At 35.2% G+C, this 144,179-nt stretch overlaps 1 pseudogene; it reads right to left on the bottom strand.

Annotated features, from left to right (window-relative positions):
- Positions 1 to 30,949: 30,949 nt before the first annotated feature.
- Positions 30,950 to 107,169, bottom strand: LOC149560109 (exocyst complex component SEC15A-like; annotated as a pseudogene).
- Positions 107,170 to 144,179: the final 37,010 nt, after the last annotated feature.

Below are 144,179 nucleotides of genomic sequence, written 5' to 3' on the forward strand. Positions count from 1 at the left end.
ATTGCTACTGCTGCTCTCCAACCCAGCCTTCCAAATCCACCCATCTCCCAAATCAGTGCTAGCATCTTTGGCCAACTTCAACAATATACAACAAGGATGCCACCCATAGGGCCAAGTAATCAACCTTTCATCTCCCCTAGCTTATTCACCACAACCCAAAGCACAATTCCATCATTTCCACTAGGTCCTTGGAGCTTAGTGCCATTAGCCACAAATTCACAACCTACTACTCTCACTCCATAAAGCTATCAAACCCCACAAGCTACTACCAATGTTCTGCCAAGCTCTCAAGTGACCCAAGCTCCTGCCACCACTCTACCAAGCTTTCAAATCCTACCACCAAGCTATCAAACCCCATCAGTTCCATTCCCAAGCTTTCAATTCCCACCACCTCCACCACCAACTAATCCATTACCTCCTATTACCAACTATTTTTCTATGCCACTTCTAGGAGGAAATCCACCACCACCAACCACCAAATAATTGGCCTCTTTTTCCATATAGATACCTTCCCAAATGGGGGCACAACCCACATTTATTGGTCAAACTTCTCAAATCCAAAGTCATGTTCCACAAGCTCCTTGATCCTTTCCCCAAGCTTCACAACCATCGTATACCTTACCTCCACAAAGCAATCCATTTATCCCATAGCTAGCTTATGTTCCTCAATCCCAACCTCAAATCCAATATCAGCAACAAGCCTTGCAACACATGCAACAATATGTGCCACCTCCACCTCAACAACCCATCATCCACCATTCAGTTTCCCAAGCCATGTACAATCCCTACCAACCCATACCTCAAAGACATCCATATTCCATTGCCCCATTTAGCACATACCTACCTCAGGGCACTCCTACATTGGGGGCCCCCCAGCCATCACCCATTAATTCAAAATGGGAAGCCATGAAGAGAGCTTTGAAGAACATCCATGAGGGAAATGATAAAAAAACCTTTAAGTTTGAGAATGTGTGTCCTTACCCATTTGACAAAGCCATTACCATGACACCATTTCGCAAACACTTTGAGATACCCAAGTTTGACAAATTTAGAGGAAAAGGAGACCCTGTCACACATATCAAAGAATTTTACATGCACTTCCAAGAAGTGGCATACAGTGATGTCTTCCTCCTGCGTCTCTTTCCCAAAAGCTTGGCCAGACCAGCTCTTGAATGATTTTATAGAATCCCATAAGGCACAATTAAAAACATTGCTGAATTGTCTGAGGCATTTGTAGCTCAATATGCCCATCTTATTGAAACAGAGCTATCAGTAGTTGATCTTGTCCACACTAAGCAAAAAGGTGGAGAAAGCCTTCCTGAATATCTGCAAAGATGGCAAAGCCTTACCACCTGCATATCTTACACCTTACCAGAACACCATTTGGTGAAAATTTTTATTGATAATGCCCATCCTAGCTTGGCTCACCACATGACCATGAATTGTTTGCAGACCTACAAAGATATCAAAGAAAAAGGAATGATACTTGAGCAAGGACTCATTAAAGATGGTGTGGTCAAGATTTACAAAGAGGCCAACCAAAATCAATGACATTCGAATGACAAGTCTAGCTATTGGAACAAAAACAAGCATGTTGGAATAGATGGGGTTAAAGATACGAGACATGTGAATATTGTTGGTCCTTCCCAAAATTAGTCCAACCCACCATATCAACCAAATAATTAACAAGCTATCAACTACCAACAACAGTATCACCAAAGGTATCAAAGCCACAATCCAAGACCCAACTTTCAAGGGTCTAGCAATCAAGCTAATGCCATCAATGTAGCTACAGGACCAAAGCCTAAGTTCCAACCTACACCTAGAAACTTTACACCCCTTGGTTAGCCATTGGATGTCATTTTTGAGAAATTGACTAAGGAAAACCTCATCAAATTTCCTCCTACCCAACAAATTGACCCAGGCCAATCCAAAGCTACATAGTACAAATACAATGAGTATTGCAAATTTCATAGGGTAAAAGGTCACACCACCCTTAGATGCATGAAACTGAAAGATTATGTGCAAGACCTCATTGATCGGAAAGAAATCACCGTTGGTACCCAAACCTCTCCCAATGTAGGCTTACAGATCTATCAAAATGCTTTTCCTCCTCACAACAACCAAAATCTTGAAAAAGCACCTATCCAAACCAACAACAACAATAGAACAACTGCTAGCCAAATCAACAGCATGGGAAGAACAATGACCACACTTCATCCTACATAGACTATGGTAGCCTTATCGGTTGTATATCTGAAAGAGAGCCTTTTGTCAATGTTATCAATATCCAAGGCCCAAATAATGAGTGTACGGTCACCACTAGAAGAGCACGATTGAACATCATAGCTCCATCAGTCCCATCAGTACTATCAGCCCCAGCAGTATCATCTCCTCCATCCAAAAGCCAATACAATATCTTGGAACACCTTGGGAAAATGACAGCCCAGATCTCCATTTTAGACCTTCTCCACACTAGTCTTGTGTACAATAACATCCTTGACAATGCTCTCATAGAAACTCGTGTCCCTTCAGATATCAATGCTACTAATTTTTGTAATCTTGTTAGACACCTATCCTCCTCATGTGACCTATCATTCAAACCCACCGACATACCTGTGGTCGAGCCAGACACACCCTTCCGCTTCGTATAGCCATCATGGTATCCAATTTTTTTGTAAAAAGAGTAATGACAGATAATGGATCAGCCTTGAATATTTGTACTCTAAAATTCATAAAACAAGTTGGGTATATTGAGGTAGATATCATCAGTGAGGTTATCACCATCAAAGCTTATGACAACTTGGAATGAACCATAGAAGGAACTATTTAGCTGCCAATCAAGGCTGGGTTAGTCATCAAAGAAACACTCTGCTATGTTATTGATCTAAACCTACCATTCAACATCCTACTCAGTCGCCCATGGATTCATGCCATGAAAGCTGTTCCATCCACTTACCATTAGTGCGTCAAATTTCCACATCAGGGCACTAAGGTAACCATCCATGCCTATCCAGAACCCTTTTCTTACTGCAATGCGATTGAAGCTTCATATGCAAACCATTACCTTGGAATTGATATCGACACAACCATCGCTAGTATATCCCCACACTTGTAATGACCTAGAAACCATCCTCGCCTCCACCCTATCTATCATGAAGATCAATAACAAAGGCTGTGGAGAGTATAGTCTGTCAGATGCATTTGATGTCGGGACACTCCCACTTGATCCACATGCCCATGGATGATCAACATATCACAAAGCTAAGGAGATTCCACCTCCTCGATACAAACAGTTTGGCCCAACAACATTTGTATACTTGAAAATCCCTCTTCATGAGGAGCTCACTCTAGATATCAACAATTGGTTACATAAGGATGCACCTCCAAGAAATCAAGCACGCCTTGATCACTTTAGCCATAAGTATCCCCAAGAACATAAGATCATCACTGAAAAATGGAACTATCAAGGTGGTGGTCTAGGACTAGAAGAAAGAGGAATGCAGTGCCCCATCAAAGCACACGAATGGGAAATGAAGTCAGGTCTTGGCTTTGGCATACTCACAACTAGGAGCAAAAATACAGACGGTCATGCTTTTTCAAACATTCATCTCGACCTTGTCAAAATTGAAGACATTCCTAAGGAAGTTAAAAAGAGAGCCTACGACGATATCCCAGACCAAATCTTCCTCAGAGACTCTTTTCTCCAAGAACTATCCATCCATTTCATTGACCTACCACTTGCCCATCCAAAACTCATAGATTGGGACCAACCAAGAATCATACACATTGATGAGTTCACATTAGAGGAAGTACTTATGAGATTCATGGGAGTTGAAACACCTCACAAGCAAACAAAGCCAGACTCAACATATATCTACAAGTTCGACCCAAAAGAATATTTTGGAAAAAATCCCCGACCTAGTTCTGATACACCCAAAATTGGAACTAAGGAAAATCTGAGACTAGCTAAGGTAGTGAAGAGAGCCCCTCAGCAAGAAAATCTAGAGTCACAAGTAGAACATGAGGATTTAGCATTGCCTCCTCAAGATAATCGACCAAAGGTGTCTTCTATTCTAATTGAGGATACTAGAGAAGTCAACATCGGCTCTTTAGAGATCCCCAGACTTTTTCACATTGCTGCATCCCTATCGCAAGACCAAGCTGACCTCCTATTTGAGGTCTTAAGAGAGAACATTAGCCGATTTGCATGGTCATATCAAGACATGCTAAGACTTGATCTAAAGCTTGTAGTTCATCATCTTGCAGTCGATCCAAAGATCAAGCCTGTTAGACAAAAGCTTAGAAAAATGCACCCCAAGGTGGCATTACTGGTCAAATTTGAGTTAGAAAGAATGTTAGTTGCTAAGGTTATCTGAACTATCAACTACTCAAAGTGGATCTCCAACATGGTCCCTGTCACTAAGCCTTATGGTGACATCAGAATTTGCACTAATTTTAGAGATCTTAACAAAGCTTGTCCAAAAGATGATTTTCCCTTGCCCAACATAGATATGATTGTAGATCTTAAAGCTAGGCATGAAATTATATCCATCATGGATGGATTTTTCGAGTATAATCAAATCAAGATTGTAGCAGAAGATCAGCATAAGACAACATTCACTACCCCTTGGGGAACCTTTTTCTACAACATGATGCCTTTTGGCCTAAAGAATGCAGGGGCTACCTATCAAAGAGCTATGACAACCATTTTCCAGGATCTTATCCATAGCATTTTGGAGGATTATGTGGATGATATCTTGGTCAAATCTCACACCTTCATGGATCATCTTGCTGACTTGGAGAAAGTCTTTAATAGGTTAGCCACATATCATCTCATGCTGAATCCTAAGAAGTGTGTCTTTGGGGTCACATATGGCAAGCTTCTAGGCTTTATAGTTTCTAAGTGAGGTATAGAGATTGACCCCAAGAAGGTCAAGGCTATCTTAGACATGCCTCCTCCTGAGACACTCCAACAGCTTCGCACTCTTCAGGAAAAGCTTCAATCTATTTGAGGCTTCATCTCCCAGCTGGCAGTGAAGTGTATGCCATTTGCACATTTACTGAAGAAGGATGAAAAATTCAAGTGGGATCCTTTATGCCAATGCAACTTCGATCATCTCAAGCAATATCTCACCAATCCCCCTATCTTGGTTCCACCAGTTCCTTGTTGTCCCTTGATCTTGTACATATCAGCAATGCCTACTGCTCTAGGGGCAATTCTAGCACAACACGATGACTCTGGAAGAGAAAGAGGCATCTACTATCTTAGTAGAACCCTAGTTGCTTATGAAATCAATTAAACTCCTATAGAAAAAGCTTGTTTGGTAGTTGTTTTCTCAACTCAAAAGCTTTGCCACTACATGCTAAATCATACCATCAAGCTAGTATCCAAAATTGATCCTCTCAAGTATATGCTCTCTAGAATAGCACTTACAGGCCGTTTGGCCAAATGGGTTATGCTCCTTAGCGAATTTGACATCCAATATGTGGACAGAAAGGAAATCAAAGGGAAGGCTATATCAAATCACCTAGCTGATGCACCTCTAGTAGATACATATCCTTTGATCACAAAATTTCTAGATGAGCATATCTATCTAATTGAAGAACAACCCCCATAGAAACTTTATTTTGATGGCTCATACACATCTCATGGATTAGGGGTAGGATTATTGTTGGTCACACCTCAGGAAGATTACATTCCAAAAGCCTTCAAGCTACAATTTCCTAGCACCAACAATATAGCCGAATATGAGGCTCTCATAGCAAGATTAAAGATAGCTGCAGAATGGAACATCACTAACTTACAAATCTTTGGCGATTCTTAGATCATCATCAAGCAAGCCCTAAATTAATATCAAACCAAAGATGAAAAGCTATTACCCTACAAAGAGCTAGTTGATCAACTAACCTAGCATTTTACAAAGCTTAAATTTACACAAGTGCCTCGAATGCAGAACAAAGTAGCAGATGCTATGGCTACTATTGGCTCGCTCTTGGAAATTCCCCAAGTAGTTATGCAGTATGAGTTTTTAGTCGAGCAGCTCCTCACACCTGCCTATGTGAATGATGACTCAAATCGTGTTTGTATCTTGGTTGGTCCCCAATCCCCTTGGTACCATGAGATTCATGCTTACCTTAAAGATGGTATCATCTCCCCTCACCTCACACATACCCAATGCCAAAACCTCATCCGAAAATCATCCTACTATGTTATCATAGCCAATATCCTATATCGTCGAGGTTATCACAATACTCTCTCTCGATGTTTAGATAAAAATGAGGCCGCGATGGCATTAAAATAAGTACACTCCAAACTTTGTGGTGCCCATACGAGTGGTATTTTCCTATCGTGAAAAATCCTTAGAGTAGGCTACTATTGGCCTACCATTGAAGAAGACTCCTATGACTTTAACAGCAAGTGTCTCCCATGTCAACAACACACAAATCTCGTGCACGCTCCAGCATAGGATCTACAGCCTATTGCACCACCTTGGCCTTTTGCTTGTTGGGGCCTTGATCTATTTGGAACTATCACACCTCTCTCATCTCATGGACATAAATGGATAATAAAAACTATAGACTATTTCACTAAATGGGTGGAAGCAGTCCCCCTAGTCTTAGCTATAGGAGTTTAGGTCTCCAAGTTCATCTTGTACCACATTATTTGTTGCTTCAGCATCCCATCCACCATCTTCACTGACCACAGAGGTAACTTTGAAAATCTCAACATGGAAGAACTATGCACTTCCCTCCACATCCATCACTGCTTTTCTAGTCCATATTTCCCACAAGGTAACGACCAGGTAGAGGCAACTAACAAAACCCTCCTCAAATTCCTAAAGAAAGTTGTCAATGATTTTGACTGCGATTGGCACCTACAAATAATTCTAGCCCTATGGACCTATCGAACCTCCTTCTGTACATCCATAGGAACAAGTCCATTCTCCTTAGTTTATGGTGCCGAGGCGGTACTACCTATAGAGGTTGAACTTCCCTCCTTGCGCATATCTTTGTGAGGGAAAATATCAGATGAAGACTACAGAGTAGCTCAGCTCACCCAACTAGATCTCCTAGATGGGAAGCGACAACACATCTATGATCACCTCACAGTCTACCAAACTCATCTCAAAAGGAACTTCAATAAGAAGGTGCTTCCCTGATACTTTTAGCTGGGTGACATGGTCCTCAAAGAAAATATGAAAGTCCAAGCCAATTGAGAAAAGAAAGGCAAGTTTGAACCTACATGGCTTGGTCCTTATGTTGTCACTACTTCCTTTGGCTTTGGAGCCTATCAGCTATCTACATCAGAAGGAGAACTCTTGAATGATCCTACTAACATCATTCATCTCAAGAAGTTCTATGCTTGAAGATCCTTGGTATACCTAGCTTTTGAAAAATACAAAAAAAAATAGTAAAGAGAAATAAGCGTCCAATGGTGAAAACTTGGCAATTCAAAGTGCCTTGGATAGGTACCTTGGTTAAAACCTAGTAATTCAGGTGCCTTGTGTACTAAGACTAATCCATTATCTATCACTATCCTATCCCTCATCCATTCGCCCACCATCCCATAAAACACCTACTTGTTCCCTTGGTGTTCCAACCAAATATCCAAAATCTAATGAAGCTTGTAAATACCTCCTGTAAAGCCTGTAAATCTTGTACCTCAGCTTGTAAATCTTGTATCCCAGCTTGTAAATCTTGTATCATCCCTTGTATCATAGCTTGTATATCCAAATCTTGTCCAAAGCTTGTACCACATTCTAGCTTGTATTATATACCAAAGCTTGTATCCTAGTTTGTATCCTATCACATGCACACAAAGAACCCCATTTTCCTTAAGCTTTTTGCAAACCATCTACCTATCTGCCTATCAACTCCAACTATCCATCCAACACACTCTAAAACATTTCCATCTCACAAAAAATCAAAAACATGAACAACCTTGTACATTTGTAACATATCTGGGTCTGTAAGCTTGTACATCCTCTTTAGCTTAGTACCATTGTATCTATCTAGCTTTTTTGTCCTTGATCAGCATCTTGCACACATCGCACAACCCTTGGTTAGCTATCCTAATGCATCCTTTAGCTAGATCTCCTATCACCAAAGTGTTATCCTTCTTAGTTCAGCTTGCCAGATGCATCACTCATCTAGATCCATTAGCTTAGGTGCTCTCCCATATATCCTTGTAGGATATAGATTTCCTCATGTATGATCTTGGTGCATTAGTACCTCGTCCCACCCATCTCGTTGGAAAACAATTCTCTTTTGAATTTTTGCTTTCTTTTGATTTGGAATCTTCCCTTTTGGGTCTTGAAGTATCTTTTCCAAGCACTCTTTTTGTTCCCTCCTCAAGGTTGCCATGATCTTCCATATCATGGTATGCTACGAGTAGGGCACTCTGAGCGTACGCTTTTGATCAAATCTTTCGTTTATTTCTTTTTTGCTTATGGGTTACCTAGTGTTGCTTCCACACTATTTCCTCCAAGTTTCATGTGTGATGCTGGTGCAATCCTTGTGTGTTTGGAGTCAGTCCATCAGTCCTCTGGACGGTTGGTGACATGACCTTAATGTTCTTGGTAACCTTGGCAATTAACCAATAGTCTTATAGCAAATCTAGTGCTCAACTACATGATGGTACTTCTCTTTGAAGTATCCCCCTGCTCAAAAAGCTTCAATGGATTCCCTTCATCTCCATTATCCCCCATCCATATCCAGCATTTGTCTATCCTACCCGAGCTTATGCATCAGTATCTCTTTGAATCAATCTTCACTTTTAGCTTTAGGGATCCACAATTGTAGTCTTAGGGATCCACCAATCCAACCAATCCACCAAGCCTCATCTTTCGAGATCCACAATCCTAGTCCTAGGGATCTTCGAAACCCATCTTCCACTAATCTGACTCTTTGAAATCCTATTGCATCAGCTTTATCATCCCATCATCCATCTCCCTATCCTTGATTCCTTTTTATAGTACTCCACTAATTCATCCTCCACCTTCCCTAATGTCTTAAGCTTGCTTCCTCTTGTGCATCTAATTCTCCTTTATCATTCTCCCATAGTGAGAGTTTGAGCTAATTCAGCCCCTTCTCTTTGCCAATTTGAGTCTCCTTACTTCTCCTAGATTCTTGTATTTTTCAAGAAGCTGTCAAGCCTCATTTTTTCTCCCCGCTGCCTTCTTGAGGGGGCATCTCATAGTCTAGTCTCTCCTTCTTATCCAAGATTGGGGCAACTTTGTTGCTAAAACATCTTCCTCGTGTCATTTATATTCAAACTTCTTTGAAATAGTGTTATCTCAACACTATGTCAAAGAGGGGCAAAATGTAGATACCAAAAATCCCTTAGAAAATAAAGCATTTTTATTTATTGAAAAGTCTCTGATGACATCATCATTAATTAATTAATTAATTAATTTCTATGCCATTAAATCCCTTTGTCTTAATTAAAAATATTTAATTAAGGAATCCCTCCCAAAAATGTTTAAATCTAATTTAAACATTATTTCCTTATTTATTAATTATTTAATTAATAAATTGACCAAAAATCCCAAAATAAATAAATAATTTAATTTTTGCCCAAAACTTGACCAATTTCCTTAAGATCACTAACCTCTTCCAAAATTTTCTAATCCTTTTTTAATTTTGATTAAAGGCTAATCCCATCATTTCCTACCCCTAATCCCAACTCAAAATATTTAATTAAGATTAAATATTAATCCTCATGTTTATTAAAAATGTTTTAATAAATATCTCCTCAACCCAAACCTTTGAGATAAATAAACTTTATCTATCCTCATCCTAGGAAGTTCTAGACTCTTCTAGAAAGTCTTCATCCTCATCCTAAGCCTATCTCTAATCCCCTATTTAGCCTAATCCACCCCATCCACCCATACTAACCAAGATTAGCTACTAACTCACCCACCCTCATTAAATGCCATCCACTTGCACATCTCTAACATCCCTAGTCTAATCCTAAATCCATCCCTAATCCAACCCTTAATCATTTGCACAATCCTAAACAAGCTTAAGAATTTCCTAAGCCAAGCCAAAGTCTTCCCTCAAAATATCCCAACCACCAAACCATGAATGCTCTTACAAAGCCATAAAAGACTCTTACAAACCCATTCATTGCTCTTACAAGCCATTATGAGGGTCTTTAAGGCCTTGAGCCTCCTTTGTTGACTCATCCTTGCCCTTTCATCCACCCACTCACCCTGTGACATGTGTCACTCCTTGATTAGTTATAAGGAAGCACAATCCATGTGCTCTCCTCTCATGCAATCTGAGCCCTCCATGAGCTTTTCCCTATCCTTGCATCTTAGCCTTAAAACCCTCAAGCCCTTAGCCTATAAATTGAATCCCCTCCTAAACCATTTCAACACAATCCTTTAAGTAAAGTTATCATGCTAGTTTGAGAAACAAAGCCATCAACCATACCCACACAATGCCAAATTGAGAGCTCACAAGGTTACCAATTTGCCATTATCCATCTCCATTGAAGCAATTGAGCAACCAAGTAAGCATACATCCTAAATCTATCAAATAGACTCATCCCTAAAACAAGAAAGGCCTCATTGAGAGAACCTCTTAATGGTTCATATTCTCAATTGAGGGTTTGTCTTTGTCTAGCATATATGTTATGCTTTTTAAGTTTTTAAATGCTTTTGATTCCTTAATTTAGTATTTCTTGCATGCTTATTTCTCATATACAGGAAGAATAGGGACACCCACTAAAGGATAATTTTTGTTTACAAATAGCCAAAGTGTCATTCATCTTGTAACAAAATTTTCTCTATATTCAAAGAAAAAACACATATAGTTGCAGTACCATTTGTGTCAATTTTAGACGATGGAAAGTTAAAGCTAGAAAAGATACATATAGATGATAATAGCAGATATGTTTACAAAGATAGTGATAAGGGAGAAGCTTAACTCCTCTTTAACTTTGGTTGGCCTTCTAGATTAAACAAAATCAAAGAACAATTGAGACTGGGGTGGTTTTACATTCCAGTGGGAGCTATAGGTCTAGCAGTGCTATGAACAATCTTTGAGTGGGAGGTTATTGTTGTGGTGCCTGATCATTCTCCAAGTGGGAGATTGTTGTGATGTGGAGCCTAATCATATCCAAAGGTTAAATTTTTGCACTTTATTCAATGTAGTTTCCCCCCAGATTATTATTATGAGGGTTTGGCAGTAGCACCCCAATATAGGGTCAAGGGATAGTACCCCTTATGGGGTCCTGGGCCAGAGCCTCAAGTGTGCTCCCTATCATAGTATCGGGTTGGGTCGAGGGGCAATGCCCTCATGGCTTTTTTTGGGGATAGCACCATAGAAAGATTGACTAACTTTATTATTGTAAAAGGTATCAACTATTATTTTTCTATTGAATGGCTTATACTAACTCTAATTTTGTAAGTGGGAAAAAACTTATATAAAATGGCTTAGGGTTAGGGATTTCATGATGTATGATGAGATTGTAATTTCTTGTGGTGGTATTGAGCAGTAAGGGATTATAGATTGTAATATGGTTGTAAACACTTTATAATAAGAATGTTGAACACATTTTTTAGTGGATGTAGCCAAAGGATTGGGAGAACCACATTCAACCTCTATGTCTTGTGTTCACTTTTGTGCAATTTATTATTTTCTAATATTGGTTATATTTGTATTTAATTGTTATTTTCTATCTTGTTAATCCTAACACATCAATGAACAGTTAATGGATAATGGATTCTTATTTTGTTTACATCATGAAGGTTCTACTAGGAAATATCTGGGTAATCTTTATAAAAAGTAGGATAAACCATATCCCCCGCTATTTTGAAAATGAATACCTCTTTGAAAATTAGGGCACACAACTAGGTTTTATTTTATCTTTCAAGAAATTTGAACTAGGGTTTTTCACTAACGACTACCAATTTTTCAAATATGACCCTAGGTTTTTATTGTGAGATTCAACATGTGGCAAAGATGAAAAACTAGGCCAACAATATGAACTATAATGTTTATTGCTTCCTTCTAGAATTTGATAGCAAAGTTCTTTATCATCAGGGTTGATCTATTTCTTCATTCAGCTATGCCATTTTGCTAAAGTGTACTAGGTTTAGACACTTTCCTTTTGATTCCTCTTTCATTGTAGAATTTATTGAGTTCATTAGAAATGAATTCTCCTCCTTGGTTTGATCTTTAAATATTTCAATTTCTTTTTTGTTTCTTTCTCCACTCTAGCTAGATATCATTTGAACTTTTGAAAAGCTTCTGATTTTGATGCAATACGAATTTGGATGTACCCCAAAATGAGTTGATCTAGATACCAACAAATCAACACACAATGAAAAAGAATCAGAGGAACAAGATTTAGATCCAAAGAGAGAATATTTCTATGATAAGTTTACATCCAACATGCCCAGCTGTAAGGCCTTCTGGGTTGCGGCCATTTACAAAGAAGAATACATCTTTCAAAGAAGAATAGATCTCCAGATTCAAACATGAATTTCTACCTCCAAGCTACCTTTTATGCTAATCTTCCTTAGCTCATGATCCCTAAGAATCTACCCAAGACCCCTTTAAATACTTGCCAAAATAGCTTGTAGAAGATTCTAGAACAAGAAAGGCCACAAGTCCGCCCAATGCAAAATACTAACTAATAAACCCTTACATTGATTGCATACCCAAGCCACAAGTTGGCTCAAAACTAATATCACAAATTAAATGCAAAGGTCAACTCCAACTAAGAACCAAAAATAGACAACTCGACACCCACTGGATAACTCAACACCCACTAAGAAACTGGCACTCGACATAAACTAGAAGCTGGCACTCGACATCAATTGGAAACTGGAAACTCGACACATGAAGAAACACTTGGCATGCACTGAGTAAGTTGGCATATGAAGAAGCACTCAACATACACTGTGTAACTCGACACCTAAAGAAACACTTGGCATATACTGGGTAACTCGGCACCTGAAGGAATGCTCCAATAACTCGGTACATGAAGAGTGCTATAGTAACTTGACACATGAAGAGTGCTACAGTAACTTGGCACCAATTAAGTAACTCGACACCAATAGGAACTTGGTAGCTACTACAACTCAGCAACCACTGACTAAAAAGAGTAGGAAAGATAAGAAACTAGGGATGCCCCTACATCATTCTACCAAGGTAAATAGAGAAGAATTTAGATGCTCCTACATTAGTCTCCCTAGGTAAATAGGAAAATGTGTCCCACATTTTGATCCCAAAAGAAAAATTTGTACTTAGCTTCATCTTTACAAAAGGCTTCCAATCCATCAAAGAAAAAAAATCAAATCTAAAAATCAACCACCTATTCTTCATCCATTCAAAAATTAGAATATCATCCAACCAATCAACATACGAACTCAACTGAAAATAACAAGGCCCCCTCTATAACTTAACATCAACATCAACATCCTCAGCCATGAAAGCTAGATCAACAATATCCAAATCACAAATTCAATCGTCAACAATATATAAATTTAGATCCATCATGCCAAAAGCATATAAATCCATAATATAGGAATCCTCCACCAAATCAACAACAAATGAATCCATGTCAGCAACATGCAACAATAACCTTGTGTCATCCATGCTCATAATAGTATATATACTCATTCTTCTAGAAACATCATCAAAATCCACATTACTAGTAACTTCAATATCCTTTAGTATCTTAGCAACAACATATAAGTTTAGATTCATAGCAATAACACATCTGAAACCCTCAAGTACATTACCAGCAAGAAAATTTATCTTCTTACCACAAGCAACATCCAGATCAACATCATTCATAATAGAAAGAATATATAACTCAAGATCAACGACATCAGCAACAGGTAAGTCTTCAATCATCTCCATTTCAGCATCTTGAATAGTAACATCTAAATAAGTACCAACATAAGTGAAACTCTTCTCTTCAACACCCTCATTGTGCACAACAAGATGCTCTACAATTTCTATGTCAGATCTATCCATTTGCTCATGAAAACCAAAAGATATTTCCTCCACTTCAGCAAAATCATCATGTACTTCCATGACCTATCTTCTTCTCTTCATAATTTCTTTAACTAGCCAACAAACCTTCTTTCTAATCCTTAGATGCCAACTCAAATCAGCCTTTTCTAGATCATCAATTCTTTTATGTAAATCATCCCAAAAAGAATCATATTCATCACTCTCAACCTCATGAAGATGTCTTCCATTATTTTGCACTAACTCAATAGCTTCTACTCTACCTGCAAGTTTCCTCACCATGTCCAATAATTCTAGATCAACATTTCTCCTTCCTTGAAACATTTTCACAAATGAAAATTGAATGTTGAGTCCTTTGCAAGTGCAGGCCAAATCCGCAGATCTGCCACCCTACACCAAATCACCAACTAGATAGAACTTTCAAAATCAAAACCCTTCTCTGATAAACTTTTCCCAACCAAGGTCCTAGTACAAACTACCTCACACTCGACGATCTGCTTGCACACTCAGGAACAACTGTGCTCTGATACCATCTGATGCAATAGAATCTGGATGTACCCCAAAATGAGGTGATCTAGATACCAATAAATCAACACGCAATGGAAAAGAATAAGAGGAATGAGATTTAGATCCAGAGAGAGAATATTTCTATTATTCAAATTGATAAGTTTACATCCAACATGCCCAATTGTAAGGCCTTTAGGGTTGCGGCCATTTACAAAGAAGAATACATCTTTCAAAGAAGAACATATCTCTAGATTCAAACACAAATTTATACCTCCAAGATTCCTTTTATGCTAATCTTCCTCAACTCATGATCCCTAAGACTCTACCCAAGACCCCTTTAAATACTTTCCAAAATGGCTTATAGAAGATTCTAGAACAAGAAAGGCCATAAGTCAGCCCAATGCAAAATACTAACTAATAATACCTTACATTGAATGCATACCCAAGCCACAAGTTGGATCACAACTAATATCACAAATTAAATGCAAAGGTCAGCTCCAACTAAGAACCAAAAATAGACAACTCGGTGCCCACTAGATAACTCGAGACCCACTAGGAAATTGGCACTTGACATCAACTGGAAATTGTCACTCAGCATCAACTGGAAATTGGCAACTTGACACATGAAGAAACACTTGGCATGCACTGAGTAACTCACCATATGAAGAAACACTCAGCATACACTAAGTAACTCAGCACTTGAAGAAACACTCAGCATACACTGGGCAACTTGGCACCTAAAGGAATGCTACAATAAATTGGCACATGAAGAGTGCGACAGTAACTCGACACATGTAGAGTGATATAGTAACTCAACACCAACTAAGTAACTCGACACCAATAGGAACTCGGTAGCTACTGCAACTCGGTAACCACTGACTAAAAAGAGTAGGAAAGATAAGAAACCAAGGATGCCCTTGCATCAGATTTATCCTTTAGGTGCATAACAATCATTATTCTAGAATCATCATCAAAAAATAAAATAAAATACCTATCTCTTGTGTAGCTTTCAATGCCAATAGGTCCACAAAGGTCTATATGGACCATCTCTAACACTTTTTTAGAATGATAGTTTTTTCTTTTAAAACTTGTCTTTCCCATTTTACCAATTTTATAATTCTTGCGCATAACCATGTTAGGTTTTTTGGGATTTGGAATTCCTCTAACCATTTTGTTCTCACTTATGTTTACTAGGTTATCAAAGTTCACATGACATAACCTCTTATTCCATAACCAACTTTCTTCTACTTGAACAATAAAACATGAAATTCCATTAAGATCTAGGTAGAAGAGATTACCTTTTGTTTTCTTGCTAGTCCTAACTAGGTTTCCTTTCCCATCTAGCATATTGGCCTTTCCATTCATGAATTCTACCTTGAATCCAATGTTATTCAATTGAGCCACATCAAGTAGATTATACTTTAGTCCTTCAACCCAATAAACATTATCACATATGAGATCATTGGTTAGTGCAATACAACCTTTACCTTTCAAATAACATGGCTCATCATTACCAAATCTAACACTTCCACCATCATAGTGTACCAAGTTCTCAAATTTAGACTTGTCACCAATCATATGGTGAGAACAACCACTATCAATAATCCATGTATCATTCTTACTAATATGTGAGATAAGTGTTAGATTATCATTCTCATCATTTGATTCATCTTTGATAGCAATATAGACCATTTCATCTTCTTCTTCACTACTATAAGAATCTTTAGCAATGTAACAAGATTTCTTACCTTTGTCCTTGTATCTTTTGAAATCCTTCTTGTCTTTGTATTTGTCATGTTTCTTTTCTTCTTCGCCTTCTCTATTTGGACACCTTACAACAATGTGACCAACTTCTTCAGAAGAAAAGAAGATCAAAGGAATTTTACCTTTATACTTTCCTTTGCCCTTGGGAAATATTCTTGCAAGTAATTCTTCAATGACTTCAAGATCTTCATTAGAACTATCTTCATCCTCACTATCAGATTGCCTTTTAGATTTTTCATCTTTCTTCTTGATGAAATACAAACTAAGATAAGTGTTATATTATCATTCTCATCATCTGATTCATCTTTGATAGTAATATAGACCATTTCATCTTCTTCTTCACTAATATCAGAATCTTTAGCAATGTAATAAGATTTCTTACCTTTATCCTTATATTTGTTGAAATCCTTTTTGTCTTTCTATTTGTCATGTTTCATTTCTTCTTTGCCTTCTTTGTTTAGAAACCTTGCAACAATGTGACCAACTTCTTCACAAGAAGAGAAGATCAAAAGAATTTTACCTTTATACTTTCCTTTGCACTTGAGAAATATTCTTGCAAGTAATTCTTCAAGGACTTCAAGATCTTCATTAGAATCATCTTCATCCTCACTGTTAGATTTCCTTTTATATTTTTCAGCTTTCTTCTTGAGTGATAGCTTGGCTTGAAATGCAGACTCAAGGTTGCTAGTGTTAGGAACATAGTTATCATAGTTATCTAACTCAAACGCTATCAACCTTCCCACTACTACATCCAATGTTATATCATTCATGGGATTGCATCTCATTTCTTGAATTGTTGAAACTGTAATTATATATATAGGAAGAAGTGTTCTGAGAACCTTTTTTACCATAATCTCATCTTCTATCTTTCCTCTTGAGGCTCTGATTATACACACATTGGCTTTGATTCTATCACTATATTTTGCAATGTTCTCATCCTCTCTCATTCTCACTTGATCAAACTGACCTCTAAAACTTTCTTCCTTAGCTCTCCTAACATTATCATCTCCACCATAGATGGATTTCAACTTGATCCATATCTCATAAGCAACACCACATTCTTTGAATTCATCAAATTTAGCATATTTAAGAATTGAAGCATATCAATCATCATAATGTTATGATCCTTTTTTTCTATAATTTCTTCAACAATCATAGTTCCATTAGGTTCCACATACTTGGTGTCTATGTACTTTAGACCCAAGTCTCCAATGGTTTCCAAATGCAATCTCGGAGTTCCTGTCATGCCTTGAAGTTATCTTTGTTCAGCTTAGGAATCTCCCTTCTATAAGATATCTTGATCTTTAGCTTAGGTCCTTGAAACCTTCTCTACAAGCACCAAAAGCTCTAATACCAATTGTTGGAAATATAAGAGGATTAACTAAAAGGGGAGGGGTGAATTGGTTACCACAAAAATAAATTCCAAATCCCTGAGAAGAACCTCCTTATAGCAATATCGTGAGAATGCTCGAAATAACAGAATACAAAGTGATAGCAGAACTCAGAATAAATCTACTGATCGCAGGCCACTTTGAGGGGGTAACCTCCTTTGAGCAAGCTCAATACAATAAATTCGTCCGTGCCCATCAAGGGCCTCAACCTATTCTTATATACTGGGTACGATCTAGAAAAGTAATACTACCTATGCATGTGGGATAATAAAATAAACTCACGGGACGACTTACAAAGCATATGCGTCCAACAACTCTACTGTAACAAAATAAACAGAAGGAACACACAGGTTCCTAACATCCCCTCTCCCTTAGAAAAAAGCTTTGTCCTCAAAGCTTAAGGTGTGGAAATTGTTGTTGAATCTGAAGAAGGGGTTCCCAGGTAGCATCCTCTGGTTGCATGCCATGCCACTGAATCAAGACCTCAGAGATGGAGCGAGAGCGAAGCTGGCGAGTGCGCTGATCAATGATTGCCACCGGCTCCAGGATAATGGATCCTTCCGTATCCATTTCAGGGAGAGTAGTTTGTGCTCTGACAGTGGTACCCAGAACTTTCTTTAGACAAGAAACATGAAAGACTGGATGAATGCGGGAAGAAGGAGGAAGTTCCAGTTTATAAGCAACTGAACCAATCTTCTGCAGAACCTGATAAGGCCCATAAAATTTTGGGGCCAGCTTATGACGCCCTTTCAGCTTTAGGGAGGATTGTTTGTATGGCTGTAGACGAAGAAAAACCATATCCCCAACTTGAAATGAGCGCTCAGAACGGTGTTGATCTGCTTGCTGTTTCATCTGATTACGGGCCATGTGAAGATTATCCTGTAAGGTACGAAGAATCTGATCCCTGCTGCGGAGAACTATGTCAACTGCCTGGACTGGTGAGCTATTGGGAGTGTAGGGAAGGAGCACTGGAGGTGCCTGACCATAGACTGCTTCATATGGAGTCATTTTAGAGGCAGTGTGGTAAGAGGTATTGTACCACCATTCAGCTAAAGGGAGCCACTTGGCCCACTGATGTTGCTGTTCGGAAGTGAAGCAACGAAGATAAGTTTCCAAGCATTTATTGACAATTTCCGTTTGACCATCAGTTTGTGGGTGATAGCCCGAACTCATCTTCAGTTTGGTGCCAGTTTTCTGAAACAGTTCAGTCCAAAAATGACTGGTAAAAGTTGCATCACGATCAGAGACAATGGAAGAAGGGAGTCCATGAAGACGAAATATCTGGTCCATGAAGATTTGTGCAACAGAGGAGGCAGTATAGGGGTGGCTGAGGGCACAAAAATGACTATATTTCGAGAGACGATCAACCACAACCAAGATCACTGTCTTGCCACCGGATTTAGGAAGCCCTTCAATGAAATCCATAGAAATATCAGTCCAAATCCGTGTAGGGATGGGCAATGGTTCGAGCAAGCCAGGAAGGAGGGTCGTTTCACCCTTGTGGCGTTGGCAAGTATCACATTCAGCCACCATCTGTTGAATCGTCTGTTTCATCCCTTTCCAAAAGAAGTTTCTCCTTGCTCGCTCATAAGTTTTGAGGAAGCCTGAGTGCCCTGCTGAAGGAGAAGCATGGAGTTCATAAAAAATAGCCTGATGTAGAGCTGGGTTCTGAGGAAGCACTAGCCGACCCTTGTATCGAAGAGAAGCACCATCCCAAGAGTAATGTGGTATAGCAGAAGGATTATTGGCTAGCTGGTGAATGATTTGAGATAAAGAACAGTCACTGTCATAGCCCTGCTGAACATACGCTAACCAATTGGGAATGGGCTTAGAAATAGCGGAAAGGGAAGCTTGATTATCAAATGTGCGAGAAAGAGCATCTGCCACAATATTCTCCTTACCCTTCTTGTAGGTGATCTCATAATCATACCCCATGAGTTTGCTGACCCATTTCTGTTGTGTAGGAGAGGATACCCGTTGTTCCAGGAAGTATTTCAGACTTTGGTGATCGGTTCTGATGCAAAAATGACTCCCTAAGAGGTATGGCCGCCACTTCTGTACAGCATGCAAAATAGCCATCATTTCTTTTTCATAAGTAGAGAGGGCTAGATTCTTACCAGAGAGGGCTTTGCTAGTGAATGCAATAGGATGGTCATCTTGCAGGAGAACAACACCCAATCCAGTGCCGCAAGCATCACTCTCAATAGTGAAGGGTTTGGAAAAATCTGGCATCGCGAGAACAGGTGTACTGCACATAGCCTGTTTCAGTTGTTCAAATGCAGTCTCAGCAACAGGGGTCCAGGAGAAGGCATCCTTTTTTAACAGAGCTGTCAATGGTGCTGCAATTTTCCCGTAATCTTTGACAAACTTGCGGTAGTAGCCCGTCAACCCCAAAAAACCCCGAAGGCTCTTGAGAGTTTTAGGATGCGGCCAAGTTTTCATGGCATCTATTTTTGTAGGATCCACCCGCACTCCATGGTGTGCAACAATATGCCCGAGATACTCCACTTCCTCCTGGCCAAACACACATTTAGATAGTTTTGCACAGAGTTGATGATCAGAGAGAAGTTGCAAGACAAGCTCCAGATGATGGAGATGCTCAGCCCAAGTTTTGCTATATATGAGGATATCATCAAAGAAGACCAGAATGAATTTCCGGAGGTATGGTCGAAATATGTTATTCATCACTGCCTGAAATGTTGAAGGAGCATTCGTGAGGCCAAAGGGCATGACTAAAAATTCATAGTGACCATCATGTGTGCGGAAGGTAGTTTTAGGTATATCCTCCTCATTAACCCGAATTTGATGATACCCAGAACGAAGATCTAACTTGGAGAAAAAATGAGCCCCATGAAGTTCATCAAGAAGTTCATCAACAACTGGAATGGGAAACTTGTCCTTTATAGTGAGATGATTAAGTGCTCGGAAATCAATGCAGAGTCGCCATGACCCATCTTTTTTGCGAACAAGCAGAACTGGAGAAGAAAAGGAACTGGTACTAGGGCGAATAATACCTTGCTTCAGTAAGTCACGGACAAGTATCTCGATTTCGGTTTTCTGATGAAATGGGTAGCGGTAGGGCCTAATGTTGGGCGGAACACTGCCAGGAAGGAGCTGAATACGGTGGTCCTCTGGACGAGAAGGAGGTAATCCCACAGGTTCAACAAATATACCAGAATACTTGTCCAAAATGTGTTGGAGATCGGCAGGAGTGCTAGAGACTGCTGATGGCTGCATCTGAATGGAATGGAGCTGAGCGATGACACCATGTGAATTCTTCTTAAGAAGTTTTTCCATACGGTGTGAACTGATGATGCTGAGAGACCCTGGTTGTAAGCCTTTCAAAGTGTGTTGGTGCCCCTCGGCTGAAAACTGCATCCAAAGTTCAGCAAAATCCCAGAGAATGGGGCCAAGAGTGCGTAACCATTGGGCACCCAAAACCACATCACAACCACCTAAGGGTAAGGCAAACATGTCAGAGCGCATGTTATAAGCTCCAATAGAGAGACGCACATTGCGACATTTCCCTTTACAAGGTAAAGTGCCCCCATTGGCAATCATGACTTCAAAGCTAGAGCAGGGATGGATAAAGCAATCAGCCTGTTTGGCTATTCGTGGATCAATGAAGTTATGAGTGCTACCAGAATCAATGAGTATAGTAAGAGGGATCTTCTTGAAGAAACCCTGGACCCGCATGGTTTGTGGAGTAGTGACTCCTGCCAAAGCATGGACAGATATCTCTGGTGGAGCTTCTGGGGAAGGAGGTTCAGGCTGGTGAGGCTCAACCTCAGCATCCACTGTTTCCTGAGCATCTACATATTCTTCCAGTTCCGGTGGAGAATCCACATCCAAGAGATAGAGCTTTTGCTGAACACATCTATGGCCCCGAGACCATTTCTCATCACAATTATAACAAAGCCCTTTGTCTCGCCTAACTCGCATCTCTGTTTCAGACAAGTGCTTGATCAGAGTAGTTCTGGGAGCTGGTATGGCTGGAGGGTTGTGAGAACCTGTATTTCTGAATGGAACAAAATTAGATCTGGAGCGTTGTAGAGCACTAATCTTGTCTTCCGCTAACTTAGCCAACCCAAGGGCTTCCATCATTGTAGTAGGTCGAAACATTTTGACTTCTGAGCGAAGTGCATCCTTCAGACCACTGACAAAACAACTACGGAAGAATTCATCAGACAAGCCCTCTGTGTGATTAGCTAATTTTTCAAACTCTGTCTGGTATTCTCTTACAGTGCCTGTTTGACGCAGTTTAGTGAGTGCTCCTGTGAAATCATCAAAGGAACTAGGGCCAAAGCGCTCCAAAATGAGGGTGCACAATTCGCTCCACGTTGGGCCTACATTAGCCTTGATGTACCAACGGAACCATTGAAGAGCTTCATGTTCCAAATGAAAAGATGCAAGGGAGACTTTGTGGTTATCCAAAGTATTATGCAAGCTGAAATACTGCTCTGCCCTATAGATCCATCCAGTCGGATCAGAACCATCGAAGCGTGGAAAATCAAGCTTTGGTCCACGGAAATTGCTAGAAGAGGACCCAGTATCTCCTGAATGGTTTCGGCTCATGGCTGACTGCTGAAAGTTAAGACCCAGAATTTTGTCATACAGATCTTGAAGTCTGGTTTTGAGGGATGCAATTTCCTCTTCCATGATTTTTGCTCTTGTACGCGTAACAACCATAAAACAAGGTTTTTTTTTTTTTTTTTTTTTTTTTTGAAATGGGTAGAAGATGAGAAACAAAAACTTTTTTAGTTACGGCAAACTTGGATTTGGGTAAAACTCATATAGGAAATGGGTGTTCGACGGGTGGTGGGAGACTATCTGGGGACAAGGGAAAAAGAAAAATGAGGGTTTCAAGGGTAGGGAGGCGAAATGAGGCGAACAGTCCAAGAGGGATAAGGGAGCAAAATGAGGAATTGAATCTTGTGGCTCAGTTTGGTGGCGATTGGATGAGAGGTGAAAAAGATAGGGCAAACCCTAAAATTAGATAAATGAGGGATTTAGGGCTTTGATATGTAAAATTTGGGGTTGGGTCGCCAAGGAAGGAAGTATGCGAAATGATATTGCAGACGTTCTGCGGAAGTATGAGCAGAAACAGAAAGCAAACAAGGAAGCTACGACTAAAAAACAGAAAAATTTTTACTCTTTTTTTTTTTTTTTTTTTTTTTGAACAGTCGACTTAGAAAAATTCACTCACAGACAGAGCAACGGAAAAGAGTTATTGCAATAACAAGAGATATTAGAAGTGAGAGGAACCTGAAGGCCACGACAGAAAAAAAAATTTGATGTAATTTCCACCCAGCGAGCCCAAGAGAGTGCTCTGATACCAGATGAGAAGAACCTCCTTATAGCAATATCGTGAGAATGCTCGAAATAACAGAATACAAAGTGATAGCAGAACTCAGAATAAATCTACTGATCGCAGGCCACTTCGAGGGGGTAACCTCCTTTGAGCAAGCTCAATGCAATAAATTCGTCCGTGCCCATCAAGGGCCTCAACCTATTCTTATATACTGGGTACGATCTAGAAAAGTAATACTACCTATGCATGTGGGATAATAAAATAAACTCACGGGACGACTTACAAAGCATATGCGTCCAACAACTCTACTGTAACAAAATAAACAGAAGGAACACACAGGTTCCTAACAATCCCTTAGATGTCAACAAAAATCAAGACCAAACTCTATTGGAATTGAAAATACTACTATAACTCAATTACCAGTGAATCACTCGACAAACACCAAGAATTATTGTTACTCAACAATTATTGAAATAAATGCTTCTCAAGATGTTTAATGTGATTAACCTTAATTAACTTAGTTGCAAAATCACAAAGAAAATATTGTGAACACATATGACACCAAGATTTAATGTGGAAACCCAATTTGGGAAAAACCACCAATTGCAACTAGTTACCATTTTTCACTCTTCTGAAGTGAGCCCTATTAGGAGCCAACCCAATTAAAGGTTAAAAATCACACTATTAGGTGTGATCCTGTTAAAGGATTTAATCACATTATTAGGAGTAGCCTTGTTAGAGGTCTTTAGATACTTTAGTCTAGAAATGTCACCTTGTTAGAGGATTTACAAATAGCTGTTAAGCTAACTCTATTAAAAGATTTGATACACTATTTCTATTATCAGAGAGTAACAATGATATGATCTAATTGCTCATGCAACTGAATTTTTGAGTTTAGATCTTTGTTTTGGGTTGAATACTTGATCCTCCTTGATTAGATATAACTTTGGAGCTCGGCCAACTCAGGATACTCTGATATCCTTCCAATTTGCTTCCTTGATTTATCTTTCCAATCCCATGATTCTCTCTTTTAGTCCCACAACTTGACCATATAGTTATATATTTTGCCTTGTCAAGTTGGCTTGAATACACTTTCAAATATTCAATATTCATCCCTTAAGTTGGCTAGAATTGAAAATTAAATTCATCAAACTAAATATGTTGATTCAAGAAAATCCTTCCTTAGCTGACCTAGCTCGGTCAACACTAACTCAGAAAAGAATTTCTTCAAACTTCCTTTGTTAACCACAAGAACTTGGTTAACACTACATCTTGAACTAAATTCCTTTAGTAACTAAATGAGCTTGGTTAATACTGGTTTTGTGCCAACTTCTCTTTGGTTCCTGAGTGAACTCGGTAGACACTATCTTCTTGTAAAATTCCTTTGGTGCTAGAGTGAACTCGACAAATACTATCTTCAAACTTGATTCTCTCTGGAATAATGGAAAGATATTGGAAATTATCTTTATTGCTCGAGTGAGCTTGACAGACACTAGCTAGAAAAGACTTAACATTTTTTGTAACATTAAAGATAATATCAAATTGAACAATTTTTTTTGACATATGGATGTATCTATTCCCCTTAATTTGCCTCATTTTTGTCATCTTTGATCCTTGTCACCCATCAATCCATAGGCTGGTAGAATTCCAAGCTTTGATTGTGAGGTTTGGTTGGTTCTTCTATGATTCCAATAATATAAACAAGACAAAAGAAAACTATTTGCAGATATATAGTTTTACAGCAGTAAAAGCTATTGCTTGCAAATACAAATTGATTGCTAGATTCTAATGAAAACAAATAATTTAAAACTAAAAATTGATTTTAGTGTCAGCCTTTATAATGAAATAATATATATAGCTTCTATCTACATAGGCAATGGTGAAAATGTTGAATACATAAACTTAGATTACCTATCTTTGTGATCTTACCAGTTCAATACACTTTTAAGGCTACAAACTAGAAGTTGCTTTTCACTTAGAATTATTTCATAGCTAGTTATTGTGCTTATAATCTAACTTGGAAAAGGTATTCTCTATAATTGATATACCTCATGGGCTAGAGAATTTTGAGATATTAAACTACTAATTTTTATTTTCTTTACCAATGGGAGATGATGTGCAACTTTATCTTTAGTAAACATTGATTAATTAATCTCCCTTGTACACTGATTGTATTAAAATTCTCTATTAGATAATGATCACTTATTTTATTTGGAATGCCCCTTATATGTTTTTGGTCGCATAGAGTAATCTTAGAAGGGGTCATGCAATGATTCATTACTTTCACGTGCAAAATGATATTGTTGTTTGCTTCAATCATTGGAAAATGAAGTGTGATAGGTTGTGATAAGAAAATACTTATGCATAAATAACTGTTAAAAAGAATACTTGTTTGGTCTTGAAAAAGTTTCTGATTTGTATTCACATGTCATGGTTCTATTATTGTTCCATACCTACTTGTTGATAGAAAAACCTAGGACAATCATAAGGAGTTGCTAAAAGAATTCACTGATACAAAATCACATAAAAGAATTGATTTCATGCTTAACTAGTGTTGTTATTACACCATTAAAGCTATACAAAAGTTGTTGTTACAAAAAAGCTCATAAGAAAAGAATGAAACTTGCACAAAGCTCATTTATCATGCTGATCAAACCATTAATATCTATATAAGTACAAATTGAGACTATTTGGGTTTATGTTATTCATGATTTTTAATCTGTGATCACTTTTGTATGTGTGGTTGTGTGTTTGATTTTAGATTTTATGGTAATTTTAGTCATCTAAAATAAGATATGAAAATGCATGGCATTTTATTTTTCATATGAAGTATAAATAAACTTAGTATAACATAAATTATAATAAGAAAAAGAAAGATAGTTTCATTAGCAACAACACATATTACTATTAGAAGGCACAATAAAAACATAACCAAAATATTTGTTACTGTACTACATACGCAATATAGGACAATAAGTTTTCTCCATGGTTTATTTGTGTAGAAAGATCTCTATGAATATTAATGGCCTTGCATGAGGCAAAAACATATTAGCTATATTGATTGAGCCCCTTGAAGCTCTTTGAAATATTTTTTTGTGATGTGTTTTTAGGTCATTTAGATGGATCTTCATAATGATCCAAGGATTCATGGACTTATAGCTAGGAAGAATAGAACCACTCTTGTTTTTGTAGCTTCTCTTCTCACCCTTGCAATATCCATTGTAGCATCTACAAAAGAAGATAGAGGAAAAAGACGTAGGAGTAGAAGGGATTGTAATGACCAAATTTGCATGAGTAGGAATGCCTTCTTTCATCTAGCAAACATTCTTAGGAGAAAATGAAGAATTAAAGATACGATAAATATATCATTAGAAGAAAAATTGGTAATGTTCCTCCATACTATTGGATACAATTTGATGAATCATAAGATTTCCCATAATTTTGGTCACTTGGGGGAGACAATAACTTGACACTTCCACAAGTTATTAAGATCTATATTAGCACTACATGATGATTACTTGATACTTGCTGCTCCAAACACTCCTCCTAAAATTCTTGGGAAGGACCATTTTGATCCCAACTTCAAGGTAACTCTCTTATTGCACATATTTGGTTTTTTGACTTAAGATTCTACTAGAGCAAATATAAGTACAAATTATGTTTTTGTAGGATTGTATTAGAGCAATTGATGGCTCTCATATACCTATTACAATTGATGTGGACATACACGATAAATATCATGATAGGAAAGGAAACCTATCACAAAATGTTATGGGTGTGTGTTCCTTTGATTATAAGTTCTAACACATTCTTGCTGGTTGGGAAGGCTCAGCTACAAATAACCATGATCTTGCTTTGACTCTCTCTAGATTAGATCCACTATTAGTTTCCCTTGGTATGTGGATGTTAGAAGCATGAATGCTAATGATAATTCTATGGAGAAGTATTATAGAAACATTATTAGATCATTATCATGATAATATGTTACATCCATGACTATGTTTGTCATTGTTGTCAACATAATAGTTTTCTGTGGTATCTAATAGAAGAATAATAGAAAGATTGAGTTGGTATCGATAGATCATCGAGTAATTTCATTAAGAGAGGTTAAAGGGAGATACTACTAAGTTTCTAGTATATGTAGCTAACCTTAGAAGCATAAGATATTAAGTCTAGAAGAAGTTATGCAAGTTTTGGTGATGACTGTTCTGAGATAGAGTTTATAGAAGCATGTTTTGGTAAACTTTTTATACCTCTTAGCAGAGTTGTTATTCTAAGAAGAAAGGTTAAAGATGTGTAGAAGAAATGTTGGAGCTGACATGGATAAGCTCACTCATCATAATATTACATATATGGAAAGTTATTCAAGTTACCAGGTCACTGATTGATGTTATTGCTAAGGGTAACATGTTCTTAATGAGGTCCTATAATAATTAATTGAGAAGGTGTAATAGCCAACTCAGGGAATTATTTTATGGATTTAGTATAAAGGAAGGGCATTTTACTTTGATAATTAAGGATGATAATTTTTTTAATTGGATAGATAATTCAACCCCCCCTTCTAAGTTATCTTGGTGGGCTATTGTTTCTAATAGTAGAATCATCTTATATATAGTGAAGTTTATAAGAAATGTGTGAAGGTTATGTCTTCACATTTAATGGGTGTTTGTGTATGAAAATATTTTTTGGTTGATGTTGGATATCCAAATATACTAGGATTTCTTGCCCTTATCATTGTACGTGCTATCACCTAAAGGAGTTTTCTAGAGAAAATCTGATAAACACTCCATAGGAGTTATTTAACTATTGAAAAATACAATAAAGTGTACATTTGGCATTTTGAAGAACTTTTTTTCTATCTTGAGGCATGTGACATCTTATGCAATCATGAAACAAACAAATATTGTATTATAATGTTGCATAGTGCACAAATTTAGAAGATGACATTCCTTCAAAAGTTGAAATTGAAGAGGATGATAAGCATGAGGGGGTAAATGTATGAATACTTGGGAAATATGGGATGAATTAGCATGATATAGATGATTGGGGGAAGTTTCAAGATGAAATAACACAAAGGATGTGGGAAGACTATAGATCTCAAGATTAGTTGTATGCGAGGCATATTATGCATTTTGTTGTATAATATAAATTGAGACATGTTTATGACTAGTTTGATAGTTGGAGTTTATTTGAATAGCTTGAAATATTTGGGAAGTATCTAGATGAATGAATGATTTCAATGAATTATTTTAATTTAAGAATTTGGTGTATGTTTATGTTTTCTAAATAACTAATGATCTAGTATATGAATAAATTACTTGTGTCAAGGTATTTGAATATCACTTAAAGGTTATGTGAAGATGGCATACAAGAAATGTGTGTAGGTTATGTCAAGGTATTTGAATATTACTTGTTCAACCATATTACATGAATGATTAAAAGAGATTAAAATAGTAAATATTATTCTTCAATATTTGTAACTAATTTTTTGTCCTTGTAAAATATGACTTGTTATATGCAAAATAATGTTCATAGTAATGTTATGTGATGTGTAGAGCAACATAGACTTCTACTGCCCTACTTTTTGACTTTTAGTATGTGCAATAGGTTGATTGAATCTGATATATGGTATATAGTATCAGCCACACTCCACACTCTCTCACCATCCATTATGTCTCAATCATCAGTTTCTAAAAGGTAAAGAATCCTACACTAGTTTTTCTTCATCTTAACTGTAGAACTACTGCAACGTGCAATGCTTTAGCTCACTTATTCTTGCTTCCATTATTGACTTTCATGCAATTATTGGACATTCAAATAAAGTATGAAGAGATTCAATGAATGTATGTTGGTGTAGTTGGAGGTTATTGAAAAATATTTAAATAATCTATCTCTATTGTAATGAATTTTAATTCTATCTCTACAATTATGAATACATCTTTTCCACTAAGAAATGCAACAACAAATACAATAGTTGATTTAGATTTTATTTTCTACAATCTAATTGATGTTTAATTTCTACTAGTAAAGAAAGACACTATGATAGGTCCTTACAACTCTCTAAAACTTATTTCATTAACCTTTTTTTAGCTCTCAATGGCCTCAACAACTTCATTGTTCTTTCTTTTTGACTTTCAAAATTATAGCACCCTCTATATCACTCAAGCCAATATTGTGGAATATTTCATTAGAAAAGGCCTCTAACACTTTTATATCACTATTAATACCAAGAATTGCATTTAGGTTGAATCGCTTGACATTGTCTTGCAAAAATGTAGCCACAATGTGATCCAATATGTGCTTTAAAATACCACTCCCTACCTTATTCAATGCATCTAAAGATAAGATTTTTTGTGTTGTAGACACTCGAGTCTCTAGGTATTTTATAACATTATTCAAATACTCATTTCCATTTTGGTAGCAATTTTCATAACATATGATACCCCCAGTGTGGATATATTTATCAACTTGAGGAGAGCCTCATTCAAAACATTGATCAATAGCTTGTCCAAAAACTTCTTCACAATGTCATAGAAGTCCATGTGAACACCATATGATAGATAATTGACTAAATCCTTGATGAATTATCTCACAATGCTAAAATAATTGGGTATAGTTGCAAAAAATAAAGCAATATAGGGGAATGTAGGCATGATGTCTAATGTCTACAGACATAATGCTAACACATTCATATTGTACTCATATTCCTTTTTCATCACCATTTGCTCATACTTGTCACTCACCAGAATATCATTTATCTTTTTTCTACATTCATTTATAGGAAGCTCATGATATTTATCTTTGTTCTTGTCCAAAGCATCTAGGAGGGGATCCACTTGGTAGCCATATCTTCTCAAAGTTGCATTTGAAAACGTCATAGCTCTGAAAAATAGAAATGCTTATCTGAATACTTTTTAAAATAATAAATCACATATTATTGTTCAATAAATTTGAAATCACAAATTTACATAGCAGAAAAAGATGCTTGATCCTCTATTCTAGAGTTTGTGACCTATCACTATCCAAGAAATGAAGCATCATGATATGTACAGAGAATTTTCATCACTATATTTAATATCTAACATTAAATATTCAATATTTTTTTTAGTGTGGAAGGCTAGTCCTCTACCATAGTGAATAACCCAATAAAGCAATAGCATACAAGCTATTATTCCAATAATCTAAACAAGCAAAATAATAAGACTAGCTATGATACCAAAGCAATTCTTATCCATTTCTTGGGTGACCTTTTTCTCTAGAATCAGACCAGTGGCTTCTTCCCTCCCTTATCTTGACAAATCTCAAAGAAAACTTGTTACAAAATGTCCTTTATCTACTCTAAGAGAAAAGAAAATGATATAATACCCTCTATAATGACTTATTCATGTCTTTATCAAGCCACACCATTTGAAATTTCTTCCCTTTTCACAATTCAGAATCCCTCATAAGTTTGGTAGTTTAAAAACAAAATTTGAAATAGACAATGTTATATTTGGAAAGGTCTATATGTTCCAATGTCATTTCCCTAGCACAAAAGATGCACCTTATTTTTACTGTGAATAGTTTGAAGCAACATTTGTAGGGATATTTCTTTAAAAAAAAATCTTTTATGGTAGGGATTCTAAATTTGTGTGCAAACTCTGACCATTTTGTTAATTTGTGTATAATCTTGAGGTAAGTCATGTGAAGTCACCGTGGTTTTAGTGAGTTTTATTTTTTGGAATGCACAACCAAATCATTTTTCTCTTGTTTTTTATCCTAGAATTTCACACATTGTCTTATAGAGTAAGCCAAATTATAAGACATAGTTGTATGATGTGACTTGATCACACAACCTTGAGATAGGGAAAAAATAAAAAATAATGATGTTTCTATGTGTGGAACTATGTAATTTGAATTAACAAAATAAATTTGATGGGTGTATGCAAAAAGATGTTTCTTGCTTTTTGAGACTAGTGTCCATTTCCCTTTTTATGGATTTTTAATTTGATACAACTAGGTCTGCATTGAAGGGCTACATCGAAGAGATTTGAAAATTTGAATACAACTAAAGTTGCTAATTCTCAAAATAGTAATCTTGGAATTGTTCTTGGAAACCAAGGAAAGTGTGTATGTGATATGCCCTATAAACTGGAATAAGACCAATTTCCAAAAGAGAATCATCTTCATCCATATCTTTGTATCTAAAGAATATACATAGTCCCTAACACCTGATCTACTCTACTTATCTTCTTACCTTTGCCTATTTTGAAACTCCTTCTCTATGCTGAGAAAAAGAAGCTTGCCCAATTGCTATTTGGCCAATTTCCTTAGTAGTAATCCTAATTTCTATCATTCATTACATATTGATTACATTTCATATGCAATTCCATGGCTTGTTGACATATGTCGAATGATTCCATTACCTTGATTAAGTTCTTCTTTACTACTTATGATTCTAGAAGCTCTTTGAGTTTAACAAGTAGGGCACTACCCACTTCTTGGAGCTTGTAATTTTCTTTAGCCAACCCATTTTTCAATTCATATGCATCTAACAAAAGCCCACAAAGTTCATCGACACAATTGCTATCATTTAGATTAGTATCCTTGAATTTTGACTATAATCAATATCCTTGAATTTTGATGAATATTTTGTATCTTTAGTTTTACTCTACTTTTGATTTACTTGTCATGTTTATTTTTTATTTCTTCTTGTTTGTTCTTATTTATAATCTGATGAATTTTGCAACTTATCAAATTTCTACTCTTGATGGATTTTTGGTTTCTTCAATAACATGGTTGGAGAGGTGCAAACCATAAATGTTCCTTCTTTGAATGGGGTTGTATGGTCAAGAGAAATGGAATGCAAGTTCCCTGACTTACTCCATGAGCAAGTCCAGCTAGGTATAAAAGGTGAAGATGGATTAAAAAGAAGAAGCTTGGATTGCCATTGAGTGGTGCTTCAATGAAGAATTGAAGCTTAATTTAAGTAGGGATAGTTTAAAAAATAAACTCAAAACTTGGAAGTTGAGACTTTGAATCACAAAATATTTGAGAAACACAAGAGGAGCTTGGAATGAAACTACACAATGCATGGATGCTGAAGATAGTATTTAGAATGAACTGTTGAAGGTAAAATGTTATTTATAATTCATTTAATTTAAGTATAATTTTATCTTTTAAAGCCAACATTGAAAGAAAAATTACCATTTCATTTATTTTTCCAACATTTAGAGGAAGGAATTAAAAAATGCAAAAGTCTACAAAAGGCAGCCATTCCATTACTATAATGAGTTAGCCGTTATTGTGAGCAATGACATTGCAGAAGAAACTACAACTGCCACACCTCATGAAACTAAAGAAGGGCACATAATGGATGAGGCTATTGATCTTGATGATGATGTGGATTTTAATATAGCATATGATGTTAATGATAATATGGATGATGAATTTGTTCAATCTAACCAATCATCTGCAACTACCAGACAAAGAATTTCTTTGTCCTCATCAAGGGAAAGAAGAATAAGGCGAGCATGGTTGACTTGAGGGATGCCATTTCTGAAGCCTTGAATAAGATCCATGAGGGAATGTCAAAGCCTTACATTATCAAAGTGGATCAAGAGGATTCTAATTTAGTTGTAGAGAAAATCTATGATACCCTTAGAGCCATTCTTGGACTTAGTGAAGATACAATAATAAGGGCATATGATACTTTTTTGGTTGAAATTACAAGAGAAAAAGGCTTTTTGAGAATGAGTGACACGAAGAGAGTCAAATACATACTACTTAAGTATGGAGGACTCTAGCATATAGATAGAACACAACATATGTTTTGTCATTGTTAAAACTTTTTTGATTAGATACATTAACAATCAATTTTTATTGGTTGATTATACTATTTTAGTCACCTTTACATATGGCTTCTTTATGGTATACCTTATGATAGTTCTTTATGAATTTAGTCAACTTTAAATACATTTTCCTTGCTTTATGAGCTTTCAATATGGTTTTTGTAGAACTTAAGATGAATTTGTGTTGAAGAAAATTCTTAATGATGCTACTATAAATAAGAAAATTTTGAATGATGCTACTGTCAAGGTTTTTTTGAGAAGACATTTAGAAGTTTTAATTGCTTTTAAGAACATATGTTAAGACTATTAATTGCTTTGTTTTAGTTTGAAAGAAATCAATCTAAAGGTCAAATTACTATGCTATGTATTTGGTTCAGTCTATGAGAAAACTTCATTTCAGATTATATTAAACAAGATAACATTGCAAGCAATTGGAAGTATTATAATAGGAACAATGTGTGGTCAAATTTGAGTCGAATAGTAATTTAATCTTCAAAATATTGAGGAGTTTTATTTGAAATTGAATTGTTCTTTAGTTTTCTCAAGTAGGTGTCTAAAAGTTGTGAAAATGAGTTCACCTTCATAATTGTACTACTATCTAGATCTACCCAACAAGGCTCATTTACAGGCCTAAAGTTTAATCAAGGGCCAATGTCATCGAATGAACTATTACCAAAATAAAAGGGGAATTTAGATGAGTTTGTTTGAGGTGCCAAATTGCTTTCCAATTCTCATATGGCCTATTCAATGCACAACAAAATACTCTTCAAATCCTCAGATTTGTCTTGAAAGTGCATCCAATTATCTTTATTAAATTTGGCTTCGAAATGGGCCATGCTGGGTTGATCTAGATAGTAGTACAACTATACAGGTGAATTGGGGGTGCCTTGAGCTAGGTTAATTTTTAAACAAATCTCCAACATTCTCGTGTGAATTCATAGATTAGTATAACAAGGATAATTTGTTATAGTAAGTTTCAAAACCTCATTAAATAGCAAAAGCCTACATTTTGATGTGGTACTTTTACAAGGGAGCTTCAAGGAAAAAAATTATTTGTCATTGGTAATCTTTCACTAATTTGCATGTATTTCATAAATGCTATTTACACTTATATATATCTAGATTAATTGTTAATATTGAATTTTCCTTTAATATTTGTAAATATTGGATGCTTTATGTTAATATCAGATTTTCCATTAATATCAATGTAATATGAATATTTCTTTATCTACAGAGTTTTGAATATCAATATTAATGAGAAGATGGTTCAATTTAGATTGCAATATAGATTAGAAAAATATAATATACAATTAGTCAATAACTTTGATAGTGGTATTGATATTTGATTTAACAAAATATTTGTTACAAATAGATAATACTAAGAGTGGGTGGGGGGGGGGGGGGGGGGAGGAGGGCGCGCGTTGGGGGTGGGGTGAATTAGTATGTTACAAACTTTTGCCCACTACTGAATATTGTTAATTACTTTATATATTGCATATGAAAGTAAACCAACAATGCTCAATAGTAAAAATAACCAAGAACATAGAGAACTCATTACACCATTATTTGTTAACTAGCAAAATCCTAGCCAAGGGAAAACCCTGGTGGGGATGATGCCCACTAGATGATTCACTAAACAATAAGATCCTGTTAAGGATATTGACCTTGTTAGGAATCTATGAAGTACATATAGTGTCTTGAGTCCTTGTTAGAAGCCTCAACCTTGTTAGGATGTTAGGAGTTGGTAGAACAATTACAATGTATGCAAGAAGAGCCCACTACCCTAACATGCAAGTATACAATTTAGTTTCTTCACAAAATAGATGTGTAGACACCTAAATTTGATTACACTACTTTGGTAATCTAATTTAGCCATCTCTAAAGGCATCATTAATTAAATTCTTATTTAATTAATCCTTTGTCATCCCCTAGTTGATTAATTTAATTAATCATCTATAGTCCTAATTGATAAATCAAATAATCTATTATTTATCAATTAAATCCTTTTCTCCTATCTAATTCCAAAAATCCCCATTTATTAAATAAATCTATAAATGAAATCCTCAAATTCAAAAAAATCCTAACCTATCTCTAATCCTCCATTTAGCCTAATCCACCCCATCCACCCATACTAACCAAGCTTAGCCACTAACTCACCCACCCTCATTAATGCCATCCACTTGCACATCTCTAACATCCCTAATCTAATCCTAAACCCAAGCCTAATCCACCCCCTAATGTTGTCACATTCCTTAAACAAGTTTAAGACTTTCCTAATCCAAACCAAAGTCTCCCCTCAAAAAAACCCAACCACTAAGTCATGAGTGCTCTTACAAAACATAAAGACTCTTACAAGCCCACTCATGACTCTTACACCCATCTTCCACACTCTTCCCTCTTCCACACTCATTCCTCTTACATCCCTCTTACATACTCAACCCCACTCATCATGCCCTTAACCAACCCTTAACCCTACCCTCTCACACTCATCCTCCTTGTGACAAGTGTCACCTTCCCATTGGTGCTAAACAAGAACAATCCATGTGCTCCCCTTTGAGTGCATCTTAGCCCTCCTTAAGCCTTCATCCATCCTTGCATCTAAGCCCTCCATCCCTCTACCCCTTAGCCTATAAATTGAATCCCATCCCAAGCCATTTCATCAACAATCTTTGAGCTAAAGTTACCATGCTATTTTGAGAACCAAAGCCATCAACCATACCCTTATAATGCCAAATTGAGAGCTCACAAAGCTACCAATTTGCCATTACCCATCTCCATTGAAGCAGCTTTTGAGCATCTTGAGCATACATCCACAGCAAAAGGACACATCTACAGAATCAAGAAAGCATGGAGTGTTTTCTCTCGTGAGGTTTGCACTTCTTATTTTCTTTCTTAGTCTAAGCATATATGTGAATTTAGTTTTTGGTTTGTGAATGTTTACTTTGTTTGTTAATGTTCTTTGCATACTGATTCTGGTTCTACATTTTGGCACGCCTGGTGGGACCCCATTATGGGTCATTTAATCATCTATTTTCATCTATATGTCATTTTTCTAACCATCTAATGTTTGCTGTTGTTTGAGTGTGTTGTGAGGGTGTTTTGCTTGTTTTTGCAGGTTAAAGAATGCACTTAGAAAGAAGAAATACCATCTAAAAAAAAAAAAAAAATTTGCATTTTTTAGCTTTTTTTGGCGCGGTTTTGGTGTCTGCGAAAATCGACTTCTGTGAAAATCCGCTTCTGCAAAAATCCGCGTCTGCGCAAATCAACTGTCTGCGAAAATTGACTTTTGCGCAAATCAACATCTGCGAAAATCCACGTCTGCGAAAATTGACGTCTGCGAAAATCTGCGTCTGCGAAAATTGACATCTCTGCTTGTCACCTAGGTTCTGTGCTGCAAATCTATTTTGTCCTCTTCATATTTTGGCGCCTCTGTAGTTCAGCATCTTCGTGTTTTGGCAGACTGTGTTCTCTGCTTGCTTATGTTCCATTTCTGCTTTACTATTTCTGCACTTTGTAGCTAAAATTTGACTTTTAGTGGTTCCGTAGGATTTAGACCGTTTTAAGCATTTTTACGCGTAGAAAAAACAACAAAAAAAGTTAAATTTTTTTTTCCCATAGTTAAGCTCTCATTTTTGAAGATTTTGGCTAACTAACTAAATTGCTTTTTTTTTTTTGTCTCATTGCAGGTTGGAGCACATATGGAACCACTAACCATGCTTCTTGTAGGTTTTCATGTTGCTAAAAAAATGAACTTGAATGTTTAACCATTTGTCTTTGAATGCATGTTGCTAAAAAAAAAAATGAACTTGAATGGTTAAACACATTTTTCATTGAATGAATGTTGCTCAAAAACACACTTTTGAATGTCATGGATTAAAATCAACTTTCTTTGGAATGCATGCTTAAAACAAAAAAATTCAATCTTGAATGCCAAGGATCAATTAACCATTACAAATCTCTTTTTCACATGCAATCTAGGTAAAGTTAGATTTTTGGACATTTAAGAAACTTTGTTAAGTTAAAATACAAATTTACAAAAATCAATTTGAGTAGTTCCTTGGACTCACCTCTTTTCTAATCACCCATCAAATATTAACCATTGGTTGCAATCTCAGCGCCATTTATGGGGATGGGTCTACTTGAAAAAGGTGTTAAATGTTCCACAATCTAACTCACTCACTTGGTCTTTGAACGTTTGCTTTAACTTTATCAAAATTCTCAAATGGTCAAAACTCTAGATTAAATCGATCACACTTCAAGTTTGGGCACTAAAATTGAACAACAACTGACGTGGAGAGCCTCCGGGCGCGTGCTTGAAATCGAATCTCACACACTTTTGTTTTGGGCTTAAAACAAACTCACACTCAATCTTGAATGCCTTAAAGAAAATTAATCGATACTTGACGTGGAGGGCCTCCGGGTGTGCGAGTTTGCTTTTGTTGACCCTAACTCTTCTTATTGTGTGCATTCTTCGATCGATTTACTTTTGTTGGTGCTTCAAGTTGGAATTGAACATTTTCTCTTAAACATGAGTGCTTGCAAAGTCTAGATTAGCACACATAAGAGTCGGTAAAAGAACAAGCGTGTTTTTTAGCCCAAGGTCATCCGAGTCTTCTCTCCCCTTGTCGTCTTTCGAGGCCATCTTGGGTGCATAAGATTAGGATCCAAAACCTTGTTTCTTTTTTAGGAGGCCTGCTTGGGGATTTCATCACCCCTTGGATGACCTCAACTCCAGCGTTTCGACGGAGTATAAGAATCGGGAGGTGAATCGAAAGACACCTCTCTTGGGATCAAGATTTTGTCATTCGAGCTAAGCCTCAAGGAACTTTATACCCTTGAGAAGTGAAAGAGGAGAAGTGGGTTACTGCTCCTCTCGGCTGTGTGACATCCTTTTGGTCTCATCTACGGATTTGGGCCTCACGTACCTTGCGTATATCGAGGACTCCCTAGCTAAACCAATTGTCTACCTTGCAGAAAACCATCTAGGATGTTAATGTGTTTGGAGTGACTGATCGAAACATTTGTAGAACATACACACTCCTTGGCGCAAGTACCACATTCTGAGAACCACAAACTTCTATCTGGGTGTTCCTATCTATTGCTTGTTTTTATTTTACTTGTTGAATGAATGTTTGCCAAACTTGGTCAATCCTAGCTTAGGGCACACTTAGCGTAGTCACTGCCTATTTTGGAAGTTGAACAAGTTGAAGCAAAACAACTGAGATTTTTCCCAAAGCCAAGCAGATTCGGGGATTTATGTCGAAACAACCCAAACCCAAACAGAAGTTTCACAAGGTCAAACTCAAGCCATCTCTAGCATACCAAGAACTTTCAGCCAAGAGAAAAGCAATAACACCAAGCCCACGAATTTCCAAACTCCACAAAGCAGAGGACAAAGCTACCGACGAAGCACTTCAAGAGGCCTGGTTAGAGCGCACCATCAAATTTAGCCAACATCCAGGAGTTAATCCTGCTTATGCCTTACCAACTAGGCATGATTTCTATGATTAGACACCCTTGTTTCTCCACATCTTCTTGGATAAGCTTCACTCTAGAGTCATCTTTGTAGAAAAGCCAGCCATCTTAGGTTATCCCCTTAAGCATTATTAGCTCATCCATCTCATTTAGAATCATACCATCTAGCCAGTAATCGAAATTTTGCATATCTAAGCTTTCAAAATTGTTGTCACCTTGCTAAAAGTTTGCCATTCCTAAAATCTTCCAAATCCACCAATCTCACCAAGGTTATCCCTTTGACATAGCTTTGTCTAGGGTAATCTAGCTTTGTCACTTGTTATCCCTCATCACCTTGAGCTAAAGGTTGGGATTCACAAGTGGTCAATCTCATGTTCTTCCTAAAGGATCATCAGTCTATCCTTAAGTTGACACAATCACCACCAAGCTTCCACATAGGAAAGCAGACCTTTTGTACTTTGACAACATATCTTTGAAGTTAGAATCCCCAACCCAATCCTCCTTAGGTTTTGTCATATAGCTTTGCCTCAACCTAAGAAATCATTTGCATAGAAAAGCCTTCCCCCTTTTGCATCCATCAGCATTATTGCATCTCATCCCTAGGAGCATTTTTTTTCATGCCACCCGTCACTCGCTTAGCCAAGAAGAAAGAAACAATGGAGCCCTATCATTTAGATCGAACAGCCTCACCCCCCTTGAGCACTCAGCCATCCTTCAGCCCAGAGCCAGCTATGCCATCACATACTAACATTGAAGCTTTCATGAACCAACCAGGAAATGCAATATTGGTAAACGCCATTATAGACAAAAACAAAGAGACAATCATGGCTAATTTTCGAAGGGACAATGTACGAACCTTTGACTTTGGAAGACCCCCTCCATTATCAGATCCATCTCACCCATTGTTTGGGCAGCTACCACCACCCATAGGCTCTTATGATCCAAATTATCCTCAATATATTCCAAAAGAAGAGCCTCCAGCCAATCCATATGACCCAACAGACCCAAACATACCATCATCCACCCAAGTTGAAATCTCCATGCCGCAAGCCAACCCAGCCACCACCACTCCATCCTTGGTTCATACCTCTCCACTCCAAACCCCCTTTACCCAAAACATCTCACCGTTCACCCCCTTCACTATTGCTACTACTCCCACACCTAGCCTTCCAAATCCACCCATCTCCCAAATCAGTGCTAGCATCTTTGGCCAACCTCAACAATATACAACAGGGATGCCACCCATGGGGCCAAGTAATCAACCTTTTATCGCCCCCAGCTTGTTCACCACAGCCCAAAGCACAATCCCATCATTTCCATTAGGTCTCGAGAGCTCAATACCACCAGCCAAAAATCTACAAGCTACTACCTTCACTCCACAAAGCTATCAAATCCCACAAGCTACTGCCAATCTTCTACCAAGCTCCCAAGTGACCCTAGCTCCCACCACCACTCTACCAAGCTTCCAAATCCAGCCACAAAGCTATCAAACCCCATCAGTTCCATTCCCAAGCTTTCAATTCCCACCACCTCCACCACCAACTAATCCATTACCTCCACTTACCAACTACTTTTCAATGCCACTTCTAGGAGGTAATCCACCACCCCAGCCAACCACCAATTATTTGCAGATGCCATCCCAAATGGGGGCACAACCCACATATATTGGTCAAACCCCACAAGCCCTCCGATCCTTTCCCCAAGCCTCACAACCATCTTATACCTTACCTCCACAAAGCAATCCATTTAACCCACAGCCAGCTTATGTTCCTCAATCCCAACCTCAAATCCCATATCAAAAGCAAGCCTCGCAGCACATGCAGCAATATGCGCCACCTCCCCCTCAACAACCCATCATCCACCATGCAGCTGCCCAAACAATGTACAATCCCTATCAGAAAATCCCTCATAACCATCCATATTCAATGGCCCCATCCAGCACATACCTACCTCAAGGCACTCCTACATTGGGGGCACCCCAACCATCACCTATCAATTCAGAGTGGGAGCAAATGAAGACAGCCCTGAAAGCCATCCAAGAAGAGAATGATCCAAAGACATTCAAGTTTGAGAATGTGTGTCCTTACCCATTTGACAGAGCCATTACCACAACACCATTTCCCAAACACTTTGAGGTACCTAAATTTGACAAATTCAGAGGAAAAGGAGACCCTGTCACACATATAAAAGAATTTTACATGCATTGCCAGGATGTGGCATACAATGATGTCTTCCTCTTGCGCCTTTTTCCCAAAAGCTTGGCTGGACCAGCTCTTGAATGGTTTTATAGAATCCCCTATGGCACAATTAAGAACTTTGCTGAATTATCTGAGGCATTTGTAGCCCAATATGCCCATCTTGTTGAAACAGAGCTATCAATAGTTGATCTTGTCCACACCAAGCAAAAAGGTGGAGAAAGCCTTGTTGAATACCTGCAAAGATGGCAAACCCTTACCACCCGCATATCCTACACCTTGCCAGAACGCCATGTGGTGAAAATGTTTATTGATAATGCACATCCCAGCTTGGCTCACCACATGACCATGAACTGTTTGCAGACCTATAAGGATATCAAAGAGAAAGGAATGATCCTTGAGCAAGGACTCATCAAAGATGGTGTGGTAAAGATTTACAAAGAGGCCAACCAAAATCAATCACATTCCAATGACAAGTCTAGGTATTGGAACAAAAACAAGCATGTTGCAACAGATGGGGTTACTGACACCAGACATGTGAATATCATTGGTCCTTCTCGAAACCAGTCTAACCCACCATATCAAACAAACAACCAACAAGCTACCAATTACCAACAACAAAATAACCAAAGCTATCAAAACCACAATACAAGACCCAACTTTCAAGGGTCTAACAATCAAGCTAATGCCATCAATGTAGCTGCAGGGCAAAAGCCCAGATTCCAACCTGCACCTAGAAACTATACACCCCTTGGTGAGCCATTGGATGTTATTTTTGAGAAATTGGCTAAGGAAAACCTTATCAAATTTCCTCCTACCCAGCAAATTGATCCAAGCCAATCCAAAGCTGCATGGTACAAGGACAATGAGTATTGCAAGTTCCATAGGGTAAATGGTCACACCACCCTTAGATGCATGAAACTAAAAGACTATGTGCAAGACCTCATTGATCAAAAGGAAATCACTGTTGGTGCCCAAAACTCTCCCAATGCAGGCTTACAAATTTATCAAAATGCTTTTCCTCCACACAACAACCAAAATCTTGGAAAAGCACCTATCCAAAACAACACCAACAACCGCCAGCCAAACCAACAATATGGGAAGAACAATAACCACACTTCATCCTATATAGACTATGGTAGCCTTATAGGTTGTATATCTGAGAAAGAGCCTTCAGTGAATGTTATCAATATCTGAGGACTAGACAATGAGTGTGCGGTCACCACTCGAAGAGCGCAATTTAACATCGCAGGCCCACCAATTTCATCAACACCATCAGTTCCATCAAAAAGCCGGTACAATATCTTGGAACACCTTGGGAACATGCCAGCCCAAATATCCATTTTAGACCTTCTCCGCACTAGTCCTGTGTACAAAGACATCCTTGACAATGCTCTCATAGAATCCCGTGTCCCTTCTGATATCAATGCTATTGATTTTCGTAATCTTGTTGGACACCTTTCATCCTCATGTGCCCTATCTTTCAAACCCACTGACATACCCGCGGTTGAGCCAGATCACACCCTTCCACTTCGCATAGCCATCATGGTATCCAATTTTGCCGTGAAAAGAGTAATGATAGATAATGGATCAGCCTTGAACATTTGCACCCTAAAATTCATAAAACAAGCTAGGTATACTGAGGCAGATATGATCAGTGAGGTTATCACCATCAAAGCTTATGACAACTTGGAAAGGACCACAGAAGGGACTATTTTGCTACCAATCAAGGTTGGGCCAGTCATTCAAGAGACAGTTTGCCATGTTGTTGATCTAAACCTACCATTTAACATCCTTCTCGGTCACCCATGGATTCATGCTATGAAGGCCGTTCCATCCACCTACCATCAGTGCATCAAATTTCTGCATCAAGGCACTGAGGTAACCATCCATGCCGATCCAGAACCCTTTGCTTACTGCAATGCAGTTGAAGCTTCATATACAAACCATTGCCCTGGAATAGACATCGGCACAGCCATCGCCAGCTCATCCCACACTTGTAATGACGCAGAAACCATCCTTGCCTCTACCCTATCTACTGTAAAGATCAACAACAAAGGATGTGGAGAATATAGTCTATCAGATACATTTGCTGTCGAAGCAATCCCACTTGATCCACATACCCATGGACGGCCAACATATCACAAAGCTAAGGAGATTCCACCTCCTCGATACAAACAGTTTGGCCCAACCACCTTTGTGTCCTCAAAAACCCCTCTTCATGAGGAGCTCACTCCAGATATCAACAATTGGCTACATAAGGATGCACCTCCAAGAAATCAAGCACGCCTTGATCACTTCAGCCAAAAGTATCCCCAACAACATAAGCTCGTCACTGAAAAATGGAACTATCAAGGAGGTGGACTAGGACCAGAAGAAAGGGGCATGCAATGTCCCATCGAAGCACATGATTGGGAAATAAAGTCAGGTCTTGGCTTTGGCATACCCACAACTGGGGGCACCAACGAGAATGGTCACGCTTTTTCGAACATCCACCGCGACCTTGTTGAAATCGAAGACATTCCTGGGGAAGTTGAAAAGAGAGCCTACGACGATATCCCAGACCAAATCTTCCTAGGAGACTCTGTTCTCCGAGAACTATCCATCCATCTCATTGACCTACCACTTGCTCATCCACAACTCATAGATTGGGACCAACCAAGTGTCATACATATTGATGAGTTCGCATCAGAGGAAGTGCTTCTAAGATTCATGGGAGCTAAAACTCCTCATAAGAAGACAAAGCCAGATTTTGCCTACATCTACAAGCTAGATCCCAAGGGGTATTTTGGAGAAAATCCCCAACCTAGTTTTGATACACCCAAAACTGGAACTAAGGTAAATCTGGGACTAGATAAGGCAACGAAGAGAACCCCTCAGCAAGAAAATCCAGAGCCACAAGCAGAACATGAGGATTTAGTATTGCCTCCTCAAGATAATCGACCAGAGGTGTCTTCTATTCTAATAGAGGATACTAGAGAAGTCAACATTGGTTCTTCAGAGATCCCTAGAATTGTTCACACTGCTGCATCCCTATCACAAGACCAAGCTGACCTCCTCTTTGAGGTTTTACGAGAGAACATTGGCCAATTTGCATGGTCATATCAGGACATGCCAGGACTCGATCCAAAGCTTGTAGTTCATCATCTTGCAGTCGATCCAAAGATCAAGCCCGTCAGACAAAAGCTTAGGAAAATGCACCCCAAGGTGGCATTACTAGTCAAAGCTGAACTAGAAAGAATGTTAGCTGCTAAGGTTATCCGACCTATCGACTACTCAGAATGGATCTCCAACATGGTCCCTGTCACTAAGCCTTTTGGTGACATTAGAATCTGTACTGATTTTAGAGATCTTAACAAAGCTTGTCCAAAGGATGATTTTCCCTTGCCCAACATAGATATGATTGTAGATCTTACAGCTGGACATGAAATCCTGTCCCTTATGGATGGATTTTCTGGGTATAATCAGATCAAGATTGCAGAAGAGGACCAGCATAAGACAACATTCACTACCCCTTGGGGAACCTTTTGCTACACCATGATGCCTTTTGGCCTAAAGAATGCTGGGGCTACCTATCAAAGAGCTATGACAGCCATTTTCCATGATCTTATCCATAGCATTTTGGAGGATTATGTGGACGATATCCTGGTCAAATCTCACACCTTCATGGATCATCTTGCTGACCTGGAGAAAGTCTTTGATAGGTTGGCCCAATATCATCTCATGCTAAATCCCAAGAAGTGTGTCTTTGGGGTCACATCTGGCAAGCTTCTAGGCTTCATAGTTTCTAAACGAGGTATAGAGATCGACCCCAAAAAGGTCAAGGCTATCTTAAACATGCCTCCTCCCCAGACACTGCGACAGCTTCGCTCTATTCAGGGAAAACTTCAATCTGTCCGGCGCTTCATCTCCCAACTTGCAGATAAGTGTACACCGTTTTCACACTTGCTAAAGAAGAATGAGAACTTCAAGTGGGATCTTTTATGTCAGCGCAACTTCGATCAGCTCAAGCAGTATTTCACCAATCCCCCTATCTTGGTTCCACCAGTTCCTGGTCGTCCCTTGATATTGTATATATCAGCAACACCTACTGCTCTAGGGGCACTTCTAGCACAACATGATGATTATAGCAGAGAGAGAGCCATCTACTATATCAGTAGAACCCTAGTTGGTTATGAAATCAATTACACTCCTATGGAAAAAGCTTGTTTGGCAGTTGTTTTCTCAACTCAAAAGCTTCGCCACTACATGCTAAGTCATACCATCCAACTAGTCTCCAAGATTGACCCTCTCAAGTATATGCTCTCCAGAACAGCACTTACAGGCCGTTTGGCCAAATGGGTTATGCTACTAAGTGAGTTTGACATCCAGTATGTGGACAGAAAGGCAATCAAAGGGCAAGCTATAGCAGATCACCTAGCTGATGCACCTCTAGTAGATGCATATCCTTTGCTCACAGAATTTCCAGATGAGCATATTTTCCTAATTGAAGAACAGCCCCCATGGAAGCTTTATTTTGATGGCTCATACACCTCTCATGGATCAGGGGCAGGAATATTATTAGTTACACCTCAAGGAGATTACATTCCAAAAGCCTTCAAGCTACAATTCCCTAGCACCAACAATATAGCAGAATATGAAGCTCTTGTAGCAGGATTAAAGATAGCTGCAGAATGGAATATCACCGAGTTACAAGTCTTTGGTGATTCCCAACTCATCATCAAACAAGTCTTAAATGAATATCAAACCAAAGATGAAAAGCTATTACCCTACAAAGAGCTAGTTGATCAGCTGACCCAACATTTTACAAAGCTTCAGTTTACACAAGTGCCTCGAATGCAGAACAAGGCAGTAGATGCCATGGCCACTATCGGCTCGCTCTTGGAAATTCCCCAAGAAGCTACACAGTATGAGTTTTTAGTTGAGCAGCTCCTCACACCTGCCTATGCGAATGAGGATTCAAACCGTGTTTGTATCTTGGTTGGTCCCCAATCCCCTTGGTACCATGAAATTCACGCTTACCTTAACGATGGTATCATATCCCCTCACCTCACACGTACCCAACGCCAAAACCTCATCCGAAAATCATCCCACTATGTTATCATAGCCAATACCCTATATCATCGGGGTTATCACGATACTCTCTCTCGATGTTTAGATGAAAATGAGGCCACGATGGCATTAAAAGAAGTACATTCCAGACTTTGTGGTGCCCACACGAGTGGTATTGTCCTAGCATGACAAATCCTTAGAGCAGGCTACTATTGGCCTACCATTGAAGAAGACTCTTGTGACTTTGTCAGAAAGTGTCTCCCATGTCAGCAGCATGCAAATCTTGTGCACGCTCCAGCACAGGATCTACAGCCTATTGCACCACCTTGGCCTTTCTCTTGTTGGGGCCTTGATCTAGTTGGAACTATCACCCCTCTCTCATCTGATGGACATAAATGGATAATAACAGCTACAGACTATTTCACTAAGTGGGTGGAAGCAGTCCCCCTAGTCTCAGCTACAGGAGTTCAAGTCTCCAAGTTCATCTTGTACCACATTGTTTGCCGCTTCGGCATCCCATCCACCATCTTCACTGACCATGGAGGTAATTTTGAAAATCTCAACATGGAAGAATTATGCACTTCCCTCCGCATCCATCACCGCTTTTCTAGCCCATATTTCCCACAAGGTAATGGCCAGGTAGAGGCAACTAATAAAACCCTCCTCAAAATCCTAAAGAAAGTTGTCAATGATTCCGGCCGTGATTGGCACCTTCAAATAAATCCATCTCTATGGGCCTATCGAACTTCCTTCTGTACATCCACAGGCACAACTCCATACTCCCTAGTCTATGGTGCCGAAGCGGTATTACCTATAGAAGTTGAACTTCCCTCACTACGCATATCTTTGCGAGGGCAAATCTCAGATGAAGAATACAGAGTAGCTCGACTCACCCAGCTAGATCTCTTAGACAAGAAGAGACAACAAGCCTATGACCATCTCACAGTCTATCAATCTCGTCTCAAAAGGAATTTCAACAAGAAGGTGCTCCCACGACACTTTCAGCCAGGTGACATGGTCCTCAAAGAAAATATGAAAGTCCAAGTAGATCGAGAAAAGAAAGGCAAGTTTGAACCTACATGGCTTGGTCCCTATGTGGTTACTGCCTCCTTTGGCTCCGGAGCCTATCAATTATCTACACCAGAAGGAGAACTCTTGAATGATCCCACTAACATCATTCACCTCAAGAAGTTCTATGCTTGAAGATCCTTGGTATACCCAGCTTTTGAGAAAATACAAAAAAAAAAAAAAAAAAAAAAAAAAAAAAAAAAAAAAATAGTAAAGAGAAATAAGCGTCCAATGGTGAAAACTTGGCAATTCAAGCGCCTTGGATAGGTACCTTGGTGAAAACCTGGTAATTCAGGCGCCTTGTGTGCTAAAGACTAATCCATTATCTATCACTATCCTATCCCTCATCCATCCACACACCATCGCATAAAACACCTACTTGTTCCCTTGGTGTTCCAATCAAATATCCAAAATCTGATGGAGCTTGTCAATACCTCCTGTATAGCTTGTAAATCTTGTACCAAAGCTTGTATTATACCTTGTAAATCTTGTACCATACCTTGTATATATCCAAATCTTGTCCAAAGCTTGTACCATATTCCAGCTTGTAAATAATCTTTTACCCTAGCCCGTATCCTATCACATGCACACACAGAATCCCATTTTCCTTAAGCTTTTCACAAACCATCTACCTGTCCACCTATCAACTATTATAGACATCCCATCCTTCACAAAAATTTCCATCTCACAAAAAACCAAAACATGAACAAACTTGTACATTTGTAACATATCTTGGTCTGTCAGCTTATACATCCTCTTTAGCTTAGTATCATTGTATCTATCCGGCTTTCATGTTAGTTCATCCTTGGTCAACATCTTGCACACATTGCACACCTTGGTTAGATATTCCAATGCATCCTTTAGCTAGATCTCCTATCACCAAAGTGGTATCCTTCTTAGTTCAGCTTGCCAGACACATCACTCATCTAGATCCATCAGCTTAGGTGCTCTCTGATAGATTTTTGCAGGATATAGCTTTCCTCATGTCTGATCTTGGTCCGTTAGTACCTCGTCTTACCCATCTCATTGGCAAATAGTTCTCTTTTGGATTTTCACTTTCTTTTGATTTGGGATCTTCCCTTTTGGGTCTTGAAATATCTTTTCCAAGCAATCTCCTTGTTCCCTCCTCAAGGTTGCCATGATCTTCCATATCATGGTATGCTGTGAATGGGGCAATTAGAGCGTAAGGTCTTGATCAGGTCTTTTTGCTTGTTTTCTTTTTCTGCTTGTGGGTTACCTAGTGTCATTTCCTCGCTGCCTTCTCTGGGATTCATGTGTGATACTGGGGCAATCCTTGTGTGTTTGTTTTGAGTCAGTTCGTCAGTCCTCTGGACGGTTGGTGAAAAGGCCTTGATGTTCTTGGTAACCTTGGCAATTAACCAACAGTCCTATAGCAAATCTAGTGCTCAACTACATGGTGGTACTTCTCTTTGAAGTATCCCCCCGCTCAAAAAGCTTCAATGGATTCCTTTTATAGCGCTCCGCTCCTCCATCTCCCCCCCCCAATCTTGGAAAGTCTTAAGCTTGCTTTACTATTGTGCCTCTGATTTCCCTTTATCATTCTCCCGTAGTGAGAGTTTGAGCTAATTCAGTTCCTTCTCTTCGCCAACCAGCGTCTCAGCTCATCTCAATTTCTTGTAATTTTCAAGAAGTCGTCAAGCCTCATTTCTCTCCCCGCCGCCTTCTTGAGGGGGCATCATCTAAGTCTAGTCTCTCCTCTTCTTATCTGAGACTGGGGCAACATTGTTGCTAAAACATCTTCCTCATTTTGTCTTCATTCAAACTTCTTTGAAATAGTGTTGTCTCGACACTATGTCAAAGAGGGGCAAAATGTAGACACCTAAATTTGATTACACTACTTTGGTAATCTAATTTAGCCATCTCTAAAGGCATCATTAATTAAATTCTTATTTAATTAATCCTTTGTCATCCCCTAGTTGATTAATTTAATTAATCATCTATAGTCCTAATTGATAAATCAAATAATCTATTATTTATCAATTAAATCCTTTTCTCCTATCTAATTCCAAAAATCCCCATTTATTAAATAAATCTATAAATGAAATCCTCAAATTCAAAAAAACCCTAACCTATCTCTAATCCTCCATTTAGCCTAATCCACCCCATCCACCCATACTAACCAAGCTTAGCCACTAACTCACCCACCCTCATTAATGCCATCCACTTGCACATCTCTAACATCCCTAATCTAATCCTAAACCCAAGCCTAATCCACCCCCTAATGTTGTCACATTCCTTAAACAAGTTTAAGACTTTCCTAATCCAAACCAAAGTCTCCCCTCAAAAAAACCCAACCACTAAGTCATGAGTGCTCTTACAAAACATAAAGACTCTTACAAGCCCACTCATGACTCTTACACCCATCTTCCACACTCTTCCCTCTTCCACACTCATTCCTCTTACATCCCTCTTACATACTCAACCCCACTCATCATGCCCTTAACCAACCCTTAACCCTACCCTCTCACACTCATCCTCCTTGTGACAAGTGTCACCTTCCCATTGGTACTAAACAAGCACAATCCATGTGCTCCCCTTTGAGTGCATCTTAGCCCTCCTTAAGCCTTCATCCATCCTTGCATCTAAGCCCTCCATCCCTCTACCCCTTAGCCTATAAATTGAATCCCATCCCAAGCCATTTCATCAACAATCTTTGAGCTAAAGTTACCATGCTATTTTGAGAACCAAAGCCATCAACCATACCCTTATAATGCCAAATTGAGAGCTCACAAAGCTACCAATTTGCCATTACCCATCTCCATTGAAGCAGCTTTTGAGCATCTTGAGCATACATCCACAGCAAAAGGACACATCTACAGAATCAAGAAAGCATGGAGTGTTTTCTCTCGCGAGGTTTGCACTTCTTATTTTCTTTCTTAGTCTAAGCATATATGTGAATTTAGTTTTTGGTTTGTGAATGTTTACTTTGTTTGTTAATGTTCTTTGCATACTGATTCTGGTTCTACAAGATGTACATACAATATTTGCTTTGTTTTTGTAACTCGCACTTTCTCTGATCTTATATCAGATTTTTCATCACATAAGACTCGCAAACAATTCTTACAATAGTTTGTATGTCACATCTAGTCACAAAAATTTCATAATATTTGTGCATCAGACACATTCACTGTGTAACTCACTTTTTTTCAGCACAACATAAGATCTTTACTTATATCTTGTGCATTCACAAATTATTTCTTAGTTGGTTTCCTTGTCTTCACATGCTTGACATAATATAAAATAATATCCACATAGTTGGCTTAACATGAGTTAGTAATTATTTTGAAACCAAAATAATTTCTAAAGTCATACAACTCTATTTTCTGCTATGCTTTGTTCTATACTGTTAAATACCAACATAGTTAAACTTACTGTAACTTGCACCATATTGACCGTACAAACATGCACAATAGTACACATTATCATGAAGGTGTCACAATGAATTCCTTAACCACACATAAGCTAACTCTTTGCACATTGTCCACATTGTTAAGATCTGTTCACTGTTCTACTGCAAACTATCTAATACTTAGACAATTTTCTGTCTTTGAATGCATAAATGAAATACTAAATATATGTTGCCATACATGACAACCATCAAGACATCTAACTAACCATATTGCCAAAAATATCTTGCAATCGAATGTTTGTCTACCTATTCCTATTTTTATGCTTTTGAGTTTGTATTGTCATATAACAAACATACTTTTGATGTTGCAGGCTTGATGGCTTTAATGAATGTGCCAATATGTCAAGGTAGAGTAGGCCCATGTTTGTTAAAGACCTCAAACACACCAAAAAATCCCAGATGTAAATTTTGGTGTTTCCCAAATAAAAAGGGTTGTTAATAGAATATTTTTTTCAGTTAGAGCAATGACTGGTTAATTATTATACTAAGAACTAATGAAGATTTTCTATTGTAGGGACATGGTGGGTGTGGACTCTTTGATTGGGTGAGTGGTGCAGAATTAACAAATATAGTGCATGATGATGTGCATGGCAATGGAACAAACTACAAGTGTTGTAAGGCTCATAAGGCTGATATTTACTTTTTATGATGTCTTCTTTGCCTTATAATGTCACTTATTTGTTGGGAACATTTGCAAAAAAGTGTATAACTACAAGTTGTATAAGGATTTATTTGTTTGTTTTACAATAACTAGACCAGAATTGGATCATAATTTTCTAAATTTCTGAAGTTTGAATGATCATTTCAAAAAAAAACTTGGTTTTCTTTAAGAAGATGATTTCGTATGGAACCCCTGTGTCAAAGATCTCTTTAAAAAATATGATAAATGTACTAATGATTCAAGAATTTATATATATTTTATATTTAATTGATATGGTTGAATATACTTTGATTTAAATATATGATTTCTATAAGATGATAAAAAAGACTAATACCAGATTTGATATATTTTATAAGTAAATATAATCAAATTTTTGAAAATTCTATCAAATATTTTAAATTTTAAATTTTAAAAAATAATAAACATAATCTAAAAAAAAATACCATTAGAATTTAGCTATAAAAAGTGTGAAAAATAATTTTTTAAAAATAGGATTTTTTAATAAAGAAAATTATAATTCACAATATAATATGTCCTTTGAATTTCAAAGGTTATTGTATACTTTTCATTCATAAAGCTAATTTTTATAAAATTAGGATGCTAATTTTTTATCAAAATAAGTTAATTTTTATAAATATAAAATATTTTTTATTTAAAAGATTACCAAACTTAAAAAAATTAAAATAATAAAAATTACAAAAAAATACTTATTACAAATCCTATTTCAATTGTTGCAACCAAACATGGAAGATGCATCTTTTGTCTCTTCTTCCAAGTCAACCAAACAGGTCTAAATGCTATTCCAGAAGTTATTTTAAGAATGTACTAATTCTATAAGAGAACTTATTCTAGCATAGTTGACTTCTACATTCAACAATTCTTGTAACCAAACAGGCCCTTATGGACATAAAAATCTCTATAATTTTATGCAAGCCATAACCAAATCATGTTTGACAAGTTCTAACTTAAATTTGATCTGTAAGAAGTTTTGATCCTCAGTTAGCTTATTTCTTTTTTATTTTGAACTAATTACATTTTCTAATATTGAGCACAAGGCACACTTACAAATTTTTTTTTTCGATAACAAAAAATGTTACAATTTTGTTGTAAAGATCTGTAGTCAATTGGTTTTCTGGGTCCAGGGATACTACTCCTTGGTCTAAATGTTGCTTAAAACCCAACTATTGTAGTAGCATGGCTAATGGTGACACTTAGTTTGAGTTCATTCAACCAAGCTGGTTTTCTTTTAAATATGCACGTAGCTCTCTTATCTTGATTTATATACCAATATCTTCATTTTTGAACATATTATAGTTGGTCTTTGTAGCTTACTGGAGTATATCATTTTGTCATTGATTCAAAACTCATTTATTTGAATTTAGTATGTGTCAACAACTTTAGGAAACTTGAACAATGATATCATGATTTTCTCTACTTAGAAAAATTGCTTTCTGAATATTTGGATTCTTCTTTCTTTGTTGTATAATCAGGATATAGCACCACCATATGTAGGATTTCTTCATGGTATGATGGTTGATCCCTTTTTTATCCTCAAGTTTTAAGGCAATGGATTGATTTCTTATTAATTGGATTCATTCGTGACAACAATCTTATTCTTCATATCTACACTAAATACCAATATAGTAATAGACTAGCAAGTAGACATGCCCACATCCATCCAAATGATCTTCTTTTCGGGTATCCTAAAATAATGGGTTGACATCAAAAGGCCCGAGCTTCATCATATGATGTTACTTTGAAGCATTCTAATAAGTGTGTATTCTTATGTTTGTAGGCCCTGAGAGTAATTATATATTTGAGAGTAATTATATATTTGATTTCAAGAACCCTATAAAGTATGACTCATAATTTTTGTCTTGGGCCTTCTTAGTTTTAAATCAAGGTCATACTTGCCACAAGAGACATATTCTTGTTCAACCCATTTAAGCCATTTTTTATTATTTGTAATACCCTTGCCATTAAATCATTGTGAATGTGAAAATCCAATCTTCTTTGTAAGATGGCATTTTCCATCCAAGCAATTCCAATGTCATAAACCTACCACAACACTTTTTGAGATTCTATCCAGTGCTCTCATAATATCCTCTATGTTGTCTAGCTATTGTTTTTTCCATGTAGCCTCTTTCTAAAGCTGCTCCTTTTCCTTCCAATATATTGCCATGAACTCTCTCTTGTGCCTTAAATTTTGATCAAACTTTTGAATATATGACTCTACCATATCTAAAATCAACTTTACATTGTGTTGTAACTCTAGCATAAGTGTTTGATCCTTGATATATTTCATTTTAGCATTTCAACATTCAAGTTTTCAAGCTTTCAAGTTTCCTCTTCATTATATGTTTGGTTTATCAATGATTTCCTCCAGTTCAATTATGGTGCATCTCAACAAGCCAATCCAATGATGAAATCACCCATCTATCTCTAGATCATGCAAGCAATTTTTGTTTTACAAAATCTAGATAGACATTGCCACTTCCAAATCTATAAACCTAAAGACCATCATGTGTGCATCCCACTTTAGGGAAAAATTGGATGTCATGCTCTTGTGCATATGTTTCAATCACTTCCTTCAAACTCAATTGAGGTGTGAAAATGGAATTATTTAGGTGAATCCCACTATCTATGGAAGCTAAGGCTTTCTATTGAGCATATGTTGTTGCTACTAAAGTGCCTCAAATTGGCATTGCTCAGTCACCCTAAGCTAGGTTAGATTCTCTCGAGCCCCATGTTCTTCCATAGTTGTACCCTCTACAACTTGATTCATCTTTTCAAGATCTAAATTTAGCTTACTTTTTATCCTCTCATTAACAAGAAGCTCAGGGTGAAATAGTCCTTTCCACCTTAAAAACCATTTTGTTACTTCATTAAATCTGGGACTTGAAAAAAGCCAATTATACAAAACTTGTAGCCACTTTGGAAAAAATATTAACTCTAACATTGCAACCATATGATAAATAAGAATAGTAGATGTCCAAGCCATAAACCAATTAAATTAGTCTAGTTGTTGATTAGTTGGGTTGATTACTAATTCCTATAAAATTATCATTAGATTAGGTACAATGAAATGAACAATCAATTGTTCCCAGCTAGTAGGATCAAATATAGTTTTCCAAGTTGAAAAATTGCATATGTAGATGCATCCCTTGCATGCCAAGCATGAAGCACATTCCCCAACTTATAATGAATGGTTAGATATAAAGGATCCATACATTGGATATAAAGGCTCCGTACATTAGATATAAAGGCTCCATAATAGATATATGTGTTACATAAACATGGTACAAACTCATTAGGTTGTATGAATAATGGCTGCAATGATAACATATCAAAATATATTAAAATATTCTTTAGCAATTACAATGGCTATTCTTAATGGATCAATGTTGTTTACATAGCAAAGTTGTTGCAAGGGCTTTGCCATTACAATGAAAACTTGGATGCTTAAGATTTCATAATTATGATGAAGGAGTGTCACAATTTTGACGTCATTAACATGAACTCTTGTCCCTTTCTTCTTCAAAGTTACAACAATTTTATCCATTGTAATTGCAATGGATGCCCTTGCCATCACAAATTATGACAAAAAAAGTATGATGCACATCTGACCGGAGCCAATTCATTCTTCTGTCACTTGGGCAATAGGTGGCCATCACAGTTTTGATGGCCTACCATCGTAATTCAGGTTGAAATGTACTAGTGAGAAGACAAGGATGAGAGAAAGGAAAGAAAGTACAAATGAAGGAGAGATGACCAAGATTACAAGAAGAAAAAGGATGAAAAAGGTAAGAAATCTTCTTATATTTCTGAAGAAGAAACTAACACTGAATTTGAAAGTAATGATGATGAGGTTTTCTATGTTGCTATGAAAGAGGATTTTGATGAAGATGAGAAAGATACTTTAATTTCTTATGTGAACAAAAGTGATAGATGGATAATTGATAGTAGATTCTCTAATCATATGAATGGTGATATAAATAAATTTGAGGATATTGGACTATACAAGGGTGGTTGTGTTAATTTTGGTAATGATATTCCATGTGTCGTGAAAGGTAAAGGAACTATTCAATTGACTGACAAAATCAAGTCTGACAATGTTTACTGGGTGGAAGGACTTAACTATAATCTATTGAGTTTTTCACAATTAAACAAATCATGGTACATAGTTAAATTTCAGCTTAGAAAGACCAAGATATATGATGTTGATGGCAAGCTGATTGGAAGTGGTGATCAAACAGAAGGTAACTTTTTCTATCTAGATTTATCTAATGAGACATGTTGTTTGCACAACAAGAAGATGTTTGGTTATGGAAAATGTTATATCATGTAAATTTTGACAATTTTGTGAACATTAGTAAAATAAAAAAAGTAAGAGGGTTGTGAAAACTAAAGAAGCATGGCAATGCTATGTGTAATTTATGTCAATTGGGAAAAATGACAAAGTCTAATTTCAAGAGCAAAACACACATCTAGTGATATTTTGGAATTGGTTTAATGGACCTATGTGGACCTAATGATGTTCGAAGCTATTGTGGAGATAAGTATTTCACTCTGATTGTTGATAATTACTCTACGAAGATGACTATGATGTTTCTCAAAGCTAAATTTGATGCTTTTCAGTTATTTAAGTGGTATTTGGCCAAAGTTGAAAAAAATTGGAAAGAGTTTGAAGTGTCCAAGATCTGACAAAGGTGGTGAATTCATTTACAATGAGTTCAACACATTCTACAATTATAGAGGAATTAAAAGAAAAATGTCAACTCCAAGGAACCTTTTTCAAAATGAGATAGCTAAAAGAAGAAATAGATCAATAATGGATTGTGCTAGAACATTGATGGAGAAGAATGTACCATAGAACTATAGGAGAGAACATATCAGTATTGTTGTCTATACCTTAAACATAGTATAAATCAAGAAAGGTACACATGCTACACCTTTTGAACTATGGTATGGATGTGCTCCTAATGTAAAATATTTTAAAATATTTGGAAGAAAATGCTATATATTTAAAGATAATAGGAATTGAAAACTTGATGCTAAGAGTGATGAAGGTATATTCCTAGGATATTCCACCAAGAGTAAAGCTTACAGTGTTTAAACTTTAACACTAACAAAGTTGTGGAAAGTGCAAATGTGACAGTTGATGAATTTGTAGAAAGAAATGATGTTGAATGTAAGAAAGAGCCTAAAGATTACAATACATTCATATATGTGGATGATGGTGCTCCCAACACTCCTACTAAACAAAGAAACAAAGCTATAGTTTCCCAGTAGATAGGGAATGACAAAGTTAGTGGGTGCCAAGCAATAGGAAGAAGATGTCGAGTCATAAACAAACAATTTTGAACATCAAATAGACAATGCTGAGCATCTAAAATTAGAACCAGAACCTAAACAAGAAAGAGATAATGAGCTTGAGATTGTTTTTCAGGATGAACCTATTGAAGAACAAAGGAGACTACGTGTGTTAGATAAGTATGTAAGAAGACATAATAAACCTAAACAAATTATTGGAGATGTAGAATCTAGTGTTATGACAAGAAAGAGATTCAAAAGTGATACATGCTTACTTTTTGAATTTGAGCCCAAATCAGTGAAAGATGCTTTAGACAATGAAGATTGGATCCATGCAATGAATGCAAAAATTGAACAAATTGAGAAGAATAAAACTTGGACCCTAGTACCTAGACCAAAGGACAAAAATGTTATTGGAACAAAATGAGGTTTCAATAATAAGCTAAATGAAATAGGTGAAGTTACAAGGAACAAGGAAATAATAGTATGCAAAGGATATGCTCAAGATGAAGGAGTTGACTATGGAAAAACTTGTTCTCCTATGGTAAGACTAGAAGGAATCATAATTTTTCTTACATATTCAACCTACAAAATTTTTAAGGTATATCAGATGACATCAAATGCACATTTCTAAATGGTATACTTGAGGAAGAAGTGTACATAGAATAACTTGAAGGATTTATGGACCCAGACAAGAAGAATATGGTATGTAAATTGAACAAAGATCTACATGGATTGAAACAAGCTCCAAGATCATGGTATGAAAGACTACAAAATTATTTGGTAAGATTGGTTTTGAAAGGACAAATGATAACAATGATCTATACTCAAAGATTGGAAAGAACAATAAGGTACAACTATCTGGAATTTTTGTTGATGACATTATATTTGGAGGAAAATAAGCATTATGCAAATCAGTTGCCAATGAAATGAAGAAGGAATTTGAAATACCAATGTTTGGTGAAATCAAATTCTTTGTTGGTTTGTAAATATATCAAATGAAGTTTGGTATTTTCATTACTCAGTCCAAATATATCAAGGAGATACTTAAAAACTTTTAGAATGGAAGAATCAAGACCAATGAGCACCTATGTCTATAAGACATAAGTTATCTAAAAATGATGAATCTGCTAATATGAGGCAAACACTGGATAGATTCATGATTGGAAAATTGAAATATGTTGTTCATTGTAGACCTGATATTGCATTAGCTTTTGGGATAGTTGCTATATTTTCAACAAATCCTAAGGAGAATAATATGATGTCAGTATAAAGGATATTGAGATATCTGAAAGGTACATAATCCTATGGACTGTATTATAAAAGAAGTGATAGATTTGAACTGAAGGTATTCACTAACTCTAATTGGGCATGAAATATTGATGATAAAAAAAGTACTATTGGAGGTGCATTCTTTCTAGGAGATAGATTGGTTTCATGGAAAAGCAAGAAATAGAACTATATTTCCTAATCAATAGGCGAGGTCGAGTATATGAAAATTACAATGAACTATTCAAATATTATGTGGATCAAGAAAATACTAAAAGGAATGAAGGAAGAAAATAAAAATCTAGTGGTTATCTATTGTGATAACACAAGTGTTATCAACATATCAAAAAATCCAGTGATGCACACAAAAATCAAACACATTTTTATCAAGTACCACTGCTTGAGAGAACTAGTTCAAGACAAAGAAGTGAAGTTAGAGTATGTGTGCACAAAAGAACAAATTACTGACATACTCACTAAAGTCTTACCTAAAGATGCTCATGAATATCTTAGAAGTAAACTTGGGGTGATTCCCCTAAGAAAATCAACTTAAGGAGAAATGGTGCATTGCATCAAATGTGCTAATCTGAATACCTTGTACATTGATGCAGATAATTCTACTTTAGTAGCTACATAAGCTAGTCAAGTACAATAAAGAATAAGAATATCATACAAGATCAGTCATAGACAAATGATAGATGATAGAACTTAACCAAATATGAAAATATCTACATAATCAAGATGTATGAAGTATAATGATAGTGTTTTTAGCATTTTTGTAAAAGAGGGAAAATATACACAACAAATGTAAGTGGGAGGGACTTGAATAAAAAGATTATGAGAGATACATAATGAAAGAGGGAGAGTATGTATGTAAGAGATATTTGACTAAAATATCATAACTTAGAGGGAGTTTCTAAGAGTGTATGAATTAGAATCATAATGAAACTAAGGATATTGGTTACTTGTGGAAGTAAAATATTTTGGATTGCATAGTAACAAAGAGAGAGATTGTATTCCAAAAGAGAAAAATATTTGAGATGTTGTCATCAATGCCAAAGAGGGAGATTGTTGGAAACTACAATTGAAATAATTGTTGTATTGTAATTGATGTCAAATCTATTGATGAGACATGTTCCTATCTTATCTAAATGACATATCTATTTGATTGATGATGAGGATTTGAGTGGTAACTCATAAAAATAGCACCTAGAGGAAAAGTTAAGTTATGAAAAGGAAGCTACAATGGACAATTGATTAGTTAGACTTTGACAAGACAAAGTGATTGTTTAAATCATGTTGATGTTCAAGTCTTGATAGTGCAAGTCAAGATAGATCACTTATGTAAGGCTTGGCTAAGAAATAGAGTAAAAGATCAAGAAAATTGAAGTTTAAGCTGATTAATGCTAGTTTCATCCAAGCCATAGTAAGTGCCAAGTGAATTCAGTGTTGAGTAAGCATTAGTTTTGACCAAGAAAATAGTGTTGATGCTAAGCTAGAAGCTCTGTAGTGACTAGACATTTAGTGATGACCGGGTGTCAAAAACTTAGTAATGGCTGAGTGATAATATTTTGAATGCATATGAGAAATCATGATTTCAAGTTGAATTAGTTAATTTCTTAGGATTGACACATTAGATCATTTAATTCAAGGAGAGGATTAGGTAAATGATCTAAAAGATGAGTTTGATGAGAATTTTCTTTAAAAAAAAAGGAAGATGAACATATACAATGAACCTAATGAATTGAATCATGGACCTTAAGATCTAAAATGATAATGGAAAATGGAAATGGACTAGAATTACCTATTTAAGAAGTTACAGAGATGAACTTTTTATGAATGGAGTGAGAAGAGTGTGGATGTTAATGTAAAGAAGAGAACAAGACAAAAAAGTGCATATTTCCAGTAAGATGGAACAATGGTGCTAAGGTTGATAAGAGAATCTAAGCATAAGTCTTAAGTTTTTTATTAAGAGAAGGGTGAATGCTTGAAGGGTTTCCAAGAAAATTAAAGATAGAGGTGACAAGGAGGGCTTATTAAGGAATCAACACATGAATTGTGAAGAGATCTAAAATTGCAAAGTGAGTTGTAATCATATAGATCAAAACCCTATTGTTTTCTTTCTAATCATTGTAAATATTTTGCATTGAAACCCTTTTAATAAAAGGTTAACCTAATAGTCATTAGGGAATTAATAGTCAGTGTAAATGCTTTAACAAGGTGACATTCTATAGGAATGTTCTAAAGTCCTCTGACAAGGCCACTCCTAATACGGTGATTAAATCCTATAACTAGGTCACATTTAACAATCTGTATTGTAACCTTTAATAGGGCCCACTTCAAAAGATTAAAAATTTGGTGACATGTTGTTGTTAGTTTTTTCCAAATTGGGTTTCCATGTTAAATCCTAGTGTCAAACTTGTGTTGAATGTTTTATGGTGTTTTGCAGTTCAAATGTTTACATTCAACAAAGTTTGTTCTATTAGGATAATGACTACTAGTTACTATTGTTATTTAGATTATAATAGAGGTTGAGTTACAATATAGTAAGAACATATAATGAATAAATGTATTATTGTTAAATTGGTACTTATGGACCTTAAATAACTGATTCACCCCCTCTTAGTTATTCTAAACATTCTAATAAAAGCATGTGCAGTTAGTATGATGTAGAACATGATGTGTTGAAGTTATGGTTAAGTGTGTAGATTATTTAGAGTTTATATTTGAGTACAAAAAGGAAAATAAATCTCCTAGTAATTAAAAACAACTTTTGTTGATTGTGTACTTGTGCGATTAATGTAGAGATGAATTGGAAGTGATTTAAGGGTCAAAATCGAGTTATTAAGCACCATTTGATCATGTAAGAGTTCAAGGAAAGCTTTGGAGTGAATTTAAGGTGAATTTGAGGAGGTTTAAAAAATGAATTAAAGTAAGCCCTAGTTTCACAAAATCAAGGTATTTATCATGTGCACTATCATAATGTGAACTTTCAATTTGAAAAATGGAAAATCCTACAATATGTGATGTAAGTGAGAGACCTAGGTATAAGTTTAAGAAGAACCCATATATTTACATGTAAGATGATCCCCTAAGAGCCTTCTCACAAGTTCCCCATAACATTTTATATGTCGAGGATGATAGGGCATACATACATTGTAAATTTGAAAGCATTCGTAATAGTGACATCCACAAATATCTAAACCTAGTTTGTAACATTGACCTATATTTGAAACAAATGTTTGAACATTTGAACTAGTTGAACATTACCAAACACATGTTTTACATGGAATTTGATAATTACAAGTGGACCATAATCATATTGTGTAGAATTCATGGGAATATATTTTGGGTAGGTGTTATCCCTGTTATGGTTGATAATGAGTTAATCAATAAGCTTACTATTTTGAGAAATGAGGGAAATAATCTAGCAAATGAGAAGAATGTGAATAAATGGGTAGAAAAAAACTTGAAAACTAAATTTGATGGGAGGAACATGAAATTAGACATAATAGATGAGACAAAAGTTAGACTGATAATCAAAATCGTTGGTTACAAAATGAATTACAACTCAAGACTTAATTAAGTTCTTGCTAGATTTATTCATGCAACATACTTAATGAAACTGGAAAGGGAAAAGGTAAATATGTATGAGATTCTGAAACAAAAGTTGTTGGATACTATAGACTGATTGAAGAAGAAAAAAAATGTGGTGTTAAGATTTGAGTCCTTGTTAACACATTTATTCTTTCAAGTAACATGAAGATTTCCTGGTATGCTTGATCATGAATGAGACAGTAACAATTGCATAATGAGCATGATTACTTACCATTTTAGGAAATATTTAGAAGACAGGATCACCGAAGACATTTCAAAGATGATGAATTTTTTCAAGAAGCTATAAAGAAAAGGTATAGGATACATCCTTCTTTGGTAGAAAAGTAAAAGAATGACATATGTTTCATGGTTGAAACTGATGTAACATGCATGGAGGTAGTTGAACCAAGGGTTTAGTTCATTGATCCTATGGGATATAAAATGACTGAGGAGATGATAGAGTGTTATACAAAGATAATCCTAGAATTTGAGAGAGACTAAGAGTGTCCTAGATGGGGCACATATGAGGACAAAGTCAAGGAAGTTCACATTGAAATTCATGGCAAGGAAATAAAGAAGAAAGTAGGAAAAAAATTGATACAATTAAGAAGGAATCAAGTATGACAAGAGAAGAATACAAGGATGCAATGGGAATTTTTATAGAAATGAAAGCAAGTGGTCAATCCAAGATACTGATGTATAAACCTATTTGATATTAGATCAGCACAAGGGGTCATAGTTGCTTGACCATCATTAGTGCACCATGTGCAAGTGTCACAACTAGAACCACAAGTTGTACCAAAATTTTAGAAAGAAAAAGACAAAGAAGATGTGAAGATCACCAAGGTTCAAACTATTGTCATGCCTAGTAGTAGGATTTCTTTGAGGTTAATTAAGATCAAATGGGAGAAAATGGAATCTCCTTCACACAAAAGAACAAAGAAAATGGCAAGTGGACCAAGCAAGAAGATAAAACCATTATATGGAACACAGAGAAGGAAGACTTGAGTAATCATGTCTGAATAAGATAAATCTAGAGAAGAGGAAATAGAGACAAGATGGGTGGAGCAAGAAAAGGTAGAGATAAAGACACCTACTAGGAAAAAGCCCTCGAAGCCTAAGGTAGAAACTCTTAGCATTGCAATGATAAATAATGGAAACTTTGTACAACTGAATAAGTTTTATGATTTGTATGATAGTATGGATAGACTATAGTTAGAGAATGTTGTAGTAAGACATGATTTTGTTAAACAAGAGGTTTGAAGATATTTAGAAGTAGAAACCTAAAGACTTATATAATAGATTGATTAATAGAAAGAAAATAGTGATTGATGAGGAGAGAAAATATGATACATAAATTACGTAAACTAAAGAGTGATGAACAACTTGAGAGATTAATGAAGGGTATTGGGCCCTTGCTGAGGCATAAAATGAGTGCAATTTTAATAATGAGAGGTAATTATGAAGAGGTGAATGAGGAAACCAAATAGGAAATTGTGAAATTCATGCAATCTACACCCAGTAAAGAAGAAGAAAGTGAAGACTTAGGGTGAAAAACCCAATAATCATAGAACAAACAAAGAAGAAATCAGTTGAGGAAGCAATAATAGTAGTACCAGAGGTACCATCTACAAAATTTGGTAAAGACAATGATGTTAGAGTCTACACCATTGCTAACCATTGGTACTAATACTATGTAAGTCGATATTACAAGAATCATTTTGGATACATTAGAGAATCCATTCAAGGATTATGGAGAATCTGTTGTTGGCAATTTGGTGATCTGCACTAGCTTTGAAGATGAGGAAGGGAAAAAGATAAAAGAAGAAGAAGAAGAAATAAAGAATAAAGAAGAGAAAAGGAAGAGACTATAAGAAAGAAAGATTATAGAAGAGGAAAAGAAAAAAGAAGAAGAAGAAGAGAATAGGAGAGCACAAGCAGAAAAGAAAATAGAAGAGCAAAGAAGGAAAGAAGAAGAAAAGATGAAACAAGAAGAGGAGAAGAGAAAAGAAGAAGAGGAAAAGAAGAATAAAGAAGAAGAGAAGAAGAGACAAGAAGACCCTTTCAAAGTTAATTGGAGGATAATAATGCATGAGTCAATATTCTTACCTCAGCTAAACACACTAAAATAGAGTTTGATAAAGTTGTATTCCAGCATGAAGTAGATATTCTATTGTAGACACCTGAGAAGGTCAAATCTCCATAGGAATCAACATTAGAGAACTTGTGTAGTGCCTTGCTCGGAACCCAAAAGAAATAAACCTAATATGTTACAAAGTTTAGTGAACTATTTAAAAAAAAAGTTTAAACAACATCAAAGTAACAATAATACGAAAGCAATATATACATACACATCAAATACACATAAGCAATTACAAATATAGTTTCAATTCCTTAAGGGTTCCTTTGCATTGAGTCACATTTAATAAAGTTCTATTAATAAGTTTAAGTCTCAATTACAACATCCATAATCATAAAATGAATAAACACATACATGGTCATATAAGAAAATGCATAAGTACAACTAAAAACATAAAAGCACATCTAATGAATGACATCTATTGCACATGTCATAGGGTATGTGAAAATAGATACAAGTACATCAATATACAATACAATATCCCATAGGATCTCAAAACACATGATACATAGATACATCAAATGAATAGAAGTCTTCGAGATAAGAGGAAGAATGATAATGGTGTTAGAAATGCTTTAGAATAACTGAGGGAGGTGGGGGGGGGGGGGGGGGGTGTGTGAATCAGTTATTTAAGATCCAAATGTCCTAATAAATTTTTTTCACTAAATATAGTGAGCTCAATTAAACTAAATATGCATCCAAGCTAAACATTCCTACTTAGCAAGTTACTGTAAAATCAACATGCAAGAATAGCACATGAAGAATCAACACATAACATAGTCATTTATGTGGAAATCCAATTTGGGAAAAACCACTAGTAACATGCTACTCAATTCTTACTCTTCTGAAGTGATGCCTTGTTAAAGGCCTACCCTATTAAAGGCTACAACACACTATTAAACGTGACCTAGTTAAAGGATTTCAACCACCTTTTTAGAAGTGGGCCTGGTTAAAGGACTTTAGAAAATTCACTTGGAATGCCACCCTATTAAAGGATTTACAAATAGCTGTTAAACCAACCTAAGTCTATAGGATTTTTACCCTAACTGATACAATTGTTAGAGAGTAACAACAAGGGCTTTTGATTTGATACAACTCACAACATAACTTATAGATTGTAGATCTTGATTCAGTTCTAAAATTTTCTTGGCTTTAAGTCTCTGTAGCTCTGACGACTTGTCCTCCTTTCAAGCTTCATCTCCTTGAGTCTCCATGCTCGATATACCATGCACTCTCCTCTATGGTCACCTATTGAAGTAGAGTCTCTGTAATATGTTCCTTCTTCTCTTTTGATGCCTTCACCTTAACATCCTACCAACCACTTCAATAACCACTCTTGCTTCTTGACTTGTAACTCCTTAAATAGAAGTCTAGAATACTTTTCCCACTCTTAATCCTTTTTCTTTTAATTTTAGTTTCAATGGATTAGGTAAGATTCAATGAATCCACCTCTTATCTTGTTTCTTCTAGAAACATAATGAAGAATCTTCCTTTATTCACTCAAAAATAGTTTACCTAAAGTTCTATGCCACTAGCTCATCATCCTTATCCTCCATCTGGTTCACAAAATTAAAGGTAACAAACTTGTCAGCTCTAATTTGGAAAATCTTTGACCTTTCAAATAATGTAGCTACTCAAAACTATTGAAATTCTAATACTCAGCACATATTATGTTACTTGGCACCTACTATGTTTTACTGATGCTCGTCATCTACTATGGATTCATTCGGCATCAACTAAGTTTTTACTGATGCTCGACACCTATTACTTGCTCACCACTCGAACTTGCTTGGCTCCTTCTGTTTCACTCTACACACACTAGATTTTACATTTTCTTGGCATTTACTAAAAATTTTCCTGGCATAAACTATCTTGCTCAGCACCCACTAATGAACTTAGTCAAGCTTTGTAGACAACTTTGTTACAACTTATTCATCCAAAGTTTCTAAGTGTATTCAACATCTGTTTCTTCAAGTATACTATCAATTAATTATTTTATCATTGTCTTAACTGATCCTTGTACTTCATTAAAAAACCATAACTCAACTTTTCCCTTAGGTAATTTTGTTACATCTTATTGATTAAATCCTCTTCATCAATCAACTAAGTGATAGTACTTGGATCTTATAAGTAATTGTCATTCCAGCAAATAGTAGGCTTGACATCAGTGACAAAACAATGATTAAAAATATTCTTTATCAACAATCTCCCTCTTTGCAAAAAATCTCTTTTCTTCAATAGTGATCTTTTCAATTAGATTCCAACAATCTCCCTCTTTGGCATTGATGACAAACCAAACTGATAAACTAAGTTATCACAATGCTAACTAAGTTAAATCAGTAAATCAAATGCCAAAAAGGAAACTTTTTGTATCCTTTTGAGTTCTTTTGTAGGCAACTCTCTCTTTCAAAATTTGTTGATAAACTATCTTCTCCCTTTTTTTTTGTTTAGCTCCCTCTCTTATTTGTTATCTTGATTGATTCCTTTGCTTCTACTTCTCCCTCTTAGCTATTGCTTCCTTTCTCCTTCCTTTCTATTATTGTTCTACTACTTCCTTTCTCTACATATCTGATCAGGTTCTATATGTCTTCCTCTTTTCTATAGCTTTCCTTTTTGATCAGTTCTGCTCTTCCTCTTAATTGCTATTTCTCCCTCTTACATTTTTTTCCTTTTAAATTTTCTATTTCTCTCTTTGCACATTATTTCTCCCACTACATGCATTGATCAGTTTTTGTTGTTTTTGCCTCTTTAACAACAATGCAAAAGACATTATTTTAGCATCTTTGCATGGAAGTGTAGCATTTGTAGGAGCTCCAATTTCTCCCTCTGTCACTTGTCTTGTGACTTTTTTGGAATTTCACTACTTTGATTACTTCAGGAAAAAACCCAAGGTAAGTATCCTCTACATCAATTTATAACATTTCAACAATTAACTCGTTTGATGTAGGGTAGTCTTGTTGTTGCTTGAATAGCCTTGGATAGGGGTATCACACCTAACTTACCTCGAACATACTCAAATGCATCTTTAGGTAATGCTTTTGTGAAGATGTCAACAATTTGTTCCTTTGAGTTGACATATTTCATCTTCACTTCCTTGTCTTCCACCAATTCTCTTACATAGTGATACTTAATTGTAATGTGCTTTGTTTTGGCATGCATCATAGGATTATTTGATATGTTGATGGCACTTGTATTATCATAATAGAGTATCATAGGTTCAATTATCTCTTCTTTCATACCTTTCAACAGGTGCTTAATCCATACAATATTGGTGCAGTTGATAGTAGCAACAACATACTCAGCTTTTGCTATGGACTATAAGGTACAAATTTACTTTTTACTAGTCTAAGTGACCAATCTTTTACCTAAGAAAAGTGCTCCTCCACTGGTGCTTTTTCTATCATCAATATTACTTCCCCAATCTGCATTAGTGTAGGCTCTCAATTCAAACTTTTCAATCTTCTTTTAGTACAAGCCAAAGTCATCTATTCCTTTTAGGTACCTCATTATTCTTTTTACTACCATAAGATGATTTTCTCTTGGGTTTGCAGAAAATCTTGCCACTATTCTAACAACTAATGCAATGTCTGGTCTACTATGCACAACATACTATAACTTTCATATCATTGATCTATACATTGTCTAATTTACCTCAGCTAACTCATCATTCTTGGATAACTTATGTCCTATTACCATTGGTGTATTGACTAGTTTTGAATCTTCTAAGCCAAATTTTTTGAGTATCTCCTTGATATATTTTGATTGGGTCACACATATGCCATGTTTTAGTTGATGTACTTGCAATTGAATAAAGAATTTTATTTCTCCAAACATTGACATCTCAAACTCATGTTTCATTTGATTAGCAAAATCTTTACATAGGGCATCTTTTCCTCCAAATATTATATCATCAAAAAAGATTCCTAATATCAAAATATCTTTAAATTTTTCTACCTTGATATACAGGTTACTGTTAGCATATATTCTTTCACATCTTATCTTTAATAGATATTTGTGAAGTCTCTCATACCATGCTCTAGGTGCTTGTTTCAAACCATAGAGTGCTTTATGTAGTTTGCAAACCATATCTTTGTTGTTGTCATCAACAAACCTTTATGGTTGTTCTATGTAGACTTCCTCTTCTAGTATACCATTTAGAAAAGTAGACTTTACATCCATTTGGTAGACTTTAAAATCTTTGTAGGCAGCATATGCAAGTACTATTCTTACTCCTTCTATCCTTGCAATAGGGGTGAATGTTTCCCCATAGTCCAATCCTTCTTCTTGTGTATATCCTTTGCGAACTAGTTTGGCCTTATTTCTTGTGATCTCACCATTCTCATCTACCTTGTTCCTAAATACCCACTTGGTACCAATCACATTCTTATCAGTTGGTCTTAGCACTAAAGTCTAGGTTTTGTTCTTCTTTATATGATCTATCTCTTCTTCCATAGCTTTATGCCAATTATCATCTTGTAGTACATCTTTCACTATTTTGAGTTCAATCTTTCTCAGTAGACATGATTCATTTCTTAGTCTATTCCTTGTCATTGGTCCAGCTTCCTTGTCACCAATGATTTTCTCTACAAGGTGATGTCTTCTCACATAATTGGATAATCTTGGTTCTTTCCTCATTTTCAAGTTTGGTCTTTCAGCTTTAGAGTCACTATGTACATCTCTTTCTGGTATTTCACCATCTCTTTCATGTGTATTAATTTTAGAATCATAATGTGCATTATCTTCATTCTACAACTTTACTTTTGAATGTAGCTGGACATTCACTAGTTGTGACTTAGCTGATACTGAAACTTGTTGTTGATTCCCATCTTGATTGGCAACTTCTTCTTTAGTATGCATTTATTCATAGAAGTATACAAAGGATCTATACTCTTATGGTTTCTTAGTTTCATTATCTTGAACTTCTGCATGCTCATCAAAATTTATATTTTCACTTTCTACTATTTTCTTAGGATTAGTATTCAAACACTTATATGCTTTATTTCTAGTGGAGTATCCAAGGAATATGCCTTCATCACTCTTTGCATCAAAGTTACCATTTCTAGTACCTTTAAGAATATAGCATCTACAACCAAATACTTTGAAATGTTTTACATTGTATGAGTGACCATACTATAATTCAAAAGTTGTGTATTTGTACCTTTCTTGACTTGTACTCGATTCAAAGTGTAGATAGCTGTACTTATAGCTTCTCTCCAATATTTTAGAGCAACATTCTTCTCCATCATTAATATTTTGGCAGAGTGTATCACTGATCTATTCCTTCTCTCTACAATTCCATTCTATAGAGGAGTTCTAGGTGTTGAGATTTGTCTCTTAATTCCTTTGCCATTGTAAAATGTCTCAAACTCTTTTGATGTGAACTCTCCTCCTCTATCTGATCTTAGGCATTTCAGACTCTTTCCTATTTCCTTCTCAAACCTGGCCAAATACCACTTAAATGCATCAAATTTTTTCTTTAAGAACATGGCAGTCATCATCCTAGAGTAGTCATCAACAAACAACATTATATATTTGTCTCCTTTGTAGCTTTGCACTTCTATTGAGCCACATAATTCTGTATAGACTAACTGTAATACTTCTTTGGAAGTGTAGGTTTTGCTTTTGAAACTTGACATGGTCATCTTTCCTAGCTGACATAGTTTTCAGATTGTGTTGTTAGGCTTCCTTAGTTTTGGTAGACCTTTGACTTTCTTCATTTTACTAATGCTAATCAAATTATAAAATTTGACATGACATATCTTTTTGTGCCATAGCCACACATCATCAAATCTAACAACAAAATAGGATGCATCTTCCATATCTAGGTAAAACAAATTACTCCTAGTTTGGTCTCCTTTTCCTATCAGATTTCCATCAGTGTCATAGATTTTGGCAAATTTGTTTCCAAATTCTACTTTGCATCCTATATTGCCTAATTGTAACACACCTAGCAGGTTGTAGTTCAATTCTTCAACATACTATGCATTATCACATGAAATTTTCTCTGTAAGCTTAATAGAACGTTTTCCTTTGATTAGACGTGGAGCATCATTTCCAAATCTAACACTATTTCCATCATTCTGGGTAAAGATAACAAACTTACTTCTGTCTCCTATCATGTGATGTGAGCATGCATTATCTATGATCCATTTGTAATTCTTGTTCATACAGGTTACTAGTGCTATTGCCTCATCTTCATCTAACTCATCCTTTATGGCTACATAGATTACCTAATCATCATTTTCATCAAAATCCTCTTCTTCAACAATGTAGCATTTTTTTCCTTTGTCTTTGTAATCTTTGCTATCATCTTCTCTTCTGTTCTTGTTCTTATTGCCTTCTCTATAGTTCTTTTTCTGTGTGCATCTTGTAGCAATATGTCCTACTTCATTGAAATTAAAACATATGATGGGCATCTTACCTTTGAATTTACTTTTTCCTTTGTGAAATCTTCTAGCCAATAGTGCTTCCAATTATTCCACATCTTCTTCATCTGTGTTGCTATCACTAGATGCAAACTTTACCTTTTTCTTCTTCTTCTTTGGTTTCACCTCCTTAGTATCTTTCATTGATAGCTTGGACTTGAAAGTAGATTCAAGATTCCCAAGTTTGTAGTTATCAAAGTTGGGCAACTCAAATGCAGTGAGTCTTCCCACTATACCTTCAAGTGTTAGCTAGTTTCCTGGTATACATCTTAACTCTTAAATGGCCAATACTCTAATAGCATAGATGGGGAGCAAGGTTCTTAAGATTTTCTATTAACAATGTCATCATCTAAATGACCATCCAAACTTCTTATTGCACTTACTACTTCTTTCTTTCATACCAGTTCATTGGTTAATGATATGTGACCTTTCCCTTTTATGTAACAAGGTTCATTGTTTCCAAACCTTACACTACCTCCATCATAGTGTTCAAAGTGTTCAAATTTTGTCTTGTCTCTAGTCATATGATGTGAACATCCACTATCTATAATCCATTTGTCATTTTTACTAACATGAGAGATAAGTGCCATCTTATCTTCTTCTTCATCAGATTCATCTCTTACAACAATGTACACTATTTTATCTTCACTATTATTAGAATCTTTAGCCATAAAACAAGTCTTCTTACCTTTGTCTTTGAAGGATTTGTGACTTTTGGATTCCTTCATGTCTTTTTACTTGTGGCTTTTCTTCTCATCCTTTCTTTCTCTATTTGGGCACTTGGTAGAAATATGGCCAATTTCTTCACACAAAAAATAGATTAAAAGAACTTTACCTTTGTACTTTCCTCTACCTCTAGAATATTTCTTTGCAAGTAAAGCTTCAAAAACTTCAAGATCACTATCAGAACTTTCCTCAGTTTCCTCTTCACTTTCTAATTGATTGTCCTTTGATTTCTTGCCTTTTTCTTTGAGTGAAATTTTGGCTTCAAATGCAGACTCAACATTTTTGGAAGTTGGAACATAATTGTCAAAGTTGTCTAGCTCAAAGGCTATTAATCTTCCTACTAAGGAATCCAAACTTAACTTGTGATTTGGATCACACCTCTTTTCTTGAATAGAAGATACTCTAATTGCATAGATAGGAAGTTATGTTCTAAGAACTTTACTTACAATAGTTTCTTCCTTGATTTCTCCTCTAGAAGCTTTGATTGCACTGACACTATCTTTGATTCTTTCCACATATTTGGCAACATTTTCATCTTCTCTCATTCTCATCTGATCAAATTGTCCTCTAAGGCTTTTTGCTTTGGCTCTCCTTACATTGTCATCACCACCATAGATGTCCTTTAGCTTGTTCCACATATCAAAAGTAGTTTTACAGTCTTTGATCTCATCAAATTCATCATAGCTGAGAGTAGATGTAATATCAATCATTATGATGTTATGGTTCTTTTTATTAGTAAGATCTCCAATAGATAATGTACCAGTAGGAGTTTTGTATTCTTCATAAGGTATTTGTAACCTAAATCACTAATGGTGGCTAGATGAAGTCTCATGAGTCCCTACCATGCTGAAAAGTTGTCTCTGTTTAGCTTTGGAATTTCTCTCTTGTAAGACATCCTGATCTTTAGCTTATGTCCTTGAAACCTTTCCTACAAGCACCAAATGATCTAATACCAATTGTTGGAAATATAGGAGTAATTGAGAGGGGGGGTGAATTAGTTACCACTAAAATAAATCCTAGATCCTTTAGATGTCTACAATAAATTTAGACTGAGAAAACTGATTACAACTGTTACTCAATAAACATACAGAGAATGCTGTAACTAGGTAAATGTAGAGTGTGGATTACTTTTGTGAATCTTAAGATGTTATAAGTAATTAACTTGCAAGAATAAGAGAAATTACATGAACACATGAGACATTAGGATTTAACATGGAAATCCAATTTGGGAAAAACCACTAATGTAACTAGTTACTATTTTTTACTCTTCTAAAGTGGGCCTTGGTAGGAGCCAACCTTATTAAAGGTTACAAAACACACTGTTAGATGTGACCCTATTAGGGGATTTAATCACCTTGTTAGGAGTGGCCTTGTAAGAGGTTTCAAAAAAATTCAATGGAATTGCCACCTTGTTAGAGTATTTAAAACTGGCTATTAAACCAACTCTGTTAAGAGATTTTAGATCACTACTACAATGGTTAGAGAGTAACAATGAAATGACCTGATTGTGATGCAACTAAATTATTGAATCCAAATTTCTTTTCTACTTAAACTTGATCCTTCTTGATCAAATATTACTTTTCTGCTCCACAAGGATACCTGCCCATCCTTCAAGTTTGCTCCCTCTCTTTTCCTTTTAATTCAATCAATACACTTGCACACACACCAAAAATCTCAACTTGACCTTTTATTTATACCTTCCAGATTGTCAAGTCGGCCCAAATTCAAATTATAATAACCAATATTCAATACATAAAGTATTTAAGCTTCATATGCCAAAACAAGAAAAATCCTTTATAAGCCGACCCTGCTCAGTAGAAACTAACTTTGAAATGATTCTTTGTGTTAACCAACAGAGGCTTGGTTACTACTATGAACTTGCAGAAATCCTTTGGCAACTGAGTGAACTCAACGAATACTAACTATGCCAATCTTTTCTTTTGTTAACTGAGTGAGCTCAGTTAACACTCTTTTCTAACTGAATTCCTTCGACATCGAGTGAGCTCAATAGACACTGTCATCTGTTCAGAGTAAACCTGTGAACACTCGGTAGAAAAAGAAAACTATCTTCACTAACCAAGTGAGCTCAGTAAGCATTGTTTGTCAATTGATATGACATTTGTGTAACATCAAAGACAACACACAATTAATCAATTGTATCCAACAATAACCTTACTATACTTAGCTTTCTATTTTTCATATTTGTTTTCACATGCATGTAACCATACTATACTTTATTTTCTACTTTTAGCATAATTGTCTTCACATGCATATAACCATACTATACCTAGCTTTCTATTTTAAACATATTTGGTTTCACATGCATGTATATGTTTAATTACAATGTGATGTCCTCTCAATTAATCTTTTTCTTTCCAAATATATATTGCAATTAAATTATTTTAGATGTAAGAAGAATATTCATCTATATTTAGAAAATTTATGATAATCACATAGTTCTAATGAAAATATTAAAGTTGAAACCTAATTGTTCAATTTATTATTTTCTTCAAATTTTCAATACCCAATTTTTTATTATATTAGAAAGGGATCTATAAGAATACAGTCTCAATAATTTTCTACAATTTTTGTATAACTTTCTCAATCAAATTTTCTTGACTAATAAGTTTTCCTTTATCAAATCTACAACATAATTCTTTATTCAACAATCAATACAGTAAATTAATAAGCAATATGCAAACACCTAGGAAGACACGAAGTAGACCGACCTTTCAATAAAATTCTATAATGGGTTTTGAAACCCTACCTAAAAACTATGGCTAAAATTTGAGACAATCTATGAATGCATGCAAATCCAAATCCTCTGAAACTTTCAACAATTATTTTGATCCAATTTTAAAATTTCGCTCCCAAAACCTTAAAAGCACAACTAAAATCTGAGACAATCTATGAATGCATGCAAATCCAAACCCTCCGAAACTCTCAACAATTATTTTGATCCTATTTTGAATTTTTCTCCCTAAAACCTATGTAATTGTAAAATGAGTTTTAAATCTCTGATAAAGAGTTCTCCCCTAAATTGGGGCTCTGATTGTGCAATCGCAAGAAGGAACTCACTGATCAATTACTATTTATTACTTTATTACCTTTTACTTTTTCATTCACAACTCTTTTAGATATTTAATTACAAAATATCTTAATTTAAATAATTGGCTTTCTCTCTTTAATTAAATTTTGAAGCATTTTTAATAATATATTTATTAATTTAATTAATAGCATTATTTGTATTTTATTATTAAAATAAAACTCCTAAATAATTATCATTAAATTAAATAAATATAACTACACCACAATTAGAACTATAACATTATTTGACACAAAAATTCTTTTAATTCAAGAAACAAAATTAAACAAAGAAGAAGGTGTAAAGTTAGGATAGAAACTAGGAGCTTGGAAATTAGAATTTAAGTCATCATAGGGAGCCTCGAGAGGGTTGGGAATAATATAGAATAACCAAAGAATTAATCTAGAATGTATAACCCCTAATTCTAATTGGATGGAAAGCAAAATCTCTAGCACAAAAGCTAATCTCTAGATGATAATAGTAAATGTTTATGGAGCTACACAAACAACAGACAAATTAGCAATATGGAATGAGATCAACACATTTCTCAATACATTATAGAATGAGAACATTATTTTGGGAGGAGATTTTAATGCAATATTAAAAAGAGATGAAAAATACGATAGGATCCAGACAATATCTAGAGCCACATAAGATTTAAGAGAATGGACAAAAATTAACTCTCTCATAGATATTCCAACAAAAATGGGAATATACACACAGAATAATAAAAGGAAAGACTTCAATTATATAGTAGAAAGACTGGATAGATTATTCTTTAAGGGAGAGCTGAGTAATTTGGATGGAGAAATTAATGTAGAAACTCTACCAATGGCAAGATCATATCACTTCCTAGTTAAAATGGAAATTAAGGAACATACCAAGCCTAATAGAAATCCATTTAAGTGTGGAAGAATGTGGTTCATGGATAACAACTTTATGAATAACATAAAAAACTGGTGGTAAGAAGAACAAGTCCAAGGCAAAAAAATGTTCAGCTTTGTATCCAAACTAAAAATTGTAAAAGAAAAGATTCTAAAATGGAATAAAACATAATTTAAAAACATATTTAAATAAAAATTAGACATAGAAGAGAAATTGGAAAATTTAAACAAAGAAGCTATTAGAAAAGGAATGAATTATGAAACTTACCAACTAGAAAAAGAGTATCTACTAAAGCAAGAAGAAATTTTAGCTAAAGAAGAGGTGTATTGGAAGCAAAAATCCAAGGAGAAATGGTTGGCAGAAGGAGACCGTAAAACCAATTTTTTTCACAATAGCAAACTACACCACAGAGCTCGCAACAATAAAAAAAAAATAAAAAATATGCAAGGTGAATCAATAGACAATCCAGATGAAATAGTAAATATTTTTTTGGAGTACTTCAAAGATATCCTTATTAATTATGACACTTCTAATTGTTAGAAATGCTTTTAGAATAACTAAGAGTGGGGACGGGGAATCAGTTATTCAAGGTCCAGATGTCTCAATAAAACTTTTTCACTAAGCATACTGAGCCCGTTAAACAATTCATACATCCAAGCTAAACAATCTAACTAGCAAGTTACTGATAAATCAACATGCAACAATAATTCATGAAAGATCAACACATAAAATAATGATTTACATGGAAAACTAATTTGGGAAAAACCATTGGTAACTGTTAGGATAAACCACGGACATAAATAAAAACTACATGAAAATATAACCAATAACAAAAATAATAGAACACACAAAAATGAACACAAGGCACCAAGATTTAACGTGGTTCACCCAATCCCTGGGCTACGTCCACCAAACAGCAAGTCCAATCTTATTACAATCCAGTGATTACAACCTGATTACAATCCGTAATCCCTTACAGCTCAATACCGCCGCAAGAACCAATTTCGTATCACCACACATAAAAAATACCCAACCCTAAGCCCTTTTTATACAAGTATTAAACCGCTTTAGGGTTATAACCTTTCAGCCATATGTTGGCCATAATATGTTAGCTACCATGTCGGCCATATGTCGGCCATAATATGTCGGCTACCATGTATTATGAAGTATGTACAGTAGTTTCCTGATCAGTCACCACAATCTAACAATCTCCCACTTAGGGACTGATCAGGCTCCACACTAAACAACAATGACTTTTGGTGCAACAGAAAATGGGCCTAACAATTGGTATCAGAGCCTGGTTTTGGCTTGGTCATGGGTTCAAATCTCCCCGGTGCCTTCTCGACCCGCGTAAGCACCTGGTATGCGTGTCGAGGGGGAGATTGTTGGGTGATGCGACGCGCTCCCCTGCCCATAGGTGATTAATTATGTGGTGTTCCATGTTCACTAACAGTCATGGCTTTTGGTGCAACGAAAAATGGGCCTAACAGTAACATGCTACTTCTTTCTCACTCTTTTGAAGTGATGCCCTGTGAAAGGCCAACCTTGTTAAAGGTTACAACACACACTGTTAAGTGTGACTTGATTAAGGGATTTCAATCACCCTGTTAGAAGTGAGCCTGGTTAAAAGAATTTAAAATATTTACTTGGAATTCCATCCTATTAAAATATTTCTCAATGACTGTTAGACAAATGTAAGTCCATCGGATTTTTCCCTGACTGATACAATTGTTAGAGAGTAACAATAAGGGATTTTGATCTGATATGACTTACAACTTCACTTGTAGATTTTAGATCTCAATTCAATTTATATTTTTGCTTGGCTTTCAGTCTTTGTAGCTTTAACAACTTGTTCACTCCTCAAGCTTCTATCTCCATGAGTTTCCTTGCTCATTGTGCCAATGCAATCACTCTTGTGGTCACTTGACAAAGTAGAGTCTCTGTACTCTATTCTTCCTTAGGTCCTCTTGAACTTCTTTATTTTTCACTCCTCTACACACTTCAGTACATTCTCTTGCCAACCACTCACTTTGCTTCATGACTAGTAATTCCTTAAGTAGGAATTTAGAATTCTTTTCCCACTTTAATTTCCCTTTCTTAGATTAGGGTTTGAATGGATTAGGTTAGATACAATGTCTCTACCCTTGATCTTATTTCTTCAAGAAAGTTAATGTAGAATCCACTTGTAATCACCTAAAAATAGTTAACTTCAAAATTCAAGATAAAAAACTTATCAGTTTAGATTTGGCGAATCTTTGACTTTTTAAATAATGTAATAGCTTGACACTATTAATCTTTTGATGCTCGACACTTGATGCAAGCAAGGTAGAATAAATAGGGCCAAAGGCTCACCCAACTATCCAAACCACCTTGCAAGAGTTAACAAAATGGAAGCAAACACAAAGAACAACAACCAAAGGAGAAAGAAGAGTGAAATACATTTATTGATTCATCAAAACATCTTCATACATGCCCAACTATAAGGCCTTCTAGGTTACAGCCAATTATAATACATTCATATATAGAGATCCACTAGAAAATTTGATCCTTCAGTTCTGCTCTAAAATCTTCTTCTTTTAAATTTTTTTTGTAACTCTAAGCCTAAATATTCTATTAATACTTGCCAAAATGGCTTACAGATCATTCTAGAATCATTACATAAGAGGAAGGCTGACCTAACAATGGTCTGGACTCATCCCAAGAAAAGATCTTAACATAAATGTTGCGAACGAAATAAATCCCACAAGTTAGCTCATAGAAATCACATCCAATTACTGGCACTCGACATACACTAGATAACTTAACACATGAATGAACACTCAACATACACTGAGTAACTTGGCACATGAAGAAACACTGAGTAACTCAACACATGAAGAATCACTCGGTATACATTGGGTAACTCGACACATGAAATAATTGCTATAGTAACTAGGCACATGACGAAAACTAGATTGCTAGGCACATGAAGGAATTACTAGGCACATGAAGGAACTGCTAGGCACATGAAGGACTACTAGGCCAATGAAGGAACTACTAGGCACATGAAGGATTGCTAGGCACATGAAGGAACTACTAGGCACATGAAGGACTACTAGGCACATGAAGCAACTGCTAGGCACATGAAGGACTACTAGGAACATGAAGGAACTACTAGGCACATGAAAGAATTGCAGAAAGAACAAAAAAATGAGTAGGATAACAAGGCAACCCAAGATGCTCCTTCATCAAACAATCAGAGTTGAAAGAAATGATTCTCTTGAATCATTGAGATGTCCCAACCTGAGCTGAATCCAACTCAAATCGAAAAATCCATGAAGTATCTTCAATAGGTCTATTCTTCCACTTCACCAAATATTCATAGTAATCTTTTCCCCTTGTACTCTTTTCAACTCTTTGATCCAATATCTACTCAACTTCCTCAATCTGCTTCTTAGGATAATTGTCTGAATCAAAAAATTCATCCTCTATCCCATGATACTTATACAAATCAATAATATTGAATATAGGAGATATATCCATGCCATTAGGTAACTCAACTTCATAAGCATTACCACTATCAAACTTCTTCAAGATCTTACAAGGTCCAAATTTTTTCATCTTCAGCTTACTGTATATTCCAACTAGGAATCTTACTTTCTTTAGATGAAACATCACCTCATAACCAACTTGAAAATCATGGTGTCTTCTAGATTGATCAGCATTCTCCTTATACTTCTAATTACTTTGCTCCAACCTCAACTTTACTTCCATATGCAAAGACTCCATAAAGTCAGAAAAATCTTCTCCTACAACACTTTTCTTTTCTTCACCAACAACATCTCTCAAATTTGATATACCTCTAGGAGGCATTCCAATAAAAATCTCAAAAGGTGTCTTCCCTGTGCTCTTATTCACAAAATTATTATATGCAAATTCAGTTTCTGCCAATACCATCTCCTAATTACTTGGCTTATTCCCAACTAAACATCTCAGCAAATTACCCAAGCTTCTATGCACAACCTTTATCTGCCCATCTATTTGTGGATGGACTATAGAACTAAACTTCAATTCAGTACCCATTTTTTTCCACAAGTCTTCCAAAAATAACCAACAAACTTACTGTCTCTATCTAAAATAATACTTCTTGGTAATCCATGCAATCTCACAATCTCTTTAAAGAGAAGTTCAGCAACATGCTCAGCATTTGATGCCTTCTTACATGGTGTGAAATGACCCATCTTAGAAAATCTATTCACTACAAAAAATATGGAATCATAACCCTTCACTGCCTTAGGTAATCTAAGAACAAAATCCATACTAATGTCAGTCAAGGGTTTCTCAGAAATAGTAATAGGTGTATACAAACTAGTATTTTGATGCACTTCCTTTGCAATTTGACAAACTCCACAACTCTTTTCAAATTTCTAAATATCCTTATACATTTGTGGCCAATAATACTTCTCTTTCAGCAAACTCAATGTCTTATCAATTCCAAAATGTCCAGCTAATCCACCACTATGATTTTCCTTAATCAGATTCAACCCTATAGAGCTTCTAGGAATACACAACTGAATACCTTTGAACAACATGTTGGATATAATTTTTTAATTTTGTGTTGTCTTTGATGTCACACAAATGTCATATCAGTCATCAAATAGTTTCTACCGAGCTCAGAAGGTTAGCAAGGCAATAGACAGTGTCTACCGAGCTTAGAAGGTCAACAAGGCAATAGACAATGTCTACCGAGCCCAAAAGGTTAGTAAAGATAGCTTGCAGTATCTACTAGGTAGACAACTAGTTATCAAGCCTTCAAGGTAATCAAAGAAATTTAGTTTTTACTGAGCTCACTCGATAATCGAAGAAAACATGACAAAAGTAGTTTTTATTGAGCTCACTCGAGAATCAAAGAAAAGATGACAAAAATAGTTCTTACCGAGTTCACTCAATCATTAAATGTAATTTGGTAAAAGCAATTCTTACTGAGTAAACTCAGCAACCAAAGGATTTTTAAAATATTGTAATGTTAACCGAGTCAAGAAGGTTAACTCTAGAAATTTTTGGAAGCAGTATTTATCGAGCAGGGTCAGCTAGTAAAGGATGTTTATTTGTTTAAGAATAATATCTGCAGCTGACTGATGAATGGTTTATTGATAAATGTAACATGTAAATGAGCTGACTTGACAATCTGAATGGTATAAGTAAGAAGTCAAGTTGCAAATTCAAAGTTGAAGTATGGGAAGATATGAGAAGTTAATGTGATATGAAGACTGATTATTGTGGAAGCGAATTTGAAGAATGATCAGAGATCATTGAGGAGCAACAAAGCCATCTTTGATCAAGGAAGATCTAATGATGCTGAACAGAGACCTGTATCTAGCAAATTTAGTTGCATCTTCTTCAGGTCAATTCATTGTTTCTTTTTAACCATTGTAGCAGTGATTTCAAATCTCTTAACAGAGTTGGTTTAATAGCCATTTTGTAAATCCTCTAACAAGGTGATAGTTTAGTTGAATTGTTCTAAAGACCTCTAGCAAGGCCACTCCTAATAGGGTGATTAAATTCTCTAACAAGGTCACACCTAATAGTGTGTATTATAACCTTTAATAGGGTTGGCTCCTAATAGGGCTCACTTTAGAAGAGTGAAAATTGGTGACTAGTTACTTGGTGGTTTTTCCCATATTTGATTTCCATATTAAATCTGGTGTTTCTTGTGTTCACTTCATTTTTAGTTGCATGCATGAATGCTCGAAAAGAAAGTAATAGTTTAATTTACCGAGTAAAAGTAGTAACTAGATCATTAAGACATCTAAGGGATTTGTGGATTAATTTTTGTAAGTAACTAATTCACCCCCTTCTCAGTTACTCTATCTTTAATTCCAGCAATTGTATCAGAGCTTTTGGTGCTTACAAGAAAAGATTTCAAGGATTTAAGCTAAAGATTAGGATGTCTTACAAAAGGAAAATTCCAAGACTTAACAAGGACAACTTCTCAGCATGGCAAGGATTGATGAGGCTTCATCTGGCTTCCATTGGTGATACAGGACTGTAGTACCTTGATGAAAAATATGAAGAACCTTCTGGTACATTATTTGTCGATGATATTTCTTAAAAGAAGACTCACAATAACATGATGATAGATATAACATCTACTCTGAGTTATGAAGAATTTATGACATCAAGGATTGCAAAATTGCCTTTGAAATGTGGAACAAGCTAAAAGAAATCTATGGAGGAGATGATAATGTAAGAAGAGCCAAAGCAAAAAGTTTGAGAGGACAATTTGATCAAATGAAGATGAGAGAGGATGAAAACATTGCAAAGTATGTTGAAAGAGTCAAAGCATGTGTTAGTGCAATCAAAGCATCTGGAGGAGATATTAGTGAGGAAACCATTATAAGTAAAGTTCTTAGAACTCTATTTCCTATTTATGCAATTAGAGTTTCTGCAATTCAAGAAAGGAGATGTGAAGCAAATCATAAAATAAATTTAGAGGCCATAGTTGGAAGATTGATTGCATTTGAGCTAGACAACTATGACAACTATGTTCCAGCTGCCAAGAATGTTGAATTAGCATTTGAAGCCAAGCTTTCACTCAAAGAAAAAGGGAAAAAGATGAAGGAACCATAATTAGAAAGTGATGAAGAATCAGAACAAAGTTCATACAGTGATCTTGAAGTGGTTGAAGTTCTACTAGTAAGAAAATATTCAAGAGGCAAAGGAAAATACAAAGGTAAAGTTCCTCTAATCTGTTTCTCTTGTGAAGAAATTGGACATATTGTTGTTAGGTGCCCAAATAAGTAGAACAAAGATGAGAAGAAAGGTCACAAGTACAATGGCAAGAAAGACTTCAAATCATTCAAGGATAAAGGTAAGAAAACATGTTTTATGGCAAAAGATTCTAATGATTCTGATAATGAAGAAGAAGACGAAATTATCTACATTGCTGTAAAAGATGAATCTGATAATGATGAGGAAATGACACTAATTTCTCATATGAGAAAAAATGATACATGGATCATAGATAGTGGTTGTTCTCATCACATGATCGGTGATAAGACTAATTTTGAATACTTTGAAGACTATGATGGTGGCAGTGTAAGATTTGGTAACAATGAACCTTGTTGTATAAAAGGAAAAGGAAGAATCTCACTAACCAAGGAACTTGTATGTGATAATGCATATTGGGTAGAAGGACTAAAGCACAATTTTTTGAGTGTGGCACAACTACTCAATAATGGATTCAAAGTAGAATTCATGCATGGAAAAGCAAGATTGCTGGATGGCAAAGGAAAGCTGATTGGATCTGGCACTCAAACAAAAGGTAACATATTTTATCTTGAACTTGGTGAATGTTCATGTTTCATTGCTCAAATTGAAGAAAGCTAGTTATGGAATAGGAGGTTGTGTCATGTAAACTTTGACAACTTAATAAAGATTAGTAAATTCAGAAAAGTAAGAGGTATTCCTAACATAAAGAAACCTGAGGTTGGTCTATACAAGAATTGTCAAATTGGTAAAATGGGAAAGACTAATTTTAAAAGAAAAACTATTAGACTAAAGAATTTCTAGAAATTGTGCATACTGATTTGTGTGGACCTATTGGCATTGAAAGTTATACTGGTGAAAAATTCTTCATTCTGTTTGTTGATGATTATTCAAGAATGATGACTATCGTGTACCTTAGAGAGAAATCAAAAGCATTTGAAAAGTTTAAATGGTATTTGGCTAGAGTAGAAAAGGAAATAGGAAAATGACTAAAATGCTTAAGGTTTGACAGAGGTGATGAATTCATTACACATGAGTTCAATAACTTTTGCATTAAAAAAGGAATCAAAAGACAGGTTTCAGCACCTAGAACTCCAAAACAAAATGGAATAGTAGAAAGAAGGAATAGATCTATAATGGATTGTGCAAGAACCTTATTGATTAAGAAAGGCATTGCTATCAAATACTAGAAGGAAGCTATCAACACTATAGTTCATACCTTGAACCGAGTAAAACTGAAAAAGGACTCATTCAAAACACCCTATGAATTATGGTATGGCTACAAACCCAATGTAAGTTATCTAAAGGTATTTGGAAGCAAATGTTACATTTTGAAAGGATCTAGAAAAGGTAAATTTGATGTAAAAAGTGATGAAAGAATATTTTTGGGATACTCTTGCAAAAGCAAAGCATATAGATGTTTGAACTTATCTACTCACAAAGTCATTGAAAGTGCATATGTAAAAGTTGATGAGTTTGTAGAAAGAATAGAGGAAGAAAGCAAGAAGGAACTTGAAGACTACAAAATATTTGTTTACATTGAACTTGATACAATACCAAGTATACCTATCAATCACAAATCCTCAACTCTTGAGTCTTCATTAAATGAGTCACAAGAAGTTCAAACTGAGTCAACATCTACCGAGTTGCAAAAACTCGAGTTGCAAATAGAAGTTACTGAGTTAGCATCTATAGAACACGAGCAACCATAATCATAACTAGAAGTTTAGATACAGAAGGATAACAATGCAAGTCATTCAAAAGGAAAGGAGCCCGTGTCAGCCAAGTATGTCAGAAAGCATCATGCACCAGATCAGATCATTAGTGATAAATCAGAAGGAACAATGACAAGAAGTAAGTTGAAAGGCACTTGTTTACTTGCTGATTTTGAACTTAGAAATGTCAAAGATGCACTAGACAATGAAAGTTGGATTGAAGCTATGAATGAAGAGATAGAATAGATAGAGAAAAAAAAATCATGGACTCTTGTACCTAGACCCAAAGAATAGAATGTGATTGGAACAAAGTGGGTATTCAGAAATAAAATAAATGAAGATGGTAAGGTATCAAGGAACAAAGCTAGACTAGTATGCAAAGGATACTCTCAAGAAGAAGGTGTACACTATGGAGAAACTTTTGCTCTTGTTGAAGGATTGGAAGGTGTCAAAAACTTACTTGCATATGCTGCATACAAAGGATACAAAGTTTATCAGATGGATGTCAGGTCAGCATTTCTCAATGGCATATTGGAGGAAGAGGTTTACATTGAGCAGCTTGAAGGTTTTGTTGAGCTAGACAAGAAGGACATGGTCTGCAAATTTCATAAAGCATTATATGGTCTAAAACAAGCCCCTAGAGCATGGTATGAAAGATTGTATAACTATCTTATTCAAATTGGTTTTCAAAGAAATAATGACAATAGTAGTTTGTACATTAAGGAAGGACCAGATAATAAGATTGTTTTGGCAAAAATATTTGTAGATGATACTTTGTTCACAGAAAATGATGATCTTTGCAAAGAATTTTTAGAACAAATGAACAAGGAATTTGAAATGTCAATGTTTGGTAAGATCAAATTCTTTGTTGGTCTTCAAATTTAAAAGAACAAGAATGGCATCTACATCATTCAATCTAAATACATCAAGGAGATACTAAAAAAATGTGGTATGGAAGATTGCAAACTAGTTGGGACTCCTATGTGTACTGGATTAAAAATCACCAAGGATGATGAATGAAAGGAAGTGGATCAGACATTGTATAGATCTATGATTGGAAAGTTGCAATATGTGGTGTACACAAGACTAGACATTGCCCTTGTAGTAAAAATTGTAGCAAGATTCTTAGCAAAATCAAAAGAAAATCACATGATGGCAATCAAAAGGATCATGAGATACTTGAAAGGAACTGAAGAATATGGATTATGGTATAAACTTGGAGGAAAATTGGATTTAAAGGTGTTTACTGATACAGATTGGGCAGGAAATATTGATGACAGAAAGAGCACAAGTGGAGGAGCTTTCTTTCTCAGAAAAAGGTTGGTTTCTTGGACAAGCAAAAAGAAAAATTGTACATCTCAATCCACAACAAAAGTTGAATATGTTGCAGCAACAGTAAATTGCTCAAACATTGTGTGGTTTAAATAATTATTGAAAGGTATGAAGCAAGAAATCATAGAACCAGTTGTTATGTTTTGTGATAACACCAATGCAATTAACATCTCCAAGAATCCAGTGATGCATTCAAAAACCAAACATATTGCCATAAAGTATCACTTTGTTAGAGAATTGGTGCAAGAAAAGGAAATAAGATTGGAATATGTGCATACAAAGGAACAAATTGCTGACATATTCACAAAGCATTTACCTAAGGATGCATTCTTGTATCTAAGAGGTAAGTTAGGGGTCATTCCCCTATCTAAAGCTCACTAAAATATAGTTTTAGTGATGCATCAATAGGAACAAATTGAAGATCTATCAGTTGATGTAGCAAACCAATGAAGACATTGCATATGAATCAGTACATCAGGTACAATGCTATTCAGTTATTTTGAGTTATTTTTGGCATGTGTTGTCAAAGAGGGAGAATATATATTGTCATATCTTTCTGAAATTTGAAAATAATAAGAGTTTGTGTAAGAGGGAGAGATTATATGTAAGAGGAAGTATTGTCATTAAAAGACTTATTTTCAAATTTCATTCTGCTATGACATGTTGTATTTCCATCAATGCCAAAGAGGGAGATTGTTAGATACAATTTTTCAATTGTGTGTTGTCTTTGATGTCACACAAATGTCATATCAGTCATTAGATAGTGTCTATCGAGCTCAGAAGGTCAACAAGGCAATAGACAGTGTCTACCGAGTTTAGAAGGTCAACAAGGCAATAAACAGTGTCTACTAAGCCCAAAAGAGTAAAGATAGCTTGCAGTATCTACCAAGTAGATATCTAGTTACCAAGCCTTCAAGGTAATCAAAGAAATTTAGTTTTTATCGAGCTCACTCGGTAATCGAAGAAAACATGACAAAAGCAGTTTTTACCCAGCTCACTCGGTAATCAAAGAAAATATGACAGAAACATTTCTTACTGAGTTCACTCAGTCATCAAAGGTAATTATGTAAAAGTAGTTCTTACTTAGTAAACTTGGTAGCCAAAGGATTTTTAAGATATTATAATGTTAACCGAGTCAAGAAGGTTAACTCTAGAAATTCTTGGAAGCAGTATTTACCAAACAGGGTCGGCCAGTAAATGATGTTTATTTGTTTAAGAATAATATTTGCAGCCAACTGATGAATGCTTTATTGATAAATATAACATGTAAATGAGCCAAATTGACAATCTAAATGGTATAAGTAAGAAGTCAAGTTGCAAATTCAAAGTTGAAGTATGGGAAGATATGAGAAGTTAATGTGATATGAAGACTGATCATTGTGGAAGCAAATTTGAAGAATGATCAAAGATCATTGAGGAGCAGCAGAGCCATATTTGATCAAGGAAGATCTAATGATGCTAAATAGAGACCTGTATCCAGCAAATTTAGTTGCATCTTGTTAAGGTCAATTCATTGTTTCTTTTTAACCATTGTAGCAGTGATTTCAAATCTCTTAATAGAGTTGGTTTAACAGCTATTTTGTAAATCCTCTAACAAGGTGACAGTTTGGTTGAATTGTTCTAAAGACCTCTAGCAAGGCCACTCCTAACAAGGTGATTAAATCCTATAACAAGGTCACACCTAACAGTGTGTATTGTAACCTTTAACAGGGTTGGCTCCTAATAGGGCTCACTTCAAAAAAACAAAAATTGGTGACTAGCTACTTGGTGGTTTTTCCCATATTGGGTTTCCACGTTAAATTTGGTATTTCTTGTGTTCACTTTATTTTTAGTTGCATGCATGGATGCTTGAAAAGAAAGTAATAGTTTAATTTATTGAGAAAAAAAAATAACTAGATCATTAAGACATCTATGGGATTTGTGGATTAATTTTTGTAAGTAACTGATTCACCCCCCTCTCAGTTACTCTATCTTTAATTCCAACACAAAATACCTTCTTGAATGAAATACTCATCATACTTACTTACATGATCTGTCAGATTTGGTGCTTTGCACTCTCTCCACACCTCAAAAAAATTAGAATTAGCATCATATAACTCTTTCATTTCATCAAAACTAAGAAGTTCAACATTCATTTCTGTCAACAAAGAACGTCTCCTACTCAATGCATCAACAACTCTATTAGTAACTCCACTCTTATGCTTGATCAGAAATGTAAAACTCTGCAAGTACTCATCCCATTTCATATATCTTTGATTCAATTTATGTTGACTTTCCAAGTATTGTAAATCTTTATGATTAGTATACAACACAAAATCCTTAGGCATCAAATAATGTCTCCACTTCTTCAATGCTTGAACAATAGCATAAAAATCTTGAACAATATATTTCAACAAAATATTTCACTTTTTAAGCTTAGATTTGGCAAATCTTTGACTTTTCAAATAATGCAATAGCTTGACACTATTAATCTTTTGATGCTCGACACTTGATGCAAGCAAGGTATAATAAATAGGGCCAAAAGCTCACCCAGCTATCCAAGCCACCTTGCAAGAGTTAACAAAATGGAGGCAAACACAAGGAACAACAACCAAAGGAGAAAGAAGAGTGAAATACATTTATTAATTCATCAAAACATCTTCATACATGCCCAGCTATAAGGCCTTCTAGGTTATGGAAAATTACAATACATTCATATTCAAAGATCCAATAGCAAATTTGCCCCTTCAGTTTTGCTCTAAAATATTCTTCTTCTTAAATTTTTTTCTAACTCTAAGCCTAAAAATTATATTTATACTTGCCAAAATGGCTTACAAATCATTCTAGAATCATTACATAAGAGGAAGGCTGACCCAACAATTTTTTGGACTCATCCCAAGAAAAGATCTTAACATAAATATTGTGAACAAAATAAATCCAACAAGTCGACCTATAGAAATCATGTCCAAGTACCGGCACTCGGCATACACTAGATAAATGGACACATGAAGGAACACTCAACATACACTAGTTAACTCAGCACATGAACAAACACTCGGCATACACTGGGTAACTCGGCATATGAAGAATCACTCAGCATACACTGGGTAATTTGACACATGAAGGAATTGCTATAGTAACTCAGCACATGAAGGAATTACTATAGTAACTTGGCGCATGAAGAAAACTAGATTGCTAGACACATGAAGAAAACTAGATTGCTAGGCACATGAAGGAATTCCTAGGCACATGAAGGAACTACTAGGAACATGAAGGACTGCTAGGCACATGAAGGAACTACTAGGTACATGAAGGATTACTAGGCACACAAAGGAATTTCTATGCACATGAAGGACTACTAGGCACATGAAGGAACTACTAGGCATATGAAGGACTCCTAGGCACATAAAGGAACTGCTAGGCACATGAAGGAATTGCAGAAAGAACAAAAGAATGAGCAAGATAACAAGGCAACCCAAGATGCTCTTGCATCGACACTTACTATGTTACTCGACACCAACTATGAATTCACTCGACATCAACTAAGTTTCACTGATGCTTGATACCTATTACATTTTTTCTGGCTCAACACCTTAACTTTTTTGACACCAGCTACATCACTCAGCATCAACTAAGTTCTACAGATGCTTAGCACCTATTATAGTTTGTTTGGATTGACACTTGAACTTTTTTAGCACCAACTACTTCACTCGGCACACACTAGATTTTTCTTTTACTCAGCTCCTATTGATTTTTATGCGCGACATCCACTAATGAATATAGTCAAGCTTTGTAGAAAATTTTGTTTAACTTGTTCTTCTAAAGTTTCTAAGTGTAGCCAACCTCTGTACCTTCAAGTAGATTATCAATACATCATCTTATCATTGGTTTAATTGATCCTTGTACTTCATTACATTATCATAACTTAACCTTTCCTCTAGGTGTTGTTGTTACATCTTGGTGATTAAATCCTCTTCATCAATCAACTAAGTGATAGTACTTAGATCTTATAAGTGATTGTCATTCTAGAAAATAGTAGGTTTGACATCAATGGAAAAATAATGATTAAAAACATTCTTCATCAACAATCTCCCTTTCTCACTAATGATATTTTCAATTAGTTTTCAACACTAATAGAATAGAATAAGAAGAAATGTTGAAAACAATACCTAAGGTGATCTCACTTAACAATAATAAAGCCCTCAATAAACCATTCACATTGTAAGAAATCAAAATGACTCTCTTTAATATCAACCCAGAGAAATCACTAGGACTTGATGGATTCCAAGCATTCTTCTTTCAAAAATGCTAGGAAATATTAGGTGGAGACTTGGAGAAGGCAATAGAAGCATCTAGGAATGGAGGAAACCTCTTAGCAAAAATCAATCATACCTTCTTAACTTTAATACCTAAGAAAAATAGGTCAGAAGAACTAGGAGACTTCAGACCCATTGCATTATGCAATACTATGTCTCAAAAGCTTTAGCTAAGCATCTCAAAAAACTTCTCTCTAATCTAATATTAGAAGAAAAAACAAAATTTGTACCTGGGATATCCATTCTAATGTCATTTCTATCATTCAAGAAATAATTCATTTAATAAACAAAAATAACAAAGCATGCATGTTATTAAAATTAGATATACAAAAAGCTCATGATAAAGTAGATTGGAGAATCCTATGTAGAACACTTGAAGCTTTCAAATTCTTGAAACAATAGATAAACATCATATTTTAGTGCATATCCACCCCAAAAATCTCTATCCTTATAAATGGAACTCCAGAAGGATTCTTTAGTATATCTAGGGGGCTCCAACAAGGTGACCCCATATCCCCCTTTCTTTTCATCATTATGGCAGAATCCTTTGGAAGAACAATTAAGGCAACAAAACTCCAAAATAAAATAAAAGGGGTAAAGGTCACCAAAAATGTAGAGAACACCACACATTAGGAATTCCCTGATGATACAATATTAGTTGGAGAAAGAACTGAGAAAGAGATAGACTATTTCAAAACAATTTTGGACAATTACATGAAAGCTTCTAGTTAAAAAATCAATGCAGAAAAATCACAAATATTCTTAAACACAACAAAAGATAGAGAAAAATATATATGCAATAAACTAGGATTTAAAAAGGGTACCTTCTCATTTAAATATCTAGGAATATATATGGAAAAAGGAAATAAAAATAACCAAGGATGGGAACAAATCTTGGGAAAAACAGATAATCAGATAGAGGCCTAGAAAGGAAAATGGATGACCAAGGCCAAGAGAGCAACAAAAATAAAAGTCATGCTAATGGCTATAACTACTGGCCAAGAGAGCAACAAAAATAAAAGTCATGCTAATGGCTATACCTACTTATCAACTCTTGTGCTTACAACTCCCTAGGAACATTAATCAAAATATTGAAAAGAAACTGAGAGATTTCTTTTGGAATGACTTAGAAGACAAAAACAAGGCAACATTAATCAGATGGGAAAAAAAATGTAGGCCTAAAGAAGCATGAGGACTAGGAATTAAAAACCTAGATTGGTAGAATGAAGCTCTAGGAGCAAAACAAGCATGAAGAATGTATTAATAGAAAAATAAAAAATGGGCCAGAATTCTATCTAATACATATCTTAATGCATATGATAGCACTTCACTATTCAAAACTAGGAACCTCCCAGAGGTTCTGCAACATAGAATTTCCTAATGAAGTGTCATCCTTTCATAATCAAATATTCGACATGGGACATTGATAAATGTGATAAAGCATTATTCTAGAAAGACTCTTGGAATGGGTATCCTCCCCTAGATATCTTCTATGTAACCCATAATGCTAAAATCCACCTACAAACAATCTGGGGAACCAAAGTAGAAGATTATATTCAATTGATCCAATCCAATGGAGAAACTTCCTAGGAATGGAAATCCCTAGCCAATTTTAGTCTCAATCAAGTAGACTAGGTAATCCTAGAAAATATCTTGAAAGATCATCCTATCAAAGTCAACAATAGGGAGGATAGACTTATCTAGGAAGCATCTAAAGATGGAAGTTATAAAGTAAGAGAAGGATATAAACAAATTACCAACTCACAGAGATGGGAAACATTAAACATCCCAATGAACCTCTATTGGGATCCAACAAGACTTCCCAGAGTAGGCATCTTCCTATGGGCAACCATCCAAAAAAGAATCCTTACAACAGACAAAATTAGAAAAATGAGATTTGAAGGCCCATAAAGATGCACACTCTATAAAGAAGAATTAGAAACATAGAGCATCTTCTATATCAATGTAAATTTGCAAAGGAATGTTGAATATGGCTCAAATCAAAACTTAATTGGACAACCCCTCTATTGAAAAAATGGCAAGATCACTTAACAAGATGGCCAAAAAAATAGACAAGAAAGTATATGGAAAACTCTGGAGCATTACTCCAGTAATTCTAGCTTGGGAGGTATGGAAAGAGAGAAACAAATGAATCTTTCAAGACAAAGAACTAAATACACTGTCACTCTACAATAAAATTGAGGCTAATATAGTGGAGGTAATAAATAGTGACCTAAAGAAAAAAATGATAGAAGAAGGATCATTTATAGAGTGGGATGCTAAAATTACAAAATACTAGAAACTTCTAATCAATCCACCCCTCACATATAAGAGGATCAATAGTGTAGCCAAAAAATAATGCAAATGGGAACCACCACTGAAAGGCTAGAAGAAATTTAATTTCGATGGGGCCTCTAGAGGCAATCCTAGTAAGGTAGGAATAGGGTGTATAGTTAGGGAAGAAATGAGGAACTGGCTAGTAAAAAGAGAAAAAAACTTTGGAAGTAACTTCAAATAACATGGTAGAACTCGAAGCAGTAGAAGAAGGATTAAAAATTTATATCAATCTAAGAATCAAGAAAATTATAATCAAAGGAGGCTCACAAATAGTCCTAAACGCACTAAGAAAAGGGAAAAATCCAAAATGGATATTAAAATTCTGATTGGAAGCAACACTAAAACTACAAGAAGGATTTGAAGAAGTTAGATTCTTTCATATATTTAGAGAAGGCAATACTAAAGCAGATAATTTAGCAAATAGAGACATAGATGGAGAACACATATCAATATTTAATCATAGCTAGTTCACGAATATTGTACTTAGTTTATATCCACTAGTGTTATCCCCCTCAACATTGGATTCAATATTTTCCACATCGGTACAAATTTTGGTTCACATATCTGCAAACACATAAAATTGGCATCATAGGAATATCATGAATTAAAGTATTGCTTTAATTATGATTTTGAGAGGAGAATTATCATTCAAAAGCATGTTGATGGCATCCCCACTCATCATTCTAGACCCTTCCCTTCTGCTACTATATTAACTCTGGTTGGACTTCATTTTCTTCATATTTATCCCCCCTTCACTAAATTAGCTTTGTGTTTCCCTTGCACTATGGATACTAACATCTTCTTGTTTCATGCCTTTGAAAATAGAACCATGGCCTTCTGTGGTTCCATAAAGTTAAAAAGATGGAATTGGTTATTTCAACCAATAGATGAAATGAGTAGAGTTGTAGTTAGTAGGGTCTTGGGGGAAGGGGTTTTTAACTATGACTATTCATGGCATATGAATAGTGATATTCTGGGGTTATGGATAGGATTCCTAGCTAGGGCCAGAGTAGAAAAGTGGGACATTATCAAATTGAGCTATAACATTTTTGACCCAAGCTGGTTGATAGATTTGGATGAACTTATTTTCAACATTGATGAAAAACTTAAAATCCCATTGCCTAAATATTACATGGAACATCAATTAGGAAGCTCTAAACTTGCCAAAATCCCTCAACATCCCTACTTGGTAATTAGAGACAAAATTCCCTTCTTTAGAGAATGGCTGAGGATGGAGGCTAGCATGAAATTCTTACTGTGATGGAGAGGCATTAAAGAGGACCCAACAAGAGAATAGCTCATGAATTACTTACAAGCTTTCAATGCATATATTCATTCAGATGTGGATCTCTCTAACCTAGAAGCAGTTGAGTTTTTCCTACCCAACTATGACTAATCAAGTAGAATGAGGAATGCCTAGAATTCCCACCTAGTTCTAGGGAAAAAAAACTTCCAAGAAGCCTTAGAGAACATTATGGTCTTTAAGAAGTAGAATTAGGAAACATAATCAAGATCTTGGGTGAATCCCTCATTTTTGTTCTGGTCTTTCTCCTACCCCCTTTATAGCCATGGGTTGATATTACTGTATTTAGTTTAAAAGTTTTTATAGGTTTGGTTTGGCTGCATTTTCCCCTAGGTAGCTTATAAAATATATAAAGTTAAGGAGTAAGGTAGGTGTTGACTTGCTACATTTTTCTAAGGTAGCTAGATAATGATATATAATCCAGGACCCTTTTAGTACTTGTCACAGTTTGGGAAGGTTTCATATGTATATTCTATGCATATTAATATACTATCCTTATTTAGATTATCTCGATTCAAAATTATACTAATCTGGAAATGGTTTTTGGCTTGTTCTGTCTTTTATGCCTAATCTGGGTTTGTAAATTTGGTCTATCTTCAAATATTTTCATACCTTTTTGCCATCTTTCATCTATATATCAATGGTAACTCACATACTTAAATCCTAAATTTTCATATAACAAGGATGAATTCGACATAGCTTGATAAGATCATTTAATAATAGTTAAAGATTTCAGAGGCTAAAATAGAATCTCTTGAAACATTATAATAGATCTGCCAATAGCAATATAATTACTAGCAAGAATACTACTCAAAAATAATTTAGAATATAATTATCACATGAACTTCAATTAACTTCAAAATTATTCATAAAATAGATGTTTGAGTAAGGATTATTATTTCCTCTTTTGATTTTCTCTAACCTGTAGATTTTGGATCATACCTCTGATCAGATTGAGTACTTCGGTAGCATCTTCCCTTAAAAGATCATTCTAACTTGGATTTTAACTATATTCTTTTATTTGATTTATGATTAACTCTGTTCGGTGGTTAGCTTATGCTATTTCCTATTTAAACAGGTCTCCTCCTAACCAAAGGTAGCATTCATCTGGGTGCTCTTGGATTATTCTCTCTAAAAATTATTTGTTGCATAACTTTTATGAAGAATGTAATAAGGATTCTCTAATCTTCTTTCTTACTAGGGTATGCCCCTTTTATTTCATGTATAACAAAAGACATTGGTCCCGGGCTAGACTTGAGGTTTTCTTACTTTGTCCTTTCCAACCAATGCTCATTAGAATAGACAAACTTCTAATTAAAGCATAGTTTATTATTTAAATTAATAATAATAATCATATAGCTCATTATTTAAATGCAACTCTAATTTAATTATTATTAAATAAGTAATTATAAATATTTAATATTTTAATTCTCTTTTTGTTCAACTTTTGAAATAAACTTTTAAATTAAATCTTTTAAGCTGAAGTACATATTTAATTAATTTATAATTAATTAAATATCAACATATTCTAATTTCTCTTTAACGAAATTTCTAAATTTAGACTTTTAAATTAAAGCACATATTTAATTAGTTTTTTAATTAATTAAATATTCTTATGCTTTAATATTTTATTTTTAATCAAAAAATATTTAATTTTATATGATTAACCCAAATATTATAATTAAATCATTTACCAAATAAATCACATAGCGAAATCCACATAAAAACAACATTACTAAAACAGATTGAAACTCAAAATCAAACAAGACAAACAAAGATAAACTGATAGGGTTTAAAAAGGGTGGAAAGTTAGTTATGAATCCTCCTTTCAAGATAAGTATTTAGGCTATGGCTAGGATTGGACCTGAACATTATCTCTCCAATCTTACCATTGAGTCATTGTGATAGGGCATGCTCATCCTGGCAATTCAAGGAAGTCGATGCTTGATACCTTCATTCTACATAAAAGATGAGCATGTACATGTATATAAATATATCTAAACTAAACAAGCAATTACAAGGAGTGGTACATCATGTAGTTCGACTCCCTCCCTTAACTACATCAAACATGACAAACATAAAGATAAAATAGACACACACACACCATGCACATGCAAGTATGGGGTAAGTACCATAAACTACTACATCTGAGGCCACTTTTCGACCATTATTGGTCAAAATTTTGACTTACATTTCAACCAAACTTCGACCAATGTTGACCAAGTCATTGGTCAAAATTTTTCCGATCGAAAGTTTGACCAACATTCTGGTTGGTCAAAATTTTGACCAATACATTGGTCGAAAAACTTTTATAACCAAAGTACACGTTTGCCTAGAATTGGTCAAAATTTTGACCATTGAAGATTTCCATTTCGACCAATATAAGTAGAAATTTTGACCAACGATGGTAGAAAGTTTTGGCCATGAAAGCTGAAAAGTTTGACCAATGAAGGTAGAACTTTTGACCATTATAGGTAGAAATTTTGACCAATAAAGGTCAAAAAGTTAGACCAACAAAGGTGGGAATGTTGACCAAGAAAGGTAGGAATTTTGACCAATGATGGTCAAAAAGTTTGACCAATGAAGGTGGATAGTGTTGACCAATAAAGGTAGAAATTTTGACCAATGATGGTCAAAAAGTTTGACCATTGAAGGTAGGAAATATTGACCAAGAAGGTAGAACTTTCGACCAATGAAGGTCGACAATTTTGACATCTAAAGGTAGAAATTTTGACCAATGAAGGTAGAAATTTCTACCAATGCCTAGGTGTAAATTTTTTTCAAGCATTCTATAAAATAGTTCACATGCTTTCCCTATGATATGACATTTTACATGCATCCTGCAGTGTCTCATCCGGTTGATGATGGATTATGGAGAGTGATCTGAAACGATGACCCTAAAAAACATCACAATCAAATCCAAAATGAACTTGCATTACAAATGGATTGTGGAAATCTGATATTGTTGATTTTGCATGCATGTCTACTAGGACAATCACAACTTAAACATAATATATTTAAGTTGTGATTGTCCTGGTAGACATGCATATTATGTTTAAGTTGTGATTGTCCTGGTAGACATGCATGCAAAATCAACAATATCAGATTTCCACAATCCATTTGTAATGCAAGTTCATTTTGGATTTGATTGTGATATTTTTTAGCGTCATCATTTCAGATCACTCTCTGTAATCCATCATCAGCCGGATGAGACACTGCAGGATGCATGCAAAATGTCATATCATAGGGAAAGCATGTGAACTGTTTCATAGAATGCCTAAAAAATATCAACAATAACTAATTAAATTGTCATAATCACCGACAGTAACTAATATGCTTCTTCATTAATATGCCTGATACAATAACCAAACTTGGCAACTATGCATAGCAACTTATATGCTAAAAGAAAATCATTTAGGAGATACAAAATTTGAACAAACATATGTTAAGATTCTACAATAAAACATCACTTGCCTGAGTCTGACAGTTGAGATTAAGTTCGTCATCCTCTCTACAGTATGTTCTAATGGCCTGCACATCCACAAAAGTTCTAGCATCTCAAATTTGTAGAATAAGAATTGTTTCATAGCGAATGGAAATGATTGACAATAAATCATCATATAAAAAGACTCCCGTGTGAAGCATGAATAGAAAATGAAATGAATATGGGTGATAGGGAAGAGAATTCAATAATAGAGGCTTTTAACTTTAGTTATATATAGTCATGATATGGGTAATGCACAACTGCCTCCTATATTCACATTCCATCCCACAGATGAAGAGCTCATAACACATTATCTCATTAGAAAAGTTTTGGACAACAATTTCATAGGAAGGGCCATTACTAAAGTGGACCTCAACAAGTGCGAGCGTCAGGGAGTGTTCAATTCCCTCCTTTATTATTTATTGTGCGTATAATCCCACACACCCATTTGATCTCGAATGATATGTAATGAATGCTGAGTGTTTGTGCTGAGTGCTGAGTAAGGCTTATCTATTTGGCACAAAAGAAAACTTTAAGTCTTGTACCAAGGAAGCGATTGAGCCAATCTCTTTGTCAATAAGGGTGCAATTTTTCTAGTGTATCCTTCACAATTGTTGTATCTACAAATTTTGAGGAATGATCCTTGATCTTCCTCTTACAATAAGACATACATTTGAGATCTACCATAAGAGTGGGGACCAATGTGAAAATCTGAGTCTAAGTTGATGATAATTTCTTATAAATGTTGTTCTATCCAATTTTTGTTACAGGATATCAAACAATTAGCCCTTATTCAAGATTGGATGTGTTTCTTGTTATAATGGAATTTCAAGGCCTTCGCCTACTTTGATGCTTTTGATGTATGATTTTGAATAAATATATTAAATACAACATTAAAATATACCGCCTTAAATGTATTTTTTCCATGGGTGTTTAAATAGTGAAATAATATTCACTTTATATGTTGTATGGGAGGAATTTTTGTTTTTTGTTATTTCAAAGATTTTCATATGAAATGGTGGTTCCTTGATTGTTTTTGTCACTATCAAGATATTTGCCAAATGGTAAAATTAAACTACCATCTTTGGAACTTATCAATGAACAATTCTTGGAAAGTAAAATGCATAGTAAATATCACTATAAATCCAAAATTTACAAAGGTTTTGAAGCTTCCATTGTGTAACAGACTTATAGTAATAGAGATCGAATACTGCATAACTGTCTTTTTTTGTTCAGTCATCTTGATGTAGCACTTCATTTCTGTGGATATTTAGTGCTAAGGCTTTTGGTATCTCTTCTGCATCTCTTGCTTGTAGTTGCTTCCAGTCTTTTTTATCTTAATAATTTTAGTCGTCTAGCTTGTCTTTTTGCTAGTTTTCTAATGGCATGTTTTTCTTGCAAACTTTGGGTTACAATTTCAATTACCTTGAGCTTCTTTATTACTTATAATTTCTACAAACTACAATGTTGGATGTTACTATTTACTAGTTAAGTCTGCTTAGCAGTAATAATAGTATCATGACAAAGTTGATTAAAAGGTATAGTATGATGATGTGTGGCACAGTATGTTCATGTTTGTTCATGTATGTTCATTTCTTGACATCTCTATTTCTCAAGCTTCTCTAATATTCTCATCTTACTCCAACAATCAATGCAGCGAGCCTTCTTAAAATGATGCTTTCCCTCATGAATAACCATAAAGTGACTGTGTGCTTTAGTTAAATCAAACAATGGACAGACATCCATTTCTAAAAATTACCCATGCATGGGCAAACTCCAAATCGACAAAGAACGATACAAATTTGAGAAGCAACATTGATTAAAGCTCACACTAATGGTTCCTTAAATTACAATATGATGAGGTCTAGGAAAAGAACTAAACAATGTTATGGATCTTTAGTAGACAATTGTGAAACATGAATGATGTTTTCTCTTCCTAAGTATTTCTACGAAAACACCTTAACCAAATCATAATGATTGTAGCTATCAAATCTCAATGACTAATCTATATCACCAATTCTAATGGATCTAATTGGTAGGAGTTACTTTGTGATGGCCTAAAAAGAAGAGTCAAATCAAGGAAGAATCTTCTCATGATTTTCATAAAAATAAGCTGATTTATGTTGAACTGCAATTATAGAAGGAAGAAAAACAGAAACTAGATAGATAGAAATAGAAGAGTTGACAATGCAATCCAATAGAGAAATAGAGAAGAAGAGCTCAATAAACTTCATACATGTTTCAAGTAAGAGAAGAAAAATAGTAAAGCCAGAAGCAAAAATTTAAAAGAGCCTATGTATAAGTTTGAAGAACAAGACACGTATTGTCATAGAAATTCTGAAATCTGGCCTCTTCTTCCTTTCTTTTCTTGACACCTATTGTATATCCAGTCTAATACATCTTGACACTTTTCTCAACAAAGTTTACACTAACGTTTTTTGCTATACATATATTAGATTACAATAGTAACATAATAGAACAAACTACATATAATAAGACACCAGATACTTAAATAGTCCACACAAGAAGGCATCAAAATCAATAAAATACAATTTAGAGAGGTTCACAATGATGAGTTAACGTGCATGGTTTTCCTATACGCAATATTGCACTAATTGTTCACAGTAGATAAAATATATGTGCATTGTTAGGCAACTTCTGCCTAACAAAGCCTACTCTTAAGTTTCCATAATCAAAAACTGTATGGTATGCACTCATGAAAATATCTCTGAGAATCCTAAAAAAAAATCAGTGTTTACAAAAAATTACTCTAAATCTATGTTTGCAAATAGAAAAGGAAAAATTACATGGCACAACATACCATGTCGGACCCAATTGGTGGAGGAACATCCATGCCCACAAATCCACTTAGGCACCTAGCAGCAGCACCTTCACCGTCTTTCAGAATATATACTTCCTACAACATCCACATGGAATGGATTAAAATATTTCTTAAAATAGTGAAAATTAAATATGATACAATGCATCCATTTAGAAAAATGAAACATATACTATGAAAATTAAATAACGATCCTAGTGCACTTTTCAGTTGTCTTAGCATTGAGACATCTATTGACAATGAGTATGTGACCGGGTCATATAATTTCAATCTTATTTCTAAGAGTAAAAATGCAAGGGAATGTTAACTTCCAATTTATGGATAGAAGGACAACCTGTCAATAGAGTTCTAGGATAGATTTGGAGAACAGTATACAAATATGATTTATGGATAGTAAAAAGGATTTGTAAATGGAGTTTAAGGTTATATTTGGATCATAATATATAAGCATGAAGTATTAGCCATTGATCTATTGACACATAATCTTTATGATAATCATTGACTTGTACATAAGGATGTTATTCAAAGGTGTGCATCTATGTACTCATAACAATCTTGGGAGTTCTTGCATGTGTGGCTGGCAAGATCTATGCTGCCCGTTTGTTAAGTGCAAACACAAAATATGACTATGTTGGGTGGATGGAAAAAACTTGTGTTGCTTGTCTCAATGGAGATCTCCACACAGTTGAATAAATCCCAGTTGCCAAGCCTGCTTGAGATTATTATTATACCTTAAACAAGAAAAAATAAAATCAATGGCTCTTCCCCACCACATTGCAAAATTATAGAAGTAAAAAAGTGTCAATAAAGAAAATCCCAATATAGAACACATAAGAATATATTGTTTGCAAAAGCCACCAACATTTTTGTAAAGAAGTTGCCAACATTTCATTGGGTTGAAGTCATCTGTTGCATTGTTTTATCCATCTTTCAATAGTTTTGAACATCCTAGTTCAGAAGGATCAGACACTGTTTCCTTCAACATCAGAGTGAAAAACTTTCAGTAGATCTGTCATCAAGGTTTTCACTAGGAATCCCTTGACACAATTTTGGGTCATTACATAAGTTTCCAATCTCAATCTTTTTATGGGGAGGAATCCAGCATTTTATTCCATCATTCAGTTGGATCAATACAATTATACAAAGCCTCTAAAGTAGAATGCTCAGAAAAATCACTAAGACCTAAAATATTTTCCTTCAATTTAATCACCCTTCATGCAACTATTGTTATATTGAGTTTAAGTCACTTTTCGCTAAATTCATGATAACATCCAAGGTAGATTTTGCACGCAATTCACTATTCCTTTCAATTGCATTACAATCAATTGAAATGTCATCATCTACCTTTTTGGGTTCACCAATAACTGTAAATTGAATCTTGTTGCAGCTCTGCCTCATATTTAAGTTGAATTTCACTTTTATAATCATTTGTCTCTTTTTCTTTGAAATATTTACAACTTCCTTCTTGGCTGATCTAGAACTTTACTTTTCACTTCAAGCTCATTTTTAGCTTTTATTAAAAGAGATAAAGCTACCACTTCAGCTACTTCTTCCTCTTTCCATGGTTTTAAGATGGTTTTCCTTCATGCTGAATCTCACATTTTTTCTTCATATTGCCAAGGCATACCCAACAATAAATGACATGGATCCATTAGTATGACATCAGAGCACTTCAACCTCATATGGATCAATTTTGAGAGCAACAAGACAAAAATTATCCGCAAGGGCACTATGACTCTTCTTTAACCAAAAAATCTTGCAGGAATTGATTCTTGGAATGTGCTCATCAAATTATCAGTACATCCACTGTTTATGATCACCTTATATACCACATCCTTATATTTGCATTACATTTGGAAGACTTCAAGACACTTTTTATTTTCCAACTAATTTTAGGAGTTTTCTTGTCTCAAGATATTAAGTTTCTTCCCAGCATTAGGTTCTCTCTTGATTCAGCCTCAACTTTTGTTGACCAAGGTTTTTATTCTTCTTGGGCTACCATAACCCTTTCAGGGTTTTGAGGGAAATCTATAGTATTATGGCCCTCATCACAAATAAAACACTTCAAGGGCTTTTACTCTCTAGATAGTGGCTTTTGTGCCCTCTACCTCTAAAACTTCCCCTTAATCAAAGTCAACCTTCACATTCTTACTTTCTTCAAGCTCTTTACTCATGGTAGGTTCTAAGGAACCTCTTTCCCTTTTCTTGGATAGCTTTAATACTTTACCCATTATTTAGTTTTTCTAGTTTAGTCTCTCCTTGGTCTTCAAGGCATATTCATCATTATCAAATTTGCTAGTACCATCATTGTGAGCCTCTTCATCACCTGCCCCAATACCATCTTCTGCAATCATGTCCTCTGGCACATTATCATCTTCTTCCATGAGAGTGTTATCCTCAGCTTGGATATTCACACCTCCATGTTCCTCCAGTAGGAAATCCACATTCAGCAATGGATGAAAATCGTGGCCCCCTTCAACATGACCATGTTGCCTACAATGACTCTGGGCTGTTGTGATTAGAATTCTTCGAGTCTTTAAGCCTTTACACTTCTTGCAAGGACAATAAAATTTATTAGGTTTTCTTCGAAACTGAGCCCACAATGCAGCCATTGTCTCATTTTGTTCAGCGTTCATATTGTCAGGCATGATCTTTCTTTACAGGAAAATATATCTGCAAATAAATTGGACATGTTGTGATTAATGTCTATATCTACACATATGGTTTTTCTTGACTAATGTTTTCAAATATAACTAAAATGATCCTATAATTTCTAAAAGGCATAGATGTTTGCAAAATGTGCAGTACCACCCTTCTACCAAAAAAACACACCTAGTATAGAATAATGGATAAGATCAAGACAACAATAATACTGGTCCTTCTATTGATACGCCTTTTGAAGGTTGAATAAGGTCCTAATTTTGCTAACCCACTCTGTTTTATCTGCTATACTTTTTGCTTTCAGCACAATTGCACTATGTGCTAGAATATAAAGCCATGAAACAAAGATCAACAACCATTTGAGCATAGAAGGTGCCAATTTAATATATAAATATGTGCACTTGCAGTTTGAAACTTGAACCCCAAAAAGACACACACCTTTTAGTACTATTTTGTATGAAACCTTGTTGTTGATTTTGAATGTAAGACTTATAGCTACAGCATCAAGACCATTTTCTTTTTTTGAGTTTTTAGAAATTGATTTAGCTAGAGCTGGAGAATCAGAAGTACCATCATTAACTCATTTATTCAAAGACATTAATTCATTAAAAAATTTTGTGGTGCTTGCTAGATAATGAAGAAAACCAAATACTCCATATAAAATTACACAATGGATAAACAGACAGAAACAATCAATCTCATTTTTCTGTTACTTGATTTAGAAGTTTAAAGGTTTCAATTACAAAACAATTTTTGTATCCTTTGGGAAACTTTTGAAAAAGACCAAAATCCTTTACAATCACAAGAGATCAACTTATAGTATACTTAAATGTTAGTAAAGATCTGCATTGTAAAGTTTCCTGGAAGTGATTGGCGCGCATTACAATTACTATGCCACTTAGGCAGCATGATATTGCCACATAGGCACTACGATAAACTTAACCATTTCTATTGGTTGGAGAGGCTATGGTGAATTAAAATAGTATCTGGAGTATCTAGGAATCAAGACCTTTATTAACATGCAATAAAGTAGAATTCTTTGCTAAATTAAAACTATGTATTCTCATGCTTCTCCATAGTTGTAGAGGCCTGTTTGTTACCATCCTCCTAAGGCATGGATGCAAATAACATTTACTCTTCCCAAAAAATTGAACATAAAGCATTTCAAAACAGAAATCAGAAAGAATTTTTGTCTTCACTAGATTCTTATTTCAAGTGAATTCTCAATATAGCTAGAAACTCCGTTATGGCATAATGATTCAAGTTAGCAATCCTTTGCAGCAGCTTTACAATCCTATCTAGAAATACTAGTTCTTTACACTTTTTCGAAAATGATTCTTTACACAATGATATTGGCAATATATTGTTGGTTGACAAATTTTCCCTCTTAAAAGATATTGGAATAAGGGTGATACTCTTGCTCAAGGTTGTTATCACCTTTTATTACTTCCAAGGTACAACCTCCTACATAACAACCAACTTGGCAAAAGGGTCAGACTCTAGGGGAAAGTTATCCACCCTCTAACTTCACCATCCAACCTAATTTTTTACATTAAACAGTGGAAAGCAAGGGAAGGAAGCCCTTCAAACGTGCTCCCCCATCTTTGGATTCCAAAAGTAGATTTTTTTATCATTCATAAGGATGCCAAGGAAAGGGATCAAAAAAAAGGTTGAACAAGAAGCTTAAAATGACCTCAGAAGACAAAAAGTGAAAATTTCCATAAGTTGCACAATACTAATCTCCCCTCAAACCTAGAATAAGTTTGTTCAGAAAAAATGACAAGAACTGCCTCCTTGGCAAAAGGGTCCTCAGACTCTAGGGAAAAAGTTATCCACCCTCTAACTTCACCACCCAACCTAATGTTTTGCATTAAATAGTGAATAGCAAGGGAAGGAAACCCTTCAAATGAGCTCCCCCATCTTTTTTGGATTCCAAAAGCAAAGATTTTTATCATTCATAAGGATACCAAGGCAAGGGATCAACAAAAAGGTTGAATAAGAAGCTCAAATAACCTCACATGACAAAAAAAATGAAAACTTCCATATGTTGCACAATACTAATCTTCTCTCAAACCCAAAATAATTTTGTTCAGAAAAGATGTCAAGAACAGATCTAAAAGAAGTAGGGAAGACATCAGCATTGTGTAAAAATGAGGATGAAATCATCCCTAACTCTGCTAGGGAAGCTTATTTAAGTAAATAAAAATGATTGTTATGAAAGAAAAAATTTCATCTTCCATTTATATTATTTGAAAGACAGGCATGCAGGGTTGTGTGTCATGATTAGTGCTGAAAATTATAGTAACATGTGACATTACATATTTTTTTAAAAGGATGAATATGCTCGTCTTCTGTCCTAGATTCTCCATACATAAACTTAGTACAAAATCACTTGGGGTATGTAGATGAAATGTATTCCATCTTTTCCTTTGTAACCAAAAGATCTAAAAGGAGAGTGAAAAGGTAGATTTATTCTTAAAAGAATGGATTACTAAATATAAGACAAGAGATTATTCTAATTTCTTTAATTGCATTATAGTTTTTGAACTGGAGAATTAAAGAACAAATATACACTAAGCATTTTTACAAAAAAATCAATAAGATAATAGAATGATAACTAAAATAATGTAAGTCTTCATTAATTTTATTTTATATGAATAGTTGTATTGAAAAAAATGAATAATTGAAGAAAAAAATGAATAATTGGAAAAAAAATTTACTAAGAAGTTAAAAATGGTGGTAATTGGAGAATTTTTACTTTTCTTCAAGTAGGGGAAATGTATCATCAAGTTTTTATCCACCCAGCCATGGATCAATCTTGAACCTTCCTTGCATATTGCTAACTAAAGTGAGCCCAATCCTCTACAAGGGAATAGGAGAAAACATTCTAGGAACTAGCGTAAGAGTCCTACACCTTATCAGTCAAATCCTACAACTCTTGTCAACTTGGTGTAACCCTTGACTAGAGGTGTATCCAACATCTTAGGATTGTCCAATAGTTGAACTAGTGTACCTAGGCAAAGGATTTCACAACTATGAAGTTAACCTCTCATCCTATCCCACTTGAACTTAAGTCATGTTAGATCATGGGGTTACTAAGGAATAAGATTCTCTCCTTTGGTATTCGAATCCTAGAGATACATGAATTTAACTTCTAATTACAACTGCTGAAGAACATCATCTCATAAATTATAATGATTCTTGTCCATGGATTAGTTTGGTAAGTGTAATTTTAATTTAAAACTTGGCTCCAATGGATCAAATGTTGCTATACTTGGAATTGCCCCACATCTTGTCCATTTGTAAGTTTGATATGATAATTTAGAATTCATAAAATAGTTGAAAGTATTATAATTTTCTAAATACAAGAAATATATTCTACCATCATGCTACATGCTATAAGGGAGAGAGAACATACAAAATTTAGTTATGTTACTGGTAGAGTCCTTTGACTGTTAAAGTATCACTTTCATATGCTTTGACTTTTGAGACACAAAAATTCAAAGCTCATTGTTAAGATAGTTTCATATTATAGCAGATGATTTTTTTTCCATTTACATATTTTATTTTCACATTAAATTCAGTCTCTTTGGTTTTGTCCATCCTATTGTCAACTGATGCAATGGTTTCTTCTTCTAGAGTATTTAGTCACTTTTCTTATTTAAAAACTATGGTGATTAGCACTACCATTTTTTATTAACAAAAAGGATATACAACATACTAGTAAATGATGTCATTACAATTTTCTCAAGGTTTATTATTTCTAAGTTGTGTATGTTACTATCTAGGCTCAAAAGTTTAGTCTTTTTGAAGATTATCTTATAGGAAGAATTATTAATGTTTATATTTCAAGAAGAATGTAAAGTAAAAATGTAGACATGAATACCTTCTTGGGCATGCTATAACTATAGAAGATTCAAGATCACATATGGAAAGTTTTAAAGTAGAATAAAGAATTGATAGTCTCTAGGGAGCTATAGCTAAGAGGTTAGGAATTTTGTACATCCTAACTATATATGTTAAGGAATCTTAATGGAAAGATCAAATTAAAGTAAATTTTTAGAGAGATTGGCTACAATTAACATGCCAAAACCTTTAAGAGTTATATGAGGCATAGGTGACTTGTAGATGGAAATGTATGCTAGAAAACTTGGTGCAGTTCTTTATTACTTGAGAGGGGATCTCAGTGATAGCAATCAGTCACTACCTGTGCAGTATTCTACATTAATGCAAACCTGCACCGAACACCACCAAAAGGAAGGAAACAAAGCTGAATTTGCATAGTCTACTCACAGCACCCACTTGTAGACACTTGGACTATTATTGGCTCAATTTTTAAATCTCATTAAGAATGGTTCCAATTTTTTCCATCGCTAGATAAAAAAGAGGGATGTCAGAGTCATTGCCAATTTTTTCACCATTCTTTATGCTGAAATAGAGATTCAGAAATGCCCGTAATAAAATCTATTAGATCGCACGTGCAAAATTCAAAATAATATACATCCACTATTCATGTCACATCATCCCCAAACTTCATCAATAATCTAGATCCCAAGATATTTCCATGGGAAAACCCTCTAGACTGAGAGAATCGAAACAAGCCATATAGGATGAATTGTTTACAATTAAATAGATAGTGTCAAAGAGAAAAGACATTAGAATGAACATGAAAGCTCAAAAGTTGGTGTTTTGTACATGGCACTCTTGAGAAAGACATGAATATCTTTGGCCATATCAACTCTGGGATAGCTATCACACACACACACACACACACAGATCTCAAAAACTGTGAATTTTGTATGTAGCAATCTTGAGAAAGACATGAATATCTTTCTTCTAGTCACATTAATTCTTAGATAGCTTACACAAACACACACTAGATAGAGGCTAGAAAACTATTATGAAAGTTGAAACAGTTAAGCTTAGTTGTGACTTCACATGTCAATGTTTTGAATGAATAGCATCAAATATAATAGTCAATTTTGACTCGATCTCCAAAAGAACAAAGGTAACAACTATATCCCTTGGTGATATATTTTGTGAGACAACTTTCACAATTTGGTTGGTAGATGTTCAGACCCCTGAGAAAGCTAATGATGAAGATCATGCATATTTTTGTTGAATGCTTGGGTAAGATCATATATGATTTATGAGGATGGCTTGTACCACTACAAAAGAGTACATGGAATTTAATAATTATGGGTTGCTAAACTTGGAAATAATATATAATTGGAAAAAACTATGATTCATTTGATAGGATAGTTTTAATTTTTATGTTTACTAACAATTCATTTAAGAGACTTAAATGTAGATCAATCATTTGTCATTCGTAATGGCTACTTGCACAAGTGTTGAGATTAATGAAGATGCATGAAATAAATGCAACAATACTAATAAAAAGAGGATGAGGATAAACTAAATGTAGAAAAATGCTTCTAAATTTTCTAAAAGGCTCATTTAGATATAAACAATGGGGAAAGACTTCTTTTGAAGGCATGGAAGACTGGATAATCATAAGATAACCATAGTAAATTCTGGCCTAAGATGTAAGACAGTTTTGATATGCATAAAGGGAGCATAGGAATTAAGGAAGGATTGATGGAAGAAGGGAGGGGAAGATAGTAAGGAAGTACCTTCATTTGGTTAACAATGATGAAGAGTTTGACCTTATTTGAAGGGCGGTAATTGTGAAAGGCTGTGACCAATGCAAGGGGCACATGTGGTGAACAGAAGTGACTCTTACATTGTAAGATATAAAGAAGAGGTTTTGTTTGAGGAGGGAATCCAAGGGAGATAAAGTTGGGGAATAACATATCAGGGGACAAGCCATTGCTTGGCATGAGGGTACAAAGCTGATTTGTTGTACTTATCATTTCTTGTTCACAAAATCCATTAATGAGAGTATTAAAAATAACGACATTAGGCACAAGCCCAATTTTTAATCATTTCCTTTTCTAGCCCAATGTCCATCAATAAATAAGCTATAAGTGAAATTGTCAAGCAAAATGTGCCGATTTACCATTTTCGTAAGGAATCTATGTGCCTACTTTATGTAGCTTATCTTGCAAAGCCCGTTCATAAAAGGAGTGTAAGCAATAACATCAGGTGGAATTTCTTTCTTGTCCATTTGTGCCCATAGTTTAAAAGCTTGTTCTACATTACCATTCTTGAGATGTTCATCAATCAATACACTGTGTACAGTTTTGTCACGAATCAAACCTTCTCCAAACATTTCCCTCAAAAGCAAATGTGCCTCTTGTATATTACCTTCCTTGCATAACCCAATTGTAAGAGTAGTATAACTAATCACATGAGGAAAAATACCACTCTTTACCATATTATCAAATAGTTTGAATGCAACACTTGTGCAGGAAACCCTGCAGTGTCTAGCAATAATGATATTATACATAAAGTTTTTTGGAGCTAGACCATTTAGAATTAGTTGGTTTAAGAGTCTGATTGCTTCTTCTAGCCTACTAGCTCTACAATGACCTGAAATGAGCTGTAAGTGCACATATCAGGAGGTATGTTCCTTTCAAGTATGTAATGTAATATTTGATTGCCTCGCTTTTCTCTGCCAAACTTGAAATAACTAGCAATGAGTGTGTTGATCCCTAGAGAAACCTGGCTAATGTTGACAGAGAAATGTGCCTGGAAATTGAAGGAGTGGATTGAACTTCAAGAAATTAATTTGGATTGTGTTAGGGATTGAACTGCAGGAGTCCATTGATTAGATTTTGATAGTATTGTGTTCTATTTTCTGACTCATCAAATTTGTTTGCTTTGCTTTTGGATTACTGGTATTTATGAATATCTTAGGAGGTTCTTATAAGCACTAGTTTGAAAACTCTGGTTAGGGAACAAAGCAAATGAGAAATGTCTAGCCCAAAAAAAAGCAAACATTGTATAGGTTGCATATAAATATATTCAAAACAAGGCAAGAAATTTCAATCTATAAAACAAAACTTCAACTTGCCTTTTTAACGCTGGGAAGGAGACTCTTCAACATTTCCAGCTGTTATTTGATCCTTTCACGCCACCTTCTTTCTAAAATCTCTTTCAATGGATCAACTTGGAAGCATTCACGAGCTATCCTTTGCTACAATCAACCACCAAAGAACCCAAGATGTCAAACCCTACTGGTGTTGACGCTGTTAAACCCTTTTGCTACGTACTCTTGGCCACAAATAGTAGTGGTAGAAAATGGTTCAGTGTGCATGAGTCTTCTAGGCACAATACAATAAGATTAGGGCAGCAAACATAACTTATTTCAATTTTTGGTTAAAGATGAACCCGTGTTGGTCAAAATTTTGACCAAAATGGGTTCATCTTTAACCTCATCACAATTCGACCAAATTGACCCCAAATTATCAGATGGTTGAAAGTTTTGGTCAAAATTTTGAGTCAAATGTACTAGTGATAATAATTATAAGTCAAACATCAAATGCTAATATAAAATAATGTATTGTTACAAATATGAAGTAATCATCATTAAAGAATCATCTGAAATTGCTATGAAAAGAGCCACATTTATTAACTATGAATCATTAAAGCATCATTTATGCACTAGTAACCATAATCATTAAACAACATATGAAATATAGTCAGCTAAGTAATCATCGTTGATATATCTCTAGTCCAAGTTATGAAATAACATCCTTGAAACTAACACATTCATGAAATAGGCATAAAAGAGTTTGGTAAATATAATGGAAAAAAAAATGATAGGTGGGCACTATAACTTGTTTGAAGATGATGATGATTAGTTAGGCCTAATATTTGAAGTAACAAGAAGGTGAAAAATCTGGAAAATACTTTGGGATAAGTCTTCGAGAAATTGTAAAATTCCATGTCAGTAAAGGTAATAGAGATAGATCCTTAATTAAGAGCAAAAGAATAGTAAACATTTTTCTATAATGAGTTTACTCATTTATCAGAAGTGGCAGTGACACAAGCACAAATCAAGCATGATGCACAACTATTTACTATAGTGTGCACAAATATTAGGAGTGATTTATTACTTGATCCTTGCATCAAGGAGATAAGAAGATGCTTGATAGAGGGAAGAACATTGTATGGAAAATGCACCCTATCATACAATTATGTCAAGGACATAAATGATGACCTGAATGCGAAATTGAATGAATTACAGAATCTGGTGAGCAAACTCCAACAACTTGACACCAAGTTTGAAGATCTTGAAGCAACTACAATAGTTATTCATGATGATATAAAGATCATTGAGCTAAAGGAGAGAACAATAAAGAGTTTTTCATTGTTAAGAGAACATTTGACTTTGAAGAACAACAATGTACATAAATAGTTCATGAGTGCCTTGAAGAAATGACATCATATGAGAAATTTGTTTATTTTGGCCTTAATGTAATTGAAGTAGCATCATATGGATTATGAGCTCTTCTTAGTAGATCAGAGGTAGTAAAAGACACATGATAGAAAGAGTTTGATATTCTAAACTTAAAATTTATAGACCGTGTTTCAAGAATGACAAACTCAACATAAGGAGAAAGGTAATACAATTTTGACTTGTACATACATTTTGACACCTTTTTCATTGATGTCAAAGGGGGTGTGATAAGGAAAATCATATATATGTAGAGTTATAATGTAATTAGGAGATATAAGGAAAAGATGGTATATGTAATGATCCAAAATTTTCTTTGAAATTTTGTGTAGGCCAAGTTTTGTAAAGAGTTAAAAATTTTGCTTGGGACTTAGCGAATTTTCCCATATGTTGCCATCAATGCCAAAGTGGGTATTATTGACAATTTGACTAGGATAGATATTTTGATGTTATCATTTATGGTAACATATCAGTCCTATGAAGTGGGCAAAACCTAAAAATGTGAAAATTATACTTAGAAAATTGTCTAAGTGTTGAACAATTTATCAGGCAAAACAACTAGAGATTTGATAAGCAAGCTTCATAGAAACATTATGGACATGTGAAAATTTAGGTACATATACCTAAGATTTTGATCATGATGTATGTGAGTGTGCAGGATAATGCAGACTGTATAGACAAATTTATGATGAGTTTACTAGTTACAAAAGTATATAGATAGTACAAAGTATAATAAGGAAATGAATTTTTTGGGTTAAGGAATTATTTTCTTTATGAAATAATTACTTAATTGACATAGGAAAGGAATGAATAACTAGGGCCAAAGGCTCACCCAACTATCACTGACATAGGCAAGGGATGAATAACTAGGGCCAAAGGCTCACCCAGCTATCCAAACCACCCTACAAGAGTTAACACAATAGATGCAACACAAGGAAAAAAAACCAAAGGAGGAAGAAGAGTGAAATACTTTTATTGATTCATCAAAATATCTTCATACATGCCCAGCTATAAGGCCTTCTAGGTTACAGCCAATTACAATACATTCCTTACAAAATCCAACAACAAATTTGCCTCTTCAGTTATGCTCTCTAAAATCTTCTTCTTCCAAAACTTCTTCTTAAAACTTTTTCTAACTCTAAGCCAAAAACACTCTATATATACTTGCCAAAATGACTTACAGATTATTCAAGAACATTACATAAGAGGAAGGCCAACCCAAAAATGGTCTAGACTCATCCCAAGAAAAGATCTCAACATAAATGTTGCAAACAAAATACCCCACAAGTCAGCCCATAGAAATCACATCCAAATACTGGCACTCGATATACACTAGATAACTCAGCACATGAAGGAATGCTATAGTAACTTGGCACATGAAGGAATTGCTATAGTAACTCAGCACATGAAGGAATGCTATAGTAACTTGGCACATAAAAGAATTCTACAATAACTTGGCACATGAAAGCATGCTACAGTAACTCAGCACATGAAGAATGCTACAGTAACTCAGCACCAACTAAGTGCTTTAGTAACTTGGTACATGAAGAGTGCTACAATAACTTGACACCAACTAAGTGCTACAGTAACTCGACAGATGAAGAGTGCTACAATAACTTGGCACATGAAGAGTGCTGCAGTAAGTCAGCACCAACTTGCAAAATGAACAAAATTGAGCAGGATAACAAGGCAACCCAAGATGCTCCTGCATTAGACAACCGGGGTTGAAAGAAATGATTCTCCTGAATCATTGAGATGTTCCAACATGAGTTGAATCCAACTCAAATTGAGAAATCCATGAAGCATCTTCAATAGGTTTGTTCTTCCACTTCACCAAATATTCATGGTAATCTTTTCCTCTTGTGCTCTTGCCAACTCTCTGATCCAATATTTGTTCAAATTTTTCAATCTCCTTCTTAGGGAAATCATTTGATACAAAAAATTTATCCTCTGTCTCATGATACTTATACAAATTAGCAATATTGAATATAGGAGTTATATCCATGTCATCAGGTAACTCAACTTCATAAGCATTACCACTGTCAAACTTCTTTAAGATCTTACTAGGCCCAAATTTCTTCATCTTCAGCTTACTGTATGTTCCAACTGGGAATCTTCCTTTCTTTAAATGAACCATCACCTCATCACCAACTTGAAAATCATGGTGTCTTCTAGGCTGATCAACATCCTTCTTATACTTCTGATTAATTTGTTCCAACCTCAACTTCACTTCCTTATGCAAAGATTCCATAAAATCAAAAAATTCTTCTCTTATAACACTTCTCTTTTCTTCACCAACAAAATCTCTCAAATTTGATATTACCTCTAGGATGCATTCTAGTAACAATCTCAAAAGGTGTCTTCCCTATACTCCTATTCATAGAATTATTATATGCAAATTTAGCTTGTGCCAATACCATCTCCCAATTTCTTGGCTTATTCCCAACTAAACATCTTAGCAAATTACCCAAGCTTCTATTCACAACCTCTGTCTAACCATCTATTTGTGGATGGAATGTAGAACTAAAATTCAATTCAGTACCCATCTTCTTCCAAAATGTCTTCCAAAAGTAGCCAACAAACATACTGTCTCTGTCAGAAATAATACTTTTTGGTAATCCATGCAATCTCACAATCTCTTTAAAGAAAAGTTCAGCAACATGCTTAGCATCTGATGTCTTCTTACATGGTATGAAATGAGCCATCCTAGAAAATTTCTCTACCACAACAAATATAGAATCATACCCTTTCACTGTCTTAGGCAATCCAAGAACAAAATCCATACTAATGTTAGTCCAAGGTTTCTTAGGATTAGTAATAGGTGTATACAAACTAATATTTTGACTCACTCCCTTTGCAACTTGAAAAAATCCACAACTCTTTACAAATTTTTGAACATCCTTATACATTTGTGGCCAATAATACTTCTCTTTTAGAAAATTCAATGTCTTATCAATTCCAAAATGTCCAGCTAATCCACCACTATGCTTTTTCTTAATCAGATTCAACCTCATAGGACTACTAGGAATACATGACTAAATACCTTTGAACAACACACCTTCTTAGATGAAATAGTCATCATACTTACTTATGTGATCTGTTAGATTTGGTGCTTTGTACTCTCTCCATACCTCAGAAAAATTAGGATCAACATCATATAACTCTTTCATCTCATCAAAACCAAGAAGTTAAACCTTCATTTCAGTCAACAAAGAACATCTCTTACTCAATGCATCAACAAATCTATTAGTAACTCCACTCTTATGCTTGATCACAAATGTAAAACTTTACAAGTACTCAACCCACTTCATATGTCTTTGATTCAATTTAAGTTGACTTTCCAAGTATTGTAAAGCTTTATGATTAGTATATAACACAAAATCCTTAGGCATCAAATAATGTCTCCACTTCTTTAATGCTTGAACTATAGCATAAAATTATTGATCATACACAAAATATTTCCTTTTAACATCATTCAAATTTTTACTAAAGAAAGCAACAGGCTTACCTTCTTGACTTAATACAACTCCTATTTCATTACCACTTGCATCACATTCAACTTGAAATACTTTGTTGAAATTAGACAAAGCCAATATAGGTAATTCAACAACTTTTTGTTTCAAAGTCTCAAAACTCTTAGTAGCTCCATGTGTCCACTTGAATTCCTTTTTGTCTCCCCTCATTGTTTCAGTCATAGAATTACAAACAACACTAAAATTCTTTATAAACTTTCTGTAAAATCTAGCCAAACTATGAAATGATCTTACCTCACTCACATTCTTAGGTGTAGGCCATTTCAAATTGCTTTAACCTTCTCAAGATCCATCTTCAAACCATTAACTAAAATCACAAATCCAAAATACACAATCTGTCTTGCATAAAAGAACACTTTTTCAAATTAATTAGCAACTTTTCCTCTTTCAACCTCTATAATACTTGTCTAATATGCTCAAGATAATCTTCCTTAGTCTTGCTGAATATCATAATATCATCCAAAGAAACAATCACAAACTTACCCAAAAATCTTTTCAAAACTTCATTCATCAACCTCATGAAAGTACTAGGTGCATTAGTCAAACCAAAAGGCATAACCAAGCATTCATAAAAACCATATTTTTGTTTTGAAATTAGTCTTCCATTCATCACCTTCTCTGATTCTGATCTGATGATAGCCACTCTTCAAATCAATCTTGGTAAAATACTTTACTCCACTTAGACAATCCATTATGTCATCCATCCTTGGCATAGGAAACTTATATTTTACTATTATCTTGTTAATGACTCTGGAATCCGTACACATTCTCCATTCTCTATTTTTTTTAGGTGCTAATACAATAGGTACAACACATGGACTCAAGCTTTCTCTGATCAAACCTTTCTGCAATAACTCATGCACTTGTCTGTTAAGTTCTTCATTCTCTATAGGTGTCAATCTATATGGTGCTTTGTTTGGAAAAATAGCTCCAAGAATCAGATCCATACAATGACTTATACTTCTTATAGGAGCCAAACCATTAGGAATATCATAAGCAAAAATCTCTTTATACTCATTCAACAATTTTGCAATTTCCTCTGGTACTCAACTTCCATTAGTTTCTATTGTCACTTGGTCACCACTGACTGGTACTCGGCTAATACTGTTTGCTGGCACACAACTCGGCCCTCTAGGAATTATAGCAAAAAAAACTTGGTTCCTTTTCACTTCCTTTTCAAATTGTTTCCCATTAACCATGCAAATTTTTATTGCAGTACAATTGACCTCATCTGGACTTTCAATCAAAGGCAACAATATTTGTTTCTTCCCATTTTCCCAAAGAGTATATTGATTCAATCTTCCATCATGTACAACATATCTGTCATATTACCAAGGTTTACCCAACAAAATATGACAATAATCCATGGGCATGATATCACACAAAACTTCATCAATGTAATTGAAGGGAAATGAGAGCATCCCATAAATTCATCTGAGATTAGTATGCACATCCTGTATGCAATAGTTCCTTGTACAACATCTAATCAGCAAATACAAGTGCATACTACTATGCCATAAAAGCGGAAATAGACATAGTTGATTTCCCACAATTAAAACCTTAAAGGAAAGTGATTGCAATTTACTAATCTAAACAAAATTCAGTAGCATTACAACATACATATTATTACTCTACAATCATAGAATTAGAAGAATTAGACAGAATAGAGAACACAGATATACATGGGGAAAACCTTTCTAGGTAACAAACTCCACCCTCCAAACCATCAAGCTAATGTATTATTTAGCAAAAAATTACAATACATTTTCAGCCTTCACATGGAGATTTACATCTTGCTCCATTCTACAGAAAATTTGGCAGCATAACCCTGTGCAAATATCTTCTCATCTCTCTCTTTCACTCTATTGCATTACAACATGCAATACCCATTTTATGAACATCTTAAGACCCAAAAAAATGCCCATAATGGAGTTGGGCATTTTTCATGGCTCAACCACCAAGAAAAATGTACAATGCCACATGTACATTCAACACCAATAAAAAGGCACCCATCCCTTGAATAGGCAATGACAGCTTGTCATAGAATCCACCAAAAATAGTGGTCACAAGAGAAGTGTAAGGGAATCCGTCATACCAACCTATTTTTGGCATATTCTCTTACACACACCAACCACTCATTCTTGGGTGCCCAAATAGGCCTCATTTCATAAGATGCTCTTACACCTCTCATAGCTCATTCCTTAAATAGCTCTTACGCATCATAGGAATTCGTCATAACCATTTCAGCCATGATCTCCTTCACGCACTTCAAGATGCCGACACATGTAAGTGATCAACATGCCAACTAGACATGTACACTCACATTTACATATTATTTTCAAAAATACATTTTACAAAATAAATAATAATAAGAATAGGAAATATACAAGGTTGAGACACCTTATTCCTAACATTCTCCCACTTGTCGAACACCTTGTAAGAGCAATAGGAACATAACAGGAACCAACCGTTATAGGCCAAAAGGCCCATAGACTCCAAACACCATCTGAACTTCTCAGTGCCCACTAGTTTTGTTAATGCATCAACAACATTCTTCATAGTATCTACCTTCTCCAAATTTACCTTTCCATCTTCCACCATATCTCTCACAAAGTGAAACTGCACATCAATGTGCTTCGTTCTGGCATGGAAAGTTGGATTCTTTGCAAGGCAAATAGCACTCTGACTATCACACCAAATAGTAATCTATTCTACATCAACACCAACATCAGAACACAATCTCTTAAGCCAAATGGCTTCCTTACAAGCATCAAAACCAATGAAACTGTATCATCATAGCCATCCATGAAACAACATAAATCATAGCATATGCTCTTGTGCTCCAACTAGACACCTATCCAAATAACACAAGCATAATATCCATGCAATAACAAAGGCTACACACACTGCCACCACTCCACTATGCTCATGAGCTACACAGAAGCATCAAAAATATCAACTTCTTATCCCAACAAAACTGTGATGTTATCCTCCAAAAAACAAGATAAAACATCAACCAGAACAACAACGAAACTGATTTGTCCAATCCAACTAATAAACCCACGAGATTGAAAATACCATCCACAGTAAATGCTAACTCATCCAATCACCAATACCTCAAAGGTATCGAACACCAGAAAACTCATGCCAACAACATAACCAACCCATAAACTGCAACCTCAAGCTCTATGTGCAAACCAGTCGATGAAGACCAAACACATACAAGAACTCCCACTGCATGGATAATGTCAAATCTAAAAAATCAAAACCATACTGAGTCTATTGATAAGAACACAAAGAAAGTGAAACCATGTAGTTCCAAGGACCATCCACAAAGATATGCAAATCCTGTAGCAAAAACACTGCAAGAAACATCTCTCTCATCCAGTCTCCACAAATATTCTCCACATCCAACAAAGACAAAAGATAAAGGAACCAGCTTGTCATCATGAAAAAATAATGAAGTACAAGTGATAACAATTTAACACAAACGAGTGACCACATAGCTCCAAAAAATCTCAAAAAACAAGGTTATGTGAACCCAAACATTCAAGAAGATAACCAAGACCAAAGAAAGAAGCTGCAAACCATAAGCATGTAGCATGTCCTTCTACAAACACTTCTAAATGCAACTGTGCCATGTATGATCCTCTTCACAACCCCAATAGAAAATCCACAACAACATCCAAAACCATTCAACCTCAACAGATCAAACATAATATGATATCATGAATCTACATGGATGTAAGCCTCTCAAAAAAGATCTAAAAACTCCATTTCCCATTTCAGGAAATCAGCCCACTACCATCTCCTATTGTCATCATAAATGAAAGTACACCTCAAGGAGATAATCATGTTATCCATCTCTCACAATGAATCCTCTAGAACCATCTAACTGCAGCTAAAGATCCACAAATATGAATGAAAAGATAAAGCACTTGAAAGTAACATTGGGCAATACATCTCAAGTGATAAACTGCCAAGTAGACCAAGAGCAGGGAATGAGAAAGATCCTCCAAGATATGCAAGTCACCATATGACTTATCAAAGAACAATCTCCTCATAGGTCTCTATTGAACTCACATCCAACACAAGTGTAGGCTCCTCGGACTTTCTGCTGAAATCTCATCAAGTGTATACATCTCAACAACATGTCTCTCATCTCAAGAGAACTCTAGCCTCACCTAAGTCTCCAAGTATCCAAAAGTACCTATAATCAATCACTCCATGCAAAACTCCACTACAACATAGCATTGTCATGAAGTATCAAGCAAATGATCAAAGTATTTAATACCAAGAAACTAAAACAAGATCAATATCAAAGCTCCAACCATGGAATCAAGAACATAATCATGATATCATGATCTAAACCATCTCCTCCAAAGAGATAACATGCTTCATGTGATCATATCAAATAACTGTATCATGTCACAACTCTAAACTAGTAATAAAGAGAGAACCATGACATAAAAGCCACCATGATAACATATCAAATAAAATCATAAACAACATCTATACCAAGGACCCCTTGAATCCTAAAGATGTCAACATCTCCAATCGCATGAAGATACCATCTCCAACTAGTGAACCAACAAATATGAAAGACCCTTCTGCAGCAACAGGATCTAAGGCATCCTCCAACATCTGCAACACTAAAGAAGATCATCCAGCACCATATGATGGAAAAAATACAGCCACTACTAAAGCTCCCACTAAAGCATGATACCAAGCTCTCCAAGCATATGACACACCATCCTCCAAAATTGAAAATCATCCAAGTCCACACATCACATTGGGTGAAACCAAGATCTCTACACTAAGGAAATTCACCATGCTTTAGGACTCCATAACTGGCTATCCAAGTACTCAAATATCATCCATCCCCTCATCTCAAAGCAACCACACAAATGTACAAGTGACCACAAACAAGGCCAGCTAACAATTCTGCAACAATATTGAATCAAATCTGGTGGATATAGATAGTCCACATCCAAGTTATCCCATTGCAATTAAATAGGCGGCCTACCCACCTGACTGCATAACTTGTAGATCCAATCATTGCAACATGCAAACCCACTATCACATTAGTGACATATACAAATCAGATCAAAGAGAATAATCACGTAGACAACATGACTCAAACACCAGATCAAGCACAAATTTGATTTGCCAATTATGTCCACATCAAACACCAGTCCAGGAATCCAACAAAGCATCACCATAGAAATGTTGAGTGACTGATCACATACCAACATCTCTATGCAGAGAAAGAAAAACACCTCCTCTCACCATGCACAAAGAATGCATGCATGTAGAACTGCAACTCTCATCTGGTACCACTCTAAAGGAACAAGAGTCTAGAAAATAGCTCTTCAGTTAATCTACAAAAAACCACAAGCTTTTTATTTCAACATGCAAAACTTGCAAAAATATTGTGTTTAAGAACACCCATGCACATCCACACCCACTTCTCATCTGGAAGACTCAAAGTCTGAAAGAAAAAATACCAAACAACTGAACCCAGAATAATGGATTATCATAGATGAACATCACCATAGATTTTTTAGGAAAATCTATAAACCCCTCAAATCCAACGAAAAAGAATCCAAGCCATGCATGTATAAACATCCAAGAGGAAAACATACTACTGGAACTTCAGGCCCACTTGTAGACCAATCCCACATCCACTACTAGTACATGCATCTGAGAGAGAGAGACTATCCAGAAGCTTCTAGATCATCCAATGATCAACTCCATAGTCTCTATGCATTCTAGGTAACAAAAGAGACACCTTCAAATACCCATGCACCAAGAGTTATTCTACTATCAACCAAGAGCCCCAGATCAATGTCATTTCAACATGACCAACTCTATTTTCTCTATCTTCACCATCCTTCAAGAAATGTCTACTGTCTCCTGAAAGAATAAATCAACTGCAAGAATTTTCACTCATCAAAGGATTAATTATCAGTTAATTTCTTCAAAACAAACTTCTTCAAGCTCTGCAAGCTAATAAATCTTAATAGAAGAAATACCCAGAACCAAAAAAATTTGTGAATCCTCCCATGCAAACAACATGCAATTCACAAAACTAGGCTCTGATACCAAATGAAGGGAAATGAGAGAATCCCAAAAATTCATCTGAGATTAGTATGCACATCCTGTATGCAATAGTTCCTTGTACAACATCTAATCAGCAAATAAAAGTGCATACTACTATGCCATAAAAGCGAAAATAGACATAGTTGATTTCCCACAATTAAAACCTTAAAGGAAAGTGATTGCAATTTACTAATGTAAAAAAAATTCAGCAGCATTACGACATGCAAATTATTACTCTAAAATCATAGAATTAGAAGAATTAGATAGAATAGAGAACACAGATATATGTGGGGAAAACCTTTCCAGGTAAAAAGCCCCACCCTCCAAACCATCAAGCTAATGTATTATTCAGCAACAAATTACAATACATTTTCAGCCTTCACATGGAGATTTACATCTTGCTCCATTCTAGAGAAAATTTGGTAGCATAACCCTGTGCAAATATCTTCTCATCTCTCTCTTTCACTCTATTGCATTACAACATGCAATACCCATTTTATGAATATCTTAAGACCCAACAAAATGCCGATAATGGAGTTGGGTGTTTTTCATGGCTCAACCACCAAGAAACATGCACAATGCCACATGTACATCCAATACCAAGAAAAGGGCATCCATCCCTTGAATAGGTAATGATAGCTTGTCATAGAATCTGCCAAAAATAGCGGTCACAAGAGAAGTGTAAGGGAATCCGTCATACCAACCTATTTTTGGCATATTGTCTTACCCACACCAACCACTCATTCTTGGGTGCCCAAATAGGCCTCATGTCATAAGATTCTCTTACACCTATCATAGCTCATTCCTTAAATAGCTCTTATGCGTCATAGGAATTCGTCATAACCATTTCAGCCATGATCTCCTTCACACACTTCAAGATGCCGACAAATGTAAGTGATCAACATGCCAACTAGACATGTACACTCACATTTACATATTATTTGCAAAAATACATTTTACAAAATAAATAATAATAAGAATAGGAATTATACAAGGTTGAGACACCTTATTCCTAACAGTAATGTTCAATTTTGAATTTCACAAGGTATTGCTCACTTACCAATATCTTATGCTCATATTTGATCCATGAAACATGATAAGGTTTGGGATGTTCAGCCTTTGTAACTACAACTTGGTAACCAACTCTTCTAATGCTAGATTTGTAGAACTCCCATTGTCAATGATCACTTTGTAGCATTTTCTAGCCATCTTACATCTTGTCTTGAAAAGACTTCTCCTTAAAATAGGTTCCTCATCACTTACTTAATTACATAAGGTTCTTCTCACCATCATATTTTCTCCAGCCTTAGGTCCACTTGGTGAACTCTCAATGTCTTCTTGAATCACAACATTTCTATTATTCTATCCACTTTCAGAGGTTCTACATTCAAAAGATCTATGCCCTTCTTTGCCACATCTGAAATAATTACCATGAAATCCATCTCTAGAATAAGAATTACCTCTTCCTTGGTAAGAAGTAGTGCCTCCTTGGTAAGAATTACCACTTTTCCATTCAATCTTTCCTTTGTCATCATTCTTCCATTTAAATTTTCCTTTATCCTACATAGAACTGTCAAATCTACCACTTTCTCCATAAGATCTACATCTGCCTCTCTGGAATCTACCACCTCTACCTCTTTGTCTTTGTTCATGCTTCTTTGTCATGATCTCCTCAACCTTCAAGGCATATTGATATGCTTCCTCTACATTTTCTAGCTTCACAAAACTTATTTCATCTTGTATTCCAGATCTCAATCGATTAATGTACCTTACAATTTTCTCAACATCATCATCTACATGTCTAGATCTAATGTCCAATCTATAGAATTCCTCGGTATATTCTTTCATATTCATGAGCTTTTGTTTCAAATTTTGCATCTTTCTCAACAGGATAACTTGGTAATTAGTAGGCAGGAATTTGTTCTTTACCTTGTTCACCATCTTTGGCCAAGTTCTAATCTTCTCCTTTCCTCTCGTTTGTCTATCAATTTGTGAGTGCTCCCACCATAGTGATGCATGACCTTTCAACCTAGTGACTGTACTCTTCACCTTTGTATTATCAGGAGTGTTTTCATACTCAAAGAACTTCTCCATATCAGAGATCCAATCCAACACAACATTAGTATCCAATTTTCCATCATAGGGAACAACTTCTACAACAAGCTTTGAAATTTTACTTGACAACACTTGTAACAATATTTCCTCATCTTGATCTTCTTTAGGTTCTAGATTGTGGTTTGGTGTTGCTGCTTCATCATCACTTACATCATCAAGATGTGCTCCTACCTTTGAGCTATCTCTATAGCATAATCTGGCTACAATTTGTCTCAACTGATCCAATATAGTATCATCAACATTCCTTCTATCATGAACCATCTTTACAAATCAAGTTCCTACAAGATTGTAACCCTCTACAAGTTATAGGTCAAATCCATAGATCTATAACCCTACAACCAAATCCAAATTAGGGTTCTCCATGATCCAATCTCCACAAGGACAAACCTCAAGCTTTGATACTAACTAACATAGGCAACGGATGATTAACTAGGACCAAAGGCTCATCCAACCATCCAAACCACTTTGCAAGAGTTAACACAATGGAAGGAACACAAGGAACAAAAAACAAAGGAGGAAGAAGAGTGAAATAATTTTAATGATTCATCAAAACATCTTTATACATGCCCAGTTGTAAGGCCTTCTGGGTTATGGCCAATTACAATACATTCCTTACAAAGATCCAATAGAAAATTTACCCCTTTAGTTCTACTCTCTAAAATCTTCTTCTTCCAAAACTTCTTCTTAAAACTTTTTCTAACTCTAAGCCAAAACACTCTATATATACTTGCCAAAATATCTTATAGATTATTCTAGACATTTACATAAGAGGAAGGTCGACCCAACAATAGTCTAGACTCATCCCAAGTAAATATCCCAACATAAATGTCATGAATGAAATAAATCCCACAAGTTGGCTTGCAAAAATCATGTCCAAATACTGGTACTCAACATACATTGGATAACTCGGTACATGAAAGAATGCTACAGTAACTCGACACATGAAGGAATTGCTACTGTAACTCAGCACATGAAGGAATGCTATAGTAACTCAACACATCAAGGAATACTACAGTAACTCAGCACATGAAGAAATGCTACAGTAACTTGGCACATGAAGGAATGCTACAGTAACTCGGCACATGAAGAGTGCTACAGTAACTTAGCACCAACTAAGTGCTACAATAACTCGGCATATAAAGAGTGCTATAGTAATTCGACACCAACTAAGTGCTACAGTAACTTGGCACATGAAGAGTGCTACAGTAACTCGACACATGAAGAATGCTATAGTAACTCAACACCAAATAAGTGCTATAGTAACTCGGCACCAACTTGCAAAATGAACAAAATTGAGCAAGATAACAAGGCAACCCAAGATGCTCCTACATCATTAACTAATTAGGGACGAAATCCCATATGTTAACCCTAAGTCAATGCAAGTTTATTTTTTTATTTTGGTAATTGTATGAAGGCATGAAGGCCAACTAGATAGATATTTGATAATTAGCAAGGTATAAAAGAAAGATTGCTAAATGCAAAGTTGCTTGAATGATTAAGAAAACTAATACAATATTGATGATGCAAATTCTGATGTATGATCAGAGAAATGTGAATTGTGATAAATTTTTGTACAAAAGCAAAAATAGAATAAGTTATTGAAGATATCACTAGTAGTGTAAAGAGATTTTTGTATCTATCTCTTTGTATCAAAGAACTATATTGTATATTGCATGTTTGGGTAGTGCACTCATCTTGGACACATTTTGTAATTGTATAAATCAACTCCTAATAGGGCTAAGGCTTCTAACAAGGATCAAAACACTATACAGATGTAATAGATTCCTAACATGGTTAATGTCTTTCAAAAGATACTTTTGATTAGTGGATCATTTTGTGGATGTTGGCCTGATTTTTCACCATTTTTGTTGTATGTATTCAATAGTGAAAAACCCTAAGTATATGCCTTGAAAATTTTGAAATTAGGTCAAACCTTGGGTAAAGTTTATAAAAAATCCTAATGCCTTATCTTTTTTTATCCTAGTTTTTGAAAATACTTTTGAAAGTGCTATTTCAAAATTTTTAGGTGGGACACATTTACCCTAAGGTTGGGCTTACGCATCAATGATTTTGAATTTAACCTCACTTTGTTTGCAATTTGCTTGAGATATTTTATTGAAAAATATCATTTGCAATACCTTTTGATCCAGCCATTGATCTCTCACAGATCAACAGATGGCACATCCCTACAATGATGAAATGCAAGGTCTTTAAATAAAGTAGGCATGCACCTTGATGACATGTAGCTATCATTGATGTTCAAACTTTGATGTTCTGCAAGTTTTGAGGCATCGTTGATCTTGTCTCAATCAATGAACAATGCTTGCCCACATTGAGAAAATGCAAGAATCTTAAGCAATGTAAGCATGCACAATTGTGATGTGTGGCATCATGGGACTACCTTTTTAGAAGGTGAGAATGATGTGTCTTTTGTGGTAGTTGTTAGCTAAGTTAGAATAAAAGGAAGTATCTCATTGGTCATTTCAGTTGACTCTATGTTATAAACATGCATGATTTCATGATCGTTGATCTGTGTAAGATCCATGGTTAGTGCATGCTCGCATTTTCAAGTTGCTCGATAGATAAATAATGCAGGAAAGTGCTATTTTGACATGTAGCAAGGTGGGACCAAGTATGAAGGGATGGTGCTATGTTATGCCAAGTTGTAAAGAAGATGTTGATGTGTACTACTAGCTAAGCCATTCAAAAGGGTTGTTTGCCAAAGATGCATTGACTATTCATGACCATAGATCCTTTGAAGATGAGTGGCTAGCACTTACCCACAATAAGAAGTTGTTTGATGTTTAAATAATGTCGGCAAGCACCCTTGTGCCACATGGCCAAGTGGGACTAGGTTCTAAGGAGATTGTAGGGTCATGTTTTGTTGTAAGTCCGTAAAGATTCAAACACACTCATTGGTTGAATATGACACATGTACCTAGCTAGAAGTGATGATATCATGGGTGAAAAAAATCTAACAATTAGTATGGTAGTTAGATTTGTGAGAGCATGAGGATTAAAAGATATTATTCTATTGGTCAAATTGGGTGATGGAACCATAAAGGACAAATATTTAGACCCACCATTGATCTTGGTTAGATCGATGAAGGGTAACATTTTCAAAATGCAAGAAAGATAATTAATGTGGTTAAGTGCCATGTGGACATGTGTCCATGGTGAGGTCAACACATTCATATTAGATTGTCAAATAATGCCATTGTTGATCTCTCACAGATCAATGGCAGGCACTTGCCCACAATTTCAAGTTGCAAGGGTTTTAAATAATGTGGGCATGCGCCAATGTGACACATGGCATAGTGGGGCTAGCTATTACTAAAATGGGTTGATATTTGCTAGGATGGAAGATTTATTATGCTAGCTATGTCCCACCTTGTACTTGTTTTTGTAGAAATTTTTTATTTATCTTGACCATTGATCTAGAGGAAGATCAACAGCCAGCACATCCCCACATTTTCAAAATGCAAGAAAGATAAGTAATGCAAGGAAGCACTTGACCAACATGTGGCCATGTTTTTAAAGTCATAAATCTTGTTTCTTTTTTGAATTAAAACCATTTAATATGATGAAATCAATAGATAAGATTCAAATTTGGATGCAATTTGAGAATAACAACTACTAGAAGTTAATATGATTTAGAGTTCATTTATGTGATTTCAATGCTCGAATATAATTCATGATCTCACTATTATTGAACCACAAACCTACAAAAGGTTATTAGAGCACAATAAAATTCCAGAGCTAGGGAAAATAATTTTGTAGGAAAATTCAATCAAATTACAATAGGGATTCATAAAGAAGAGGTGTAATTTTAGTGGGTAAGTACTCTGCAACTCCTGAAAATCAAGCATCTATTGTTACATAAGTCTTAGGCTTTTTCAAAATGCTTCTATGAAAATAATTTATGGGATAGACTTATTACCTTAAGAGATTTGTGCATGATGATTTTCTTGAATAATTCCCTTTGTCCATAAATGAAATAACTAAGGGAAGAGAGCTTATCCCAAAGAACCCTAGGGTAGCTGTAGCAGAGGGTTTCTATGATAAGGCTAATTAGGTAAGAGACACCTAGGTCTCTATGGGAGGATTAGAGTTGATACCCCTATGAGCAATTTGTGAGAATTTGACATTGGGAAATTAATAGTCCCTTCAATTTTCTTTGATAGTGATATGCTGATTGATCTAGCTAAGAAGTGTGATCCTATTATGGGGTGGGTAAAGAACCATGTTGGAGTAAACCTTTTTAAGAACCTTTTTAAGGTTTTTCTTGAATTGATTAGAGAGGTTTTCAACCTCAATCCTTACCATGCTATGCATGAAATCATTGACATAGATGACCTTCAAGCAAGGTATGATGCACAGAGGATATACTTAAGGACAGGGCCATTGGAAGAGCATGCTACCAAGATTGGTAAATTATTTGTGATTACTGCCAACACCCCAGAGCCATTAATGTGATGTAGGAGCATCTTGGGTTGCCTTGTTATCCTACTCATTTTTTGTTCATTTTTCATGTGTATGCCAAGTGACTTTTCATTTGACAAGTTACCCAGTATACACCAAGTGACTCTTCATTCACCAAGTTACCCGGTGTACACCAAGTGATTCTTCATTTGCCAAGTTCCTTAGTGTATGCTGAGTGATTCTTCATTTTCCAAGTTACACAATATATGCCAAGTGACTCTTCATTAACTGAGTTACCCAGTGTATGCCATATGACTCTCCGTTCACCAAGTTACCTAGTGTATGCCAAGTGATTCTTCATTTGCCAAGTTACTTAGTGTACACGAAGTGATTCTTAATTCTCCAAGTTAACCAATTCATGCCAAGTGACTCTTCCTTAACCAAGTTACCTAGTGTATGCCAAGTGACTCTTCATTAATTGAGTTACCCAGTGTATGCCAAGTGACTCTTTATTAACCGAGTTACCCAGTGTATGCCAAGTGACTCTTCATTGACCAAGTTACCTATAGTGTGCCAAGTGACTCTTCATTTGCCGAGTTATCCAATGTATGCCAAATGACTCTTCATTCATTGAGTTACCTACTATATGCCAAGTGACTCTTCATTCACCGAGTTACCCAGTGTATGCCAAGTGACTCTTCTTCCTCCTTTGGTTGTTGTTCTTTGTGTTTTCTTTTGTTGTGTTAACTCTTGCAGAGCCATTTGGATAGCTAGGTGAGCCTTTGGCCCTAGTAATTCACCCTTTGCCTGCATCATAATGAGAAGACATTTTAATCTTAGGACTCAAGCATTATATTTTTCTCTCTGCAAGATTTTTGGGATGGATGAAGCAGAACAAGCTAGGCTTGATTGTTCTTATCATGGCTCAAACTTTACAATTTGGTATGAGCACTATTCTTGACTTTGCCACTTTCCTTGCATGAGAAATTCCCAATGGTTTGGTGGGGATGTCCCAAAGGAAAGTAAAAAAACCATTTTGTTGGTACTCATTGCTCATGCATGTGTGTCTATTTAAGAGTCTCACTTATTTTTCTAAGGTTATGGAGCTAGAAATAACAAAGGATGGTGAAAGAAATCTAGTCCAATTATGGAGTGTTGACATGACCTCAGAGGCTAGAGATGCTAGTTTTGTGAGGTTTGATAGATTTTTTGCATCCAAGCTTAGATTTCTCTTGAGAGGAGATAGCCCTAGGATTCCACAATCACTGCTAGAATTGGTCAGACCCAAGGACCATGCAAAAGGGATTTTGGTTAGTCATAACTGGGGGGAATATAATCACATACAATGTTTCAATAGTGATTATAGTATATGGCTTTTTGGGGAAGCCTCATGTGCTACCATTCCATGTGCCTCTAAAGATAGGAATAACAGAGTTGTTATGGTAGATTGAGACCATTAATGAAAGAGATTTTCCCAAGAAAGGTACTTTCTTCTCGGTTGTTATTGTAGCACATGATTTTGTTATTATAAGAAAGGGATGGAAGCACCTCAATTTATTTTTGGATAAGTATAACATGGTAGAGTCCCATGGAAGATTTATTAATCTAGTAGGGTTTTATGATGTTTTAAGAGAAAGAAAAAAAGCTGTCTGCATGGTGCAACAGGTATATTTTACTCAAGACATTATCAAAAATATCTTCTCTTTACATGAATAAGAATTAAGGAAAGAAAAATGGATAGTGTTTAGTAAAACTTTGGAATTCATCAATTCTTTTGACTCTTCCTATGATCCCTTGAAAGATAAAAAGTATTGGGGAGCCAAAATATAGGTCTTGATGAATAATTTTTCTATAATCATGCAAACAATGAATAAGAAAAAAGCTACGTATGTTAAAACCTATCCAGATAGGGCTACAAAAGTACAGAGAAGAATAAACAGCAAAAATATAGTAGCTCCTGGTTAGTATACTTTGCAAAAGAGGGTAGGATATGTGATGGTGCAACATGTAGAACAAGCTCCTCCTCAAGAAAGACCAAGGCTAGATAGCCCATCTGTAGCTAGTGCCCCAAAGAGATAGAAGTTGGAGCAAGAATCTTCCTCCCATATAGAACAATACTCCCCAAGCCAAACCCCAATTCAAATAGATGATGAAGCATCTTTAAGGGAGCAACTAAAATAGATTGTTGGAGAAGGGGATGTTATTTTTACTACCATAGATTTGGAGAGTGGACTACCTTAAGAGCCTCTTGTACGCTCCTTGGACCTTATAGTTACTGACTATCAAGGTAAGGAGATTGATCTAATAGTTGCTCAAGCTTCTAAGAAGTTTATAAATGATGAAAATTTGTCAAATCTAGAGCTTTTGCACAAATTTTTGTGGAGATTGAATATTCAAAATTTTAAAAAAACATGTGAGAGAATAAAAGTAGAGCAACTTGATAAACTAGACCATATTATCAAGGAGGAGATCAAATCTAAGTTTTTGAGTGATTTTGCCTAGTTTACACCTGAGGCCAAGAGGCAATTAGTTAAGCAATCAAGGGTCCTTATTTTTCTAGAGTGGGACATAGTCAATGCAATGATTTTTGATTCAATAAGAAAAGAAAATGATGTACAATATAAAACTAAAGAAGAGGTACTGCAAGGCCATAGGGGAGTCAAATTCAGTGATCATCACTAGGCCCTGATAATCTAGTCAATTGAAAAAAGAGACAAAACCAAAATGTAGGGAATCTCCACTATAGAGCATACTAGTGCACTAATAGTATTTAGGGCTGGTGAGGTTGGTAGTAAACAGATTTTTTGAATGGCTTCAAAAATGATGAAATTTAGCACTGTGGTGTCTAGATAGGAAGATGATAGGTTTGTGCAACTTAATGCTTGATTGGAGGGAGTTTTGAAAGCATATGAGGATAGGGGTAAACAAATACAATCACTAGAAAACCAAGTATCTCTAATTGAGAAGGAATTTGGGAAAAGAAAAGTAGGAGAATCTAGCAGACCTAGGATTGTATACCCCTCAAGCCACCTATTGAACCCTTTAAGTCAACCCCAATTATTGAGATACCAGACACCCTTGAAAGGCCACAATTCTATACTGCAAAAGATTTTGAAGAAGAAAAGAATAAATTATATGCATTGCATGTATAATTAAACAATTGGTATGAAGAAAATATAAGGTAGGGTATACTGTATTTTATAGATAGAATTGAGTGGCCAACATTTTTTGATCAATTGGCAAGGATTGCATAAATAAGAGATCAATTAAAAAGAGATGAGGTTAAATTTAGACCTCTTGTAGAGAAGTAGACAAAATGAAATAATGATATCACTGCTATGTGCATATCTATCATCTAGTTGCCTTGTCATCAAATAGAGAAGATTTTTGATTTGTTGACTAAATTAGAAGGTTTTGATGACAAACAAGATTCTTTTCAGAAAAAAGTGACAATTTATTTTTCCAACTATATAGTTGAAAAATTTGATTTATTTCCTAGTTCTCTAAAAACTGTTGATAAAGTAAAGGAAAAAGATGAGTGGAAAAAGGAGTTGGATGAGATTTTTTGTCAAAGGATGAATAATGTCATAAATGAAATTGGGGACTTATTATGGGCTATGACCAATGAGGAGTTGGTTAAAGTGCAAATATTCTAAAGTGCCATCAGAAAAGATTTTGTTGATATAGAGGCAGTTGGAAATTCTTTGATAATTGTACAAAGGGAGGTCTTAAATTTTGATTGGCCTAATGATACTACCTACAATGAATGGAAGGAAAAATTTATGTCTATAGAATAGATGGTAGAAGGTAGTAGGGTAGAAGATGATGCAAAAGTAACTATTACCTTTTGTGACAACTGCTTGTAACTATCTTTTGTTTAGGAAAACTATCAGTTCTCTATGCTTGAAGCTTGTTGCATCTCACATTATATAAGTGAGATTTTAGGGCTATAGAAGGGTTTGATTTCTAATGCATTTTACTTTTATACTTATGATGTTTTTAGTCCAGTCTTTGAGCAATCTTTATGATGTATCTTCTCTGCAAATTTTTTGAGAATACATTAATGTGAAGTGATCTTTGTGTTTCTTTCTAAGGTCATTCTAAGTTTACTACAATTGTATACAATTTTCAAGCAAAATTAATACAAATTTTGAGCTATCCTCGTATCAGTTCTTATTGAATTTTGTCTCCTTAGCTGTTACCTGGTTATTGTGAGATTGTATAAGTAAAGCATGTTAAATTGAATGCAATTCATTTAGGTTGTATGTCAATTCATTATTGCTATTAATTCAATGAATTAAAAAAAGGCTTTGATAAATTTGATGGGATAGCCATGGTAATATAAAGGATTTTTGTAAGTATGATTTCCAGTAAGAATTGTTGATAATATTTGTTGTAAGGCAACAAATCAAATCCATAAAATTGTAGTAGACTCTGAGTCCCAATGGAATAGGCACTGATCTTATTAATTTAGTCTGCAGATAGGTATACCATGAAGAAGCATCAAATCTAAAATCACAATTAGTTTATTCTACTTTTCTTGAATGTTTTCAAAGGCGGTCAGCACTTGTTTGCATGGAATGTTTTAGCTTCAGTTAGCCACTGTTGCTGGGAATACTTGCAAATCTATAGAAGAATTGTGACCAAACCTGCTATATGGGATGTGTTTTATCCAAAATGTCAAAATCATGCATGTGTTTGAGGATAGGAGATGAGAATCAGAATGAAACCAAAATAATTCTTATACAGTAGCATCTAGCCTTGAATCATCCCTGGGTATACCCAACTTGGTTTTGCAGAGCCAAATAGTAGAAAACCATCCTTGGTTTTGTTGAAGTTGGGTCCAAATGGTTTACACATGTAATTGTTAATAGCAATTGGCTAATACTTAGGTTTTGGGGGTAATATCAATTTGGTATTGAGCATTTTTTTGTTCAGTAGTTTTTTAAAATAGTAACAAAATGGTGACTCTACTGGGGAGTTGTTCAACACATCTATGAAAAGTACTGCAATTTCTTTGGTCCTGTTGTGTACGTGTGTGTCAAATCTTCTAGTACTACTTGTGGTAGTAATTGGCATGTTATAGTGACAAACCTTGAGAATTTAAAAAGGAGAGAAAATAAAACCAATGCCATAGAGATGCACTGATGTATCTAGCTTTACCAAGTGTCTTATCTGTCAAGCAAGAGTTGCAGTCTTATGATCTTAGTGATTGGTCTATCTATGTCAGATATTTCTATTTTAGCTTGTGTCATTTCTTTGAAGTCAAGAATAATTATAATTTCATATTTTCCCAAGACAAAGGTGGCAACTCAGTCAAGGTTTTGAAGCTAGTGCTTATTTGATAAATAGTAAAATGGTTAACAAAAGAAAAAAACACAAGAGCCAATCCTGATGTTCCAATGTATACTAACTTACCTTAAGGTGGTAGGAAGAACATAAATAAGAAAAAGATAGACCCAAATCCCACCTAGAAGGCCAGAGGTAGTGTATCAGTTAGTTCTCAATATAAACTAGTGATAGGGAGAGAGTCTTCTTTACTTAGCTCTGAATCAAAAACCAAAAGACTTTTAGGAGGGATATTTAGTACCCCAGTACTAAATGAAAGAACATACAAGGATAAGGATATGTCACCAGTAGGGAATGAATCCCCTATGCTAGATCTAATAACTAAGATGAATCATAGGCTAGGACTCGAAAGTTCATTTGGAAATCCTTTTAATCCTAGGGTAGTCCCATACATGGAACCTAATCTAATAGACTTGGATGATCCTAACTTAGAAGCCACCTCTATAGATCCTAAAGAAGTGCAGTCAGAAATATGAGTTTTAAAGAAATGGATTGTTGAGGAAGAAGCCAAGCGTATTCGCCTAGAAAAGGAAAGGGAGCAAGCCACCTTAGATGCTATAGTGGAAAGAGATAATCTACTTTGAAGGATGGCTACCTTAAAGGAACAAAATAAAAACTTAGAAGAAAGAACAACGACCCTCCATGCTGATATCTTTGGAGATGTAGACAGTCTGAGAGCTAAAGTTCAAGAACAAGAAAAACTCCCGAGTCAAAAGAAAGAACTATTTATTACTCAAGTCGAAGCTTATAAACCTATCCAAGTAGATCTTGAAGAACCCATTGTGAAAGCTGCAGATAAGGAAAAGGGCAAAGCCATAGGGATTCAAATAAATGAACCTCAAGCTCTACCAAGCAAATCCATAAAGCCTTTCATGTAAAAATTAGATCTAGATTTGGAGAAGGCTAGAAAGGAGAAGGAAGATCTTGCAAAAGAGCTTGAGAAGGTGGAGAATGAAGCTCAAGCTGCATAAAATAGGAGAAAAATCCAATTCATAAAATCTAATTCTGCATTGGCTTCATGGCCAAATTTTTCTATCCCATCTACAAATTTTGTACATGCTAGTGGTCCAATGATTCCAACTTAGGGAATATCTCAATCTGCCGCTGCCTCATCATCCACCATTAGCACTCAAGTCCCCTTTGTCCACCCTCAGTAATCTCAGAATGTTGTCCTTAACCAAGCCAATGTAGCAGGTACCTCAAATCTTCCTGGTCTTCAGAAGAAACTTGTATATAGGGGAAAATATAAAAAAATGTCATTTTTAGGTGTCCCTGGTTCTGCACATCCCATATCTTTTGATTTAAGAGATAAAGTTGTTCAGTTCTTTGGAAACAATGCTATTACTAGTGAGTAACACCTAAGAATTTTCATAGATATGCTAAATGATTATGAAGTTGAACATGAGGATGTGGTCATGAAGTTTTTTGTTCATTCACTAACTGAGGATGCAAGGGATTGTTTTAGAAGGTTTCCTAAGGACTGTATTACCTCATGGAGTGATTTAGAGAAGTTATTCAAAGAAAAATATGGAGAGAACACTAATGTAGGGTTCATGTTAAATGAATTCAATAATATCAAGAAGAATCCTAATGAGCCCACATTTGATTTCAATGTATGATTCTAGAAAGGTATGTACAAACTAATTCAAGTTATGAGGTTGAATGAGGATGTTTGTCTCACAACATATTTTAATGCTTTTGATAGCAAAATGGCTTACCAATTGAGGGATAAAGATCCTAAAAATTTGAGGGATGCTTATAAGGTTGCAGTTAATATTGAGAATAATAGGAAGGCATCTAGAAATCTTGGTAGGAGAGATGATCCAAAGCTATTCAATCCTAAGAATAACAAAAAAAGGGAGGTTGATAATGTTGGAAATATTCAAGATATGATAGGTTACTAAGAGGGGAGGGGTGAATTAGTAACTTCAAAACTTTAAACAATTCAGCACTTTAACCATATATACTATTCACCATTTATTTGTCTAATCTACTGCATATATGAGAAATCAAACATCCATAGCACATGTACATAGTGATTTGGTAACCCAAAAACCTTCCAAATAGTAAGTAAAACTGGGGTGGGGATGATACGCACAAAACTTTGTTACTGCAGTATGAAGTTGGCTTGCTAAGGCTTACATTGGCCACTTCTGGTGATCTTCCCTATTAGGAGAACAAAGGATTGCTAGGTCCACCTTGTTAGAGGATTTACAAACATACACTAAAGTATGCACTCTATTAGAAGATTTATACAAAAGACTGTTAAGTCTACCCAATTAAAGGATTTACAAAACTGATTCACCTGTTAGGATGAAACAGTGGATCTGCTTACAAACTTGATTTTCTAATTAGATCCATGAAGTATAGATCACCTCTTGTGACTCATGAATCTTTACTGCTCCTTGTAGACCTTGCTGAATACTTTGCTCTTTTGCTGATTCTCTTTCATTCTTCTCAAAACATTACATGTCTCTCTTTTATACTTCCTTAAATATGTTGTAAATGATGTAATACATTACATATATACCATTCCAATAATTACAATTGCAAGGTTGGCCAAAATACAAGTGAACCAAATATTACTGAGTTAGCCAAACAGTAAATAACTCAAGTTCACTGAACTAACTTGGTGACCTTCTGATACTCAGTTTTCGCTGCATTACTCGACATCATCATGCACTTGGTAGAAGTGAAGGATTAGTCCATACTAATCACTTGACATAGTTCTAAACTTGGTAACCATTGGAGACTCGATAGATATAGTATCACTCAGTAAACACTACACTTTCATTACTCGGTAAACACTGTACTTCCATCACTCGATAAACACTACACTTCCATCACTTGGTAAACACTATACTTCCATCACTTGATAAACACTATGAAGCTCGATGAACACTAGAATGCTCAGTGTGAACTTCGAAGCTTGGTTAACACTAGAATGCTCAATGTGAACTACGAAGCTCGGTATGAACTACTTAAGTGATGAAGCTATAAGGTAACCACTAAATGCTCGGTATACACTGTAGATGCTAGGTGTAAACTGTGAAGCTTGGTGAGTATCAAAAATTGAGCGTTGAGCTCAGTAGCTATACTGATACAGATAAGTGTTGTCACTAATGGTAATAATAACTTAGTGCCAACAATCTCCCCCTTTGGCATTAGTGACAAAAACACTTATAAGCCAAAACATATGTACATTACCTAACTCAATGAATTTTGGTTTTTCAAAATTAATCTTTGTAGAACTGCTACATATACATTTCTATATACCTTCTTGAAGACTTATAATATATATACAATGATACTTATGTACACATGCTAATTCTAATGAGTGCTAACTCCCCCTATCACTTATAGTGATACCTCTCCTCATTTATTATGTTGAATCTCTGAATCTCTCCCCCTTTTTGACAATAATGCCAAAGGACTACATATATATAGTTTATATGGCTACACCAAAGTGAGATAGAAATTCTTGATGTACCTTAAGGATGGTTACAAAAGTACTATCCCAAGTCTGCTGCAAAATTTGATAGGTGGAGAGCCATTTGAACTTCTGCTGATAATTGGATCAAGTGATCAGCCACTGAGAATTTTTGATCTTGGAACAATGTTTTGCAATGAGCAAGATGTTTTTGCATTGTGTTCATGATAGGAAGGATCATGTTCTAGATGTCTATGAGTGTAGAATGGATCCTAGCTTCCTCTCTCAATAGTTCAGCCTGTACATCTGCCAAATATCTGATCTTGGTGTGATGGGAGGCTGTGGAGGAGGAGTCCACCTTCAACTTGGATGCACTTGATTGCATATCAATGTCAATCTTATTTAGCTTATCCTTTATTTCTTTAGTAAAACCAGAAACATCACAAATTTTGGCAAAGAGTGATGCTGCATTATTAAAAGAATTTTCAAAATTTCCCAAAAATGTTAACAATTCAACTTGTTTGATTGCTATCTTTTGAGAAATATGCTCTAGCACCTTATTATCAAATTTCTTTTCAGCTTTCTCAATAAGTTTCTCTTGTTCAGAAGAATCCTCATTAAATTTCTATACAACCTCTTCTAACTAAATCAAAATGTGTTGAGTAGAATCTACTTCAACACCTATAGCATCTATAATTATATTCTTGGCATTTTCAATTATTCTATATGCCTTATCCCTTTCTGATCATAATTGTTTCTGCATAGCTTTCATCTCTATGAGTTGACTGGCTAACCTCATCTCTTCAATGGTAGCATTGTCATAATTAATCTTTGGAATCACTATCTCTATGTCTAAGTCAATGTCTTCTCCAATTTCCTTTCCAATGATCAGAAGTTTTATAGGATGCATTTGTTTGACTTTTGTGATGACTAGTTTGACCTTAGGAATAGACACAATAGTGGAGATAGAAGGGCTAGCAGTGAAAACTAGGATAGGACTTGAGGATTGAATGCCAATAGAAGTGCTAACTGGATCAAAAAGTGGAACACTTCCTAAAAATGGTATCATGCATTGTAAAGTACTCATAGTAGAATCTGAATTGATTAGAGTCAAAGAGGATACAAATGATGCTAATAGAAACAAAACTGTAGAACTTACTAGAACTGATGAAAACAAAATTGTGGAACTTACTGATACACTCACTGATGGTGAAGGAACTGAGGAATCTAGCTCAGTAGCTAAATAAGTGATAGACAACTTGGTAGATGAAGTGCTTGGCACATCTATTTCAAATACTTGGATCTGGGATGAGGTTGGTGAAGATTGAGCAATTGATGTGAGTGTTGTGCTCAAAATCTCACTTGCAGAAGCTATCTCCAAAGTAGATGTAACTATCTTTGGTGGAGAGTGAGGAAGGGATGCAATAACTTCTGCTGCAATTTTTATTGGATCTTCTTCATCTTTATCTTCCTCATGTGCTTCTTCCTCCTTCTCTTCTTCCTCTTTTTCTTCCATTAGTCCATGCAGCTCTCCTAGAGTAACTATGATGGATGGAGTTCTATCAAAATCATAACTGTCACTACTGCCATCATCCTTGATTTCAACTGGATCTTCATTGGGCTTTTGTAGATGATAGATGTTCTTCCACATTTTTGTTGCATCATTTACAACATGCTCAATGTCTTTAATTAAAATCAAACATGTGTGAAATCTAATCATCATTTTACCTTCATGTTTCTTCAAAGCTTCCTTTAATTCTGCTTCAGTAAGACTCGGTAGAAGATTCCACAGGGATTGCTCATATATGTCTTTGGCCATTTTGGTGACTAACTCCCATCTTGGTTGCAATCTCTCCAATTGTTATTTGGAGATTTGAGTGGTGAGCTGGTCTGGGGAGTATCTCCATTTTCCCATCTTATTGAGTACAAGTTCCTCAATCTGCATTTTCTTTGCATCAGTTCTTGTTTCAAATTTCAATACCTTGAAATTTGTAATGCTAGCTCCCTCTTCCAATTGTTTCAGCCTTTCCTCAAATGTGAGTGGAGTCCTGACAAGTATAGGTTCCTGCTTGCCTTTTTTGGTTCTTCTAGAGAATACTGCAGTAGGCTTCTTCTTAGGTTTGGCAATAATTGCCTTACCTTTCTTCTTTGGTAGTTCCTCTTCAGATTCATGTTCTTCTTTTTCTTGAACTCCTTCTTCTTCATCATCATCTTCTTCATCCTCACCTTTTCCTTCTATAAGCATAAGAGGGCCGGTAGTAGTTTTCAACTTAGCTATCTTCCTCTTGCCTTTGCTTATAGCCTAGGGTAGCTTGATTTCAAGCTCAATTCTGACCTTTGCCTCATCATATGTTTCAAAATTGGTTTCTTTGGGTCTACTAGCTCATTCACTAGTGCTTCAATAATTTCCCTAGCCTCATCAATATTAACCTCATAAGAAGAGGTTTTACCCATGCAACTCAGGGTCTGACTGCTTGAATGTATACTTTATCACAATCAACCATAAAGCATACATCATCTTTGTAGTCTTCAACCAATTTTGGTGGAATTTAGAACCTATTATTCATCATTTCCTTGAAATCTTCGAAATAATTATCCATGATGCTATCAAAATTTTCACCCATTGCTGCTACAAACTCATTTATTTGATAAAGAATGGGAATATCTTTTCTCCACACTACTGTTCCTTTAGATGGAAAGAATTTTTGAATATAGAAGAATAAACAAGTCAATAGAGAACCAAATTTATAGGGATTATTCTTTGAAGTCCTTATACTATCCATGTTCTTGTTAATTATTTCAATAGTAATTCCGACAAGTCAAATTCAAGGTTCTTCTTTACAATTTTGAAGGCCAAATCCGTAGCCTCATAGGGTACACTGTTCATTCGATTAGAGCTATAGATTTTGTGGGCAATGACATGAGTGCTAAATCTTAGTTTGATATCAGATACAGTGCTAACCTTCAAACCTCTACCATCCCATTTAGCTAGGGATTGCTTCTGTAACTCATCCCATCCTAGGGTTTTGGTAACCTTCACTTTGTTGAGCATAGGGAGACCCATGATTTTTTGAATCATCTTCTTTGTGATTAACACTAGCTACTCTAACCATAGTTGCCCATTGTGCACCTGAATCAAAATATATCTAATCCACTTAGTTTGGAAGCTTCTTTGCATATGCGAGATATGACTCAAGCCTTTGGTTTCAAGATGCTTATGCTCAGGTTTCTAAGAGTCATCAACACTAATTTATCCTAGGGCATTGTCCATCTCTAGGTTTCCAATCTCTTGAACAGAACATTTAAAATGTGTACGAATATCATTTATAAGGAGTACCTTTGGTGGAATTTGAGATTGAGCATCATTAGGGTCAAGTGATTCTACAACGATCGAAACAATTTTAAAGTTGGGTGCGTTACATTCTGCACCCTTTACCAGCATTTTTGAACCCTTCTTTGCCTTGGTGCTATTGCTGCTCTCAGATGTTATTGGTGCTCGATAAAAGATATAATTTTTTTTTCGAACAAATCTTTAGCTAGAAAATCAGTTGGAATTGCTTAAATTGCACCTCAAAATTTCTTAGCTCTGAAATCGCGATGAAGAATGAAATCAAATTCTACCCTTCTGATGAAAATTTTGTCATTAATGCTTGGTACAAAGGTAGCTAAGATGACATAGTGCTTGATAGGCTATCATTCATTCACTTGTTCAATAAGTATTTACAACTCAGTGATCGAACAAAACTTTTGTTACTCCCAACCTAGCTCAGTAAGGTCTTTAACCAACTATCCTCAGTAGATGCAACTCAATGAAAGATATGCTTTCTTTGATCCTTGTATATCTAGAATACTGATTTGATCTTTTCCTTTCTTTCATTTTGAACTGCTTTAGATATAACTTGATGATACAGTTCTAGATCCTCCTTTATGAATCTAATTGGAAATGGTGGAGTCACCCACTTCTTGAGTGACATTGCCATCATTTGAACTATCTTGCTTAGTAGATTTAGGAATCCATTGTTGCCTCATCTGCTTTCAGATGTTGTCAGCTTTAGCTTTCTTTTCATCTTCAATTCGTCTTATATTCATGCAATTCTTAATTATATGACCAAGTTCAGTGTATGTATAACATCTCACTATTGTATCTCTTTTTCTCGAGTGATGCCTTCAACAATCTTTGCCAATGTGTCCATATTCTCCACCATAATGACATCTGCACCAGGTATTGTAGTCCCTTCCAAATATTTCTTTAACAAGTTGTTCAACTGGATTGAATGATTTGGATCTGCATTGGAATGCCTTGTGACCATGCTTCTTGCATTTGTGACAATTTCTTTCAAATTTTGGTTTCTCCTTGCATTCATTAGCTTTATGACCATGTTGACTGCAATTGTAGCATTTACCATTGATTTTAGCTTTTCCATTACTCCAACATTTGTTTTATGTATGACCTAACTTACCACAGTGATTGCAAGTAGGTCTTTGATTCCTTTGGGTACCTTGTTTGGAGGTTTCACCTTCTTCCTTATAACCAAGTCTAGTTTTACCTTTTTTTCTATGAAGATTCTACTCACTTTGTTGATTTAATTGAGTTATGTCTTCTTGAGATTTCATCATTCTCTCATTGATTTGCTTTTTAGTGATCAAGTGATTTTCCAAACTTTCATTGATTTGTCTTTTAGATCTCAAGTCACTTTTTAAGCTTTCATTGATTTGTCTTTTAGTGATTAAATCATTCCTTAGGTTTTCATTTTTAGATCTCAGATTCATAATTTCTTCATTTTCATTAGATAGTTGATCTACAAGATCTTCATGATGAAGGGATTGATTATTTCTTGTCTCTAAGTCTTCATTTACCTTGTTTCTCTATTCCAAAACTTCACATAGCCTAATTGATTGGATTTCTTGTTCTCTTTTAAGCTTTCTTAGTTCTTCTTGTAGAGAACCATTCTTTGCTAGGAGTTCCTTAATTGCCTCATTAGCTTCATTTGAACTGCTTGATGGTAAAAGGTCTTCAATATTTTCTTCAACATACTAATGATCATTCATTTGTTTTGCAAGTTCCTTCCTTCTCTTCAAGGATTGAGAAAGATGCTCCTTAGCTTCTTTGAGTTGAGCCATGGCCATTTCTAGATCTAGCTTTTCATTTTCAATAGCTTTGTCAAGTCTAAATATCTCCACTGTCCTTGATCTTTGCTCAAGCTATCAAGCTTTTTCCTAAGAACCACCTGCTCTGATACCAATTGTTAGAAATATTCAAGATATGATAGGTTACTAAGAGGGGAGGGGTGAATTAGTAACTTCAAAACTTTAAACAATTCAACACTTTAACCATATATACTATTCACCATTTATTTATCTAATCTACTGCATATATGAGAAATCAAACATCCATAACACATGTACATAGTGATTTGGTAACCCAGAAACCTTCCAAATAGAAAGTAAAACTAGGGTGGGGATGATACCCACAAAACTTCATTACTGCAGTATGAAGTTGCCTGTTAAGGCTTACATTGACCACTTCTGGTGATTTTCCCTATTAGGAGCAAAAAGGACTACTAGGTCCACCTTGTTGGATTATTTACAAAGATACATTGAAGTATACACTCTGTTAGGAGATTTATACAAAAGATTGTTAAGTCTTCTTGGTTAAAGGATTTACAAAATTGATTCACCTGTTAGGATGAAATAGTGGATCTACTTACAAACTTGATTTGCTGATTAGATCCTTGAAGTATAGATCAACTCTTGTGACTCATGAATCTTTACTGCTCCTCTTAGACCTTGCTAAATACTCTGCTCTTTTTCTGATTCACTTTCATTCTTCTCAAAACATTACATGTCTCTCTTTTATACTTCCTTACATATGTTGTAAATGATATAATACATTACATATATACCATTCCAATAATTACAATTGCAAGGTTGTCCAAAACACAAGTGAATAAAATATTACTGAGTCTGCCAAACAGTAAATTAATTGGGTTCACTAAACTGACTCGGTGACCTTCTGATACTTGACATCCACTGCATTACTCGACATCGTCATGCACTCGGTAGAAGTGAAGGCTTAGTCTATACTAATCACTTGACATAGTTCTGAACTCGGTAACCATTGGAGACTCGATAGATATTGTATCACTTGGTTAAAAATGAATCCTTTGTTTACCTTGCTTTCACTTGGTAAACACTACACTTTCATTACTTGGTAAACATTGTGCTTCCATCACTCGGTAAACACTTCACTTCATCACTTGGTAAACACTATACTTCCATCACTCGGTAAACACTATGAAGCTCAGTGAACACTAGAATGCTCAGTGTGAACTACGAAGCTTAGTTAACACTAGAATGCTTAGTGTGAACTGCAAAGCTTGATATGAACTACTTAAGTGATAAACCTATAAGGTAACCACTGAATGCTTGGTATACATTGTAGATGCTTGATGTAAACTGTGAAGCTTAGTGAGTGTAGGAAACTGAGTGTTGAGCTTGGTAGCTATACTGATACAGATAAGTGTTGTCACTAATGGCAATAATAACTTAATGCCAAAAGATAAAATTCCTATAGGAAAGAATCTACAAGAACCCACAATAGGTAAAGTATTGGAATTGCTAAAAATGATGAATGCTACTAGTATTAATACCTAGAAGCCAAATGTTTCTGAGAAAACCCCTGTGAACAAAGCAATTTCAGTAGACAACTTAGAATATAGAATTACCCTTACACCACTCAAGGGAAGGATGGCAAGCCAATCTCTAACCAGACCTAAAATGTAAAAGGTAAGCATACACTAGACCCTCTGCAAAGAAGTTTAGTAAATATGAATAATAATGTGCCATGGTGTATTATTTGTCAATCACCTCACTCTATAGAATATTGTGTAGTTTCTCAATCATTTGCTTCTAATCATAGTTTACAAACTGAGGAGGAACAAGAAAAGAGCCATGATGATGTAAGTTGTAATATGGAAAGCATGTGTAAAGATTGTGTGGATTCTAATTTGGAAGAAATAGAAAGTGATCTAGAGAATAAGAAAATTGCTTATCAATTACATCATCAAAAAGTTTTCTCAAAAAATGAAGGCTATGGAAAATATTTGTTATGTGTTACATCTTCTGAAGTTGGTCATGTAAGTTTGAGAATGCCTTCTAAAGAGGAAATTGATAGGATCACTACAGAGATGATCTCCCAAGTACATAGAAATTACAACTTGAGAAACACAATAGTTAACAATGATGTTGGGAAGCCTTCTAGCATATTCATAAAGGATATTGCACATAAGATGAAAGATGAGGACAAGAAGGCTAATATAGATATAGTCGAGGTTAAAGACATCAAAACTAAGAAGTGGGAACCCAAGAAGAAAGTGAAATTCCAAGTAAATGAGATAGAAAAAGTAATTGTGCAAGAAAAGGGATTCGAATTTGATATTACCAAGCAAATAGTAGTCCCTACTACTCAGAAGCTTCCTACTCCAGGTATGATTGGGAAACCCACTATGTCTAATCCTATTGACATGATATCCATGTTATCACAAATTACCATTAATGTACCCTTGTCTAAACTATTCAGAATTGAAGAGCATAAGAGAAAAGCCTTGTCATGGTTGGGAGGGATAGAAAATAATACCAACAATGTAGAGAAAAATACTATTCAATAGACCCCCTTAGTAATATAAGATAGTGGTATCATATCCCAAATTCTCGAAATGTTATTGAATGATTCATCAGTAGCACACATAGAAGATATTGACCCATTTTTTCTCAGTCTAATTATAAAAAGAAAGACCCTAAAAAATTGCATGATAGATTCAGAAGCTTCTAACACCATCATGCCTTTCAAAGTAATGGAAGCCTTAGGGCTGAAAGTAGATACTAAGCAAGGCAAATGCAGAGGTATGGATGCTAGAGAGGTCCTAGTCATAGGTACTATAAATGCTTTACCATTTAAGCTATCTGCATACCCTGAGGTAGAATTGACCATGTTAGTCCTTGTAGTTGATATTCCTCCACATTATGGAATGTTGCTTTCTAGAAAATGGAGTGCTGCTATGGGAGGTAACCTACAATGTGACTTAACCTATGCAACTTTTCACATAGGTGAAAAGGCTATTAAAGTAGATAGAGAGCCACGGGTTAGTGATATTTTTGGTGAGGAAATTGACAAAGATGCTACTTTATTTCTAGACATTGATGTGAATGCATTCAAAGTTGAGTTAATTATCCAAGAAGTTGAGAAGTTGCTTACTATGATTGAACATGAAGTTGAGTGTTGTATGGACTGACCAATATTATGGACAATGTTGTTTGATGGGACCAATTCTGAAGAAGGTGTGGGGGTAGGGGTAGTTTTTGTTTCTCTAGAGAAAAACACTTTCAGATATTTCTTTACCTTAATTTTTTCATGCACTAACAATATAGCTGAATATGAAGCCTTGTTGTTAGGATTGAAAGTTGCTACCCACCATTGGATTAAAAAGTTTCAATTTATAGGTGATTCTGAATTGATTATCTCATAGATAAGGGGAACATATGCTTTTAAGAATAGAAGGTTGAAATAGTATAGAAATGTTGTTTGGGATTAGATTGAACTCTTTGATGCATTGGTATATCATGGAGAGATAGAACTTAGAATAAGATGGATGACTTATTAGGAAATGTAGCAATTAAAACATAGGAGATATCATTTGCAAGAATCTCATAGGTTGAAGTTCAAAATAGGCTATCTATACCTAAAAATATTGAACACTGGCAAGTCTTTGAAGATGACAAAGACATTGTGAATTTCTTGCTAAATGAAGATAAATACCATGGACAAGAGTTGGACTGTAGTGATTTGGTTCAAACCATAGATGGGAAGGAAACAATTTTTGGTCAAGAGGCTATACTATTAAAAACTAATAAAGTACCTAAAGGTTTGGTTGTTTTGGAGAACATGTTTGATAACCAAGATAGGGTAAGGCCTAGTGCTAAAGATTATAAACCTCAAGAGCTAGAAGAGATAAATTTGGGTACAATTGAGGCCCCTAAGAAAGTTTATATTGGCCAAAATTTTTTAGCTAAGATTAGAAATCCTTTGATTAACTTATTGAGAAAATATTGACATGTCTTTGCTTGGTCATATGATGACCTAAAAGCCTATAGAGAAGATCTTTTTCAACATGTCATACTTTTGAAGGAAAATGTAAAACCTTAGGCAAAAATAGAGACCAGTTAATCTCACTCTAGCCCCTAAAATGCAAGAGGAATTAATGAAGTTAAGGGATGGGGGAATAATTAAACCTATTAGACATTCCACTTGGGTCTCAAATCTAGTACCTATTAGGAAAAAGAATGGGGATATTAGATTGTGTGTACACTTTAGAAATTTGAACATTGCTTCCCTAAAAGATAATTATTGGTTACCAAACATGGAAGCTATGTTGTAGCAGGTAATTGGGTCTAAACTTATGTCTATGATGGATGGATTCTCAGGATACAACCAGGTCTTAGTGAAAGAAGAAGAGTAGTTTAAGAAAACATTTACAACTCCTTGTGTTGGAGTTTTTTTTAGGACTAAAACTACTAAGCAACAAAATGCTTAATATCAAAATGATAATACTCATACAATCTAAAGATCAGCCAATTCTTGTTAACAATTGCATGTGTAAAGCATTTGGACCCAACTTTGACAAAACCAAAGGTTGTTTTCTACTCTTTTGGCTCTACAAAACTAGGGTGGGTATACCTAGGGATGATTCAAGATTGGGAAAACTGCATGAGGATTATTTTTAGTTTCATTATGATTCTCATTTCAAAATTCTCAAACAAATACATAATTCTTAATAACTTGATAAACACATCCCATATAACAGATATGGCAAAAATTTCTTCTATAAATCTGCAGATGTTCTTAACAATACTGGCTAACTGAAGCTAAAACATTCCATGCAGACAAGTGCTAGCCAGCTTTGAAGATCTACAAGAAACAAAAGTAAAATTGATTTAATTCTACATTTTTGACAACCATTTGTGACATACTTCTCCTT

This window comes from Cupressus sempervirens, chromosome 4 (genome assembly GCF_028749045.1).
Source record: "Cupressus sempervirens isolate cs-2001-9-10 chromosome 4, ASM2874904v1, whole genome shotgun sequence".
Classification (NCBI taxonomy): Eukaryota; Viridiplantae; Streptophyta; class Pinopsida; order Cupressales; family Cupressaceae; genus Cupressus; species Cupressus sempervirens.